The sequence below is a fragment of the Pinus tabuliformis genome, chromosome 3_1 (assembly GCF_031772625.1).
Source record: "Pinus tabuliformis cultivar Carrire ecotype Pingquan chromosome 3_1, CPIR1, whole genome shotgun sequence".
Taxonomy (NCBI): Eukaryota; Viridiplantae; Streptophyta; class Pinopsida; order Pinales; family Pinaceae; genus Pinus; species Pinus tabuliformis.
The window spans coordinates 479,301,734-479,445,912 of record NC_142301.1 but is presented as its reverse complement, the minus strand read 5'-3'; the positions used below and the strand labels follow the sequence as shown (position 1 = coordinate 479,445,912).

At 37.2% G+C, this 144,179-nt stretch overlaps 2 protein-coding genes and 1 non-coding gene across 3 annotated transcripts; 2 read left to right on the top strand and 1 right to left on the bottom strand.

The window, feature by feature from the left end:
- Positions 1-10,839: 10,839 nt before the first annotated feature.
- LOC149187871 (germin-like protein subfamily 2 member 1) lies at positions 10,840-47,482 on the bottom strand. The gene is made up of 4 exons (XM_089409805.1): positions 47,416-47,482; positions 46,983-47,081; positions 46,574-46,825; positions 10,840-10,952 (listed from the first exon to the last, which is right to left on the bottom strand). The coding sequence occupies exons 1-4, from the start codon at positions 47,480-47,482 to the stop codon at positions 10,840-10,842; spliced, it is 531 nt and encodes a 176-aa protein (XP_089265931.1).
- Positions 47,483-76,113: 28,631 nt separating this feature from the next.
- LOC149187869 (F-box/kelch-repeat protein At2g44130-like) lies at positions 76,114-140,073 on the top strand. The gene is made up of 3 exons (XM_089409804.1): positions 76,114-76,279; positions 76,370-76,455; positions 139,276-140,073. Exons 1-3 carry the CDS (start codon positions 76,114-76,116, stop codon positions 140,071-140,073), a joined length of 1,050 nt encoding a protein of 349 aa, XP_089265930.1.
- On the top strand, positions 137,044-137,146 carry LOC149187870 (U6 spliceosomal RNA). Its single transcript, XR_016256661.1, has one exon. It is a non-coding gene; the product is annotated as a U6 spliceosomal RNA (small nuclear RNA).
- Positions 140,074-144,179: the final 4,106 nt, after the last annotated feature.

Here is a 144,179-nt window from a genome sequence, read left to right as displayed (position 1 = left end):
ACAAGCAAAGGAATGGCTTCTTCATCTATGGTTCTAATCTGCAATGAACCACTATCATCGCATCTCTCGACAACATAAGGTCCAAGCCATCTTGTCCTTAACTTTCCCTTGAAGTCCTTATACCTAGAACCATGTAACAATGTCCAATTGCCTTCCTGAAATTGCTTCTCCTTGATATTTCATCATGCCACACCTTCCTCTGAAGTTGAAATAGCTTTTTATGTAGGAGAGCTTGGATTCTGAATTCATCCAAACCATTCAATTGGAACAATCTCTCTTTATGTTCACTGCTGAGATCCAAATCTAGTTTGGCTACCATCCGTAATGTGTTATATTCAAATTCAATGGACAACAAGGCCTTTTTCCCATAGACTAGCTCGTAGGGTGTGAATCCAATGGTAGTCTTCCATGTGTTATTATAGGCCCAGGTGGCCTCAACTAGCCTTTCTACCCAATCCTTCCTGTTGCTGCTCACCACCTTGGTTAAGATGCCCTCCAGTGCTCTGTTGGTCACTGCCACTTGCCCATTAGCTTGTGGATGATAGGGAGTGGAGGTCCTATGCTTTATCGTGTGATGGATGAGCTAGTCTTCGATCATGTTGGAGGTAAACTAGCTACCTTGATCTGTGACCATCTCTCTAAGGTACCCAAATTTCTAGAATACATTCTCCCTTAGGAACTCAACCTCCTTCTTTTCTGTTGCTACCTTAATTGCCTTGGTTTCAACCCACTTAGTAAAATAATCTATGCATATAGTAATGCATTGTTTTTGCTTCGAAGCACGGTCAATAGGCCCAATGAAGTCGATGCCCCACTTGTAAAATGGTTCGAAAGTAACTTGAGGCTGAAGAGGAATTTCATCTCTTGGAGTAGGCATTCCCATCCTTTGGCACCGATCACACTGACTAGTGTATTTTTTCACATCCCGATGAAGAGTGGGCCAATAATAGCCTGTTTGTAACACTTTGAATGCCGTCCTCTTTGCTGCAAAGTGACCTCCACAAGGCCCATCATGACAGGAAAGAAGGGTGTCAAAGAATTCCTCTTCCCTGACACACCTTCTATAGATTTGATCTAGGACAAGTTTGAAAATCTTGCACCCAATTCAAGCGAATGGGGTGCCTTTCCTGACTATCTTGCTCTTTTATTTTGAGGACAAGTTTAGTGGAAACTTTGTTGATACCAAATAGTTTGCTATATCAACAAACCATGGAGAGAGAACTGAAATAGAAAATAAGTGCTCATCTAGTAACTGGTCATCCACTATTCCTTCTTCACATGTAGGAAAATTTACCCTAGATAAAAAGTCTGCAACAACCTTTTCCTTACCAAGCTTATCAACAATGGTTAGATCAATCTACTATAATAAAAGTAACCATATTATAATTCGAGCATTCACATATGGTTTGTTCATTAAATCGTTGGTTGCAGCATGGTCAGTATGCACAAATGTTTGAAAGCATGTAATGTAAGGCCTGAATTTGTTTAATGAATGTACAACAGCCAGGAGTTCCTTTTTGGTCACTATATAATTTAGTTCAGCCTTTGATAAGTTCTTACTCATAAAAGATATAGCATAAGGTATTTTCTCATCTATTTGACCTAGGGATGCTCCTATGTCTTTGTGTGAGGCATCAACATGAATATGAAAGCGGAGGGTCCAGTTTGGGCCTCAAAGAATTGGTACAGTGGTTAACTTATCGTTTATAATTTCTAAGGCCTCTTGACAGCTTTTTGACCATATAAACTCAGAATATTTGGCCAAAAAACCAAATAAAGGAGAGACCAACTTGTTGAAGTCCTTTATGAACCTTCAGTAGTATCTAGCTAAACCTAGGAAACTTTTGACATCTCTTTGATTTTGAGGAAGTGGGACCCTTTGGATGATGGTTGTTTTGTTTGGGTACACCTGCAGTCCTTGCTGGGATATTGAATGACCTAGCAAGGTCCCCACAATCATTAATAATTCACATTTTTCAAGACTTAGAGACAGGTTCATTTCAATGCACTTGTGTAGTACTTTACCTAGGTTAGACAGGGCTTCTTGAGAATAATAGCCATAAGGTGAAAAATCATCCATATAAATCTCCATCGCATCATGGACTAATTAGGCGAAAATACTCAAGACAGTTCTCTCGAAAGTGGTAGGAGCATTGCATAGGCCAAAAGGAAGGACCCTATAGGAACAAGTACCCCAAGGACAGGTGAATGTGGTCTTATCCTAGTCTTTTGGGAAGATCTAGATTTGGTTGTACCCACTGAATCCATCCAGGAAAGAGAAAAACCTTTTTCCTGCTAGGCCATCTAGGACTTGGTCAATGAAGGGTACAGGAAAATGATCCTTCTTTGTGTCTTTGATCAACTCCCTATAATTGACACAAATCCTCCACTTACCGTTTTTCTTGGGAGCTAACACTAGAAGAGAGACCCACTCACTATCAGAGATAGGGTAAATGAATCCCGCATGTAGTAGTTTTTTTAGTTCTTCTTTGACTATATATTTAAGAGCTGGATTCGTCCTTCTTTGGGGTTGTTGGACTAGCTCGCAACCTTCTTTGATGTATATGTGGTGAGTACACACTAAGCGGTGAACTCCCTTCATTTCCTTGTAACTCTAGGTGAAGGCTTCTAGAGTTTCCTTTAACATGTTGCATAGCTTCTCCTCTTTGAGTGGAGAATGAAATGGATTTATTTTTCAAGTTCTCTCTGGGCCAAAATCTCTAGTTTTGATGTGGAGTGAGTTGGAATCGGCCAAGCATAAGTCAATTGGATGATTATTTTGGGTTTTCTTCATTGCTCCTTCTAAAGTTTATGAACGGGAGTTGGATTTTGGAGCAGGTGTTCAATCAAGTCATCCTCATCTTGTTGTCCTCCTCCCATGCTTTCTTCCAAAGAATAAAGTTGAGCAGAATAAACTTCATCTTCTTCTTCCTCTTCCAACCATAAAGGTATATCGTGCTCTAGAGAAGGATGAGCAGGAGGGTGATGGGCCTCTAAATTATACATAAATTAAGGCCCATGCCTCTAAATTAAACAATAACTTAAGACCTATGACCATCCTTTGGCACATTAAACCTCTCTTTTTGCGTTAGATAATTTATTTTTAACTTTAATATATTCATTAGGAAGGTTTATGAATAATTGAATATTTGTGCCTAATATTATTTATTTTGTGGAATATTATGAGAATATTGGGCAGACTACGAAGAGTTGGAGGAGGAGATCATTTAGAGACTTGTTCTCTACTACTGGAGGATCAATAATAAATAATAAGTCAACAAGATATTATGGAATTATGGCAGAAATTGTTGAACTCCAATGATTGAGAAAATCTATGAATGTGTTCCACTAATCAAGGGAGACGATCCACCAATCAAGGGGACTAGATCCAATAATCAAGGGATTTTGGTGGGGAAAGCTTCCCCCATTCATGGGGAATGATTACTAATCATTTCGTACAAGTACCAAGTCGAATTTTCCTCTAGGAGTTTTTTTTCTTTATTAGTGTTATGATGTAGAGAGCTTGTATTTTTGGCAACTCCATTGTATTTTCTTACAAGGATGTAATTCCATTGATGAAAATAATGAAGATTGATGTCATGTTGAGCCTATAAATCTTGTTCTCCTCCATAGGTATTTGATTTTCCATGGGCTTGACTATCCCAGGAGCCTCAGTGCCCTTTTGCATCATTTTCTTTCCTTCTTTTCATCACGTATTCACATGCATCTCTAGTTTTCATTTCTTTCTATTTCTACATTTAGTATTAATGATTTCTTGTTGTAAGATTGATTTAAATCGTGGATGTAAGTTATTTTGTAGGATCACAAGTGCTATTTCATCCTTGGAAAATCTTTGTAAATTCATAATAATCATTTAGTTGCTTGGATTAGTCTTCTTATTCCCAAATCTAGATTGGTGGATCTCTCAAATTTATCTTTTCTTTAATTATAGTAATAACTATATCACTGTATTATTTTTATACTAAGGGATGAGTGTTAGTATAGATGTGTATAAGATCTTGAGAATGGGGACTTAATGGTTGAGAGATAAAAATAGAGATTGAGTTGTCAATGCAGTAGGATAGGATTTGATTCATAAAAGAGGAAAGAATGTAATGATAGAGGAAAGAATGTAATGACAAAGGGATTAGATGATCGAGAATAGAGTAAGTAAGTGAGAAGTATGATAGAGATAGGGTTTGAGATTGAAACAGAGGTTAGAAAAACTCTTGTAATTGAGCCGAGAGGGCCAAGACTCAGTAATTTCCATTTTGTTGAATAATTGGTTGAAGTGTGGTAAGGACGCATTGTTATGGTGCAGAAATTCATTTGTATCTATGTATCAACGTTCTAGACCTTAATCGGGTATTTTTCTCTGTTTATGTATTTTATTGGTAAAATCAAAGTCGATTAGTGTTAAGAGTTAACACTGAGATTAAGCGCTAAACCCTTGGTTAAACATCTTTCTTTAAGTTCTACATTGACCACGTGGGCAGTTTTCCAAAGATTGAAAGTGGTATCTCGCACGCCCTAAAGGTGGGAAGCGGTATTCCTAAATTTCACGCGATTTCCCTTAGTGGGTGACATGTAGCATGATAAAACAACTTTTCTCACATGATTTCGGAGTATTAACTGTCGTGCTAGTTGGAGTGCGATATGGTGCAATATTTGTTGGATCATGTAGGATTGATCGATGGTGAAGATCGACCATGCTAGTTGGCAAGCAGGTTACGCGATAGTCGTTGGATTAGACGGGTCAAATATGATGGTAATCGCATCGGAAGATGCATGTGATTTAATCTAGATTTTGGACACGATATTTTATGTATTGTGATTTCATTTGGTTGAATTTTGGATCGATCATAGCCATTCATTATGAAGGGACGAGATATGATGGTGATCGTGTCAGAAGATGCATGTGATTTAGCCTAAATTTCGGACGTGATAAGGTTATGAATTGGGGTCTTAATTTTTTTTCTTCTATGGAAAAATTGAAGGTTTTCCATATGTTGGGAGTGGATGACACGATATCCATTGGATATGGAGAAGTGATGTCAATGACGCGGATTGAAGTGCTTGATAAAAGGAGAAGTCAAGAAGGGACTGAGAGTGATTGGTCATGGGCACCCACATGACTGAAATGAAGGGACAAGGGAGAGCCGGGAAAACGAGCTGCATGAACATGCACAAAGCCAACCTCAAGTCACAAGTTAGCATTTTTTATATGTGCTTGTTCGCCCAGGCCCGCCCTCGCCTCACCCACCCAAACGATTTTACATGGACGCCCTTTCCCGACCCGCCCAAACGAGTTGACACGGACGCCCTCAAACGACCCGCCTAAACAAGTTTACATGGGTGCCCAAGGTAAGCGGGATCCTCAGAGTGAAAATCCACATACAAAATCTGTTTGTGCATAGTTGATTGGTTACAAAGTTAACCCGTAGTTGAATTATAGACTACCACATCATCTTTGTTAGGACAAAAAGACTAAAGAAAAACAAATTTAGTTTATTCATTTACATGCACAGTCGTAGAAGGCTTGATGGTTTGAATCTGCATGCTTAGGATAGTAGGATTACATACATGTTAACTTAACATTCTTTTGAAGCAAATCCTCTTAAGAGTTAGTTAGAAAATGGTGTGTTTTAACATTTGATTTCATTCTCTTTCCTTGTACTTTCATTCTTACAATAGGTTAAGGTTCCATTTCAAGCATTTCATTTTATACAATTAGCTTAGGATTTGACTTCATTACATGCACTCCATTACATCATGACAACAAAGGAAGTGTTAGAGTCAGTCTAGTTATCCCTCCGTTAGAGATCAAAGCTCTTTTGCATTTCATGATTACGTGTCCCATCAATTTTGATCAGTTGCATTTTGTTAGGCATGCCATAACTCTGATGGAGCGGTTTGTGTCATTCATTCCCCTCGTGCTTGGGACTGTTGGTTCAAGCCTGTTTATTAAAATAAGTCTTCAAAGGTCATTTACCATCATGTTTTAAATTTTGAGGTCTTAGGTCTAGGGTTGAGTCAATTTTGTCTTGAAAAGTCTTAGAAGACCAGCAAGCCAGAGGGATGTCTTTGATAGATCATCACTTCAATAATCTTCATCATTGTACAGCTGAATTAGGACTTCTCTTCAAAACTCCGTTTTGAAGATAAGTCCCCATCTCATTTTTGTAAAAATTGTCAAAAATTTCAGTTCTTCAATCGTTCAAGTGCAACATTGGTCTCCTTTGCCAGAGCATATCAGAGCTATCCCTGCAAAACATTATCAGTGAAAATCATTATTTCAACCAATTTTAAAGGGGAAACCAAAAAGGTCAAAGCCTATTAATTTTCAAAAAGTGTCAACAACCAAACATAAGAAAATGGGTTTTGGGTTAAGAAAAAATCAACAAGGAATCCACATGAAGATATTTCTCCTCATTTGCAACCCATTCCACATTCCAAGAGCAAAGAGTATTCTTTTAAGGCGATTTTGTGAGTTTGTGGGCAAATCAGGCTATTTCTAGGGCGCGCTATGCATCAGGTTGGGTGCGCTACGCACCAGTGGCGCGCTACGCATCAGGCCACAATTTTCATTGCAATTTTACATGGGTGAGGCGTGTCAAGAGCACACGGCACGTTGGGTGAGGCGCGCTACGCGTTGGAGTTTATGCCCAGAACTTTGCCTGAAACACACTCAATCACCTCTTTTCATGCATCAAATCATAGGTAGGCTTTTATCCACGGCTCGTTCTTGGTTTTGAAAGATTTATGTAAAGAAATTATGCTATATTAGCCATGAAAAACGAAGTGTATAAACCCTCATTTTCCATTAGTTTGCTGTGAGGATTAAAATGCCAAGATTATTGTAGGGTTTTCAAACATAAATGTTGCCAAGGTTTTCCCATTTCTTGTGTTTCCCACCCCCTATATTCACCAATATTTTCCCCAATAATTCCTCATAAAACCCTATATTATTCTCCCTCCAATCCTAACCCCTCCCTTCTACTACAAACATATTTTTCCTACCCTACCTCATCCTAAACCCTAAAACTTAAAGATTTTCATGTCCCTTCCCTTCCCTAAATTCCTTGTTTTATTTCCATTATCCCCATTTCCCTAATGTTTCCTCTTTCCTAACAGTTCCCTTGTATATTTGTGTCCCCTTGGTCACAACATTTTGAGAAAAAGAAAAAGCCTACAGTCAATTTTGCACACAGTTGTATATCAGCATATATATATTTGAGCCACCTTGTTTTTAAATAATATGTCAGAGACCGAGTCAACTTATAAGCAGGATTATGATAGTTATTCTACACGAGAGGTAAGTGTTCCAAGGAGGTATCACAAAGGTGGCAAAGGTGGCCGGCATGTCAGAGAGGAGCCTACTTCTTTGGCTCAATTGCAAGCTTGTCCACTTGCAATGGACTGTTTTCGGTATCCATCATGTTTTGAATACTGTGAGCGGATCTCACAAATCTAGCATCATCGGGAACTAGTCCATTTGTTTGTTCTACATTTGCAGGATTTTCATGTAAACCTTGCCGGAGTGAATTTCACCTTGTCACCCGAGATTATTACTCAGGCCACTGGGATACCGAATGTAGGGGAGGAATGGAGTAAATGCCAGCAGTTAGACAGATTCCACTATGAGCCATATATTAAGCCCGGATGTGTAAGACACTTGACTGCAGTTTTTCCTTTCAGATTCCTAATGGATGAGTATGCACCATTAATGAAACTTATCATTTGATATTTCAGTTGTGAGGGCAGATTCTCACGTCTCTATGCGTACCATGTTCGTTTGTTGATGCATTTTACTAGGGTAAGTATGACGAACATTCCATTTTTTATGTGTTGCAACATAGATAGGATGGTGCCTTTAGTACAAAGGAAGAGCCCAACACATCAGCATAAGAGAATCTATCATTACTCATTGATCAAAATTGTAGTGATGCATCAGTTGGCACAACAGGGAATTACTTGGGAAGATTTCATTTCCCGTGATTACTTTGCACCATTACAACCACCTCCTGAGATAGTTCATGATGAGGGAGGACCTTCACACCAGCTAGACATTCCCGAGACTGAGCATATAAGTGCTCCTCCATATGTGACATATCAGCGAGGTCACAGGATATTATTTGCATCTACACGACGAGTACTATCTCCACCCGTGGTGGAAGGGGTCTCGTTGACTTCATCGGCAAAGCAATTGTTATCTCCACCTCGTGCGGAAGGGGCCTCGCTTTCGACAGCAGCACCGCAGGTATAGGATAAGGGCAAGAAGCCCAAGCATGAGGAGGGACCTTCTGGTGAGCCATCTGGGTTTGTTACTATTCATGATGAGACAGCTTCATAATCAGAGAAGACCTAATATATGAGATATCTGGAGCAGCGAAATAAACAGCTTGAGGGCCAACATAGGATCATAGAGCTACAGAACATCTGTGAGAATCGCCAAGCTACCCAACATAGGCAAATTGAGTTCACCTCTCTAGAGCAACAGGTAAATGAGGATCGAGAGGCTAATCTCGAGAGGGTCAACACCTACTTGGAGGAACGGCTGAAAAGGGCCGATAGAGATCTTGCATTATTGAAACACATGGTTATGCATTACAAGGTCCGGAACCTGGTTTGCAAGGCGCGAATTAGGAGTCTTAAGGAAAAATTGAGGAAAATGGTCAAGAAGCAAAAACAGCAAAAGGAGATTGATCGTCTTCGGATTTTGGCTGAAGCCTCTTAGATTGAGCATAGTACTTGATTGGGGACCCCCAGCCCAAATTTCAACAAGTTTGGGGAAAATTTTGTCAATTTTGAAATTTTTGTGTAAAAACAGGTTTTTGGGCTCAACGCGTAGCGCGCCGGGCGCTACCCTTAAAATTGGGAGGTCCAAATCATGAAAGGTTTGCATTTTTGGATTTTTCATGATGATATACACCAGCTTAGCCACTGCCAAGGCATTTCATCAAGGTTTGGGTCCCCAAAAGGTCAAGAAACATGCAAAAAATGACCTCACTGCCCCTTTTTGGACACACAGGTAGCAGCCTTGGGAAAATGCACTTTTGGAGGAGCAAATTGACATCAAATTGGAAAATTCCACTTGGGCTGGAAGGTAGAGATTCGAGGATTTCCAACAAGATAACCTGACCTCAATTTGGATGCCGGGAAGTGCCCCAAAGGCAGGTGGAAAGGCGCGCTACGTGTAGGGATCAAGCGCACTACGCATCAGGATTTTTGTACAGTTTTCACCTTCCAACTCAGGAATTCGGCCAGTTTTGACCTGTTTTGACTTGTGATGGGATTTTTTCACCCTCCATGATGTAATTAATGGAACTTTATGTTGAATTGACACTTATTTACCTATTCTAGATTATTCATTCATAAAATAGCAAAAATTTAATGAATGAATTGGTTTCCTAGCTTATAGAGGAAAGTTGTTTTGACTACCTAGATTGTAGTGCTTTGTTTAGAATTGGTTGAAACAACTCCTAGGATTATGAGCTCGATGCCTAGAGGCAAGGGAATGTGTTAGCTTGCCTATATTATGTATTTTCTTAGTCATTTTCAGGGTTGGACTCTTGGGAATAACTGGATGCACTATTGTACATATTTTCTCTGCAATTTTGGCAAAGGATAGACCAGGGTTTTACAGCACTATTTGGGATTCATGTGGCCTTATGTGTTGATGCTGTGTTTCTCTCAGTACTTGTAAGTTGTGTATGTGTACCACGTTCCTTATTTAATCTTCTGCAATTAAATAAATGAAGTGTTAAGGTAGAATCCATAAATTTGCTATGCTCTGCCTTTAAGTTTGTTTAATTTTCCATGTTTTCTTGATTTTAAGGAGAATCCTTGAGACTACCTTACTCTCCTTAGCTCCTCACCTGTCAGGACTATTCATTCACTCACTTTAAAGGCATCAAAACAATCGCCTATCTTGCCCCAAGTAGACCTCTGCAAAAGCTATGCCTCATCCGCGCACCCAAAATTGGCTTTCCCTTGAATTCAACAAAATTTCAAAAAATAAATTCCATAATCCTTGTACTTCATACCTAGCCTAAAATTAGTCATCAATTCAGTCATCTCGAGCCGCTTTGATTACCTTTTGCCAATATTGACTGGAGAGAGCCCTCTCCTGTCCTCGTAGGGCTAGCTACGAGGCTGAGCTTGGTTTGATGTTGCCTCAAGTTTTGCCTTCCTCAGCCCGAGGCAAATTCGAACGCTAACATAGTGGCGACCATACTGGGGAACAAATTTGTTATTCTTTGCTGGTTGATGTGTTTATTTCATAAGTCTTAGATGGAGTCTGAAGATATGCCAGGTAGCCTTCGAAAGGCTTTTGCTATTCATAAGCGAAAGCAGATAAACGATGCTTCAGTCAATCTTCGGTGAGCTTGTGAATGTAGCACTTCATTTGCAATTCACCCCAGTATACTTATTTGTTCTATACCTTGGATGATTGAGTCTAGCAAATTTATAGGCTGAGATTTATTGTGTCCCGTTGATTGTTCCGAACAATTCCACACTGGCTTCTAGAAGATACACGAGATTAAATCCTGATCCAGATCCACCTCCTATTTACGAAAATCCAAACTTGATTCGAAAAATCCTTCGTCAAGAAAGCTCGGAGACTCCCTTGGTTAAGTCTCATTCATGTCCTACAATTTTTGAGTATCTTGAAGAACTTGACTTTGACGAGAAATTTGAATTGTCGCTGTTTAAAATTCTATTTGAAAGTGCACTTGATTCTCTTGTTCCAAATCTTGACTTTGCTGCAGCTCTTAAAGTGGAAAAACATAATAAATTAATTGAAAATTTTATCTTGAGGTACGTTCAGAGTGACATTCAGGCTGCAAATGTTTCTGATTTCTTAGAAGCTGCATCTACGAATATTGGATCTGCTGTCACGGCTTCCGCTTCGCAAAATCCCACCGAACCGCCTTTCATTCCAACCATTCCTGTGCAAGCTATAATTACTTATTCATAATCTGCAACTAATTCCCCTCCTTCATCCCACATCACTTCTCCTCGCATAAACCACCTCATACTCCTCATACTTCAGTTACATCTACTCCACCAACTACTCCCAGACCAAATACGCCTAGAGCAATGGCTGCTCGGTTTGCTCCTCTCGCTCTTCCTCAAGATTTGCATGATATGCCGGCGTATTATCAGAGTAAGATTCCTTTATTTGATGGCACTCCTCAAAGTGTGTCCACTTAGCAGCACATAGAAAAAATGGCTAATTTTTGTGATTTATATGAGATTGATGAAGAGGATGTAACTATGCGGTTGTTTGTGAAAACATTCGGAGGAGATGTAAGAAAATGGTTCAGAGGCTTGGGAGCCAGAAGTATACCTACGTTGGCTGAACTTCAGAGAGAGTTTCTAGATCGTTGGGAACTCAGAAAGGATCCACTTCAAATCAATGCCGAGTACAATAATATCAAATGCAATCATGGTGAGTCTGTCCAAGACTACATTGTCAGGTTCAATACAGTTTATAATGTTATTCCGGATGATTTAAGACCATATAGAAAATCAACTCTTCTCAAATTCCCGGATGGTTTTGATCTGGAGATGGCTTATTCATTATGGGATAGAGATCCGCCTACTTTAGAAGATATGCAAAAGATTGTTGTTAATGTTGAGGCAAATCTGAATGACAAGAGAGCATGGTTGAAGGCAGAGAAAAGAGTGACTATAAAGGAAGAATCTACATCAGAACCGCCTTGGCTCCATGAGATGGAAATTTTTTTCAAAAGAATCAACCTTGACAAATCAGAACCGCAGATTCGTAATCCAAATTATCGTGGCCAGCAACAACCTCAGTTCAGAATTGAGCAGCGTGAACCAAGAGTACAAGAGCCGGCAGCCCAACAATCGATCAAGGCTCCTCTTTTGCAAAAGTTTGTGAGTCAAGATTCAGATGAATATGCTGATGTAGTAGGGGACCAAAATCACTTCTTTACTCCTAATGATTTGCCCATTTACATCACTGAAGAAGAATAATATGGAGAAAGTTCAGGCGCCCAGCAAGATGAAGATTTTATCTTAGCTAATGATGCAGATTTAGATGATTACCAAAGAGGATATTTGAATGCCTTGTCCACTCAACAGAAGCAGTATTCATTGAGAAACTGAGATGTGCCTATCAATCCGATTCAGAAAAGAAAAGAAGCTACAACACCAAAGGCGGATTCACCAATACCATAGAAGAAAGGAAAGGAGACAATTGATCCCACAACTAGCAAGATATCAGCAGCAGAAAAGACAAATCAGACAAGTATAATTAAAGATAGGAGAGAAGTTTCGGTCAAAGAAGTCGACAAAGTTTCAACATTTAGTTTGGAAAATGAAATTTCCAAACTAAATATATCTATTCCTTTGACTGAAATCATGAAAAAAGCAGCTACCGAGGTCAAGTCTCTAAAATTATGAATTTTGATCCCATGTTTGACACGGTGAACATTGAAGATGATCAGCCAGAATTGATATTTGGGCCAGCATTGGATGGTGAGTCCCCTGATAGTGATGTTCCTCCCTTTTATATCAGTTTGAGATTGCATGAATATGTTTTGCACAATGCTATGTTCGATTCGGGTGCTTCGCACAATTTGATGCCAAAGTCGATCATGGAAAAGCTGGGGTTAGACATCACAAGGAAATATCATGATTTGTCTTCATTTGATTCCAGCTGTGTAAGATGTATCGGGCTCATCAAAGATTTGGTTGTTAGCTTAGACCAAATCCCAGTGAAGAATGTCTTGATGGATGTGGCTGTGGCAGACATTCCTCCACGTTTTGGTATGCTACTTTCAAGATCTTGGGGGGCTAAGTTGAAGGGTACTCTACAGTTATACTTTTCTTATGCTACAATTCCAGTCTTCGGTCAAATGAGAAAGCTATATCGAGAGCAAAAGATGAAATACATGATAACCAGCAAAGAGAAGCCAATCAATCATCCTGTAAATTATGTACATACAAATTTGGAGTCATTTTTTTTATTTGCTAATAATTTTAATGATCTAGATAGTCAGTTAGTTCAGGTAGAAGATATACCAGAGATCACTAAAAATTTCAGAGAAGTTCTGCAAAAGGAAAGAGGAGAAAAGCAAGCTACTATGGAGCAATCAGCTGAGGATAAGGGGCAGCAAACAGAAAAAACAGAGCTAACACAATTTCAACACTTGGAAGAAGATGAATATGGTCTTTGGACCATGGATTCTGATGGCGCAGTAGGTAGTGATGGTGCTGGTATTGGTGTGTGGATTCGAAGTCCCTTTTCCGCTCAAGACAAAGTTCCAAGCAAGGTGAGAGTGTGTTATTATAAAATAGCATTTGATTGTTCAAACAATGAGGTGGAATATGAGGCTCTCATTGCTGAGCTTAAGATTCTTAGAAAGCTGAAAGCGAAGAAGATTGCAGTCTATGGTGATTCCCAGTTGGTGATAAAGCAAGTTAAGGGTGAGTTTCAGGCCAAGCATCCTCATATGAGGGCATATTGAAATGCAGTCTTAGATATTTTGAAGTTATTTTCTGATCATACCTTGACATGTGTGCCTCGCATACAAAATGGTGTTGCTGATGGACTTGCTAAGGCAACAAGCAATTTTAAAATTCCGATGAATTCTAGCAACAAGTTTGAGATTCATGTGAAACATCGTACAACCATTCCAAACAATCAGCGATGTTGGCAAGTCTTTCAAGATGATGAAGAGATCAATCAGTTTCTACAAAATAAGGGTAAGTTCAAAGATACCTCAATAGATACTGAAAATGATGATGGTAGTGATAATATACAAGTAAATCAAATGGACGTGCTGCAACTTAAAGACAACATTATTCCTAAGGGATTGATTCCTTTAGAGGAGCTGTTTGACCAAGATGATGTGGCCCGCAAACCGACATTAAGACCGACTGAAAAAGGTGTTGAGGAGGTAAACATTGGGACAGCTGAGAATCCCAAGATGGTAAAGCTATCAAAGTCATTGTCACCAAAGGTAAAGGAAGAGTATATCAGATTGTTGTCCTCATTTTCTAATGTTTTTGCATGGGATTACTCAGATCTGAAAACATATGACACTAATATCATTCAGCATACTATCCCTATAAAGCCAAATCAGAAGCCTTTTCATCAAAAGTTGAGGAGAATCAATCCGAAGCTGCTGCCATCAATTGAAAAAGAGGTAAACAAATTGTATAAGTCAGGAATCATTGTGCCTATCCGATTTTCAGATTGGATATCAAACTTGGTACCCATAAGGAAGAAAACAGGTGAGATCCGTTTATGTATTGACTTCAGAAATTTGAATAAGGTGTCCTTAAAAGATAATTATCCGCTGCCCAAAATGGACCATATATTGCAGTGAGTAGTTGGAGAATCAAGGATGTCACTACTCGATGGCTATTCACGATACAATCAGATTTTAGTACATGAAGATGACCATGAAAAGACAACATTCACCACTCCATGGGGAACGTTTCATTATGCAAAGATGTCGTTTGGTTTGAAAAATGCAGGTGCCACTTTTCAGCGTGCTATGGACATGGCTTTCACCAATGAGAAAGATGTATTTTTAGTTGTTTATCTTGATGACTTAACCGTGTTTTCAAATTCTGATGAGGAACATTTGTATCATTTGAAAATTGTTTTCCAAAAGTGTAGAAAATATGGCATTTCGCTGAATCCGAAAAAGAGTCTTTTCGCCATGGATGAGGGCAAACTTCTTGGCCATATCATATCTAAAGATGGCATCCGTATTGACCCTGCACGTGTTGGAGCCATTAAGCAAATTGAACAGCCCCGGAACAAGAAAGAAATATAGTCCTTCAATTGTAAACTGAATTTTCTGCGTCGCTTCATTCCAAATCTAGCAGAGCATCTTAGAGAAATCACGAGAATGTTGAAAAAGGGTAGTCAAGTAAAGTGGACCGAAGAGGCGGTAAAATCATTTAATTTAGTGAAGTTAGCTCTTTCTTCAGCTCCTATTTTGATCAGTCCAGATTACACTCAAGATTTTATTTTGTTCTCATTTGCTTCTGAGCACACTTTGGCAGATGTATTAATGCAGAAGAGGGAGGGAGTTGAAAAGCCCATTTCTTTTTTCAGTCGGATTATAAGAGATGGAGTAGTAAAATATAACATAATTGAGAAGCAAGCTCTTGCACTTGTAAAGGCCTTGAAAGACTTCCGTGTGTATATATTGCATTCACATATTCTAGCTTATGTTCCTAATGCAGCAGTTAAAGATATTTTAGTACAGGCAGATCCAGAAGGAAGAAGGGGTAAGTGGATTGCTGTGTTATTACAGTATGATGTGGAGATTAAACCAACTCAACTGATCAAAGGTCAAGGACTCGCCAAGTTAATGGTTGAAACAAATTTGCAAGTTCTAGACATAAATTTGATTGCTATTATGTCTGATGAAGATGAGGAGAATTCATCCGTTCAGGTATCTGAAATGTTTCTTTCTTCCCCTTTGTATGCTGACATTTTATATGTACTGCAGCATTTGTCTTCACCTCCTGAAATGCCTAGAAATAAAAGTAGAACACTGAAATTGAAAGCTGCAAAATTCTGCATACTAAATTCTGCATTGTATTGGAAAGATCCTGGTGTAATGTTATTGAATTGTTTGGTAGAGGAAGCAGCCAAAAGAGTTGTGAAAGAATTTCATAGAGGTGACTGTGGAGGCCATCTGTTTTAGAAAACCACAGCGAACAAGATTCTAAGGGTAGGTTATTATTGGCCTTCATTATTTTCATATGTATATAAGGTTGTTAAGAATTGTCATGAATGCCAAATTTTCGAAGGGAAGCAAAAACGACAACCATTGCCTCTCAAACCAATTGAGGTCAACGCACCATTTCACCAATGGGGCTTGTATTTCATCGGGGAAATTTATCTGGCATCATCAGGATAACATCGATGGATATTGACAGCCACAGACTACTTTACAAAATGGATTGAAGTAATTCCTACTCGACAAGCCACGGATGCGGCAATTATCTCTTTTCTTGAAACCAATATTTTGTCACGTTTTGGATGCCCAAGTAAGTTAATCACAGATAATGCAGAAGCATTTAAGTCAAAAAGGATGGTTGAGTTTTGTTATAAGTACAATATCAGCTTGGGGCATTCAACGCATACCATCGTCAAGGAAATGGATTGGCGGAGTCATCCAATAAGTCTTTGGTAAATATCATTAAAAAATTGTTGGAAATCAGTAAAAAGGGCTGGCACAAGAAGTTGATAAATGCACTATGGGCTGATAGGGTGACTCAGAAAAAGTCTATTGGCATGTCTCCTTTCGAGTTGGTGTACGGAACAGACACGGTTTTTCCAACTTCACTTGCTGTCCCGGTAGTCAAATTGCTTCAAGAAGCGGGTAGTGAGGAAGATCCTATGCAGAGAAGGATTAATCAAATGATTCATTTACAGCAGACATGAGAGGAGGTATTTCAAAACACTTTCAAGTTGCAGGAGCGCATCAAAAATATTTACGACAGGAAGGAAAAGGCGGACACATTTCAGCTAGATGAGGTAGTTTTGAGATTGGATGCTAGACATGAAGACAAAGGAAAGCATGGCAAATTTGAAAATTTATGGAAGGGTCCTTATAATATTGCAGCATATCGTGGTCAGAACGCTTTTCTTCTCAAAGAAATGAATGGAGATGAATGTCCTGGAGGACCGATTAATGGTCGGATGTTAAAGAGATACTACTTCGAAGTATTTTCTGCTCATTTCATCATCATTGTACATATCATTTTACTTTTTTTCTATTGCACATGTAACACTAACTTATCATCTTCAGTCTGGGGCCCAAGGCGAAGGCTATAATTCTGAAAATGAAGGTTAGTTAGTCTAAGTTTGTCAAGTCAGTTTTAAAAATCTTTTAGTTTTGAGTTTAGTTCGGTCAAAGCAGTTTTTGGTTTTTTCAGTCAAACTCTCAAGATTTTGTGTCAGAATAATGACTCCATCGCCCAATGGATGAAGGCACTATCTAGCTCTTACAGAGATCTGCGGTTCTTGGCATCTCCAAGGAGCTACCATCCCCATTGGAGCCAATTTTAGAGTCGGTCTAGTTATCCCTCCGTCAGAGGTCAAAGCTCTTTTTCATTTCATGATTAGGTGTCCCATCAGTTTTGATCAATTGCAATTCGTTAGGCATGCCATAACTCTGATGGAGCGGTTTGTTTCATTCATTCCCCTCATGCTTGGCACTGCTGGTTCAAGCATGTTTATTAAAATAAGTCTTCAAAGGTCATTTACCATCATGTTTTAAATTTTGAGGTCTTAGGTCTAGGGTTGAGTCAATTTTGTCTTGAAAAGTCTTAGAAGACCAGCAAGCCAGAGGGATGTCTTTGATAGATCATCACTTCAATAATTTTCATCATTGTACAGTTGAATTAGGACTTCTCTTCAAAACTTTGTCTTGAAGATAAGTCGCCATCTCATTTTTGTAAAAATTGTCAAAATTTTCAGTTCTTCAATCGTTCAAGTGCAGCCTTGGTCTCCTTTGCCAAAGCATATCAGAGCTATCCCTGCAAAAAATTATCAATGAAAATCATTATTTCAACCAATTTTAAAGGGGAAACCAAAAAGGTCAAAGCCTATTAATTTTCAAAAAGTGTCAACAACCAAACATAAGAAAATGGGTTTTGGGTTAAGAAAAAATCAACAAGGAGTCCATATGAAGATATTTCTCCTCATTTGCAACCCATTCCACATTCCAAGAGCAAAGAGTATTCTTCTAAGGCGATTTTGTGAGTTTGTGGGCAAATCGGGCCGTTTCCAGGGCGCGCTATGCATCAGGTTGGGCGTGCTATGCACCAATGGCGTGCTACGCATCAGGCCACAATTTTCAGTGAAATTTTACACGGGTGAGGCGCACTACGCGTTGGAGTTTATGACTAGAACTTTGCCTGAAACGCGCTCAAACACCTCTTCTCATGCATCAAATCACAGGTAGGCTTTTATCCACGGCTAGTTCTTAGTTTTGAAAGATTTATGTAAAGATGTTATGCTATATTCGCCATGAAAAACCAAGTGTATAAACCCTCATTTTCCATTAGTTTGCTGTGAGGATTCAAATGCCAAGATTGCTGTAGGGTTTTCAAACATAAATGTTGCCAAGGTTTTCCCATTTCTTGTGTTTCCCACCCCCTATATTCACCAATATTTTCCCCAATAATTCCTCATAAAACCCTATATTATTCTCCCTCCAATCCTAACCCCTCCCTTCTACTACAAACATATTTTTCCTACCCTACCTCATCCTAAACCCTAAAACTTAAAGATTTTCATGTCCCTTCCCTTCCCTAAATTCCTTGTTTTATTTCCATTGTCCCCATTTCCCTAATGTTTCCCCTTTCCTAACAGTTCCCTTGTATATTTGTGTCCCCTTGGTCACAGCATTTTGAGAAAAAGAAAAAGCCTACAGTTAATTTTGCACACAGTTGTATATCAACATATATATATTCGAGCCACCTTGTTTTCAAAGAACATGTCAGAGACCGAGTCATCTTATGAGCAGGATTATGATAGTCATTCTACACCAGAGGTAAGTGTGCCAAGGTGGTATCACAAAGGTGGCAAAGGTGGTCGGCATGTCAGGGAGGAGCCTACTTCTTTGGCTCAATTGCAAGCTTGTCCACTTGCAATGTCCTGTTTTCGATATCAATCATGTTTTGAATACTGTGAGCGGATCTCACAAATCCAACATCATCGGGAACTAGTCTGTTTATTTGTTCTACATTTGCAGGATGGTCATGTAAACCTTGCCGGAGTGAATTTCACCTTGTCACCCGAGATTATTGCTCAGGCCACTAGGATACCAAATGTAGGGGAGGAATGGAGTAAACGCGAGCAGTTAGAAAGATTCCACTATGAGCCATATATTAAGCCCGGATGTGTAAGACACTTGACTGCAGTTTTTCCTTTCAGATTCCTAAGGGATGAGTATGCACCATTGATGAAACTTATCATTCGATATTTCAGTTGCGAGGGCAGATTCTCACGTCTCTATGCGTACCATGTTTGTTTGTTGATGCATTTTACCAGGGTACATATGATGAAAATTCCATTTTTTATGTGTTGCAACATAGAGAGGATGGTGCCTTTAGTACAAAGGAAGAACCCAGCACATCAGCATAAGAGCATCTATCATTATGCATTGACCAAATTGTAGTGATGCATCAGTTGGCCCAGCAGGGCATTACTTGGGAAGATTTCATTTCCCATGATTACTTTGCACCATTACAACCACCTCCTGAGATAGTTCATGATGAGGAAGGACCTCCACACCAGCCAGACATTCCCGAGACTGAGCATATAAGTGCTCCTCCATATGTGACATATCAGCGAGGTCACAGGACATTATTTGCATCTACAGGACGAGTACTATCTCCATCCGAGGTGGAAGGGGTCTCATTGACTTCATCCGCACAGCGAGTGTTATCTCCACCTTGTGTGCAAGGGGCCTTGCTTTCGACAGCAGCACCGCAGGTACAGGATGAGAGCAAGAAGCCCAAGCATGAGGAGGGACCTTCTAATGAGCCATCTGGGTTTGTTACTATTCATGATGAGATAGCTTCAAAATCAGAGAAGACCCAATATATCAGGTATCTGGAGTAGTGAAATAAATAGCTTGAGGACTAGCATAGGATCATAGAGCTACAGAACATCCGTGAGAATCGCCAAGCTGCCCAACATAGGAAAATTGAGTTCACCTATCTAGAGCAACAAGTAAATGAGGATTGAGAGGCTAATCTCGAGAGGGTCAACATCTACTTGGAGGAATGGCTAAAAAGGGCCGATAGAGATCATGCATTATTGAAACACATGGTTATGCATTACAAGGTCCCGAACCTGGTTTGCAAGGTGCGAATTAGGAGTCTTAAGGCAAAATTGAGGAAAATGGTCAAGAAGCAAAAACGGCAAAAGGAGCTTGATCATCTTCAGATTTTGGCCGAAGCCTCTTTGATTGAGCATAGTACTTGATTGGGACCCCCAGCCCAAATTTCAACAAGTTTGGGGAAAATTTTGTCAATTTTGAAATTTTTGTGTAAAAACAGGTTGTTGGGCTCAACGCGTAGCGTGCCGCGCGCTACCCTTAAAATTGGGAGGTCCAAATCATGAAAGGTTTGCATTTTTGGATTCGTCATGATGAAATACACCTGCTTAGCCATTGCCAAGGCATTTCATCAAGGTTTGGGTCCCCAAAAGGTCAAAAAACATTCAAAAAATGACCTCACTGCCCCTTTTTGGACACACAGGTAGCAGCCTTGGGAGAATGCACTTTTGGAGGAGAAAATGGACATAAAATTGGAAAATTCTACTTGGGTTGGAAAGTAGACATCCAGGGCTTTCCAACAAGCCAACCTGAGCTCAATTTGGATGTCGGGAAGTGCCCCAAATGCAGGTGGAAAGGCGCGCTATGCATAGGGCTCAGGCGCGCTACGCATCAGGATTTTTGTACAGTTTTCACCTTCCAGCTCAGGAATTCGGCCAGTTTTGACTAGTTTTGACTTGTGATGGGATTGTTTCACCCTCCATGATGTAATTAATGGAATTTTATGTTTACTTGACACTTATTTACCTATTCTAGATGATTCATTCATAAAATAGAAAAAATTTAATGAATGAATTGGTTTCCTAGCTTACAGAGGCAAGTTGTTTTGACTGCCTAGATTGTAGTGCTTTGTTTAGAATTGGTTGAAACAACTCCTAGGATGATCAGCTCGACCCCTAGAGGTAAGGGAATGTGTTATCTTGCCTATATTATGTATTTTCTTAGTCGTTTTCAGGGTTGTACTCTTGGGAATAGCTGGATACACTATTGTACATTTTTTCTCTGCAATTTTGGCAAAGGATAGACCAGGGTTTTGCAACACTATTTGGGATTCATGTGGCCTTATGTGTTGATGCTATGTTTCTCTCAACACTTTTAAGTTGTGTATGTTTACCACTATCCTTATTTAATCTTCTGCAATTAAACAAATGAAGTGTTAAGGTAGAATCCATAAATTTGCTATGCTTTGCCTTTAAGTTTGTTTTATTTTCCATGTTTTCTTCAGTTTAAGGAGAATCCTTGAGACTGCCTTGCTCTCCTTAGCTCCTCACCTGTCACGACTATTCATTCACTCACTTTAAAGGCATCAAAAGAATAGCCTATCTTGCCCCAAGTAGACCTCTACAAAAGTTGTGCCTCATCCCCGCACCCAAAATTTCCTTTCCCTTGAATTCAACAAAATTTCAAAAAATAAATTCCATAATCCTTGTAATTCATACCTAGCCTAAAATTAGTCATCAATTCAGTCATATCGAGCCTCTTTTATTACCTTTTTCTAAGATTGACCGGAGAGAGCCCTCTCCTGTCCTCGTAGGGCTAGCTACGAGGCTGAGCTTGGTTTGATGTTGCCTCGAGTTTTGCCTTCCTCAGCCTGAGGCAAATTTGAACGCTAACAGGAAGGACACATTATATGCTGCACATATTGTTGATACCTCTTAAGTTTGTACGAACGCCGGGTTGATAATTAAAGTCGGTAACCTTGGGAGTTGCAGCATTCTTGTCGCAATACCGAGGATCATCACGTTTTGTCACTGTTGCCAAGGAGGTGTCAAATTATGCATTTTTTTCTTCCCTAGTTGATTCATTTCTTTTTAATTTTTGCAAAAAAAAAAAATTAGGCATATTTAATTTCAAAAGTAGAAAATTGCATTGCGTTATAGTTTTCGTTCAATCATAAAAACAAAAACAAAATTTCTCCAACACCAACCCACCCCCCCATTTGATCACATGGTGCAGTAAGAGCTATATCACCATTCACTTTTGCAGGTAGAAGAAGAAGATGTTGAAGAATGTAGAAGAAATTGATGGCGATGATGACAATGAGGAAGATCCCATCAAATTTCCCATTCTAGATATTGATGGTAGTGTGAACATGAAGAACATCCCTCCATATTTTCTTCCAAACTTTCATGATCTAAGGTAAGAGGATCCAGAGACCTTTCTCTTTGAATTTGAGATTGTTTGTAGATCTTATGGTAACTTATTAAAAAGTCAAAATTTGAGATTGTTTCCAGCAACTTTGAAGGATAGAGCTCTTAAATGGTTCATGAGTTTAGGGACTAATTCAATAAGTGAATGGACTGGTATGCAAAATATATTTCTAGAAAAATATAAAGATCATGATATTAAAGAATAAATATTTAGAATGAATCAAAGAGAAGATGAGAGTCTAGAGGATCTAACAGAAAGGTTCATGTATCATGTTAAGAGGGGAAGACTACATCATTTAGGATCGGACACACTAAAAACCCTCTTACTTGTAATAATTAGGGATGAGTGGATTCATATCCTTAATCTCAAGAATAGAGGCGATGTATACCAATTATCATTTGAGGAAATTTGTGAAACATGCAAACACATATCAAGAGGAAAACCAAGGGTAGGTAAGTCAGCATCAAGATCGGTAAGTCACGATAAACTTGGAAGTTTTCTTGATGATTTTAAAATAGAAATTCTTAGCTATTTAACAAAACAACAAGAAATGTTAAGAATGAAAGATGATGGAAAATAAAATGTTGATATTTGTGTTGCAGAATCACAGGATGTTAAACATTGTCCATCATTACCAAGGTTGAAGAAAGTTCACCAAGAAGACAATGGAGCAAGTCAATTGCCAATGCATCAATGTTGTGTAGCTCCAAGAGAAACATGGCAACCTATTCATCCTGATATGATGTAAGAGCCTAATTCATAATTTAAAGGTTATTCATATCCACCTCAAAGTAATTGGAACACACCCTTTCCTTGGCAACATTGGACATCTCAATCCTAAAACCAATCTTGGCAACAAGGTTGGCAAGCAACTTATAGAAGCCCTCCACAATATCCTCAATAATTTCCTCAATATCCTCCATACCCAACTCCATGTTATCCCTATTATTCACCTCCACCACAACCAGAACCCCATCCAAATCCATCTCAAATATCCACTTCGACTCAACTACCTATACCGCCATTTTCAAACCCACACATTGAAGTATCTCAACCCACTTACAATGCTAAGGTACAACACTTCCAAACATCTCCTCTTAAGCTCAATGGTATTCACCATTTCTCAGAAAGAGTATTGCAAAAAAGAGACTCTCTTGATATCATTGAAGGACTACATCCAGAAGAAGAATATTCAAAAGAGAATACCAAAGAATCATGAGTTGCACTTGGTGAAGAGAAGACATCAAAATCAGAGATTGAGAAAGCTCCCTCATGGTTACCATCAAATCATCCATGTATTCAAGAGAACAATCCACAAAAAGAGGAATATTTCAAGTTCATGGTAGAAGAAGACATGAAGAATGATTCAATTCAGCAAGTGGACTAGGGGCATCACAACTATATTGAAATATGGTTCCAGACAGTCATTAAAGTGCAACATCACTCTCTTCCTCAAATATGCTTGATCCTTCCAAATTCAAATCATTTAGCCTCTGAAATTTAGGTACATGTCAAAGCATACATTTCAATCCTCCACATCATTGTTTCTGTCATCTTGATGTGCACATGGCTCCATTGGAAGTAACTTGAAAGTGATTTTGTTTTTCAAGTAGGATAGGGTAGAAGGAAAAAAATAATAAAACAAAAAAAGGAAATAAAAAAAAATCTAAGGTGAAAACCTCCTTAGAGGCACCTTAGATTCACTCATTGATTGAAATCTTCCATGAGGCATTAATAGGTTGAAAAAAAGAAAAAAGAGAAAAAAGAAGATCCTAGGTGAAAACCTCCTTTGAGGTGCCTAGGCAGACCTACTAGTTGGAAACATCATTGAGGCGGAAAGTAGGCATAGAAGAAAAAAAAGAAATAAAATAAAATAAATCCTTGCTCCATGCATCTCTTTTATAAATGCATGTACTCTCCAACATCTGCAAGCAACAAGAAAAAGTTCATCAAGCCTAGTCAAAAGAAGTCAAATTTTGACTTTCTCTTCCTTTGCTCAAATGCTCCAACAAGGCCAAGGCCATGCCAATCCATCACCCTCATATATTTTCGCCATCCACCCATCATTCTCAAGCTTCTACCATTCATTTTTTTTGTTGTCCAAAAAAAAACTACAGGATGCTCTGTTTTCTTACAGGATGCAAAAATACATAGAGCAGAAATTTGTTTTTTCCATAACTTGAAAACCATGCATCCATTTGCCAAGTTGTTTAAGGGGGAGATGCATATTGATGATGGCAACATGCTCAAGAAGTTTCAATAAATTCCAGTGCACGGTTTACATGAAATTGGCCTCCACCACCTTCAGAAATTTTTGCATTTTCTCAATATTCGTGCATCCATTGACCAAAACGTTTCTATGGGGAAGTGAATAATGATGATGGAAACATTCTCAAAAAGTTTTAGCTCAATCCAGTCTACCATTTGGGAGATATGGACAAAAATTAATTGTTCTATAAACCTACAGAATACATAACAACACCTACAAGATTGGCAGTGAGCAGTTTTAAAGCAGAGATAGAGGTCAAAGAAGCTCCTCCAGAGCTTAGAAGCAGCATCACGATCATCAACATCACCATCCAATACCTACACATCAACATCAACTCATTAGCAGGATGCATGTCTCTCCAAAAACCATCAGGTAGGTATAGTTATGAAATATTCTTGACCTCCTCTCTTGAGCATATTATAGTTAGAAATTTGTTGTCAGTGCATGAAAGATTAGGTTCTATAAGCTAAGGATGGGTCAGCAATCTCAGCCGCCTTCAACTATTTGATTGTAGCTCACTTCTTCACTCATGAAATACTATAAATTCAAATTATGAAGGGTGATGATTTCCACGAATGAGGATAACAGTTAAAGAAGAAATTTGTACAAAGGCCAAGTCACCACAGCACTCTAAGCCCTCCATCCACTTCATAGTCACTATCTATTCATCATTTTCCCATCCCATTTCATTCCTGAAAAGAAAAAACAAATAGTGCACCCTCTCCATTTTCACAAACCTGCACTACTCCCTTTGATCCCTAGTATCATCATCCAATCCCTCTTCATCATTTCTCATCACTCCCATACAGTTAGAAGACTTTGAAGGAAGAAGGAATGACTACTACAGGTAGGCAGAATGCTGCTACAAGAAGGAAGAAATGAAAAATTCTACTAAAACCCAAAATGGCAGTGCCTAAGAGAGACCTAATCAAAACAGAGAACTCCAAGACCATTAGGAAATCATCTAGGCTACAAGGGAGAAGAAGAAGGAAACAAAAAGAAATAAGGCATTCACCATCAAAGTAGAACTCGAACTGCAGTGATGAAAATAGGTGTTTCGAGAAGTCTCCAATCTCTTTCTAGCTTTTGTCCAGGACCTAAAAATGGGAGAAATGCATGGGAGTCAAGTTGAGGGCCTGCCCTAACGTCAGTATATCATTTATGCTCAAAACTGGTTTCCTGTAGTTTTAACAGGGTTTCCTATAGTTTTGACAGGAATTCCTGTAGGATGTCTTAGTACTCATCTAAATGTGTTTCGAAGGTGTTAGAGGTGTTGAAATGGCGGAACAAGGTAGCAGAGGGTTGGTAAGGGTGTGGAAGACCTTACCAAATTGAAAAATATTCAAGAACCAATCTTGAATAAGGGGAAGAAGGTAAGCTAATTGTCTCAAGAAACAATGATTTTTCCTTGCAAAAATATGTTTTTGGGCTTGTCCTTGTAGAACTTGCAGCCAATATTCTTAATGCACAAGAGAGAGGCAACTAGGGCCATGGATGAGGCACAATGAGGACACTAAGTTTCTGACAGGATGAGCAACACTGTTAGCAGGGGGATATGATGGGCCTCTAAATTAGACATAAATTAAGGCCCATGCCTCTAAATTAAGCAATAACGTAAGGCCTATGACCATCCTTCAACACATTAAACCTCTCTTTTTGCATTAGATAATTTATTTTTAACTTTAATATATTCATTAGGAAGGTTTATGAATAATTGAATATTTGTGCCTAATATTATTTATTTTTGTGGAATATTATGAGAATATTGGGGAGATTATGAAGATTTGGAGGCGGAGATAATTTATGGACTTGTTCTCTACTACTGGAGGATCAATAATAAATAATAAGTCAATAAGATATTATGGAATTATGGCACAAAGTGTTGAACTCCAATGATTGATAAAATCTAGGAATGTGTTCCACTAATCAAGGGCGCAAATCCACCAATCAAGGGGACTAGATCCACTATCAAGGGATTTTGGTGGGGAAAGCTTCCTCTATTCATGGGGAATGACTCCTAATCATTTTTCATAAGTACCAAGTCAAATTTACCTCTAGGATTTTTTTTCATTTATTAGTGTTATGATGTAGAGAGCTTGTATTTTTTGCAACTCCATGGTATTTTTTTGCAGGGATGTAATTCCATTGATGAAAATAATTAAGATTAATGTCATGTTCAACCTCTAAATCTTGTTCTCCTCCATAGGTCTTTGAGTTTCCTTGGGCTTTTCCATCCTATGAGCCTCAATGCCCTTTTGTATCATTTTCTTTCCTTCCTTTCATCACGTATTCACATGCATCTCTAGTTTTTATTTCTTTCTAATTTTGCATTTAGTATTAATGATTTCTTGTTGTAAGATTGATTTAAATGGTGGATGTAAGTTCTTTTATAGGATCACAAGCATTATTTCATCCTTGGAAAAGCTTTGCAAGTTCATAATAATCATTAAGTTGCTTGGATTAGTCTTCTTATTCCCAAATCTAGATTGGTGGATCTCTCGAATTTATCTTTTCTTTAATTAGAGTAATAATTAGATTATTATATAATTTTTAGACTAAGGGATGAGTGTTATTATAGATGTGTATCATAGCTTGAGAATAGGGGTTTAATGGTTGAGTAATAAAAATAGAGATTGAGTTGTCAATGCAATAGGATAGGATTTGATTCATAAAAGAGGAAAGAATGTAATGACAAAGAGATTAGATGATCGAGAATAGAGTAAGTAAGAGAGAGGTGTAATAGAGGTAGCGTTCGACATTGAAACAGAGGTCAGAAAAACTATTGTAATCGAGGCGAGAGGGCCAAGACTCTATAATTTCCTTTTTGCTGAAAAATTGATTGAAGTTTGGTAAGGACACATTGTTCTGGTGTAGAAATTAATTTCTATTTGTGTATCGTCATTCTGGACCCTAATCGAGTATTTTTTTCTATTTGTGTTTTTTATTGGTAAAATCACAGTCAATTAGCGTTAAGAGTTAACACTAAGATTAAGTGCTGAAAAATTAGTTAAATGCATTTCTTTAAGTTTTGTATTGAGCATGTGGGCAGTTTTGAAAAGATTTTAAGTGGCATCTCGTGCTCCTTAAAGATGGGAAGTGGTATTCCTAAATTTCACGTGATTACCCTTAGAGGGCGACATGCAGCACGAGAAGAAAATTTTCTCACTTTCTTAGAGTATGAACCATCGTGCTAGTTGGAGCATGATATGGCGTGATAGCCATTGGATCATGCGAGATTGACCAAAAGTGGAGATCGACCATGATAGTTCGAGAGCGAGTTATGCGATAGCCATTGGATTAGATAGGTCAGATCTGATGGTAATCACATCAAAAGATGCATGTGATTTAATCCAGATTTAGGATGTGATATTTTATGGATTGTGATTTAATCCAGTTGAATTCTGGATCGATCACAACCATTCATTACGAAGGTAAGAGATCAGACGGTGATCGTGTTGAAAGATGCATGTGATTTAACCTAAATTTCAAACACGATAAGGTTATGAACTAGGGTTTTAGTTCTTTTTGGTTCTATGGAAAAATTGAAGGTTTTCCATATGTCAGGAGTGGACAACGCGATATCTATTGGATTTGGAGAAGTGGGATCAATGGGTGGATTGAAGTTCTTGATAAAAGGAGAAGTCAATGAGGGATCGATAGTGATTGGTCAGATAAGTGGGACCCTCAGGGTGAAAATCCACGTATAGAATATGTTTGTGTGCAACCGATTGGTTACAAAGTTAACTCGTAATCGAATTACAGACTACGACCACATTTTCGTCAAGAGAAAATGACTAAAAGAAAAAAAAATATTTTATTCATTTACATGAACAAATGTAGAAGGTTTGATGGTTTGAATTTGCATGCTTAGGACAATAGGATTGCATACATGTTAACTTAGCATTCTTTTGAAGAAAAGCCTCTTAGGAGTTAGTTAGAAAATGGTGTCTTTTAGCATTTGATTTCATTCTCTTTCCTTGTACTTTATTTCTTACAATGGGTTAAGGTTCCATTTCGAGAATTTCATTTTATACAATTAGCTTAGGATTTGACTTCAATACATGCACTCTGTCACATCATGACAGAAAAGGAAGGACACATTGTATGTTGCACATATAGTGTTAATACCTCTTAAGTTTGTATGAACCCTGGGTTGATAATTGAAGTCGGTAGCCTTGGGAGTTGTAGCATTCTTATTACAATACCGAGGCTCATCAGAGGGTATAGGACTAACTTCTTGTACATATGCCCATTCTTGATGGTCATATTCCTAGCTTTGCAACTAATGTAAGCATTGGCATTGGCCAACCATGGCCTCCCAAGGATGGGAGGATAATAGGTAAGCTTAGCCTTAGGCTGGAGAACTAGGAAATTTTTAGGGTACTACTAGGCGTTAATGGAGACCATCACATCCTCCACAATTCTGTTAGGGGTTACTGTGGAATGATATGCAAGTTGCAAAACTATTGTGGTCTTCCTCAATGAACCTTGGAGGTTGAGCTTGAGCATGGTGTTGTTGGTCATCACATTAATGACAACCCCAAGATCGATCAGAGGGACAATGGTGCCATTGATGTGCACATCTACTACAGGGCTTCCAAGATCCAAATATTTTAGACATATTACCTATGCCAGCATTAAGTCAGACAACTACCCAATGACATTAATGGTAGGGGCATCCATTTTTCACCTCCCTGGATGCTTGAAGAACTTCTCCTTAATCAACCTATTGTAAATGGGAACATCTTTTATTACCTGGAAAATGGGGATATTTACACATAGATTTTTCAATTCTCCCATAAGTTCAGTCTCTTCTGGGGTAGGCTAGAGTGATTGGGATAATCTCTCAGGAAAGGGTGGATTTATTTTAAGGTTTTTCACCTCTCTTTCTTCGTCAACCTCCCTAGGTGGTGGGGGAGGTTGGTTATGTAGGAGAACTCTTCTTGATCTCAGGTTAATCTCCTGGATTTCCACAACATAAGCAGGATATGATGTCTCTCCACTTTATACTTGTTGAGCCTTCCTATTGTTCGGGTTTAGATTTGATTGGGCAAGCATCAAGGGTTACTACGGTGAAGTAGAGTGTAGGAGTTGTGGTTAGGAATGTGGTGGAGGCAATAAAGCTGGAGCATTATTGTATTGGGGCCTCCAACCATGGACTGGTGTATTCCACTGAGGTTTTGGTGGAGCATAAGGTTTAAATGATTGGCTGGCCACTGGGAATGATATTGAGATGAATAGGACCAAGGAGGGGGTGTAAACTAGGAAGGATGAGAACGGGGTCCCCAAAAAGTTATAGTTGTGGTTTGGTTGGGGTTGTAACATGCATGGGATGATGCTTGCATGCCCTGCTGGTATGGTTAGGGCCCAAGAGGTCTCCGTTGGTTAATGTAGCGAAGCTACTCAATTACCCCTTCAGCTCCTTGATATACAACTTTGAGTCCAGGTAAAGATGGGCACATGTTTTTGGAGTGGTTTTCCTAATAGACCGAGAAAATTTCAATAGAGTTCAACGTACATTCATTCCTGGGATGCCTCATTGTGCATATAAGATAGAAGATAGCCAAGGCTCTCTATGCTTCCTCCTACTTCATTTTAATGTTCATGGTATCCAGTTGCAAGGCAACGATTTGCAACATCTCACTTTTGAAATACTACAACATGTTTCCAATTTCACCCTTGATGGATGAGTTGGAAGATGATGTACTCGCGATAAGTTGACTACCCCTACCCTTTTTCTTGGCTACCCTGGAATTGTTTCTGAAGTCAGTCTTGATTTCCTCATAGGATAATTGGTAGATATCTCCTCCTACTAAGAAATCTAAGGTATCCATAAGATCTTCTCTTACTCCCCTAAGTAGGACCAACTTTAGTGACTTGGGGTCAAGTGTGCGCCTGGCCCTTTTGTAGCTGAGCTGGAATCTTTCCTTGTAGTCTTGTAAGGATTCATCTTGACCTATGGTCATCCTGAAAATTTCTTCTTTAGTATCCTTTGATGGACAGTAGTCCTGATATTTGTTGTTAAAGGTCGGTTGCATCTGAGCCTAAGTTGTGATGCTATCTCTAGGTAAACCTATGAACCAGTGCAATGTTGCATCCTTGAGGGTAGATGGAAAATAGTTTTAACTTTTTTCTCATCATCTATATAACCATAGGTTTGGTGTATAACAACAAACTCAAACAGGAAAGTGTCGGGGTCCTTTGTGGTCAGGCCATGGAAATGAGGTAGGGAAAAGGGGCTTATTTTTTTCATCTTAGTGTCCCCATTGGTTTCCCTGATGGGGAAGGCACCCTCAACTCTCTCTATACCCCCTGTCATTTTGGTTTTCAACCATTGCCTTAGTAGGAATGGGTTCCTCTTCTTCTTCTTCCCGTGTAGGCTCTTCAAAATTGTCAGGTTGTTCACCTAAGGGTTCCTCCAGTTGATAGCCACCAAAGAAGAAAGAAGGTTGGCTATTCGATGCAGTGGGGATATTTGGCAAAACATTTCCTAAGTTGTCCCTATTCCTACGAGGCATGAAAGGGAATATTTTTGGGTTGGTTTTGCATTATTTTTAAAACTTTGAAAGTACTTATAGGATTGAAACTACTGATCGAATGAAAATTACTAACAGAATGAAAAATATACTTGATGAATTGAAATCCTACTTGCAAAATGGAAAGGAAATCATATAATGAAAATTGAAAGAAATGAAACAATTAGATTACTTTTGTAGAAATAAACTAATGGCATAATATTGAAGACAAGGAATAGAAGAAAATAAAGCATTAATCAAATTCTCCTCCCCAACAATGGTGCCAACAAGTGATGAGTGCTAGTATTGCAACAAGGATGCTACAACTCCTAGGCTACCAACTTTACTTATCAACCCAGGGTCCGTACAAACTTGACAGTGTTGTATGCACAAGTAAAAGTGATGGTTCTTCCTGTTGTCACTGTTCAATTAGCGAGAGACCACTGGGGTTCCAAGACAAACTTCTATAGAGTCAGAAGAAGCTTGATTCTTTGATGGAAGAAGGGGAAATCTACTCTAAGAGAGTTACTCTACTGTAGTAATGGAAAAGTCCAACATGTAATGCTAAACCACACAATACCCTAGTTAACCATTTAAGAAGCTATGCTAAGCAGAATTGCTAAATCAACAATAAAAAAATGCTACTATCTAAGTTTCATAAGTAAAAATCATAAGACCATACTAATGTGCAAGCAAAGAAACTAAACTAAATTTGTTTTCATTTTTTTGGTTTCTCAGGAGAAATCAAGTATGCAAACTAATTGTTCTATGGATGTGACAAGTGGATGGAAGGTGTTTGAGGATAGATAGAAGGTTTATGGAGTGGTTGGATGGTGTGAAGGGGTACTAAGAGGATTTTTCTGACTTTTGATAGGTTTCCCATTAATTCAGCCTCAAAACAAGCCATTTCAGGAAAACCTACAGGACGTACTAGAAAACTACAGGATGATCATATAGGAATTATAGGAAACCTACAGGATACATTTGAGATCTAATTTTGAGGTGTGGAAGGTGTTGGTAATCTTAGGAAAGGTGTGTGATGGGTGGAATGGAGTGTTAGAAGATCTAGGACCACTCAAGAGTTAATATCCAAGATAAGAGATGACTAGATTCGCTCAATGTGTTTAGGAAAACATCATGAAAAATGATGAAAAACTAGCGAGGGTGATGTTGAAATAAGAGATGGATAAGGTAGATGAAGTAGAAGGTGGCTGCTAGTTATGAAATCCTGGTATCCTCCTGAGGTACCCGCTCTGCATAAAACATGTGTGTCTTCCAAAAAGAACTATGCAACAGGACACATTTTTCATAAACTAGAAAAGCATGAATCCACCACCTATATTATGCATGAAGAAATTTGTTGAAGGGAATGAAAGCATGAGTGATATCTTATTGTAGAAATGGAGATGGAAAAGGATGAGAATGAAATCTTCCTTGCAGCCTTAACCAATTATTGAATTAAAGACAACAAACTCCAAAGCTCATAAAAGAACTAGAAATATATGTTTTGGGGCTGCTGAAGGGTCCCTTCCTCAAGTCGTGGTCCCAAAGGGGGTAAGTGAGGCCGAGAAACCTATTGACAACCTTGTGGTGATCCTTTTTCTCCTTACTAACCTGCTAATTGAAAGAAGGCACAAATGGAAGCAAACTATCACAAAACCAATGTGATCTACACTACTTGTAATGGAAATGCATTTACTAATAAAACTAACAACTAAGCTATGAATCTACACTAAGCATACATGTACAATAAAGAGGAGCCTTAGTTGCTAGGGTTGGGTGCAAACCCAAGAGCTTCAGCCCTCTGATTTAATTCAGTGCTAGCTCAAAATAAAACTCATTATTGTTACCAAAACAACAACTTACATCAAAACTTTGTCACAAGTCTTGCATCTTGAAAAATAGAGTAGAGTTTTACAATAAAAAATATGAATCTTACTAAGGTCCTAGGCCTCTCTACTTATACATCTTAAGTCTCAAATGACTTCCTTAAAATTCGGGAGGCTCATCTCCCAAGCTCGAGATAAACTGGCACTTTGTATTTCACTTGCTCGGTTGCCTTCTACTCCTCATGATTTGGCTATTTTCACTTCAAGCTGATGGAGGAATATTCAAAATGGAAGGGTAGTAAATGACAAGGATTTACATCTTATAATCCCTCTCCCTTGTCCCATTCTAGTTTTTACATTGGTATTTGCAAAAATTCCTTTCTTTTCTCCTTTAATCATGCATTAAATGCACATTAGACCAAAAAGCAAATTATCCAACTCTAACTCATCTCATAAACAAAATATAATCAAAAGTATGCAATAAGTTATGAGAATAGTTGGTTTGACTAATCTAGGAGATGAGCTAAGGACCATATAATTACCTAATGATGAGGCTCATCACCAGGATAACCTGTCGAAGCTACAAGAAAAGAAAAATAGCATGAAGTCAAAGAACGACATATGAAAGAGGTGTGAGTTCCATAAGAGCCACACTCACAAAACAAGAGAGTGTCAGGGCAAGCAATCGTTGGTGGCCTAGTTGAAGGCTTTAGAATTAGATGCATGTTTCGACACTAAGTTAGAACCAAACAAGATGAATGACAAAGGGAATCTTATTATTGATGTTGAGCCCAATGCCACTGTTGCCACCACCAAGATCCAAAATAATGAGCCCGAAGATCCAGAGGAGGGGGAGCATCTCTTCCACTTATAGATGTGGGTAAAGGGTTCACAACTACAATTCATTGTCAATATTGGGATCCAAAAGAACCTCATTTCACTAGAGGTCAGGAAATGGTTTGGCCTACCAACTACACCACACCCACAACCATACAAAATCAGGTGGCTTCGCCAAGGATGAGATCTCTGAGTTAGCCAACATTGTCACCTTCCCTACAACATCAATCCCTTCATAGATGAGGTATTGTGTGATTTTTATCCTCTTGATGTTTTTAATATATTATTTGGACAACCATACTTGTGGAAGCGACATGTTGTATATGAGTCTAGAAATCGCTTTGTTATTATTTCTTTGGGTAATACGTTATATAGGATATTGGAGGTATCCCACCTACTGCCACCTCTTTGATCTCTGTTAAGAAATTTAGTAAGATAATCTCCCATACTACGAGATTTATTTTCTTTCTGGTTCCCTCACAAGGAGAATGGTTCCTCCATGCAGCAGAATCAGGTGGATATGGTCATGGTAGAATACAGGGACATCTTCTCCTCGCCCATAGGGGTATTGTTGTAATATCAGCTCAAGCATTCGTTCGATCTAAATCCTGAAGCACCTCTACCCAACAGGTCAATATATCACTGCTCGAGTATGAAAAATCCCAAGTGTAAGAAATGACATGATCAACATCGGGGACCACACTAGTTTTCAAGTGGTAGAGAAGGTTTGGTTGCATTTACAGAAAGAACACCTTACCGAAGCCTAGCAGAATCTCAAACCACTCTGATATGGTCATTACACCATTACCAAGGTTGTGGGAGATAATTCTTTTGAGTTCAGCATTTCCCCATTGCTTGGCCTGCACCCAACGTTCAATGTGGACCACCTTCGGTCATACTTCCCACCATTACTAGACACATCAAACATTGTAGAACAACTGAGACCAACAGAGTTAGATAAAGATTGCATGGAATAGGCCAAAACTTATCAGATTATAGACTCACAGGTCAAGAACACTCACCAGCAAAAGATCATACTATATTCAATTCTCAAAGGTGGTCTACTCCTACACCAATGTAAGTGGCTCACCAGGGACCAGGTTCAACAGAAGTTTCCTCATCTTATGGAGGCACTCAACACACTAGGGACCATTGCTTCGTAATGGGGGAGGAATGATCCAGATGGATATTGGTGGCCACCCTCCTATTCCACTTGGACTCCCACTACTATCTCTTTTAGATTTTTATTTTCATTAATTGTAGTAGAATTTATTATTGTTGGAAGATTTTCTGGACCTAAACTTCTGGAGCCATTTTGAGGCCCTAAACGACATATTTTTCAAAAAACAGAATGAGTCAAAAGCTTTATTTCTTAGATGGATATTTCTAACAAGGTATTGTGTGCATAAAATGAAGATCGTATGCCAAAGTTACAACCTAGGGAAGTTGATATACCAATTTACCCAAACGAGAGCCATAGTTTGGCACTTCATCTCCTAGGGTTAGGTTTTTGGATGTTTAGGGTTTTCCATTGCTTCTCAATAATAAATAGGCATCCGAGCCTCATTGTAACATAGTTCAAAGGCATGTAGCTGATGGCCTCAAATTAGACATAAATTAAAGCCCATCTGACCGTCCTTTAGCACATTAAACCTCTCTTTTCGCATTAGATAATTCATTTTTAACTTTAATATGGTTGTTAGGAAGGTTTATGGATAATAACATATTTGTGCCTAATATTATTTATTTTGTAGAATATTGTGAGAATATTGGGCAGATTATGAAGATATATGGGAGGAAATAATTTAGGGTCTTTCTCCCTACTACAAGAGGATCAATATTAAATAATAAATCAAGAAGGTATTATGAAATTATTCCACATATTATGGAGATCCAATGATTGAGAAAATATAGGAATGTGTTCCTTGTCACTTAATACAAATTTCTAGTATTGGGAACTAGATCCATTTTGGTGGGGAAAGCTTCCTCCTTTCATGGGGAATTCTTCCTAATCATTTTTTATAAGTACCAAGTTGAATTTACCTCTAGGGGTGGATTTTTTCTTAGTCTTCTTGTGGAGAGAACTCTTATCTTTGGAGCTCCACTTTCATTTCTTGCATGGATGTAATTGTTTTGATGGAAACAATGAAGATTAGTGTCATGTTAAAATTATAAATCTTGGTCTCCTCCATAGGACTCTCAGTTTCCTTGGGCTTGGTCATCCTAGGAGCCTCAGAGCCATTATTTATCATTTTCTTTTCTTCTTTTCACTTCTTATTCACATGCATCTCTTGTTCTTCTCCTTTTTCTATTTTTAAATTTAGTATTCATGATTTTTTGTGGTAGGATTGGATTAAATGTTTGAATTAAGCTATTTTTCAGGATCAAAAGCATCATTTTATCATTGAAACAAATTTGGAAAGTCATAACAATGATTGAGGTAGTTGGATTAGTTTTCTTATTTGCAATCTATATTTTTGGAAGTCCGTTGTCGCAAATAACAACAAATTTCTATTATTTTTTAGAAAATTCCAACGAGCTTCAATCGAGTTGATTCCATTTGAATTAGTTTACAAAAAAAATCTGTTTAATAACAAAATTTACCCCATTATAATTTCACTTGATTAGGTTAAGAATTTGATAGAATTACTAGCCCACTAGTTCTCGAATTTATAGATTTTAGACTAGTAATTTTCTGTTATTTTTTAGCATGGGTTAACAAAGGTATTTTTGAGTGATTCCACTTGGAATGGAGACATAATACATCCTAGTCAATAAAAAAATTGTCTTATCCAATTTAGATTTTATTTTCTTACTCATTAGATGAATTGTAACTTCCTGTAGTAAATCTATAACATCCCATAGTTTCCTATCGTACTCTTCTAACGTGTATATACTTTCCAAGATTTTCTCAAAAGATTAGTTTTGGTTTCTTAGGGTTGAGGAAGAATAAACACAAATTAGGACATTCCTTTTCACAATGTAGATGAGGCCTATTTATTTGAATTCATGCTCTTAGGATTTCAATTACAATTTGTTTTTCTTACCTAGGATTAATTTATTTTTCATTTTGAGCATTTCCATTTCTGCAATTATTTTAGGATATGATTTTATTACATTCATTACATTACATCATGATGGTGAAGGAAGGATAGATTGTATTCTGGAAATATAGTGTCGATAACTCTTAAGTTTGTATGAACCCCAGGTTGATAATTAAAGTTAGTAGCCTTGGTAGTTGTAGTGTTCTTGATGCAATACGAAGGTTCATCACTTTTGGCACCATTGCTAGGGAGGTGTCAAAGTATGCATTGTTTCTTCCCTAGTTGATTCATTTCTTTTACTTTTTGCATAAACAAAATATGTGCATTAGGAATATTTCATTTCAAAAATAGGAAATTTCACTGCATTAGAATTCTTAATTTAAAAAAAAAATAAAAAAAAATACTTCTCCAATGCTAACCCACCCCGATTTCAACACGTGGTGTAGTAAGAGCCACATCACCATTCATTTTTTCAGGTAGAAGAAGAAGAGGTGGCAAAGAAGGAAGAAGAAATGGATGGAGATGATTACAATGAAGAATATTCTCTTGGATTTCCCATTCAAGATACTGGTGTTTGTATTTGTCTCAAGACACAAAAAATTTATGGTAATAACAAATTGTGCTTCAATGCAGTCTTGAAGTTGATCTTAACTAACTATTCAGAGGATGCTTTCAAGATTAGGTGGTAGGAGGCTTCAAATAATTTGAATGGATGATGAAATTATTTTTCATACGAGTAATAATTTTTATTAGAAATAATATTATAAGGAAAATATGTTTTTTGATTGAATGTATTTTTCTTTTTCTTTTTCAAAACCCATTTTTTAAAATATGATATTCATTCAAAGATAAACACATTTCTTGATATTAATAAAAGAAAACATAATAAGAAGTTTGGATAAAATATTGACAAAATTTTCTAAAAGAGAACATTTTCAGAAAGTATCATTGCATAGGTTACAAACTATGTCACTTGACCAAATTTTGTCTGAATGATTAGGTATAAAACAAAGAATAAGGATAACACAATAAAGTAGGAGAATTTGATGGAAAACATTGAAATATTAACCAATAATGAAATGATGACAATAATTTAAACAACATTTATTTTTATGGTAACCTAACCTTGTATACATTGGAATCCAATTGTCATTGGAGGATGAAAGATACCCAATTAATATAACTTAATGTTCCTATTTGGTTTTTGTCACTATCAATTCGCTAAAATGTATCAATGTTTCTTAAAACTTCAATAAAATATACAAGATTTGTTGTCATAGCTCCATAATTGTGATCCATGGTATGCCTCAAGTGGTTTAAAAGAGGATGTGTTATTTTCACCATATTTGTGTGGGATTCAAGATGAAAATTGTGGGAGATTATCATGTACATCGTGGAATATATATTTCTATTATTGCAAGAACATGAGGATAAAGCTGCAGTTTATTTTAATGGAATTTGAAATGTATATTTGAATAATTCTATGTTTTTGATGAAGTGAAATTTGTGTTTGAAATGTTATTGTGAAGTCAAGTAAAATGATTCATTGAAATAATTGAAATAACATGATACATAATGTAGTTAATGTAAAAATAATTGAGTTAAAATGTTGTGATAAAAATGATCTTGAGGTGTTATTAACTATTTATTTCATGGTTTTATTTCTCATATTATCTTTTCTAATATCTAGTATCATGATTGATGTGTAGCTTCACAAAATTCCAATAACTGTAAGGCCATTTTGGTGGCATGCTTTTTTAATGATTTAATTTTGCCCACTTATGATTGTCATCCACGACTACTTTATCAACTAGACTAGATCCATCTTAACTCTTGATGTGTCAAGCACAAAGAGGGATCAAATATATCAACGTGTAAAACTCTTTTTTGAGTGCAAAACCTAAGGAAATGTTTGCACCTCTAGAGATTTGATCCATATCAACCTTTGATAGACTCAAAGTTAAGAGGATCTATCCTGTTTATCTGTGCGTGTGTGTGTGCGCGCATGCATGCACATGCATGTGTACACATGTGTTTCAAATGAAATTGAATTTATATTTTAAAATTTCATAACAATGCATCTTATTTTAATCGTTATTCATAAATTCAAGATATTAAATTTAAGTTGAGAGGGTATTTGAAAAAATATATAACTCAAGAATTTAAAACATTAAATCAAAACCTAGTTATCTCTCATTCATACTGACATCATTCATATCCAATTTCTAAATTAAAAAAAAAAAAAACAAAAACAAAAAAAAAACTTTCAAAATTAAAATTCCTTTAATTCTTGATATAAAATATGATATGGAAAAGGTATTCAATTAATATTTTAGAAATGCATCTAGGTAGGTTATGCTAGCTATGTGAATTCCTAAATTTAAAACATTAATCTATATATATATATATATATATATATATATATATATATATATATATATATATATATATATATATATATATATATATATATATATATATATAGATAGATAGATAGATAGATAGATATATGGACGCACACATACTAAATAATTTAGGAAGTATTTTGTTTTAAAATGAATTTTAAAAATTTCATCTAATTCTCAATATGAAAACAATTGGGAATAACTATCCAATTGATATGTTTAAGTTACACAAATTTCATATAATATTTTATAGTGAAAAAAATCAGCTGATATCTTAAAGATATATAGGGAGATTTAGGTTGATTATGTTCGGATATTATATCTGTTAGTTTCAGTCTTTATAGCCTTCCACGAGTGATAAAATATTCTCTTATAAAGTGGTCTTGGGGTTTCAAAGTAAAATTTTTGTCATTTTAGTGAGTCTTCAAGAAAATGTTGGTCATTAGGTATTAGGTCTAGGATTGTTTTCACTCCTTCCAAAGTTTTCCAAGTACTGGTCCATGTCACCATTTCGTTGAGTGTACCATCATTCAAAGAGGTGTCATCATTATTTCAAGTTCCAATGGGTCATTTTACATCTTTTTTGTGCTTCATTTGTGCTTAGGAAAGGCTCATTTCCCTCTCCTTTGGTTTGAAGGTAATTTTCCTTAGATGGTCAAATCATCAACAAAACTTGTATGTTGATGCTCATACACCTTCCCCTCCCTTTAAAATACCTTCTTAAACACTTTCCATCATTGATGTCCCTTAAATTCATCATTTCCCCATAAACCTTAGCCTATTGCTACAATTTGACACTTTTCTAGGTTAGGCCTGTGTTTTTCCCTTTTGGCCCCCTTCCCCTCACTCAATATTTGAAATTCTACTTTCCCCTACTTCCTAACATCCCTCGCTACTTCCAAAATTTTTCTCAAGAAATTAGAAGCCCCTCATCCCCTTCATTTCCCTTCATTTCTACAAATCCCCAGTCCCACACATCGGGATAGGTTTTATTCAAATGATATTTCTACTCATGATAAGATGCATTTGAAAAAAGTGAGAGTTCGTTTTTTCCATAATAGACCCAGGAAGAAAAGCCTCCTTTAGGTTTTGTACAGCTCTCATGGTGTGGGAGAAATGTCCAAAACATCATTTGCCCCAAGAGAGTTGATGCACTTATGGAGTGACCTTGGTAAAATCACAATGTCTCCTAGCTAGGTTGACAAAATGACTTTCTTGATTTGTAAAATGATAACTCGACACAAAAACCTTTCCAATGAGCTATCATGACCTCAATTTGGAGTTGAGGAAGACCTCCAAAGGTTGTCTTGAAAGTGGTGGTGCAGACTCCTTTCAGCCGCTGCGCATTTGACAAGTCTTGGGAGATTGTGATTTTGACATGGCAAATTAGCTCTAAATGGAGAAATTCATGTTCTGGAAACTAGGCTCAACAGTATTTCCAAAAAACTATCCCGTGGTCAATTTGGACATAGGGAAGGCAGTTAAATGTTTTCTAGAAATGTTAGAATTTTCTGTCATTTTCAGGCAATTTTTCTATCAGTCTACTAGCCAGATGCGTAGCGCCCACTTTTTTGGGGCACTTTTTGGAGAAATCGCCACCACCGTTAGATTTAAAAGGCAATGTAAATGTAGGAAAACCATGTTTCCAAGTGTGGGAATCAGATTTTCTAGGTGAAAAGGCCGTAAAACCACTAAAATTTCATGTTTCTTCCTGTTTTTGGAGCCTGAGGCTGCACATTTGAGAAGTCTTGGGACATTGCAATTTTGGAGGGTAAAATCAAGGTCAAATCGGAAACCAAGGGGAGATTTGGAAAGTAAATAGGATAAAATTTCCAATGAGCTATCATGAGCCATATTTGGAGGTCAGGAAGACACTTAAGATTCGGTTGGAAGTTGGCGACGTGCACTCCCTTCAAGCACTGTGCACTTGACGCTGGCGCTGCGCACTTGCCAGATTGCTGAATTTTTCACTTTTTCTTCTAGAATTTGCTTTTCACATAGGGATTTTGATATTTTTACTGATGTAATTTGAAATCATGATGTAATTAATGCATATTTTGGTTACCTAGGTTAGTTACATTAGGTAAATTGTCTAGGTAGCAAGTAATGAATCGGTTTCCTTAACCTTAGGGATGAGTCAGTTTGACCTCTCTAGTCATTTGCTTTCAGTTCAGTTTGTTTTGTAACTGCTTCTCCTCTCATGGATTCGACCCATGAGGCTAGGATGAATTGTTTTTATGCCTATATTATGTATTTTCTTAGACATTTGTTGAGATTGGACTCAGCTGGATGCTCAGCGCTTGATTGTATTTCTCTTGTAAGCAGTTTTGGCAGGCCACTAATAAGAATTGCAGTTATTTTTACGGTATCCCTATGGTATGGAGTTCTAGCATAGTTTTTCCTTATGTGATAATTTGTTTACTTGTTTTATGTATGCTCTCAATAATTTGAATGCTTCTAGTTGAATGTTTTCAAGTAAGATAGGTAGAATCCATTGTATTTAATGCTTTGCCTTAGGAGAACACTCAATATTTCACGTTTTTTCTATTGTTTAAGAAGGATCAATGATATCCACATGCCCTCCTTAGCTTCTCACCAGTAAAACACTTCATTTCATCAAGCTTAAGAATTTTATAACCTATACCTACCTTACCCCATAGAACACACTACAATTCTGACCTAATTCCCTAGACCTAAATTTTCCAGCTCCTTCTGATCTAGGAAAACATCAACAAAACCCAATCGAAACTCCCATGCTACTATACCTAGCCTAAAATCCTTACCTGATCCAGTCATCTTGACTAAGATTCTAAAGGAGAGAGCCATCTCCCGGCCTTGTAGGGCTAGCTACAAGGCTAAGCTTGGTTTGTGGTTACCATGGAAGTTGCCTCCCTTAAACCTGAGGTAAATGTAGGTGATAATGTAGTGGTGACCATACTAGGGAAGAGTGACAGATATTCACTAGGAAAGATCGTCAAAATTCAGATCTGATTGCTGATGGTGAACAACGGTCAGATGCATGCGAAGGCTGAAATCATTCACATGGCGACTCCAATGTCGAAAAATCGCAAGGTTCATAATTTTTGTGGCAACTCCACTCTTCACGAACCAATAGCTTGAAGAATTTCTTGGTGAATTCATTGCTATTAAAATGGATTTTCTTGCTCAAAGGTATGCTCCCATGAGCCGAGATCACATTCCATGTTTCCCAATAAAATTCCTAAGGTAGATTGGCAAAGGAGTTTGCTTATGTTTAAAGATGATGATATGAATGATGTTTCTTTACATATGGTTAGATTTCACATGCATATTCACAAGTTGAATTTTGATTTTCCTGAAGAATGCTTGATGAAGGTATTCATGGCCACTGTTAAAGGTGAAGCCCAATCTTGGTATTAAAGTTTGCCACCTGATTGTATTTACTATTTAAGAGATTTTTATACCATGTCCTTTGAAAGGTATAGATAATCTTATCCATCCTTAATATTAGTTCGGAACTGTTGCAAACATGTTTATAGGTTTATTGAAAATCATGAGAAAGTTTATGAAGATGATGACTTCATGGACGATGAGATCATGGAAGCCCCGTATGAAAATCCATTTCAGCAGCATAAGGAGAGCTTAGAGGATACTTGTCAAGATGCTCAAGAAAATTTACAGCAGGTTGAAGATCTTAGTACAATGGAAAATGGTGGAAGACAATGTCTTATTTCAAATATGCTCATAGCAGAAGTCAGTACACAGGAAAATCAAATTCCAATTTCAGATTGTGATCAGGTCAAGCTGGCTATTCCAAATCTAGATTTAGATTATAATGATGATGAGTACGTTGTTTCAGATCCCATCAAGGAGAGCTCTATTGTTGAGATCACCTTGAATGAAGACAAAAAAGTTATCAACACAAGTGTTCTCTTGCTCTTAGATAAAGGTCTTCAGAAGCAGGAACTCCAATCCCTTTATGAAAAACAAGATGACATCTTTGTTCAAGTAAGTGAAAAATCTTCTTTGGATGACTCTGTAGTAAAAGTTATAAATTTCAGTTTTGAATTTCAAGAACAACTTGAATAAGCTAATGACTTTGATACACAGACCATATTCAGCAACCTTGTGAATCTTTAGGAGGGAAAGAAGACAATTATTGTTTTAGCAAAAGAAAACAAAAAGTACTTTCTCCTCTATCTAAAGATGAGATAGATCAATTCCTGAAAGGTCATGTTACAGCCCAAGCTAATGCAGGTTTGTAGTGGTCACATCATCAAGAAGGTGTTAGTGAAGCTTATTCAACTTTTGAAAATGAGGACATTCTTGAAATTAGATTTATAGATCAACAAATAGATATTGTTTTCTTTCATAAAGATGATAGGGTTGTCATGTTTGATAATCTTGAGGAATGTTTTCTGTTTAAGAATGACTTAGACTATGAAATTAAGGAATATGAGGCTAAGAGAGACAGTATTCCAGAAATCGAGTCAGAATTTCTCATGCTCGAGGAGTTTGTAGCTAACACTCAGATAGCAAAAGCTTATACCACTTTATTCCTTCCTATCAATCAGCAACCAACTGTTCTTTCATATCAAAATGAAGGAAGTACTTGTATTTTTGCTACTAGATCTCAAGACAAGCTAGTGCTTCAGGATTTTCAAGATCCATTCACCATTCTTTTGCAAGCATTATAGAAGATGAATGTTGTCTGGTTTATTAGCATAAGCCTTGGTTTCAGTTTTTATTGTGATTTGCCTACATGTACATTGTTCTGCCTTCTCGGGGGAAGTGAAAGCAGAATTTCAGTGAGTAGCCATCTGCTAGATTGGTTATATTAGAAGGTTCACTCACATGAATGTACCTATTTCTTTAGTAGGCAGGTGGTTGTCATAAGTATTTGAAGCCCTCAAATCTCGATGGTATGCTGCCATTAAAAAGATTTGTAAGTACTTGTTTTAGTTAAAACAATGTAAACTTTGAAACGGGAACTATAAACTCAAAACGGGAACTCTGGCCCAAAAACCCCAAAAAAACCACAAAAACAGTGCTCAAAACGAAAAGTGTGTATACTGGAACGATGCTTTTTTTTTTAGGTGTCAATTTTGCGGTTGTTTTAAAAATGGCAGTGACTACGAAATTTTCTACGAAATTTTCCTGCAAAATATAGCTTCAGAACGAAAGTGTTGATACTGGAATAATGATTTTTTTTTTAGGTGTCAATTTTGCGGCTGTTTTAAAAATGGCAGTGACTACGAAATTTTCTATGAAATTTTCCTGCAAAATATAGCTTCAGAACGAAAGTGTTGATACTGGAATAATGATTTTTTTTTTAGGGTCAATTTTCATACTTTTTAAAAAATGCTAATAAAACCAATTTTTTATGTCTCAAACAAAGTTAAATTTTAAGGAAAAAACACATTAATGTTTCTGGTAGAATATCATTTTGGGCCGCCCCCTCCCCCCGTGGCCCCCCGCCCGGGCCTCCCCACCCCCCTCCCTCCCCCTCCCCCTCCCGGCCCACCCTGCCCTCCCTCGCCACCCCCGGGCCGCCCCGCCCGCCCCGACCCGGCGGTGGGTCGATTCCCGGAATCAAGATGCAAGTTTGTGTATCATGCAAGATGCAAGAGACATGCCCAAAGTATTTATCATATAACATGAACCAACGTCAAAACAATGGGTAGAGGAATAGGTCATTTGATAGAGAAATCTAGGTTTATAGGGATAGGTCATATGATAGAGAAGCCTATCATAGGGATAGGGATGTGTCCCACTACTAAAGAGTGTATTTAGCTTCCATGCCTTCTTCATATTACTCTCAACTTCTCTCTATATGTTGGGATAAAATGAAAGGTTAGATGTGTTCCACTACTAAAGAGTGTATTTAGCTTCCATGCCTTCTTCACATTAATCTCAATTTCTCTGTATCTCAACTTCTCTCTATAAATTGGGGCATGTGACTTTGGAGAAAGTAACTATTAATTTTGAAGAAGAAAACAAATAAAATACAATCTTTATTACAATTTTTATTATTATTTAAATAAATTCTATTAATTCGGTACTATAGTCATTCTCCATTATTAGAAATTATTTTTTCATTAATATTCATATAACTTTCTAAAATATATCTCTAAAACTATAATGGTGATCTAGTAAATTTAAAAAAAAATACCTTCATTTAAAGCATATGTATGTATGATTATTTTCAATTAAACTGCACATCACTAAACCATCCTAAACTTCACATTTATTAAATACCCACATTAATTAAATCAACTAAAATAAAAACATTTCCTTAAATATTATATTTCGTAAATGTTTATGTATCTCAGAAACATAATAAATCCCTCAACAATTAATAAATAATAATGAATACAAATGAATTTCAATAAATAATAAGAAATCTACGGAGTACTTTATTACCTTTCTTCCACTCAGAAATAGATTTTCATGCCATGAAGTTTTCAGTATGACAACTCATCTCAATCTAACATAGAGATTGACGCTACATGAAATTTGCTGTATGGTCATTGAGAAATGTTTATATATCTGAAAACATAATAAAGCCCTCAGCAATTTAATAAATTATGAACTCAAATGAATTTCAATAAATAATAAGAAATGTACGGAGTACTTTACTACCTTTCTTCCAATGAGAAGTAGGTGTTCGGGCCGTGAAGTTTGCTATATGACAGTTCATTTCAATATTACAGAGAGATTGACACAACATGAAGTTTGTTGTATGGTCGTTGAGAAATGTTTATATATCTGAAAAACATAATAAAGCCCTCAGCAATTAATAACTTATGAACTCAGATGAATTTCAATAAATAATAAGAAATCTACGGAGTGCTTTATTATCTTTCTTCCGATGAGAAGTAGGTGTTCGCGCCATGAAGTTTTCTGTATGACAGTTCATTTCAATCTTACAGAGCGATTGACACAACATGAAGTTTGTTGTATGGTCGTTGAGTTTTACTGGTTGCTTGGTGTGTGTTCAATATTTGGTTCAAGGCTGTGACGGTACGTTGATTGTTTGTCAGTTGTTACATGAACTGAAAAATGTCGATAACAATCAATTTGTAAACCATTAAAAGGTGTCGTAACACAATAAATAAGAATGTGGAAGTAATGAAAATAGAATCCCTGCAAGGTCAAAAGCAAGGAACACAAATTGGACTTGAAGAAAATGAAACCAAAGAAGGAGCAACCAGAGAAACTCAAACGCTTCATGAGGTGAACTCATTTGAGCTGCGCAGCGCCACCCCCGGGCCGCCCCGCCCCGCCTGACCTGGCGGCAGGTCGATTCCCGGAATCGACCCGCCGCCGGGTCGGGCGGGGCGGGGTGGCCCGGGGTGGCGCTGCGCAGCGGCGCCGCTGGGTCGGGCGGGGCGGGGCGGCCCGGGGGTGGCACTGCGCAGCGGCGGCTCCGCGCAGCGCCACCGCCGGGCCGCCCCGCCCCGCCCGACCAGCGGCGGGTCGATTCCCGGAATCGACCCGCCGCCGGTCGGGCGGGGCGGGGCGGCCCAGGGGTGCCGCTGCGGGTGCAATGCAGTCGGCTGAGAAAGGTATAGATTGGTTGTGTACAATGAAATGCAGAAGACCTCGCGGGAACACAAACACGTCTCCCTTCTTCAGTGTTGTGGAGAACAAAGTGTTGTTAGTGGTGACAAACCCAACTAAGAGAATACCGTCGATCACCACCAAGATTTCGGTAGCCCGCGGATGTGTGTGAGGAGGGTTAAGGCCGAGAGGAGCAGCGTAATCGAGCCGAACCATGGAGATCCCCAAGGTGTTGAGGCCTAGTAGCTGCATTACAAAAGCTGGCGTTACGGCAAATCCCAACTGGTTACTCGTATCTCCTGGTTTATCTAGGCCCGTCAAACGGAAGTCATTTGCTGTGACCATCATCGCATTCTTACATGGGAACCGGTTCACAATAACTGCACAATTCAAATCAAATAATATATATTATATTATACAGACACACATTCCCAAACGCACCAGACATACATATAATATATTACATGTAATTACATTTCATAATGTGTTCAAACATAACGCGTATGGACATCAACAAGATAGCATTAGTTATATTACCTTTGTTTTTCAAATCGACAACGCAAATGTCTTGTAAAGGATTTGGATCACTTGCGCGCACAATAACAAAACTATTCGAACATGTTAATATCACCAGTACTGCAAGTGCCAACACCGGAAAGGATTCCATAGCTGTAGCTCACTATTTTTCTTTCGAAAAATGAATAGAGATGCACTGAATTTGATGAAGAATGGAGAACGTTGCTCCTTTTATAACAATGGTAAATGATGGTATTCATTTTTGAAAGTGTAGGAACGATAAAGATACCGACCTAGGAACCCTACAGATAGTGACCCAGTGTTGCAGGTGGACCAACCGAACCCTCTCTGCTACATATTACTGTGTCGGTGTTCTGGTTGGTGAGAAGATAAAAAAGTTAAGTAATGTATAACCACCGAGGAGAAAATTTCATTTTACACAACCAATCTATACCTTTCTCAGCCGGCTGCATTGCCAGAATATCGACCTCGAGCTCGTGTCCCACAATCATTCTCGACATCATAGACAACCAGCCTAATCCAGGATTACAGATGCAGCCAAATTATTAATTATATATGAATCTCAAATCGTACAGATATAAATTATTATTTAGAGAGTGTATCATGTTTAAAATGATGTTCATTATCCACTCTATCACAGAATTTCTGCTCAAAACTGTGTGTACGTGTGGCTGAAACCTGTTTGGGAAAAAATTGTGGCATGCGTATAACTTTTGATATCTAAAACAAAACATGCCATAACTTTTACATAAGCTACAAACACATAACAAAACAATTCATCACTTTTACACATGGAATACTTTTGCTATTTCGTGATGATGAAAGTCAGATATGTGTGGTGAAATTCATCGAACATGTTTCTTGATATGTTTTTAAGAAGTTTGGTGGGTAATTAATATGCATTTAGCAGTAATGCATTAAATGTTATATAAGATCGAATATATATTGTTCTTGTATATTTTTTTTCTTTAACACATTGTAATTTTTTATTAATTGATGTTCACGTAGACAAAGGACAATCTCCTTAATGCATTTCCACCATGCACCAATATGGATTGTTATTAAAGCTTTTGTATTAATATGTCATTAATTTTATGACTTTTGTCTTCAGAAGTATTAAATAGTTAACATTTACATGTATTTTCTTAATTTTATATTTTTTTGTTTTTTTCAATTTTACATTTTTTTCATATAAGTTGGTGCTTCTTGTAAGGTTTATTTTTATATATCTTTTTAATATTCTTGTAAATTTTATTTTTATATATATTTTTAATATTTTTCAATTTGAAAGTGCCACATTTTTTTTAAGGCATCAATAGTCATTTTAGTGTTCATAAAACATCATAATAGCATCATTATGTTTTGTCGCACCTATTATTGTTACATAGTTGCACATTATTTTTAAGTAACTTATTATAATCAATCTTGTCATTTTATCATCCTTGTTTCTAATAAATATATCATTTTGTATTTAAGTAATATAATTTAGCATTAGATTTTATACTATGTTAATATTATGAATCATGATTTAGAGGTATTGAAATTATAGTTAGGTTATGAAAACTTTCGAGCATGGAACCTCAAATCTATTACAACATTATTTAAGAGGAAATCATATCAATAGGCATACTTATGAAAGAGAGATAAAAGGTAAACATATGAACACGAGAGAAATGGGTTCTATAAGTTAAAAAGTTTATCACAATATCAAAATATGATGTTACGAATGATGTATGAATTGTTTATTTATACACAGATTATGACATGGGGTAGCATCTTCCTGCATGGAGTATGGGCCCACTTAAATTCTTCTGTGAACCTTACAAACCCCAGACAAATGTGATGACAAATGTGATGACCGAAATGAAATTATTTCTTATATGAATTATTTTCAAAGGAATCAATGGCACATTTAGGACATTTTGATTCATCTTCAAAGGAGAGAGCACAACTGTGATTTTTGCATTGATTTTTAAGTTAATTATTATTTTTTGAAAAAAAAAGTTGTTATTATTATTTTTTTGACATGAAATTCATAAAAAAAACTATTATTTGACCATTTTTAGTTAATATTTTTGTATAAAAATTGTGATTTTGACATGTTAATTCTAGCAAAAAATTATCAAAATGTTTAGTTTTTTTGTTATATTTATGTTAAAAATGGTTACTTTTATGTCCATTGTTAAAAAATGTTGTTTTTTAGAAACAATTATTTCATGTGGATTGAAAAATTAATTAAGGATGTCTAAATATGTAGATTATCTAAAATTCAAACTATCAACTTTCTAATTTAAAAACGCAAAACAATAAAAAGGCCACTAAAAAAAAAAAAAAAATTAAGATAGAGAACAAGAAAATATGAATACAATGACGACTTCAAAAGCTATCAAATTTAGAAAATAATTTTTTACATTTCACACACTAGAAAATTTAAAGTCAAAAAATAGGTCTTTTAAAAAAAGGGTGTGATGCAGAATACTCACTTTTTAAAATCAGGATGAAAATCACTACCATTCACTACCATTCTAAAACTTAATGCACATGAAAAAAATTAAAGTTCCAAAAACCATGTTCTAAAAAAAACATGTGTATTCTGCATCACCACTTTTGAAAATCGGGTCATTTTTTTGCCACCTCTACAAAACGGGTAACAGTATCAGTTCCCGTTTCAAAGTTTACATTGTTTTAAGTCTTGAGTCAATTTTTTAGTCAATTTCCAGTCATTTTTTGGTCAGTTTGTGCCTTTGAGTCATCAGTATTTAGTCATGTATTTCAGTTTGAGTTTTTGACCGTATTGGCCCACATATGTAGGCACTTGGTCTACGATGTTCTTGACACCTCCAAGGAGATTCTATCCCCAATAAGGCCAATGTTAGTGTCATTCATTGCATCCTTCCACCAATGATCAAATATGCTCTTATAAAGTGATATTGGGGTGTCCAAGTCAATTTTTTGTCATTTCGGTGAGTCTTCAAGAAAAACTTGGTCATTAGGTATTAGGTCTAGGATTGTTTTCACACCTTCCAAAGTTTTCCAAGTACTGGTCCATGTCACCATTTGGCTATGTGTACCATCATTCAAACATTTCTCATCATTACTTCAAGTTCTAATGGGTCATTTTACACCTTGTTTGTGCTTCAGTTGTGCTTAGGTAAGGCTCATTTCCCTCTCCTAGGGTTTTGAAGATAATTTTCCTTGGATGGTCAGATCATCAACAAAACTTGTATCCTGATGCTCATATACCTTCCCCTACCCTTAGAATACCTTCTTAAACACTTACCATCACTTGTATCCCTTAAATTCATCATTTTCCCATAAACCCTAGCCTATTGCTACAATTTGATAGTTTTCTAGGTTAGGCCTATGTTTTTCCCTTTTGGCCCCCGTCCCCTCACTCAATATTTGAAATTCCACTTGCCCCTGCTTCCTAACATCCCTCCCTACTTCCAAAAATTTTATCAAGAAATTAGAAGCCAATCATCCCCTTCATTTCCCTTCATTTCTACAAATCCCATGTCCCACACATCGGGATAGGTTTTATTAAAATGATGTTTCTGAACAAGATAAGATGCATTTTAAAAAATTGAGAGAGGTTTTTGTCCATCATAGACCTAGGAAAAAATTCTCCTTCATTTTTTACACAGGTCTCATGGTTTGGTAGAAATTTCCAAAATATCATTTGCCTGAGGAGAGTTGATGCACTTCTAGAGTGAGCTTAGGAAAATCTGTATTTTGCCTAGCTATGGTGACCAAATGACTTGTCTTATGAGTAAAATAATAACAAGGCACAGATATCTTTACAACTAGCTATCATGAGCTCAATTTGGAGTTGAGGAAGACCTCCAAAAGTTGTATTGAAAGTGGCATTGCGCACTCCCTTTAGGCGTCGTGCATTTGACCAGTCTTGGGAGATTGGGATTTTGACAGGGAAAATGAACTCCAAATTGAAATATTCAAGATGTTATAGAAAATATACTCAAAAATATTTCCAATGAGATATGTGTTTGGTCAATTCAGCGATGTCTAAATTGCAACATTTAAATGTCAACCCGGGGCTCGTAAGCTGATGAAGTGAGGTGTACTATATGTACTTAGATAACCTTTTCTTAATCTTTTGTCGTTTTTATCTTTTTAGTTTGTTTTTGATTGTATCTTTCCTATTGTGATGTGATGGAGATGTAATAAAGCGAGTGAATGTGGGTGATTGTGATGATTTCTAAGTGATTTCTTAAAACTTAAAGAGTATTCTAAAAGAAAGCTTGAACAACAATTGCAATAAAATCAAAGCTTAAAAGCAAATAAAGGACTAATGGCAACGGCCCAGTATCTTTGTTGCTAATGAAAATGAAAATGAAATCTATATTAACTCAATTAAAGGAAAGAACAACTACTTTACACTATTTTAACTCTTCATTTAAATCTAGACAATGTGAAATCTAAGTGAGACAAATCACACTATTTTAACCTTTTCTTAATCATGTGAGAACAATTACGAACAGGTCAGTAATGTGAGTCTTAAAGAAAAATAAACCAAGCTACACTAAGTGATATTTTGGCTCCAATAAAGTTAGTTGATTATAGAAAAAGAACCATCAATAAATGAACAACTTGATAACTACTGAGCAGAAAGTAAAGTGCAAGTTAAAAGAAATGATACTAATGAAAATCAAACTGTAGAAAAGTAAACGTCAGCAGCCTAGACAAGATGATCACACATGCCACTAGTTGTAAAAAGAAAAGAAAGAAAATTGTCCCGGGCTTGCCTAAGAAACCTGCATAACACACTGATCAGTCATGAACAAAAGTGCAGAAATGTAAATCAACAAAATTCAAAGTTTATGTACACTAATATACATGTTGAAAAAATAAAATGTAGCAATTCATAAAGGTAACTGTACATTAATATACATGAAATTAGAAAAATAAATGCAAGAAATTAAAAGTAAAGATATTGTACAGTGGCTGCAGCAAACAGGGGCCCTCTGCCTACTTCAGCCAATCCAAAGAGCAGTTACACGCTTAGAAACAGAACAGTCTTCTCATAGATTAATCAGCAAATGTAAAATAAAGTGGGGACCTTATAAAACGTTTACAAAAGAGGTTTCAACAAAGTTTACAAAATGGATTAACGACTAACTATCCAGCGTTCAAAGACTTTATTTATAGCAGAGGAAAGCAAACTAACTTAATGAAAACTAAGCTATTCAAGCAGCTGTGTAAAAACACGTAATCTTGTTGCGTCCTCGGATTTAGGCAACGGTCGTTGTGGGCATTCAATTTTCTGTTGGATTCATGTTTCCCACTATCTTCGTGGCTGAGGGAGATGCCACCTGTTATTCACGTGCTCCAAAATAGAACACGCAGAGTCGTGCCACCGCCAATGACCTCTGTTTGACCGTATTTGCTTCCTCGTTGACCATGGGTTTTTATGACCAGTTTGGGTGAGCTGGAAGGACACACACCATGTCCTTGGTTCCACGAACTTGCCCATGTGGCTATTCTTCCCGGAGGACACCTGGAACATGTCATTTAATAAAACAGCTGCGGAATCCGAGGTTGGCTGCGGAAACCGGGATCAGCTGCGGAAACCCTGTGTGAGCTGCGGAAACGCAACACTTTGAACCAAAATCCTAAACCAACAAAAGTCATTAGCATAATTAGCAAACCATGTAAAAAGTCCTAAAATACAATGATTTGAGCAATTTGATGGAGGGAATGAGTGGCAAAAGAAGGAAATGAATAGGAAAAGGAGGCTGAGAGAATGTGTAAAGAAATGAAGGTTTGAGGCTCAACATACCCCCACTGTGAAGGTGTTGCATGTCCTCATGCAACCAAAACTTTTTCATTGTTTTTCAATCCATGTGCTCAGATGCTTCTGCCAAAACATCTAGCCTTCTTCTCTTTCTCCTTACTGCCAAAATTGTCCTTGGTTTTCTGACTAAAAACGTGAATTTCAAATTGATCAATGCCCTGCTCAGCTTCTTACATTTTCTCTTCAATTTTCTGTTCTTCTTATGCCAGAGTCCTAAGTGAAGCATGGTGTTGTCATGGACAATTTTGTCCACCTTGATTTGTTCTTTCAATGCTTTGTTTTCTTGTTTAATATTTCGGTTCAGGACTTCTAGCTCAAACACCTCCTGTTTTAAAGATTTGACCTGTTCATCAAGGGGCAATATAGTGCTTGGACCTGCAACTGATTGCTCCAAGGTCTCTAAGTAGTTATAGGCTTCTTGCTGGGTGGAATCAACCTCAGGTGTTTTTCTTGGCCTGAACTCAAATTCTGATAAGGGAGGACTGTTTTCTCTTTCCTATTGAAAAGGACTTTCCTCACGTGGAGGACTTGTCTCTATATCTTGCTAAGCTGGACCTTTTTCAGGTGTTCCTAAGTCAATGAAATGTGATTTTTTAGTCACACTCATTTTTCCTTTAAGTCTACTGCTTCTTCTCACTTGTGCACTAGTGCTCTTTTGCTGGGCACTTTGTTTTTCTTTTTGTTTCTTCTTTGAGAGGGCAGCAGCTTGAATTTGTGCTAGTCTATCAGCCAAGGTTTGAGAGTCTTCTTCTACTGAAGGTTCAGGTGATGGAGGTGATTCTTGAACAATTGTTTTCCCTTTATCCTTTTTCTGCTTCTTAGTTCGGGCTCCCTCCTCTCCTTCTAGAGCAATTTCTTGAGTTTCTACTATAGGAGGATCTTGGGCTGCAACATCTCTTTCTCTTCTCCTACTTCTTTTTGGGATTCTAGGGGAACTGTTAGAGGCTTCAGTCACCTCTTGGAAATGGTTTCTGATTAGAAACTTTTCCCATGTATCCTTTTTATTCTTCAATTGCTCTTCTATGAGAATTCTAATGAACCCGTGATGATACAAGTGGGATTCAATATGGCCTACATGCTTTTGGACAGTGGAACTCATTTTCTTTAGGCTTGCTAACAGAAAGTAGGGTAAATTGAGGGCATGGCCTTCCATGAAATTCATCATAATCCTTGCATGGTACATATACATAGTGCCAAACCTACCCTCACATGTAATAAACTTCTGAACAACTAATAACAGCGCAAACCATTCTTCTTTAATTAGGTTCACAAGAATTCCTTTGGTAAATACGGAAGTATCCATACCTGGGTTCTTAAGCATGTCTTTCCATCCCTGATCATCCAGCCCTCTGTTCTTAAACCATCTGTCTCCCTGCTGTGGTAAACTTGTTACTGCTGCTATTATGGCCTCTGTTATTGTGAATTTCAGGTCCCTTACTTCCACGATGTGTCCATTGAAGGATCGAGCAAATGCTTTCGTTACCTCGTTATCATATCCTCTGAATTTTTGAATTAAATTCAACCACTTCGCTTTCTTTAATGCTTCCTTCATCTGTGGGTACCCTTCTAAATACTTTGGACCCTCAGGTTCAGCTCTAAGCAGCTACCCCATCTTCGGATCTTAACTTCGGCTAAAGCTTTGACTGTGTGTGGATGCTCAAGGAGGATGCTCACAGGAAAAAACACAGGTGGATTACGGCTGTAAGTGGAGTAGCCGTAACGAAATGCAAGGCTTATTGCAAAACTGTAATCGGGGTTTGAAAGAGAGTTGTGGAGTTTGTAGCGGAAATGAAAGTGGAAATGGTGTGAGTACGAGGGAGTAGAAGACAACACGAGAAATGAGTTCGATGCATGCGGAAATAGAGTGATAAGTGGACGGAATAACGGCCGAATCCTTTAGAGTCAGGTGGCTTACGCACACGTCTCAGCGTTGGCTGCGGAAATGACGGTAAGGAGAGCCGTGGTACATTGGGTTACGTCACAGAGGTATGGCCAGTAATGGAGGAGCAGCCCCGTTTCAAGTTTTGAATTAATGATGATTAGGGGACCGTTAAAAAGGTATGAGGTGGATGAAGCATTATCGTGGAGGAGGAGTGGGATGATCTTTCCTAATCATTGCATTTAGTGGCTCTTTCCACGATTTAATAATTATGCATAAAATGACATTAAATTGTTGTTTGGAAAAGATTTTGATCATACCTTCATGAGTTTTCCATGTGTTGATTAAGGTTGCTGACCCATTATTGCTTTCTGATCTTGCAGATGCCTCATATCCTTGGTGCCCTTGGTGATGATGATACCTCTGACTGTGATTTTTGAAAACAGAGTAATCCTAGTTGTAGAGACAGAGTGTGCTGGCTGCGGAAATCGTTTCGAGCTGCGGAAACTGGTGTTAGCTACGGAAATGGTTCCCAGCTGCGGAAACTGAGACAACACTCCTTTCACTTCACAAAATAGTTAGAAAAAGAACTAACTGAATGAAATAGTCCTGAGAGGGACTTTTATTGATGGAATGAAATGAGATGAATGAAATGGAATGAAAATGAAGTGGAATGGAGATGGAGATGGAAGTGAGGTGGATGAACTGAAATGGCGAATGAGATGGAAAGGGAAAGAGATTTTTTTTTTTTTTGGAAAATATAAAGTGTCAGGTGCCCTTGATTTTCACCGTATATTTTCTGTATAAGACTGCCAATTCAAGATTTGTTTTCAGGCTTATACAATATATATATATATATATATATATATATATATATATATATATATATATATATATATAGATATATATATATATATATATATATATATATATATATATATATAGATATAACTGAAAGAAACAAAGACTACGCTGATGGAGGAGAAGAATTCTTCTCCACCAGCCTCATTGCAGAATTTTCTTGGAATACTTTGACAAAGTCCTCTTTTGAGAGTGGCTTATGATAAATTTTCAATCGGTGGCCATTCACAATGAGAGGAGTTTGAAACTCATAAATAGTCTTGACTCGAACTGCTCCATTGCTAAAGACTTCATCAATCTCATATGGTCCAAGCCAATGAGTTTGAAATTTTCCTTTGAAGTCTTTAAACTTGGAATCAAACAGTAACACCCAATCTCCTTTTTGAAACTTTCTCTCCTTGATATATTTGTCATGCCACTTAGTTCTTTGGTGCTAAACTAGATCAGTCCTTAAAATTGCATCTTGTCTTATTTCATCTAGCTCATTCAGCTGCTCCATTCTGTGCTTTTGGGCTTCTGATAGATTCATCCCCAACTGAATTGCCATCTTGAAGGTCTTGATTTGAAACTCAATGGGGAGCAAGACTTCTTTCCCATAAACAATTTCATAGGGAGAATGTCCTGTTGTGTTCCTCCATGTAGTTCTATAGGCCCATAAGGCTTCAGGAAGCCTTTCTGCCCAATCTTTGCTATGAAGATGAACAGTTTGGGTGATGATGCTATCAAGAACTTTATTTGTGGATTCCACTTGACCATTTGCTTGTGGATGTTATGGAGTAGATTTTCTATGCTTAATTTTGTATTCTTCCATCTGCTTCTCCATCAAGTTAGATGTAAATTGGCTTCCCTGATCTATCACAATTTCTCTTGGGACACCAAAACGAGTAAAAATATCCTCAAAAAGAAATTGAACAACTAAATTTTCAGTGGCAGAAGGCAATGCCTTGGCTTCTACCCATTTAGTAACATAATCAGTGCAAACCAATATATACTTCTTTTGTTTAGATGGTGGATTGATAGGTCCAATGAAATCTAAAGCCCATTTTTCAAAGGGTTCGATGAGTACCTGTTGTTTTAATGGCATTTCATTTGAAAGAGTTGGTCTCCCACCTCTTTGGCAGCTGTCACACCTTCTAACATATTTTTTGCATCTTTGAAGAGAGAAGGCCAATAATATCCCAAAGAAAGGATTTTATAGGCAGTCCTCTTGTCAGCAAAGTGTCCACCGGACGGTTCATCATGACATGCCTTAAGGATGTTAGGCATTTCATCTTCCCGAACACATCTTCTGATCACACAATCTAGCCCTGTTTTGAACAATTCATTAGAAATCCATGTATACTTTGAACTTTCCTGAATGATTTTCCTTTTCTCATTAGGAAATAAGTGTGGAGGTAGCTTCCCTGTAACCAAATAGTTAGCAATGTCTGCATACCAAGGGGTTTTAGTAGTTACTGCAAACAAATATTCATCTGGAAACTTATCCTCTACAGGAGAATCTTCATTAGTATTTTGGATTCTAGACAAGAAATCAGCTACTTTATTTTGTTTCCCTGGTCTATCTAACACAGTAATATTGAATTCTTGTAAAAGTAAAAGCCATCTTGTAACTCTGCCATTAGTAACAGGTTTATTCATGAGATATCTAATTGCAGAATGATCAGTATGGACAAAAGTTTCATAACCGGTTATATAATGTCTAAACTTATTGATTGCATGAACAACGGCTAAGAACTCTTTTTCAGTCACAGTATAATTTAACTCAGTGGGAGTCAAATTTTTACTGGTGTAGTAAATGGCATAAGGAATTAAATCCTTTTGACCCAACACAGCTCCTAGAGCTGTATCTGAAGCATCTGTAGAAATATGGAAAGGAAGTTTCCAATTTGGTCCTCTCAAAAAGGGTGCTTCAGATATTCTTGTTTTTAAAGTTTCAAATGCAGATTGACAGTCAGGATCCCAATTGAATTCATAGTCTTTTGTAAGCAATTTGAAAAGCGGAGATGCTATCTTAGTGAAGTTTTCAATAAATCTTCTATAATATCCAGTAAATCCAAGAAAAATTCTAACATCTTTCTGACAATTTGGAATAGGTAACTTGGATATGACTTCAACTTTTGATCTATCAACTTTAATTCCATCTCCTGAAATATGATGTCCTAAAACAATCCCTTCAGTAAACATCATGAAGCATTTTTCATGACTTAATGAAAGATTTGTTTCTTTACATCTTATAAGGATTTTTTCCAAATTTTCTAATGCTTCTTCAAATGAGTTACCATAAACTGTAAAATCATCCATATAGACCTCTACACAATCATGAATTAGATCAGAAAAGATTCCTGATACTGCCCTTTGAAATGTTGCGGGTGCATTACATAATCCAAAAGGAAGTACTCGATAAGAAAAAGTACCCCATGGACAGGTAAATGTGGTTTTGTCCTGATCTTCAGGTGCTACCTGCATCTGATTGTAACCACTAAAACCATCCAGAAATGAGAAATACTTTTTACCTGCTAAAGTATCTAATACTTGATCAATAAAGGGTAAAGGAAAGTGATCCTTCAAAGTTTCTTTGTTCAATTCCCTATAATCAATGCAAAACCTCCATTTACCATTCTTTTTAGGTACTATAACCAAAGGAGAAAACCACCGGCTATCTGAAATGGGGTAAATGAAGTTTACATTAAGTAACTTTTGGAGCTCTTCTTTCACTATTTCCCTAAGGTTTGGATTCATCCTTCTTTGAGGTTTTCTGATTGGTCTACTATTTTCCTCAATATAGATGTGATGAATGCAAGTCTTCAGGTCAATACCTTTCATATCTGTATATTCCCATGCAAATGCAGTAGAATTCTTTTGCAAGACTTTGGTTAGCTCTTCCTGTTGTGATTTTTCCAAGTTTTCGTTGATATTCAGTGTTTTTCCTGGAAAAATCTCAATGGCAGAACTACCAAACTCTTCCATAGAGAAAAGAGACATATGTCTAGATGATAGACACTCAATGTCAGAATCCAACTGAAATTGTGTGTGGTCATATTCTGAAGATGGTTCAAAATTTTCTTATGTGTTCAGAATTTGACTATCTTCACTAATCTCAGAAATGGTAAAGACAGGTTGTATAGTATCTTCATCACCAACCCACTCATTATCCCCTATTTCTGTAATTGCTTTTGCTGGAGGATATAGATTGAACTTCTTTGTCGAATTACCATAAGAAATATACATATCCCCAGACCTACAACTTATGAAAGCATTAGTTGTGGCTAGCCAAGGTCTTCCTAAAATAAGAGGATGTCCTCCTAGATTACTCTTGGGAGTTAAAATCATGAAATCCACTAGATATTCCCAAGAGTCTAGGGAGACTGGAATGTCTTCTAATACACCATCTGGTTTAATAATTGATCGATCTGCAAGTTGAAATAAAGTAGGTGTAAAAAGAAGATTAGGAAGTTTTAGCTGATCCATAGTCTGTCTACTCATGATGTTGATAGCATCCCCTAAATCAATCAAAGTATTTGGTATTTCTACCCCATTGATATGTGTTTTGACAATTGGACTACCGGGATCTACATATTTCTGCATAGTAATTTTTCCCATCATGATATCTGCAATTTTTCCTGCCAGGTGGATCCTTCTGGTATCTCTTGGTTTCCTTCCTGGTCTTTTAAGACTCAACTCCTTTATTGTTTTTGCTAGAATAGGAATCTCCTTAATGGCTTGTAACAAGGGAATCTTGATACAGACATTCTTCAATTCATCTAGAAAATTATAGTCAGGCAACCAAATTTGTTTTTCCACTCCTTTATCAATTTCTAATGTTTTAGGGAAAGGAGGTGTGGATAAGGATGCAGGTTGCTCAACTATGGGAGTTGTGGGGGTTAATTCTTTTTCTTTTTCTTTTTCTTTTTGAGTGTTTGGGTTTTGAAGAGATGCTTCAGAACCCTTATTGGCTTCAAGAGACTCTTCCTCAAAAATGCTTTGCTTTTGATCATTTATAGAAGGTTTATCTAAGACTCTACCTGATCTGAGTTGTACTTCATTGAGAGGAACAATCATATAGGTAGGAAATTGCTGACCTTCCATCATGTAGGAATTATGAGGGTTTTTATTATTGGGGTTTGGCAATGGCTGAGAAGGAAGTTGATTTGACTTCTGTTGGAATGTAAGCAAGAGTTGAGAATTAGGATTTTGTTGAGAAGGTTGTTGTTGTGGAAATGGAAATGATAGTTGTGGATTTTGATTTGGAAGTTGTGGAGCTTGTTAGTTTTGAAAAGATGGAGGATATTGGTAAAATTGAGCAAATCTCCCATAAGGATTTTGCATACCTTGTACCCATGATTGAAAAGAATTTTGAGGTTGGGACCAAGGTTTTCGCCAAGGATTCCAATTTGGTTGGGGTTGAAAATTCATAGAGTTGTTAAACCCTTGATTTTGTTGCCCCTGCCAAGGTCTCCTTGCAACAAAACAGAGAGATTCGATTGTATTTGGATCTTCTTGAAAGACAGCTTTGAGCCCAGGAATTGAAGGACAATCCTTGGTCTCATGGTTCTCTGAACAAATTACACATGTTTCTACAACTTTTGCATCCAAGGGACATTCCCTTAGAGCATGTTTCTTCCTACACTTTGGGCAAAAGATGGCCAAAGCCTCAACTTCTGCTTTCTGCTTATTGTGAATCTTAAGGGTGTCTAGTTGCTCACTAAGACTCCCTAAGATGTCAGTTTTGAATTCGTCAAGCATGTTGCCAATCTCAGCCCTACTTATCGATCCAGTTGCAGATTTATTTGCTCTGATGAGAGAAGGATCTCTAGGCCCTTTCTGAGTTTTTGATTCCCCCCTTGAGAGATGGACACATAATTCTCCTATATCAGAAAGTGGAAGTTGAGATACATCCCCTTTTCCCATCATATTCAAAAGATCTATCCATTCATCTCTAATGGCTTTTAGTAAAAGGGCTTTCAAGGTGTCCTCATCCAAGTTACTCATTTTTGCTCTTTTCATATTGTATTGAAATCTTTCAAGTAATTCCTCCAAGTTTTCATCTTCTTTTTGCATTATTTTGAATACCTCATCCTTGTGACTGGTGGGCATACAATAGTCCAGGTACCTATCCAAAAATGCTTGTTTCATATCATTCCAAGACCTAATGGATTGAGTGAGTAATCCCATGAAACATTTCAAGGCTTCTCCTTTCAATGTTGAAGGAAACAGATTGAGTTTTTGAGAGTCATCCAGATAATCATAAGTTCGACACACTACCTCAAACTCAAATAGAAATGTTTCAGGGTCCTCATTCCTAAACCCATGGAAGTTTGGGAGGACAGATGGTGAGATGTTTTTCATTGTGGCTCGGGAGTCCTCATCAACTATAGGAAACCCGAATGAGTTATCCCCATCCCTATTTCCTCCAATGTTACCTCTACCTCCTCCATTGTTTCCTCCTCCTCCTCTACCTCTACCTCTACCAAATCCAGTTGCTCCTTCCTCTGTCATGGTAGTTTCCCTGGAGACTTCAGAGTCTTCTGGTTCTTCTACTAAGGGTGTATGAGAGGGAATTTCTCCCTCTTCTTCAGGTGATTCTACTTCTTCAATTACAATTTGTCTCTCTGGAGAAAGAAGGAAAGGATCTCTCTCTAATTCAGATTCGATGGAAGGTATGGGAGAGTCGACTCCTGCGTCTTGAATTCCAGGAAATCTAGGGCTAGGAGTGTAAGTTGTAGATGATGGAGGTGTCTCTTGTCTATTCCTTGAAGTAGATGGAGTTGTAAAAATCGAACTTTTGGCTCTAGCTAAAAACCTTCCCCTAGAATCTCTTGCCCTATGCATGTCATTTTTTATTTTTCTTCAAGTCGGGCTAATAATTCTCTTTCTGATCTTCTAGGTCACTCTAGGTGCAAGAAGAGAGCATACTAAAGAAACTATTAAACCAATAACTCTCTCTTTTATGATCCTCCAGATCACATTAAGTGCAAGAGGAGAGCATACTTTGAGATGTTATCAATTTCCTTCCTTGAAATTTTCTTGTTGTTTTTTCTTAAGAATCTAGCTACCTAATTTCACTTCCCCGGCAACGGCGCCAAAATGTTTGGTCAATTTAGTGATGTCTAAATTGTAACTTTTAAATGTCAACCCGGGGCTCGTAAGCTGATGAAGTGAGGTGTACTATATGTACTTAGATAACCTTTTCTTAATCTTTTGTCTTTTTTATCTTTTTAGTTTGTTTTTTATTGTATCTTTCCTAATGTGATGTGACAGAGATGTAATAAAGCGAGTGAATGTGGGTGATTGTGATGATTTCTAAGTGATTTCTTGAAACTTAAAGAGTATTCTAAAAGAAAGCTTGAACAACAATTGCAATAAAATCAAAGCTTAAAATCAAATAAAGGACTAATGGCATCGGCCCAGTATCTCTGTTTCTGATGAAAATGAAAATGAAATCTATATTAACTCAATTAAAAGCAAGAACAACTACTTTACACTATTCTAACTCTTCATTTAAATCTAGTCAATGTGAAATCTAAGTGAGACAAATCACACTATTTTAACCTTTTCTTAATCATGTGAGAACAATTACGAACAGGTCAGTAATGTGAGTCTTAAAGCAAAATAAACCAAGCTGCACTAAGTGATATTTTGGCTCCAATAAAGTTAGTTGATTATAGAAAGGGAACCATCAATAAATGAACAACTTGATAACTACTGAGCAGAAACTAAAGTGCAAGTTAAAAGAAATGATACTAATGAAAATCAAACTGCAGAAAAGTAAAGGTCAGCAGCATAGACAAGATGATCACACATGCCACTAGTTGTAGAAAGAAAAGAAAGAAAACTGTCCCGGGCTCGCCTAAGAAACCTGTATAACACACTGATCAGTCATGAACAAAAGTGCAAAAATGTAAATTAGCAGAATTCAAAGTTTATGTACACTAATATACATGTTGAAAAATTAAAATGTAGCAATTCATAAAGGTAACTGTACATTAATATACATGAAATCAGAAAAATAAATGCAAGAAATTAAAAGTAAAGCTATTGTACAGTGGCTGCAGCAAACAGGGGCCCTCTTCCTACTTCAGCCAATCCAAAGAGCAGTTACACGCTTAGAAACAGAACAGTCTTCTCATAGATTAATCAGCAAATGTAAAATACATTGGGGAGCTTATAAAACGTTTACAAAAGAGGTTTCAACAGATTTTACAAAATGGATTAACGACTAACTATCGAGCATTCAAAGACGCTTTATTTATAGCAGAGGAAAGCAAACTAACTTAACGAAAACTAAGCTATTCAAGCAGCTGTGTAAAAACACGTAATCTTGTTGCGTCCTCGGATTTAGGCAACGGTCATTGTGGGCATTCAATCTGCTATTGGATTCATGTTTCCCACTGTCTTCGTGGCTGAGGGAGATGCCACCTGTTCTTCACGTGCTCCAAAATAGAACACGCGGAGCTGTGCCACCGCCAATGACCTCTGTTTGACCGTATTTGCTTCCTCGTTGACCACGGGTTTTTATGACCGGTTTGGGTGAGCTGGAAGGACACACACCATGTCCTTGGTTCCACGAACTTGCCCATGTGGCTCTTCTTCCTGGAGGACACCTGGAACATGTCATTTAATAAAACGGCTGCGGAATCCGGGGTTGGCTGCGGAAACCAGGATCAGCTGCGAAAACCCTGTGTGAGCTGCAGAAACGCAGCACTTTGAACCAAAATTATAAACCAACAACAGTCATTAGCATAATTAGCAAACCATGTAAAAAGTCCTAAAATACAATGATTTGAGCAATTTGATGGAGGGAATGAGTGGCAAAAGAAGGAAATGAATAGGAAAAGGAGGCTGAGAGGATGTGTAAAGAAATGCAGGTTTGAGGCTCAACAATATGCCACTCAATTTGGACACTGGGAAGGAAGTCAAAGTTTGCTTGAAGTGTTAGCATTTTCTGTCATTTTCAGGCAATTTTTCTATCAGCCTACTAGCCAAATGCGCAGCACCTAGGGCACTGCACACTTTTTTGGGGCACTCTTTGGAGAAATGGCCACCCCCATTAGATTTAGAAGGCCATGTACATGTAGGAAAACCATGTCTCCAGGCGTGGAAGTCATATTTGCTATGTGAAATGGCCAAAAAATGACAAAAATTTCATGTTTCTTCCTGTTTTTGGAGCTTGGCACTGCACGCTTGAGAATTCTTCGGAGATTTCATGTTTGGAGGGGTAAATCAAGGTAAAATTGAAAACCAAGGGCAGATCTGGAAAGTACATGGGATAAGCTTTCCAATGAGCTATCATGAGCTAGATTTGGAGGTTAGGAAGGCACACAAAATGTAGGTGGAAGTTGGCACTGCGCACTCCCTTCAGGCACTGCACGCTTGACACTAGCACTGCACACTTGCCAGATTGCCCAATTTTTCACTGTTTCTTCTAGAATTTTCTTTTCACCTAGGGATTTTGATATTTTTACTAATGGAATGTGAAATCATGATGTAATTAATGCATATTTTGGTTACCTAGGGTAGATATATCAGGTAAATGGCCCAGGTGGCATGTAATGAATCAATTTCCTTCACCTTAGGGATGAGTCAGTTTGACCTCCCTAGTCTTTTTCTTTCAGTTCAGTTTTTTTTGTAATTTCTCCTCCTCTCATGGACTTGACCCCTGAGGCTAGGATGAGTTTGTTTGATGCCTATATTATGTGTTTTCTTAGACATTTTTTGAGGCCAGACTCATCTGGATTCTAAGCACTTGATATTATTTCCCTTTTAAGCAGTTTTGGAAGGCCATTAATAAGAATTGCAACTATTTTTATGGGATCCATGTGGTATGGATTTCTAGCATAGTTTTTCCTTATGTGATCATTTGTTTACTTGTTTTATGTATTCTCTTAATAATCTAAATTCTTCTAGTTGAATGTTTTCAAGTAAGATAGGTAGCATCCATTGTATTTAATGCTCTGCCTTGGGAAAACACTCAATATTTCATGTTTTTTCTATTGTTTAAGAAGTATACATGATCTCCACATGCCCTCCTTAGCTTCTCACCAGTCAAACAGTTCATTTCATCAAGATTAAGAATGTTATAACCTATACCTACCTTTCCCCATAGAACACACTGCAATTCTAACCTAATTCCCTAGACATAAACTTCCCAGCTCCTTATGATCCAGCAAAACATCAACAAAACCCAATCAAAGCTCTCATGCTACTATACCTAGCCTAAAATCCTTACTTGATCCGGTCATCTCAACTGAGATTGTAAAGGAGAGAGCCCTCTCCCGGCTTGTAGGGCTAGCTACAAGGCTAAGCTTGGTTTGTGGTTACCCTGGATGTTGCCTCCCTTCAACATGAGGTAAATCTAGGTGATAATAATATCATGCTCATAATTCTTAATACTATGAAGGAGTTTTGCAGTAATATGAAGTGGACCAGAAGCATGACTATGGTTGCATTCTATTCAATAAGAACTCTAAGGAGGACTAGAATTTAGTTTACAAAGTAAAAGAAGCTAACAAAATTGGCGTTGAAGGCAGGAGGAACTTTGAAGTTAATTGGAGATTAAAGTTTTGGTGATAAAAAACACAAATTTGGGGAAGAAAGGAGATGATGCAAAATTACAGAGAAGAGGGAATTGCAACAAGAGGTCTTAGAATCATGTGAGACTCCTTACAAATAATCATAGGTGGAGGCCTCACTCTCTGAAGCTTACTCATGATGATGATATTCAGAATTAGTTAAGAAAGAGTGAATATATGAAACTATTTCGACCTAATCATGATTATGCTTTAACAAACACAAAAAAAATAGTCTAGTCAACTCGAGGTTGTAGTGCTAGATTCACCTTCCAAATGAAAACCATAAACTTGTTCTTATTGAAAGATTTTGAGGAAAAAGGAACTAGTTATTTCGGTATAAAATGCCATACAAAAAATGAACAGACTTCACAGAAAGCACAAAATAATTATTTTTCTTAATAACATTTTAATATAACCCTAAAATTGTAATTTTATTCAAACTTTAATTTGGAATATAAAACTATTCAAAAAATGCTAAAACTAAAGAAAACACTGACAATTTTAAATGTTTATATTTATAGGAAAATGCATGTTGATATATAATGAATGCATTCTCTTAGACAGTTCCCCTCTTTAATTAAGCTATATTCCATAAGAATACCACGGGTCAATAACATGAGTTCTCATAATCATAGAGCTAAAAAAATACAGATTAAAAAAATAAAACGAATATTAAACTCAAAAAATACATAAAGCTATTAAAATTGTTGGGATATCAAGGAAACATTTCCTTAGACTTTTCCCCTTTTAAAAAAGTTTTATTCCACATGAATAACATGGGTTGTCATAAACCTAGAGCTCAAAAAAAGTTCGTAACTTTACCAAGTCAAGTTTACCCGAACTATCCAATGACAAATAATATAAATTTTGATAAATTCAAAATTGAATTAATATAAATTCATATAAATTCACGAGTGATATAAAACGAAAAATAAGAAAATGGGGATAATATAGACTTCAAAAAAATGAAGCTAGTTATTAGTTTTTAGTTTTAATTTTATTATAAATAATTTGGGTGAGTTAGCATAACATTTGTTACATTACATAACTCGTTAAATTACATAATGTGTTACAAAAATGTTGACATACGTAAATTAGACCTACACATCTCCTCTACATTGGGTTGTAGATTGTATCTCAGTGCAAAGAAAAGGATGCACATATAGCAACATATGGGACACGATTAGTGTCCTTATATTGATACATTTTAATGTCATCTCAATACCATAAGATTCATAAAATGTGTAAATCTAGCCCAAGAATTGCTACACCCTATGTCAAGAATCATACAAGAAGGTTCATATGTATAAGAATCATATAAGAAGAGTTGGTTATGAGAATGTGGTCTCTAAGTCTTCCATATGGCTACATGATGCTGAAAAGAAGAAACTTGACATTCTTAGGAATGGATAAAGACCAAGACTCTCTCACAAGATTGCATGGCATAAATGAAACAATATTGATCAACATCAAGTATAGTATCTGGAAGAAAGAAAGGGAGTTAATAATGAGAAATCAAAGAAAGATATATTAGCTTGGTAATCAAGTTCGATCCATGGGCATGATGATTGAAAGTGGATGCATGGAGAACTATTCTTGGATCATGCAAAAGGATGTCAATATCAAAAGACTCGAGTAAGTAGTCACTTTGATGAAAGGGTCATCATGATAAGTTAAGTATAATTTCAATATTTTAATTTTTGTTTTATGGTTAACATATTATTTTTCTACTTGGAAGGATGTTGCATAAATACATAATGAGAGTTGAGAAAAGTTCAAATGTTGATATTAAGACTTGATTCAAATAAAATATGGATTGAGTGATTTTTTTTGATAATCCTTAAAGGATTGTGAAATAGATATGTCTATATCATCATCTTGGAATTGACAGATGGAAATGTAAGAAGATAACCTGATGTGCATGCTCCTACATCAAGAAAGATCACTTTCATTTTTAAGAGGGAGATATGAGAAGCTTGAAGTTTGAAAAGGATCAATATAGTGCCTTCATTGATGATGACTAGAGGAAAGTGATATACATGATTAATGGCTTTAATCATGTCACAAGAATGAAGGGAAAAATGGGTTCTACAACATCCAGGTAGAAAGAGAGCTCAATATGATGAGATAAAAAGGAATGAAGGAGCTATGAAGCTATCACCATGAAGAATTGGTAGTTGATACACTTATGGAAACAAGATAGAGAGATTGTGGTTATGACTTCCCAATTGAAAGGAAGTGAAAGAATATCATTTATTATTTAGAGGGAGTATAAAGTCTCCTTAATATTTGTGAAGGGGAAAGGATATATTCCATAAAATAGGTGAGAATATGGATCTCCTCTTTGGTTGAGAGGGAGTGGTAATAACATAACATTTGTATTCTCTTCTTGGTGTGTCATGCACTAGGACAAGAAAAAAAATCATACTTCTAAGTGAAGGCCATGGAGAGAGAAGGTTGAATGGAGGATTGGATAAGAAAATTTGATTTCCTTGAGGATAGAAAATCCAAGATAGGAAGTGGAGGCACACTCTTTGAGGATTGGACAGGTATCCATGACAAGAGTGGTTGAAGAGGACCGTTATTCTTTAAGGATTGGGAATCCAAGATAATTATAGTTCTAAAAGTACATACCTAGTGAAAATATGGATGGGGTATGTACCTTGGGGAGGTAGAGTTGTATCTCACGTAAAGCGTCCCAACATTATGCTCTTGTATAAGATAGAGATTATCAATTTAAGTCCTTACTATGTTGACAATGCTACTCATTAAGTTGATGCCTAAATATAGCTTACTAATTTGATTCTTCTTTTGAGAACTCTTAAGTTTGAGAATAAGCTTCTACCAGGTGTATAATTATGAATACCTCCCTAGTTAAGAGGGAGTGTTAGAAAATGTAACTAGGTTCGGTCTTCAAAATTTTCAATGTACTCAAGTCATTATGAATATGTTATGTTACAAGAAACAAAATAAAAAGCAAATATTTTAAGCATTGTGTTATAGGCCATTTTTTTACATCTGATAACTAATCCTCCTAATGGGATCATCAAACATCCTATTCCCCCTTGTCACCATATTGCATAAATCTCTAAGCATGTACCTTTCATTTCCTAGAGTTTCATCCCTAAATTGCTTCATCTGAGCAATTTTTAGGACCAGTGACCCATGTAAGGCTACTAGGGTGGGTTCACTAGTAGGTTTCTCCACTATGGCCTATGTTGGTCACCAATAGGTTGGTCCCCTTTACACCTGCGTTGGTTCTATAAATCTGAGAGGATGATTGAGATCTAGAATCTTCCTGTTCTAGGAGTTTCTAGGATTTGTTTCAAATACTTACCTTGGATAAAACATTTGGATCATGCCTTCCCTATTTTGGAGTTTTCACCACTTATAATTTGAACCTATCCCTCCATAAAAGGTTTATACTTACCCTAGATTGGTAATTGGATAGGAACTACCAACTTACCATACTTCTCTATATATTCCCAACGTTCTATGTGGTTGGGGCTTGGCTTTTGGAGAGTGATTCTGCCCTTAAGTTGTTGTCGTGAGAGGTCATCATCTCATGCATTTAGGTTGGTTAGAGGTGCATAGTGTGACAAGGAAACGACAAGTCAACAACTTGGAGGAGCTCTTCTCCAAGATCAACTGCTAATTATGGTTTTAATCGCCTTCCATTTATATTAATGCAAATATTTCATTGTTTTCCTATAGGTGATGTTTTTATTTCACTTATTTCAATACCATGTTCATATATTCAATGAAGTTCTTACATGATACTACATAGATCCCATAGTTTCCTAGCTTGTGTTATCTAACTATGCATGTTCTAATTTTCGTGTTCAGAGCTAGAATTGGAGCTTCCAACATAAAGAAGGAGAAAAGTGTGCAACAGATTCTAAGTAGGCCTTACTCTATCATCTATCTACTTTAAGGAAAATAATTATGTTCATTATATCTCTGTTGTTATAGGTTAGCCACCGAACTAGGGGGGATACTTTTGTCCTCAATCGTAAATATCGCATAAAAAATTGGTGAACATACTTGGGAATAGAGCATTCCTTTTTTGGTAACCTTATCCATTATGTTTTATTACCTCCTTTACATATTTTTGTTGTATCATACAATGAAGAATAAACATAGGAAGTGATTTCATTGAGCCTCTTTTACATTTTTTTTGTTGGAATCCTCTTTCCCAAGCCCAACGCACCCCTTGTGCCTTTGAAAGAACATTGCACCTCACCCTGCTACTTTGTACAACTATTGCAATGCATTGGTGCCTCTTCTACACTAGCATTGGGCCTTGTTTTCCCATAAATTTTTCCTTGGTTCTTGAGCCATACCTGGTTAGCCTACTTCCAACTGAACTTCCCTAAGTCTTCAGTGCCTTTTGGTCTCTCTAAAGTGTCCATTTGTTTCTCATTTTTTTTTTTTTTTCCTTTGGTAAGAATTGGTTTTTATTTTTATTTGCCCTTATCACTTGATCTCTTAAACACTATTTTCTTTTGGTTGTTGGTCGCTTGGATGAGTTTTTATTATAGTCCTCATTCTGAAAAGTGTAATTGAATTAGTAATTAAACATGTGCATCTTTGTTTTCTTCGTCATGAAAATTAAGTGTGGTGAAAAGAAAAAAAATTCATTGACATTTAGCGTTTGCATTTGCATTAACATAATAACAATTGCATCAAAAATAAAATTGCCTCTTGCATCTTGTTCGCTACATATTGTGTGTTCTATATTGATTGCTTCTTCCCCTCCATAGCTAGATTTTCATGAAAGAGAAATGATTTCTATTTTCTCGTAGACTTTCATTTTAGGGTATTTAGGTAACATTTGTGGTGATCCATAAAAATGAAACATAACCAAAGATAAACAGTAAAATTTATTGAATCAACATAAGGAGCATTTGTAACATCATCAGAAACCTTTAGGGGTATAGGGCAGAGATGTGATTCGACATCATTAAATGTAGGTGTTGTTATTGTTTGCCATCTTTACATCGTGGGGGTGAAATATTGTTCCACGTATGTGAGTTATAGGATCTTACCCCACGTAGCTTCAAGTATATTGGTGGTGCTCCACGCACGTAAAGTATATGGGAATGCTCCCATTAACTGGTTACATATTAGACATCACTACTATGTACTTCACTCCCATGTACTGTTACGTTTATTTTGGGAGTCCCCTATAGGTTGCTATCCATCCATAGATAACCAAGTTTGTCACCTTTCATATAGCGATACACAAAACACACTGTTCGGGGAGATTGGTTGTCGTACCTTAATTCCTTGGTTTGGTAAGGTGTATATTGTAGTTCTCAGTTGCTTGGTAATCCTTAATGCCTAAATTACCCTCTTTTTGAGTTATTTCTTTTTGTGTCAATAAAATCTATTTTCCAAAGTGGAGGAACAAAATCCCCCTCCCCATCATTCACATAGAATGAGAAATATTCCTCCATGTCGGCTTAGAGGTTACTCCTAATCGTTGTCCTAGACATAGGGAAATGAAAACTAGTGAATCGAGAACATCGGGAACTACTTTTCAACCTCCACCCAATATTAATCATCCAGAATCATCTGAACCCTTGAGTTCTGAACCCAAGATTACATATTTTCTTGTTGGTGACACTAACACGATTGAAACAGGAGTCCCTGAACTCTGTTACGTAAGGTCCTTGAATCTGATCTCCCTGAGTCCAAAACTATGTTTCCTGAGGTTATTGAACCTGAGGAGGCTCAACCATCTTTACTTGAGTCTTTGGGGCCTTCCTACTCTCTTCCTTTGTGTTAGACAAAACCAATATATCTTGGACTTGATGGTGAGTCTCTTCCTTACATACTTATAGGCATTAAAGAGATCCCTCAAGAAGAGCCTCATAGTTCTACTCTCGTTCATTAGGAAGGACTTAGTTTTTATTGAATGAACCCTATTCCATGTCCTCAACCTCAAACAAAATCTCATTTACCTAATTATTTTGGCTTACATGCATATTTGATGTTGAAATCCTCATTGGGATTGTTAACTACAACTCGAAATGATTCAAATTTCTTAGCCGATGTCCACCACTATGGTTGAGACATCAAGCATTGCATCCTCATCTATGTTTGTAACATCACCAAAATGTCATTTATGTGGTGCCTCGTCCATCCTGCTTGCCTATGACTCGTTAGGTAGTACCTTTTCTGGTGTGGCTTCTAGTCCTTGGACCTCTCCCATGACATCTGATTCAGGAATAATGTATGATACTTCTCTTATGAATGCCACATAATCATCTCCTCTTCCTCCATCTACACCTACAATAGAGAAGCAAGCTGGCCCTTACATTAGTGGGAAAATCTACCCTTAACAACCAAACCCTCCTTACGTTGGGTACCCTCCATGTGGATCTCAGTTTCCTCCATCATCCCCTCCTCCCATGGTAGGGGGGAACCTGTTGTTGGTGTACCTCAATATGGTAATCCCCCCTAGTTATAGTCATCCTCATCCTAGAATGGCTTCCAATGTTTGGAGACCCACTTTACCCATACAATCTAGTTCATATTAGGATCAATTGTTGAATCCTCAAACTGTATCATCTTCATTGCAAATTCCTACCGATCCCTCAGAACCTCAGATCAAATACATGTGAGCCAACCTTTACATCTCATTCCAACAGTGTCTGGTTCCCCCCAAATATCAATTCGACAACCTATACAAGGTTCCTCACCTTCTCAATCTCTTGCACAAGGTACTCATGTTTTGGTAGGTCAAATTCTTCAAAAATTGACACAGTCTCAATCAAACTTGTACTAGGGGGAAAGAAAAATTGGATCGAGCAACAATATGGATCACATCAAGTGCCTTTTCAAGGCCAAAAAATCAAAATCGAACCATTCCAGCAACTTTATTGCCATCCTGGGGCTGGGAAACAAACCCAATTGTACACTAGTTATAAGAGCCCTCCATATTCTTGTAACTAGGTTCCTTATTATCAAAACCCTCCTTATCTAGGAATGCAAGTGCATGTTGCCCAGGCTATCCCTTCATATCTAGGTCACCCACCTCAAAACTTTAATCGACAGTTGTCTCTTGTGGCTACTCTTTAATTTTCATATTTAACTCGGCTTACTAATGATCCCATCTATTACAACAAACAATCCATCTTGCAGACAAGACCGATCTCCTTAGATCCTAAATGGAAGCTAGAAACAATCGTGACAAATGAACTGACTCTTTCCCTAAGTCGATCTTGTTCGAATTATAAGCAGTCTAGCTAATGGATAGACATCTTACCGGTTTCATGAAATGTCGGATGAAGATCCCTGGTTGTGACTTGATGCAGCTCTTTAATGCTTGATAGGACCACAAACATAAACCATAAAAGAATAAAAAACACATGTGATATAAAAATTCAAACAAATTAGCCTAATGATCAAGGAAATTAGGGATTGAACTTGCATTAATGAACATAATAAACATTTGAAACTATTCACCATTCACAAAAGACAAAATCAATGGGAGAAAATGCTCATTGTATTAATCATAAGATAAGAGGAGCCTTACAACCTTCGTCTTGATGCCATGAGGTCCCTCCCAAATTCCTTCAATCTCCTCCTCAGATACCAAGCTCTCCAATCTCAAACTAACAACATAAGTATGTATTCTCTGAATTCTAACCTCCTTCATCCCTCAACCCTCTAGTCCTTTTATAGATCAAAGAGGGGGAAGTTTCAAATCCCTAAGAAGAGGATGAACTCTGTTTAATGAATGATTAGGTTACCATGGGAAAAGGGGTGGAGAGGCATCTTATGAGCATTCTAGTTTGAATAATCATCACCTGGAAGATTTTACCTGGGAAATATTCGACCAACTATGTTTCTAGAATGTACTTTTTATTTTTACTTTCTAGAACTCACTTGTGCAGATTTATAGTTAAAAACAGAGAGAAACTCTGCGTTGTTCTCGTAGTCAATTTCAGAGCATGTGCGAGAAACGTTAGGGAAATCAGCACAGGTGAAATTTAACAAGGTGTGAGAGCTATTTGACCCAAATTTTTCATATGCTTCAGCATATATTTAGTTGTTTGAGTTCTAGGGGAGATGGTTTCAACATGTTCACAGATGGTAAAAATATCCATAAATTGATCAAGTGTCATGGCGACAAATTGACATTTAACAGATTCCCCCCTAAAGTGCAAAGCCAAAAATAAGTTTAAAGATTGAAGCACTTTATCATTCCAAGGATTAGATCATAGGAAATGGTCAGAACTTGCAAGGGACATTCAAGGGAACATAAAGCAAAATATATATCAAAAATCATCTTTGAGATAGGCATTCCCATACTCAAAGTAAAGCAAACTCAGTGAATAAGCATGGAGAAACTAAGATCATATAGATGGTAGTCACAACATGGAGACAACCATATATCTACATAATCATGAATATAAAATCTTCTCGCAACCTAGAATGATGAAACTAGGTCCAAGGTCTTGATTTCCATCTCTTCATCCATAGTACAATTCTAACCATGCGAGTGAATATCTAGAAGTTGAACATGGCAGAAACCACTTGATTACTGTTCAATGATGTGAACCATTAACAGGCATGAGAGAAACCACCAATAATGACAATAGTTCTCAAGGTACTCCTAGTAAAATCTATGGAGTGTGAATATGTGATATAAAGTGGAACACTAATAGAATCATTCGACCAAAGGCTAATGATGAGAATCTGTCATCGAAATTGAAAAACCTGCCATTAAGGCATGCACGCTTCAAGGTATTGAAGGTTTCAAAATCAACTTCCTAGATAATGGGGTAAAGTTGATAGGAATTGATTCGTCGTAGGAAATCCTACGACCCGAAACATGATATGAAGGTTTAAAAATAATTGCAAGGACTGATTCAGGGATGGATGACGGGAATGAAGGTAAAAATTTTGCAAAATAATTTAAACCAAGGTTGAACTTCTCTTGAACACATAATGACACTATAATGATTTGGCAGCACTTGACTTAACGATAATGCCCAAAACCATGAGGAATTTCATTGAGTTTTGATTAACTGTAAGGAAAATTGATTTCCCAACCCCAACATGAATGTGACGAAGCCTCGTGTTCAAGAGTGACATGATACCTTTTAACTGGTGATGTAGAATGGAAACTATCCCCAATTTCCCCCCACTATTACTAGCAAGTACCTCTTTGTTTCTTACTAGCTTGAAGAGGATAACGTATTCTTGGATAGTAAGCTCATCCTTTGGATGAGACCATCAAAGTATTTCTAGTGAACACTAAGAAGGAATGGTTGGGTCTCATCATGCTTAACGAGTCCTATACTGTTTAATTTTTACGAGTCCAGTAAAGGGGTAACTCGATGTCATTTTAATTTAAGAGTTTGAAAAATACATAAGATAGTAAGAAGAAAGACATAAGTAGATTCCATCTAGCTCTTTTCCATCAGTTTAGTCTCTCAAGTCTAAAAAAGGATAAAATAATGCAAGAGATAAATCTATTGAAAATGTTTGATCAACGTATACCTTTTTTGTAAACATTCATGGCTCAGTCCAGAAAAGGGGTAAACTTATACTGAGTGGATGGTTGTTCATTTACTTCTACGAGTTTGAACAAGTAAGTACTCGACAATATCTTTGTTTTGAAAAATTCTGAAAAGGGCTTAAACAAGACTCCATATAAAAGTCTGCTAAAATGTCAAAAATGATTTATCTTGAATCCATAGATAATACTACATATTTAAACTCAATAACCCATCATAACTGCTCCAAAAGGTGTTTTCCTCTCAAAAAGATTTAAAAAAAAATAAAAAAAATAAAAAAATTAAAGATAAGCTAAAAAACTTATAAAAGTGGGAAAAATTAATTTATTTTTACCATTTGCATTTTCACCAGTTCAGAGTAGAGACAGGGTCTTTTACCATGAAACTTCCAAGATCGATTCCAAGCTAGCCGACGGACAAAATCGCGCACTGATTCCTCAAGGCAGAAGATCTCTCCATAACTTGGCTTTCCATCCATTTATGTTTTCATTTTAAGCTTTCATTTGGTTCTTTGGTAAAATATTTGTCCAAAAATGCATCATCAACCTTGCGCGGGTTTTGCTCAATCAGACCAACTCAGGCCGATAAAATTCTACAAACGGAAATTGTTAGCCTGCATGGAATTATGCTCGAAATTTCTGCATAGTTGCGCCCTGTCCATAAAAGAGTGGCCACACAAGCACCATGGCCTATTTTTAAAACAAATTTTGAAGCCCAAAAAACATTAAATGAGTTTTAGAAAACCTTCTAACTGCTATAAATTGGTCATTTCAGGTAATTGTTTTTCTCAAAAATGGAATGGAGGGAAAGAGAGCAGAAAGCTAATGATGTGGCTACTTTGGTAGATCCAACCACTTTGCAAGCTCTCAGGACTTGTGGCCTCCTAAAACACTGGCTAATCCCTGGGATGAAAGCCCAGATAGATCGGATGACATGGTATGTGAGGACCTAGAATTTCCAAGAACAATGTTTTCTGATTGTTGATCTTGGCCTCACCATTAATGATGATGAAATCTATTTCTTGAATGGGTTGTCTCATCGAGGATCTGATCTTTCACTATTTGGATCGAGATCAGGGGGAGATACTACTGATGGATACTTAGGGCGTTGTTGTAGGGGTGCATCGCCCAAAGATGGATGGATTGACATTCAGTACATTGAACATTTACCCTTGAGGACCATTACTTTTAATGTCTACAAATTGTGTGGTAATTCTTCCCTTCATCTAGCCACACGGGAACAAATGCATAGAGTCGTGGAACACTGGGAGTCCACAGTATAGAGCTAGTGCGAGGAAGTAGTGGTATATATGAAGGACCAACTCACTAGGTGGAAGAATGGTAAACAGAAGAATTTCGGTTATGGTGCCATTCTAATTGATTTTTCCCTAGAGAGGGTTCTTATTCTTCTGCCACAACAAATTTTGCTAGACGAGGGGGGTTCAAGGGATCCACTGTTGATGAAGTGGGTTGCACTGATGGCATGCCATGGTGATGACAATCATGTAGTGAGGTATATGGTAGAGTTTTTCGACTGGCTGAGCCAACAGATTATTCTGATCGAGGACTTTCTGTATGTTGATATAAATTACAGAGGTGATCCTGATATCCCACTTCTAGTCAGAGCTCACTGGGGTGATCTAGGTAAGAATTTCTCATTTTAACATATTTTCAAAATTTTCAATTTTAAGTGTTTTTGTCTTCAAAAGCTAATTATCCAAAATTAGTGTGCAGATGTGGGTCCAATTCGACTAGTCGAGATGAGACGGTACAATGGACAAGGCGAGCAACCTATAGTAGTTGTGGCAATGAACCCAGAGGTAAATGACATCTTAACAGAGTTGGAGCACAACCTTCAGAGGTTGAATGCCAACATCCCAAAGACTCGAGTTTATTACATTCCACATGCATATCAAATGCATGTAGTTGGGGTTCCAGGGCCTCTCATACATTTGTTGCATCGATTTGCTCATGCTATCATGTGTCATCATGAGCATCACCATGCCTATATGTTCTAGATTCTATGACCATTTTTTACTTTTTGGTGTGAGCATATTTGGAAAATAAAAGCTCACGAGGCCTTATGTCCTTGGATGACATATTTTGTAGACACATCCAGACTCTATTAATGAAAAATATGTTATTTTTATCTATGTTTATCTCGATCAATGTATGAATAAATATTGTTTTTAATTTAGAAATGTTGGAAATGTCTATTTAAGATGTGATTTGCCAATGCATCTATCAATGTGTTTAAATATCTCGAAATGTGTTCATATTCTATATAATCAAATTTCCTTTCCAAGAGACGAACTCATAAAAACATCGTTAACATGGTTAAAGTCCTTATTGAATAGATTCATTTAAATGTAATAATGTGAGCTATGAATCAAACACAACGATTAAACATTGGGTACCAAATGTAATGACATCAGATAATAGCTCAATTACTGCGCTATATTATGCTATACTGTTTGTTGTTTGACCGGGACCTCGTCACTTGGAGAATAGATAACCTAGGCTATTGAAGATAAATTTTGAGTACTACGACTATCGCCAACAACAAAGCCAATGTAAGCCAGAGAAAATTTTGACATCTGTAAATTAAGTGTACAAAAAAGATAATCAAGAGAAGTAGTAAAAAATCACTACTTTATCACACATACCTAAAAATGGTAAATAATATACAAATCTTCACCAAAATTTTATGCAAAATATTTCTTTAGGTGAAGACCATATTTGAGCTTTCCCAAAATAACATCATCATAATCAACCAGCTCATATGCACCTTTAGCTAATACGTGTTTTATGATATAAGGGCCATGCCATATGGGATTGAATTTCCATGCACCTAGCCTGTCATGACCTTGATCATATCCTAAGACTAGGTCACCTTTTGAATATGTACAAGGATTAGCGTTTTGATTATACTTGGTTTTGACATGTTTCTAATGAGCTTCGCTAGAAAATACAAAATTACAAAGATTTTCATCTAAATGGACTAAATGTACAAAGCGTTCTTTGTCTCAAAAGGTAGAAGGTAATAATTCGATAACTAATTTAAGAGATGTAATTTCACATTCAATAGGTAATATGACTTCCAAACCATAAACCATTTGAAAAGGGGTAAAACCGGTCGATGTTTTTACAGTAGTATGGTAATCCCACAGTGCTGAAAAGAGCATAGAGTGTGAGGTTCCTTTATGCGTACAAATTATCTGTTTAATCATATTGGTTAAAACTTTATTGACAACTTTGTCCTAACCATTACCTTGTGGATAATACAGATTAGGGCTATCATGGCAGAGTTCAAGTTGCATGGATAGTTAGACCATTATAAAATTATGAAAATGACTATTGTGGTCTATAACAATAGCTTGTGGAATGCGGAACTGAGCAATCACATGATTGAAACTGAAAACAGATACAATTTCATTGTTGTCTCAATATGTAGGCATCACCTTGGCCCATTTTGTAAAGTAATCAATTGTAAGCATGATATATCCATGCCCCCCGGCTGAGTGAGGACTACCAGTGATGAATTCGATGTCCCATTTGGTAAAAGGACTGACATTTATGATTGAGTGAAGAGGAGTAGGAGGTGCTCCCATTTTTCGATCATAAATTTGGTAATTATGGCATTTTAGGATTGTAGTGATGCAGTCTTTAAACATTAACAGCCAAAAACATCTAGCACGTAATATCCTTTTAGTAGTAGCATACCCAGACATGTGATCCACACATGCTCCAGAGTGGCAGACATTAAAATCTTTTTCGGCTTCTTGAAAAGTTAAACAATGTGAGAATACCAAGTCGACACCATGATTGTAACGAGTGTCGCCAACAATATTGTATTGTTGGCATTGGTATCATATTCAATGATGATCAGTTTTGAATAACTCAGGCCTAAAAGTTTCTGGTTGGAGATATATAATGATGTCTCCATACCACAGATCTAATATACCAATAAGAAAAAGAGATTTTCCAGCAAAATAATCTCTTGCTATAGTTTTTATATCAGTATGGGGGAAGTCACACAATATTTTGGCGAAAACAAAGGATTTCTTTGATTTATATTTTTCAAATTGTAGATCAAAGTCTTGTAGAATGACTATCCACTTCGAGTATTTTCCCCCTAGCAGTTGTTTCATGAGAATGTACATCATAGTGTTGCAATTTGAAATGACAGTCATTTTTCGGAGAAGTATATAGTGACAAAATCATTGAATAGCTTATGCAGCTACCAAGGCTAGCTTCTCCACATGTGTGTATTTAATCTCAGTTTTAGTGAGACCTCTACTCAAATAGTAAATCACATGTTCACTACAAGAATCATCCTCTTCAACTAACACCATGTCATTGGTGGCATCATATGCAGCTAAGTACAGAAAGTAGTCTCGATGATAATCAAGTGGATGCAGTAAACATACATTAGTCAGTGCATGCTTTAATGCATCAAAAGCTTTATTAGCAATCTCATCCCAAAAAAATGGAAACACTTTTTCAACAGTCGAGTAAAACCCTTTGTTAGTTTAGCATAATTTTGGATGAATCTACACAAAAGGTTTGCCTTTTCTTGCAAACTTTCGAGTTGATTAAGGCTAGAAGGAGCAGGAAAATTAAAAATTACCTCTACCTTGAGGGGATCAACAAATTCCTTCCCTTGAAACAATGAAAGTAAGAATCCAGCCAGATTGCACACAAAAAACACACTTGTGTGGGTTCAAGCGAATATTGTAATGCCTACACATAATGAAAATTTCTTTTAAGTGCGATGGGTGATCTTGTTGTTTCATGGAATGAGCCGGTAGGTCATATAAATAAGGTTGAACAATATGCTTGATATCATGCAATGCATAAGACATTACCCATTGAAAAGTCACGCCGGAATTTTTTTAGGCCAAATGGGAGTTTACGATAAGAAAAAGTTCCCCATGGATGTATAAATGTGGTTTTTTATTGATTGGAAAGGAGTATGTTTATCTGATTGTAGCCAAAGAATCCATCCATAAAGGAAAAAAATTCATTTCTGCCACAGTCATCGACAAATTGGTCGATATATGGAGTTGGATAATTATCCTTGGGACAAGATTTATTGATATCTCGGTAATCAACAAAAACTTGAATAGTTCCTTTATTTTTATTTACGGGCGCAATATTAGATACCAAATCAATTAAAGGAATAGGGTAAATGAATCCTTCTTTCAACAATTTCTCGACCTCAGTTTTGATAGCAGCGGCTTTACGTGGATGTATTGGACGTAATTTTTTTCTAATTGTCGTAGAAGTTAGATAAGTTTTTATTTCATGTACAACAATGCTAGGGTTGATTCTTGGCATCTTTTCATAGGACCAGGCAAAAATGTCACAGAATTCCTGAAATAGGGCTTTGTATGTCGAAATTTATTCTAATGAACAAGAGGCTCCTATATGAATATTTTCAATTACTCTTGGTTTCAATGAGATATTGATAGGTATCGTTGCCGATGTGTTCCCTAAATTCTATTCAGAAAGCGCCTTGATCCTCTCCCTGGCCCGATCCTCCTAGGCAACTTCGATCTCGATTTCCATTCATGCTTCTCCTCTCCCCCGCACCTTATGGATGGATGTCGCTTGCTGCCGGCTTTCCCCCCTTACCTTACTTGTCAGTCAATTTGTGGAGGCTAGCAATTTTGGTGTGTAGGCCGATCGAAACCCTGCCTATAAGGAAAGGGAGAACCTAAACTTGCTATGCTCAAGGGTGAGCCTGTCGAAATCTCGACTAAAAGGCCGCCATCGGCTCGCCCCCCTCTCAAATAAGTAGCTAAGGCCCGAAATCGTCATTCAATCTATCAGGAATGACGTATATGAGAAAGCGTCATTCAATATCTCACATCGAATCTGGTATGACACATATCGATGCATTCATTCGTTATATACGTAATTACGTCATTATGTAAGAAAGGGTAGATATTGGATTTTGAGGATCGCTAAGGGTATCATATGAAAATAGTGATGAGAAATTATTCTTGATTTTATCAAAGGATGGAAATAAATTTGAATGATGATGAGTATCATTCCATGACATTTCATCTAAGGTCTTAACTTCCATAATCCCTTCATAAGTTAAAAAATATTTGTTAAAAGGATCAGGCAAAGAGATTGGTTCCAAGTGTGATAAATGAGAATATTCATCAATGATCATATTCATTTTATCATCATCAGATTTTGATGGGTTGGAAAAACACTGAATGGCATCATAGGCTAACTCAAAAAGACTACGAGGCATTTCATCACCATATAAGATCATTTCTGATTCTGACTATACTTTCCATGGATCTATCATTTCAAAAGTACTTGATGTAAAGTTGATATGTGCTTCATTATGAATAAGAATGGTTGGAGGGAACATGAAATTTTCCATCAAAGATGAGGCTTTGAGACATGAAATTTCCCAACTTCTTCATATGGAGTGGTGGATTTTCCAACAAATGGGATACTGCTGGTAGAATTAGGGTTAGAGATATGATAAGACAATTGATCTACTTTCACAATTCTTCCATTTTGAAGAAACATAATCATCCTAAAATATGATGGGACCACTAGTGCCATGGCATGCTCAGACCAAGGAAAAGGTTATAGTCAAGTTGAGCATCAACAACCTCAACATCTATTGCATCTACTTTGCCCTCTATTTCTATTGGAAAATCATTCAAAATTCCATATGGATGAAAACCTCTTCCATCAAAGGCTTTCAAGGTCATGGAAGATTGATTGATTGTTGGAGAACCCAAGGCTTTCCAACAGGCAATGGAAATAATACATGTTTATCCTACCTCGTGAACCATTGTTCGAAAAACTCGTCGAGTTCTGACATGAACTACTATCTGAAAATCTAGTTGGTGTGGGAAACATGGGACATGATTTTTGAGATCAAAAATAATCAAATGGGAGTCTTGAGGATATACAACTCATATGGATGATAATAATAATTTACTTTGTGCTGGAAGAGTTTGTAGCACTTTAAGGGAAGACATAACCAGATCTTCGACGATGCTATAATTTTGGCCAGCTCTTGAATGAGGATTAAAGGCTGACTTATGAAGAATACCCTTAGGAGGTGGGCAAATTATCATATCAAGATTTGGTTTTTCAATATGTAATGGTTCAAAAGAAGGAGGAGCAGACGCGGAATTTTGGCCAGATGAGTTGGAGTCATCTCCATTTTCAACAGGACTTTTTAACGCATAATCTTAGGATATCATTGCTACCATAACTCTAGAAGACATCATCATGATTCCTGCCAATGGGTATGTGGAGGATTGGTTGTGAGAGACCATTTTACTATCTTGAGGAGGAAAAGGATCCTTCAAAACAATGGGCGTGGGCGCACTTTTGACGAATTTGGAAAATTTGGCCCGATGAGGGCACTCCTTAGTGTAATGACCTTTCTCACAAATCAAGCAAGGATATCAAGGTTTCCCCCTTTCGTTACATGGTTTTTTCTTCGCTAATTTATCCTTCGAGTGCTTGTCTTGTTTAGTTTTAGCTTTTCCCATTTTCTTATTTCTAGATGACTTACCCTTGCCAGTATATGAATCTACAACGTTGATTCCAGAATTAATTCTGGGAGAAGGATCTTCATTAGGTGAATCGGATAGAGCTGAAACTTGAAAATTATTAGAATTTTTTTTTTGATCTTAGATTTCTACCTCATAGAACCAATCATGCCATCGCTGACATGTGATCCTAGAAGAGGTGGATTACTTAGAGTCGATCAAGGTAAATCTGGGATCCTTTCATACAAAGTACCAGAATGAGTATAAACAAGATCGATATATTGAGCACGGGAAATTACCCACTATTCAGTTACAACACCCCCTTTGGCCACATCTTTAGTTATTACTGTTAGAAGTAACTTCATGAACCACTCAGTCAAAATCTGGTCTGGAATGTAAACTTTAACTAGGCAACGTCTTCATCTTCATTTGTGAATGTGATCTGACATATGGGTTGACGTTGACTTTTTTAAAGAAGTCAAAAGTTCAATTCCATTATCATATAGAACAAGTGACTGAAAATGGGTCAAAAGTATTGTAGCAAGGGAGTTGAGCATGATGAAGGAAGTTCATGGAAATTCTACATACCGTTTTGTTGCGAAACCGATTAAGGTTCGTTGAAAAAGTAGTAATCTAATAGAATCATCATTTAATGAGTTGAGAATGAACCAAATATGGTAGGTCATGACATGGTTGGATGGATATTCACCCAGCTTACCTTCGAACTTAGGAATATCACTAGGAAACTTACTAGGAATAGTCATTCAATAGGGTAAATAAAGAAATGGATCATTAGTTAACCAAGAGAGGTTGGGAAAATCCAAAGTTGCAATGAAGGGAAACCAATGATTAGGGTCCTTCGATGGATATTGATAACCCAAAGGAGCGAGTCCCATGGTGGGAGGAGGATATCAAGGATATTCTAGGATAGCCTAAGCAGTTGGAATCTGCATACCTCGTGGGTATCTAGGATGAGCCATACCATATTGAAGTTGAATAGGTTACTAAAATGTATGACCTGGGTATGGTTGATTCTATAAAGGGAGATTCTTACCCATCTGACCTTGAACAAACTGTCCCTGAAAGGGTTGACTTTTCAAGGGTTGACCTTGGAGAAATTGAGTTTGAAAAGGTGTACCTTGTATAAACTGACTCTGGGGTAAACATTGGAAAGGTAGGCGTTGAAGTGGTACTTGCATATATGTAATTCTAGGTTGAACAACAAGTATTTGAGGTGCTGAAGGAATCATAGGAATGGATTGAACACTAGATGTCTGAGGTAAAGAATGAACAAGTGGTTGCATTGTAAGTGAGATATTTATTTGTGATATTCCTAGAATGGGAGTTTTAAAAGAACTTGAACCTGGGTTCTGAATAGTCATGGACATGGCAGACTTCCCTATAGTTTAATGAGTACTTGGGGCAGACTACTGAAGTGATTGTTGGACAAGTGTTGATGGGTTAACCTGGATGGTTGGTTGGACTTGAGAAGGCATACCATGAAAAGGAAATTGATTCATTTGTTGTCCAAGAGGTTGGTCGGGTTCATACAAAGGCACCCGAGAAGCAACGGGAATTGACTGTTGAGAAGGGTTCCATATTGTATTTAATCTAAGGTAAGACATTGCAATGGCAGGTTGAGGCATAACAGGCTGACCAAAATGGGTTTAAGGCATTTGAACATAATTAAAGTAGTTTCCCCCTAGATGTAAGGTAACGTACACCAAAAGGTTGTCCTCCAGGTGGAGGTTATGATCGTTTCCTCCAAGGTGAATAATAACCACCTGTTGAGTTAGCTTGTGGATTTCAAACATTTTTTTTTGTAAGCTTGGTAGGCCTCTCTAATTTTCATGTCCATTACACACCCCACTATGGGGGAAGGGTAGCCCAAGATTTGAACCCAAGACTTCCGGTTCGCTGAGATTTCATTTGCATGGCCACTACCACTTGAGCTACCCCATGCGGACTTGTGGATTTCGAACATTACCAAAAATAATATTAATGACTTGTTCATATGTTAAACCATCATTGGTAAAGTTAATTATACGATTTTACATGTTTGAATATGAGTTCGAGGAGAATCTCCTGAATAAGCTCCAATGAGAGAGTGATATCCAGCTGGTAAAAAACCACCATACAATATGGACTCTAGAGAAGTGGAATAAATGGATGTATTTGATATATTAATTCTAGGAATCATTATGAACCAGTCAAAACTGGGAACGGTAGAATAAGGAGTTGTGTAATGCAGAATCCCTTGCCCTAAAGAGTTCAAGGGTGTAAAATACCAAGGATCAGGGTGAAGAGATCGAAACAAAATTTCTAAGATATATGCAAGTTCACTGGTAGAAACTATAGGTTCTTCTTTTTCGTCGGAAAAAAGTTCTTCAACGGTAATGAGACAAGGAGGGAGACTATTATTAATGATAAGTTTCAAAAACAGTGAAAGTTGAGGATCCAGATTATGTGTTGTAGTAGGTGTATGAATTTTAGGCTTAGAAATATTTGACTCAAATTCATTAATATCTGCATCAAAAACAAGGTTTCTATCTGAAGATTCCCTAGTATCTAATTTAGTTTGAATGAGTTCAGTAATTTGTAAATCATTTGCTTCTGAGTGTGATGTTAATTTCTGAGTTTGATCAAATTCGTTTTATGTTACTTCAAGGCCTAAAATAATAGATGTTATAGGTTGATTAACTTCAATTCCTCTTACATCAGAATCTATAATAGTAGAAGTTCTAGTTTCTGTTGCAATTCCAGTTTTAGATGATTTAGATTTTTCTGATTTAATATTTTCTAACTGACTTGGTGTATACTCTAAGGGATCCCTAATTATCCTATGTGATTGTCTTGGTAGTTCTGCCACAATGAGAAAATTTCAATTTATTAATCACACAATATCTAAATCACACCTAAAGTCTCTGAAAAGTTAAAAAAAACACAAAAAGTAACACACGCTAAAAAATATAGGAGTTCAAACCATACAAAATTACTCTTCAGAGAGATCAATATTTATTAGTTGGTAATGAAATTCAACATCAAAGAGATCAAGGTGAAAATGTTTATAGAAAATGAGTGTTTGGAACTAGTTGCCATGACAACCTTCTTAATGAAACTATCTTGTGCAAGTAACTCATCTATAAACCATCTCAAGCAAAAATTACCCTCCAGAGAGTCCAAGTGAGTCTAGCCAACGTCTGTTCCAGGTACCACAGGACCTTCCCTCTTGCGTCACCTTAGGTAGCGCCCTAGGATTATAGTTACTACATTGACAAAATACAACAATTTTACCTGGGGATAGTTGTAGATTGGACGTACACGCAAGGGATGAGTAAAAAGCTCAAACCCCTTGAAGGCTCCTCCACATGATCAATTGGAATTTTACTTTTAAGCAACCCCAAGTACCTTTCAGTACCATTGTAATACGGGTAAATCACATTATCTAGGACAATGAAGTGGGTCGAATCACTTCACCAGATTTGACATGACCGTGTGCTTAACTCATGTTTAATAAGAGATTCCCAGAGTAAAATCAAGATTCTATTGTTCGTTTGTAGCTTTGTAAAGTTTACTTCCTTCCCTATTCCAAAGACCTACACTTAAGTTTTTGTAGGTGAAAAGTGTTGGGTATACGACCAAAGTCCCACATTGACTAGAAGTGGGGAGGATCATGGGTATATAAGGATGGACAAATATCTCCATTGGTATGAGGCCTTTTGGGGGTAAGTCCAAAAGCAAATCCATGAGGGCTTAGGCCCAAAGTGGACAATATCATACCATTGTGGAGATATGTGGTGTCCAGAGTCCTTACAAAAGGAGCCCTAAAAAATACAAAATTCTAGGTGAATTTTCATTAATATTGTATTATTAAGTTGTTATTTTACTCAATGGGTGATGAAGGTGAAACTTATGATGTTGTGACATGACTCGAAATGCACTCTAAAACTCAAAAGAAACTTTAAATTTTGATGAATTTATATTTAGAGAAAAGAAAGAGTTTTCTTTGATTTTTGAGAAATAAAATGCAACAAATCACAACTTTTCCAATTTTATCAAAACAACCAATTTCACTATTTTATAATGAAAAATGCAGTCAACAAACTAATTTCCCTAATTATCAAAAAAACTAAAAAACTCTTTTTTTCAAATCACTCAAAACTTTCAAGCATACAGGAATCAATCAACAAGATTGGAGAAAAGACATATTCTCCCATGAATGCTTTGATTCAATGACAATAATAGTGCACTCACAAAAATTTTCCCAATATGAAAGAAATAACTCCATTTATCAAGAAAAAATAACCATGATTCTTTCACAAAATTACAAGGTCTTCAAAAACCCTAATTTGCAATTCAAAGTGATTTTGACTACAAATAAGAAATATTTAAGGCTTAACCAGTGTATTTGATAGAACAAAATAAGAATATCACTCACAAAAAGGCATCCAAACTTGTTTTGATCAATCATCAAATCGAAGAGTCAAAACCCTAAGGTATTCTTTCAAGAAGACCTAATCTTCAAGAAATCATCAAAAAAGAAATCAAATGAGTTTAGAAAAGACAACACACAGTCCAAACAAATAGAATGACACTTTCAAAAACAAAAATATGGTTGTGGGTTGAAGCTAGCATGGAATTTTCAGAAAATTTAAAGGACTACAGAGGTTTCCAATAGAAAATAGAGCGCATGCACTTAGTTGCTACGAAAAAAGGGTGCAGAGCTACACTCTGTGTACAAACATGAATAGCAAAGGGAGGAAAACCTAAAGAATAAATAAAAAAATCAAGAATCAACCACTCAGATCTAAAAGGAAATCAATTTATGAAGACTCATGTCTCGATAAATCAGAAAAATCAGAAAACAACGCTAAGGAAACAAAGGAGAATAGAGGTGTTCTGCAGTATGGTCGCCGGTTTGTTACACCAAAAAATCCATCTCACGGACAAGAGTGATCTCCCTAGATCCTAAATGGAAACTATAAATAATCATAACAAATTAACTTTCTCTTTCCCTAATTCGAACTTGTTCGAATTATAAGCAGTCTAGATAATGGATAGACCTCTTACTGGTTTCATGAAATGCCTCATGAAGATCCCTCATTGTTACTTGATCTAGCTCTTGAATTCTTGATAGGACCTGCAAACATAAACCATAACAGAATAAAAATCACATGTGATATAGTAACTCAAAAAACTTAGCCTAATGATCAAGGAAATGAGGGATTGAACTTGCCTTAATGATCATAATAAACAATTGCAAACTATTCATCATTCACAAAAGACAAAAACAATGGGAGAAAGTGCACATTTGTATTAATCAGAAGATAAGAGGAGCCTTACATCCTTCACCTTGATGCCATGAGGTCCCTCCCAAATGCCTTTAGTCTCCTCCTCAGATAACAAGCTCTCCAATCTCAAACTAACAACATAAGTTTGTATTCTCTGAATTCGGACCTCCTTCATCCCTCAACCCTCTAGTCCTTTTATATATCAAAGAGGGGGAAGTTTCAGATCCCTAAGAAGAGGATGAACCTTCTTTAATGAAAGATTAGGTTACCATGAGAAACGGGATGGAGATGCATCTTAGGAGGGTTATAGCTTGAATAGTCATCACATGGAAGCTTTTAGTTGGGAAATATTCGACCAACTATGTCTGTAGAATATACTTTTTATTTTTACTTTCTAGAATTCACATGTGCGGGTTTATAGTTACAGATAGAATGTAATTTTATTTTTACTTTTTAGAATTCACTTGTGCAGGTTTATATTTACATACAGAGAGTAGCTTTGTGCTATTCCTAGAGTCAATTTTAGCGCATGTGTCGGAAAAAATAGAGAAATTGGCACATGTGTAACTTAACAAGGTGTGAGAGATATTTGACCCACATTTCTCATGTAGTTCAACATATGAGTTGTTTGACTTATAAGGGAGTTGGCTTCAACATGTTAATGGATGGTAAAGCTATCCATAAATTGATCAAGTGTCATGGTGAAAAATTGAAATGTAACAGGATCGCTCATTCGCCATGGTGGCCGATTATTCCCACCGAGTTTCCTTCTGATATCCCAAAGTTCAATGGGAATCTAGCAGAAGACCCAACGACACATGTTATGAGGTATCATCTATCGTCTTCATCCAATTCACTTAATGATGATTCCATTTGACTTCGTATTTTCTAACAAACCCTTATGGGTGCCGCAACTAAATGGTATGCTGAATTACTTAGAGCATCATTTCATGACTTCAACACTTTAGCAACTACCTTCCTCCCACATTTCCAATTAGACATGAGATACGAAACAAGAAAGGAACTATTGACTAACTGCTAATAATCAAACTCTACTAACGTTTCAAATCACACTCATGAGCGGAGATGCCATCGACAGTTGGTCAAGGCTTATGTTCACATTCAGTTGCTATTACAATGGTTTTTCAAGTCTCTCTTAGCTCCCATAACATAATATGTGGCCAAAGGTGGAGTCGTGATCGAAGAGAAAGTTATTTCTCATGCTCAGTATTTAGATCTGGTTTATACCTAATCAGACACACTCTATGATAAGATACCAAATGCTCTGAGACCTTTGAATACTATTCCTCCTCCACCTAGTAAATAATATCATGATGTCGATGACATTATAGGTTCTGCTAATTCGCCGTCTGTGAGTAAACCATATGGTATGGATATTATCTCTCTTGCAGAAAACCCTCCATCTCGTCCTCATATGGGTTTTTCTTCTAAGGTAAATTTCATCTCACATGATAAAGGCAAGCCTCATGAGAAACATGGAAGAAAAAATAAATATAAATGTAATAAAAATAAATATTCCTCACCATAGGATGCATAAAAAAATTTGTCTTCCAATGAGAAATGAAAGCCTCCATAGCCATGTTTGATTTGTAATGAGGATCACTTTACATGTGATTGTCCACACCACATTGAAGTGAATCAGTTCCTCAAATCATCCACTTCTCCTATGTTGGGTTGTGTTATATTCTTTTTGGGCCCTACGTTAGGTTGGGCAGACCTACCTATGGTTTTGTGCATGGTTTTTCGCACATGGTTTTGGACGCGATTGTTTTCGGTCCATGGTATTGGATGCTTCGGCATGTATAAATATGTATTGTAGAATTGAAAGGAACATAATGAAAAACCAATCTTGTGGTCTTGGTTTTGGGATCCAGGGGAAAATATCTGTGTATATGTGTTTTATGTGTTATGTTCTCACATTGTTTATTTTCTATGTTTTAGAATTCGTATGCAGGTAATTTCTATATGGGGTTAAAACCTACATCCCACTATGTTGACCGACATGTTTCCCAATCAAGAGACCCATATGGTTTCCTAGGATGATTCTTCCTTTAACATAGTTTTGATGTTTTCCTCCTCAAAGCTGAAATATGATGTGTTGGTGGCCACTCGGAATAAGGTTTATGGTAATGAAAATCCACTGAATGGTCAGGCTACTTATTAGACTACCGACACTAGCTTCATCTGATCCTGTTGCACCTCTAGTTCCTATGAAATTGACTCTGAAGCCTCCAAAGGGTGTCATTCATGAGTCTACCTTCCACCCTAGTTCAAGAGCCACTAAAAATTACAATGTAGTTGAAGACTTGGCTCAGTCCCCTTTGGTTATGTCAACTCTTGAGGTGTTGCAAAATTTCCCCACCCAAAATAAGGCCTTATGGTCAACTATCAGATGTGTGGATACATCAGATTTAAACCTAGTGGTTTTATCTCATGAAAACTATACCCCTTGACTTCCATCTCATTTTTCTTTTATGATCCAGGTCATTGTCCATGGTAACAAAATTCATCGTTCTATTGTGGAGAAGGGACTATAAACCTACATCATGTTGTTTTCTTGATGGAAGGTGATTGGATCACCTCAAATGAGTCAATTGACCACCACATTAAAATCCTTTGATGGAAGCACATACAAATGTTGAGGGATTCTCAATTCCATCCAATTGGAATTAGGGGTAAAAGTTGTCTCCATTGAAGTAGAAGTTATTGACAGGCCTTTGGATTATAATCTTCTACTCAGACATACATCGGTTTATGTTATGGCTTTTGTCTTGACTTACTTCTTAATGATCACCTTTCATCATAAAGGTGGGATATTGGCCATATATCAAGTCAGCTTTTTTTCCTCTGATTCCAATGTTACTAAAAGTTTCCATCTTGTAGGGGAAGCCTTACATACCTATCAACATGTTGGAGTTGGATTAGTTAAGGATTCATCGCTCATGGGAAATTTTTCACTCCCTCCCCCTACCCTTCCTAGCTTCTGCAGCCCATAATTTTTCTTCAATTAATTGGGTAGATCAATCACTAGATTATGGCACACCCTCTAATCCTTTCTTGCATACATTCTCTACCAAGGAAAAAATCATGGAGATCATGATGTCAGACTACACATCATGGCATGAACATCATCATTATTCCTCCTACGTAGATCCCATAGCATATAATCTCAGTGGTGTATACCTACCTAATTTGATCAAACCCCTTATCGATTATGTTTCCATTCATTAGACCAACTCTAAAAAAAACCTTTCAAATATCGAAGAAACCATTCCTCTTGATATTTCGATTAAACTAGGAATAGTCGAAAATTTACACATCGAAGCATCTTGTACTTCATTTGAAATAGAGATTTACCAAGGCCTTTTTCATGAGTTCTAATATGTATTTTCCTTTACATATGAGGAAATTCCATATATCGAGCCAAACATCATACTGCACGAAATCAAGACATGTCTTGATGCAAAACCCTTCTACCATCACCTCTATCTGGTCCATCCCAAGAAGGTTGTTGCAATAAAAGATCAAATCAAAAAGCTTCTACGATCTACTTTTATATACCTTGTTCCTTTAACAGATTATGTATCGAATGTTGTCCTTTTCATGAATAAATAGGGCATGATAGGAGTATATGTTGATTATCAGGATGTAAATCGAGCTTGTCCAAAGGACAACTACCCAAACCCATTTATTGACCAAATTGTTGATTCCTACGCTAAGTGCGAGATTTATTCATTTATGGATGGATTCTCATGCTATAATCAAATAAACATTCTCCCGGTCGACCAACCTAAAGCCGCATTTATTTTTCCTTGGGGTATTTTACTTCTATTTTCATCATGCAACCCTATTTGGATGATCTCTTTTCTCACTCCAATCTTTGAGATGATCACCCCATGCATTTACCAACCATTTTCCTCTATTGTAGACATCATAACATTCATCTCAACCCGCACAAATGTGTGTTCTATGTTGGCTTTGGTCGGCTCATTGGTTTCACAATTACGAAACAAGGAATTCATATTGATCTTTTAAAAGTCTAGGAAATCATTAATTTTCCTGCACCTTCAACTCTTGTTTAGTTACAGGTACTCCATGAGAAAGCCAACTTCTTGAAAAGGTTCATCCCTAACTATGTTGAACTGACCAAATGATTTACTCTCTTACTGAGAAAAGGGATTCATTTCCATTGGGATGATGCTGCACAAAAAGAGTTTGATGCCTTGAAAGATGTACTAGTTCGGGCATATTTTTTATATCCTCCCAAATATTATAGTGATTAGTTCTTGTACCTTGTTTTTGCCATATCTACTATAACTATAGTGTTGGTCCAAGAAAATGATACGGAGATTGGATATCCCATTTGTTATTTGAATCCTAACCTCAATGATACTAATATCTGGTATAGTCATGTGGCAAAGTTAGCTTTGACAACCATTCAAACTGTCTAGATATTTATCCATTACATCTTGCTTCACAAAACTATGGTCATTTTAGATTGCAATCATATGACATACATATTGTCATGTCAATTTCTAGGAGGAAAATACTCTAAGTGGATCATTATTCTCCAAGAGCTTGACCTAGAATTCATCAAATCCAAGTCGAAGAAATCCTTAGTTTTTGTTGAGCTAATGTGAAATCTCCCTTTTCTTGATGTTTAATCTACATGTTGGCTTGTTAGGGCCTGACCTAGGTTCAGAGTTAATTAACCAAACAAATCCCTGTACTACTGGCCCTTTTGGCAACATCCCGCAGAGCGTAGACTGAGGTCTCACCCGAAGTTGTATGGGGGATATTGGAACTGTGAATACTTTGGTCTGAGGGGTTGATTTAGTCCAACTGTGAATACTTTCGTGTAGGTTACTTCGTGCCCTTACCTGGCCTGTGACGCCTTCGCGACCTAGTTATATTCACCTTCACACAACCATAACCAGGGGTTGTGGGGCTTTTGCACTACTAGGGCAGCGATTTGCACTATTTCCCCAAGTCACATCATGGATCTTTCCTATATTCTTATAAAAATTAGTTATCTTCTCATAAACAGATACCTTCTATTAGATTTACTTATTCAACACATTCATATAAGTCTGCGCAGTAAATAAAAATTCAACTCACAATTCATACCAAACATATTTCAATGCATAAAATAGGAAAATATATGCAAAATTATGGTAAAACTTCTCTTTATTGATGCTTCTAATGGTTACAGACTCGACCTACCCTACGCACTTAGTTGTAGGGATTCATACACTCAGTTGCGGACTACTAGGTCTTTGCACACTCAGCTGCAGAACCTTCTCCTACTCTCCAACCCAAAGACACAACTCTACACTTTGACTCGATGGATATTCCTTAGATGTCCCTTATGCACTTAGAGCCTCACTCTATTTATACAATACCATGGTCTGTGGACCATGGGTAGATCTATAAAACTGAAATTAGATTACAAAAATGAGGGTTGACAACCCTCTTACTCATTTACCATCTTCACACTTCAGGGCCACAAATCCCCGAGTCTTTACATTAGACTTAGTCAAAACTTGGGCTTTAAGCCCCAAAACTTCCCTTGGGGGGATTCCATGCCCAAAAAGCCCCCAACTGATCCAGGTGGATATTGGTGGCCACCCGCTAAGTCCACTTGGACCCCCACAATTTTTTCTTTTAGCTTTTCAACATCCTTAATTGTAGCACAATTTACTATTTTTAGCAGTTTTCAGGTCCTAAACTTTCGGAGCCATTTTGAGGCCATAAATGACATTTTTTTTGGGAAAAATTGGAGCAACATGGATCGATGGACCGATGTTTCTCTTTGCAAATTTGTATTTCTTGAATAGATCTTTCTAATGAGATATTGTGCGCATCAAACGAAGATCTTATGCCAAAGTTACGACCCCGGGAAGTTGATGTACCAATTTAACCAAACGAGGCCAACAATTTGGTGTTTCATCTTCTAGGGTTATATTTTTGGATGTTTAGGCTTTTCCATTGTTTCTCAATAATGAATAGGCCTTCGAGCCTCATTGTAACACATTTCAGAGGCATGTAGCCACCACATTTATTCTCATAGAGAAGCTGCCATCGGCAGGTAGCTGGTTTATTTCCATTTCTAGTTATGAGCATATTTCAGTATTTTACACTAATGAAATGAATTAATATTTCCACTACATATCTGTGTTTATGGTTATCTCTATAATTTTTTGTGTTCTTGTTTAAATCTGGATCAGTGGTATCATAACATTCTGCTTTTTCTCTATTTTTCTTTTCATGTCCCCAATGAGGTCGGGATATAATGAGTTAGGGCTTGAACTCGTCGAACCGTTGCAAAACTAACCTCACAAATCCTGAGGGCCTTCCATGGCGGATGACAAGAAATACGAGGGGGCAAGAGATCCTATCAAAATCTTTCTTGAATAAGCCCTCGAGCCACAGAGGAACACGATGATGGACAAATTTTCCTAGATCCTTCACCAACTACCCAGGAGCAACGCATCGGCTTCCAACAACTACTATGGAAATGCCACACCGTTTAAAGTACAACTTAATTTTGAAATCCCCATATTTGAGGGCTAGATAGATGTAGATGTTGTTGATAAATGGTTAAGTCTACTAGAGGGTTATTTTTCTCTTCATGACTTTTCTAGTCGGGAAAGCTTTATTTTCGCTCTTCTCAAAGCAACCCCCATCTCAAGGACTGGTGGGAAACCTACTGTGAGCAGAAGGATGAAAGTAAAAGCTCACTATTTTTAGCCACACCCACTTGGGATTCATTCTAGGATGCCATCAAGAAGTAGTACTACCATGTCGGAAGCTATGAGATCAATACATAAAGTGCACCAAACTGCGGCAGGGAAGGGACCAAGACATGTCAGAGTTTACCAATATTTTCCATACCCTTCGCACAAAGTTGGGTATCAAGGATTAAGAGTAGTATTTGGTAGTCAAATACCATATCTACATGAAAAATTACATGCTGGAAGAAATATAATTCTTGAACATCTCCTCGCTCAGCACAACATACCAATATGTCATCAAGGTCGAGCAAAAGTTTAAATAGAGGAAGCGAGACTTTGGATCTATGAATATGAAGCAAGGGAAAGGTGCCCCCAAGTTGACGAACAAAGGACAAATCCAAGATGTTGCAGCCCAAGACAACCCACAAAAGTTGTAAGTAAAGAATAGCGCCGCGAAGCTGATAAAGGACACAGGAAAGTGGTGTGAGTTCCATAAGAGCTCCACTCATAACACAAACGAGTGTTGGGCCAAGCAATCACGGGTGGCTAAGCTAAAGGTTTCAAAATTAGATGCATGTTCTGACTCTGGGCCAAAAACCAACAAGGGGAATTACAAAGGGAAGCAGATTATCGATGTGGAGCCCAACGCCTCCTTTGCCACCACGAAGACCTAGAAGGAGGACCTTGAAGATCCAGAGTAGGAGGAGCATCTCTTCCACTCCCACATGCCGGTAAAGGGCTCCCTGCTACAGTTCATTGTCAATAGTGGGAGCCAAAAGAACCTCATTTTAGCAGAGGTCATGAAGCTGCTAGGCTTACCAGCCACAACACATCCACAACTGTACACCATCGAGTGGCTTCAACAAGGATGGGATCTTCGCGTGAGCCAGCAGTTTCGCCTTCCATACAGTATCAATCCGTATTGTGTGGCATTGCTCCCCTTGATGTTTGTGATGTATTATTAGGAAAACCATACTTGTGGAAGCAACATGCTATGTATGAATCAAGGCCCCGTGTTGTTATTGTGACTTTCGGAAATAAGTTGCATAGGATACCAGAAGTCTCACTGCCTACCACCATCTCATTGGTTATTGAAAAATAGTGCAGTAAGCTCCTTTCCCAAACCAGGAAATTTGTTTTCCTGATGATACGTCTTCAAGGAGAGAAGAAGACAGTGTCCATGAACTTTAAACAAGGCCCCTCTACATGACAACTATAAATGGACAAGGTCGTGGAGGAGTACGAGGACATCTTCACTTCCCCCACAGGGGTTCCTCTACACTATCAGGTCAAGCACTCCATCAATCTTACCGCATGTGCATTGTTGTCTAATGGAGCAATCTATTGATGCTCCATTATGGAGAATGATGAAATCAAGAGGAAGATTCAGGAGATTTTGTAGAAAGGTCACATATGTTTGAGTTGATCACCCTATGGGAGGATGATCGTGTCAGTACAAAATAAGGATGGGACTTGGAGACTCTATACTGACTATCTAGTGCTGAACAAGATCATTGTGCATAATAGGTGCATGATCCGACAGATTGATGACCTCCTAGGCCAACTAAAGTGGGGGGAATATTTCAGCAAGATCGATTTGAACTCAGGATATCACTAGGTAAAAATTGAACTCTCTGATGTGTGGAATACTGCCTTCAAAACCAAGGAGGGCCTTTTGAAATGGTTGGTTATGCCTTTCAGATTGATGAATTCTCCTATAACCTTCATGAGGCTAATGGATGACATCTTGAGGCCATTCACCAACTCATTTGTAGTGGTATACTTAGATGACATCCTGGTCTTTAGCCAGAGTTGGGAAGAGAACCTCCACCACATCCAACAAGTTCTCAAAACACTGTGGAAACACAAGTTATGTGCCAATTTGGAAAAATTCGCTTTTGGCATGACCTAGGATCAGTATCTGGGATAGATTATTGATGAATAGGGGGTGCATGTGGATATAGCCAAGATCCAAGTCATTTGGGATTGGCCATCTCCAACCACTCTGACAAAACTCCATAGCTTTCTATGTCTGGCCAACTCCTACCGCAGGTTCATGTTGGTATTTTCTCATATCACTTGGCCCTTGAGTCAAATCACCAAGGGCATACCAAAAGCATAATTCTTTTGGTTTGAATCTCAATAGAATGCATTCACAGAGTTGAACTATTGCCTCTACTCAGCACCAGTGCTCAAATTACCTGACTTGCAACAACCATTTGAGGTTGAGATAGATGCCTCTAATTATGCTATTGTAAAAGTCCTTACTCAACACAGGCATCTAGTGGCATATCACAGTGAGACACTCTTAGACATAGTCTGGAAGTATCCCACTTATGACAAAGAGATGTATTCCATTGTGCAGGCCTACCGACAATGCAAGCATTACATTTTGTGGAAGGAAACGGTCATCCACACAGACCACGACCCCTGTAGTCCATACAAACCCAAGCGAATTTATAGAATGATCATCATAAGAAGTGCTCCACATACCTGTAATAGTTCCATTTGATTATCAAGTATAAGAAGGTCAGCACCAATAGTGTTGCAGATTGCCTCAGTCGACATCCGATCATGGTGTTAATCACTGTGCTCAACTCTTGTCAGCACTAGACTTCTGATTGGACATTTCTCTACAAAATTGACGGAAAATTCGGTCACACATACCAAACACTCTTGGAGGGTCAGCATGTTCTAGATTTTCACCTCTAGGATGCCCTGTCATGCCACCTAGGTCACCCTTTTGTTCATTCAATCAAGCATGCCAAGATGATTTGGGAAGCACACTACAATCAGTTTCTTGGGCATTTCAGGGTCAAGAAAATGGTGGTAGTACTGTAAAAGTATTTCTATTGGCCAAATCTTTGATAGTATGTAAGGAAGTACATCAGATCATGCACTCCTTGTGCCATTACCAAACCAACCATCAAGAATCAAGTCCTTTATACACTGTTGTCTACCCCTAGTTGACCTTGGGAAACCATATCCATGGATTACATGTCAGGCCTTGCTTCCACTAAGCATGGAAATGACTGTGTTTTTGTGGTTGTCAACAGGTTCTTGAAGATGGCCATTATGGCAGCCTGCAAGAAGAATATAATAGCAAAATCCACTGCTAAACTCTTCATTGAATGAGTGTGGGTACACGTTGGGATCCCACAGTATATCATCTTAGATCAGGACAGTAGGTTCCTTGGTACATTTTGGTCCATTCTCTGGTCGATGCTGGACACCAAACTCACTAAGTCCACATCCTTCCATCCTCAAACTAATGGCCAAATAGAGGTTCTCAATAAGATGATCGTACACATTTTGCACATTTACAACTCAAAGCATCCATGCACATGGGATGAGAGCAGGGAAAATTTTAAGAACCCCCCCAAATTTATATGTATAATAATGGGTGAATCTCCATGGTATATAGGAAAAATGGAAGGCGATTTTATCAATAATACGATATGTATATATAATTTTTTGGCGAATCTCTCACCACGCATGGCAAATATTTTTCTCAATTATAAAATCTTGTGTTTATTGAATACACAAATGAAATCATTTCATTTCTTTAAAATATCTTTTGAAATCAAAATTACTGAAATTACATATTGATAACCTAGTGGGTGTAGGATAAAATTCACCTGTGCCATTCACAGAAAGCATGAGAAAAAACCTAATACTATATATAAAACCAAGAAAAATTCAAATCCATCACTTTTAGGGACCTCGTAACCACCTTGCCAATACACAAGTATGTTCCTGTTTGCAATTAGAAAAATTATCCAAATTACAATCTGTTTACTCCAACATATGTTGGAAAGTTATATAAGGATGACTAGTGCAATCAATCCATTCCTTTTAGCCCTGGATTTGTTTCAATTTAAAACAGAAGTATACAAATATACTTGTCCAATGTCTATGCTTTAACCATTCACTTTAAGATGTTTTTACAATATAATTTCCTAAGTCTATTTAATATCTTCATTATCATAAAAACCAACCTATATCCATCTTAACTCCACCTCTACCACTCTTAGGGGGATGAAATCTATTTATCCCTCTAGGCACTTGGTAGACCCAGAATTAAGATGGATCTAAGATGATAGAATTTCCCCTTTAAATATTCTATGCTCACATGAATACCATGGTATTACCATGCGTCAATACCATGGGTTATCATAAACCTGGAGCTTAAAAATTACTATTAGTAATTTATAAAAATTAATAAAATTAATAGTTGATTTTATTTTATTTTTTATTTTATGGGTTATCATAAACCTGGAGCTTAAAAATTACTATTAGTAATTTATAAAAATTAATAAAATTAATAGTTGATTTTTATTTTATTTTTTATTTTAACCAAGCTAAAATGTTTAACATACATTAAATTACAACATCCATTTTTACTCTTGATCGGATCAAATATTTTTCACTCTATTCTACTTTACATATCACGATATTTGATACCTCTCAGGGGTTAGTAGATCCAGAGTAAAGATGGATCTATGATGGTTTAATTCCCCCATTTAAATAGGCTACATTCTAGGTGAATACCATGGGTCAATACCATGTGCCATTTTGGTGAATACCATGGGTCAATACCATGTGCAATTTTGGTGAATACCATGGGTCAATACCATGTGCCATTTTTATTTTTATTAATATTAGGGTTAATAATGTTTTTTTGCATGGTATTAATAACAATCTAGTCCATGGTATTTGTCCCATAGTATTTTTCCCATAGGTTTCACCTAAATATAACGCATTTTTTGAGTGTTCGTAAATATAAGGTGACTTATGGAGTAAATATAAAAAAATGTTTAATGTGTTTACCATACCTCTCGTTTATCTATATTTTTATTAATTTACCATACCTCTTTTACAAATATGGTATTTGGCCCATAGGATTCACTAAAATAGAACCTCTTTTTTGAGCCTTCATAAATAGAATGAGGGTTGTGGACTAAATATAAAAGGAGGTTTTATTTAGTTACCATGCAGCTAGTTTATTTATATTTTTATTTATTTACCATACCTTTTGAGTAAGTATAAAGAGATGTTTTATTTATTTACCATACCTCCACTTATAATTTTATTTTTTGACACCCTTGCATGTATATAAGGTGACTTATGGAGTAAATATAAAAGATGATTTATTTATTTACCATACCTCTCATTTACTTATATTGTTATTAATTTACCATACTTCCTTTATAAATATGGTATTTGGGCCTTTGGCCCATAGGATTCACTTAAATAAAGCCTATTCTTGAAAATGGGCGAATGGATTCACTTAAATAAAACCTATTCTTGAAAATGGGCGAATGGAAGGTTGTAACTCCTAATTTCAACGGCTAAATTTACCTTTTTTATCCTCTCCCTTTAAATAAGGTGGGCTTTTTGAGGTGATTTGTAAAAATGTACTATGATACAAAATATTCGCCCACTAAAAATTTAAAACCCCTTAATTTTCTATGGATGAGAGCCGCCCCTATGTTCAACACAGCTACAACTGGGCTCTCCACAGCTCGACTGGCCACATCCCTTTTCAGGTCGGCTTAAGATTCTAGCCACTATGTCCCATTGATGTGGCCATACCATTTGCAACTATTCACACAGATTTGGCTCATGTCTAGTTCGAAACAGATAAGGAAAACAAATTCATTGAGCACATCCGACATATTCACTAGTAGGGCCATGACATTCTGGAGAAATCAAATTCCAAGTACAAGCAGCGACATGATCAAAATCAAGTTCCACATAAGTTTTAGGTGGGTGACAAAGTCTGGTTGCATTTGAAAAAGGATCGCTTTTCTTGAGCCTATCGGGAACTTAGACCACTATGATATAGCCCTTACACCATTACCAAGGTTGTGGGAGACAATGCATTTGAGCTCAGCATTCCCCCATTCCTTGTCCTGAACCTAGTGTTCAATGTGCACCGCCTTCGACCATACTTTCCACCATTATTAGACACAACCGATATTGCAGAACAACTCACACACACAGAGTTAAATCTAGATTGCATGGAACAAGCTAGAATTCATCGTATCATGGACACACATATGAAGCACATTTTCTAGCATAATTTTCAACTATATCGTGTTGTCAAAGCAGGCCAACTCCTTCACTAGGGCAAGTGGCTCAGCAGAAGTTTCCTCATCTCGTGGAGAAACTCAACGCAACGGGAACCATTGCTTCCTAAGGGGGCAGGAATGATCCAAGTGGATATTGGTGGGCACACGCCAAGTCCACTTCGACCCCCACCATTATTTCTTTCAGCTTTTTAGTTTCCTTAATTGTAGCACAATTTACTATTTTTAGCATTTTTTTGGACCCTGAACTTCGAAAGCCATTTTGAGGCCCTAAACGATGTTTTCTTGGAAAACCTAGGAGCAACATGGGTCCATGGACTGATGTTGCCCTTCCCAAAGTTGTAGTTCTTGGATAGATATTTCTAATGAGATATTGTGTGTGTCAAATGAAGATCCTATGCCAAAGTGATGACCCGGGGAAGTTGATGTACCAATTTACCCAAACGGGGCCCACAATTTAGTGTTTCATCTTCTAGGGTTGGGTTTTTGGATATTTAGGGTTTTCCATTGTTTCTCAACAATAAAGAGGCCTTTGAGTCTCATTGTAACACAGTTCAAAGGCATGTATCCGCCACATCTCTTCTCAAAGATAAGCTACCATCACCCTAGCTGGTTTATTTCCATTTCTATGTATAAGCATATTTCAGTATTTTACGTTAATGAAATGAAGTATTATTTCCATTCCATCTCTATGTTTATGGTTATCTCTATAATTTTTTGTGTTCCTGTTTAAATCTGGATCACTAACACAAACAGTGTGACTCACCCTCGAGTCACTCTATTGGTGTGGAGATCTTCACGCGAAGACCTCCCAACTCCGCTCAGAAAACTCCATGGTAGGCAGAGCACTGAAAGGCTACCTGCTGAATCTCCTGTACTCATTGTTTCGAGACCACGATGTTGAAACTGCTTCCCTAGATCTTTTCCTGCATCCCCTATCTACTTATAGTCTGACACCTTATTTCAGCTATTGGGAGCGTGAATAATGTGCTTCTATCAATTAGTGAGATAGTCGGGCCACCCGTGTATGGCTTCAATCGACTTCCGTTCAACTTTCCCAGGAAAGGTTCTCCATTTAGATTTACCATCTACACTACGCCTCTTTCTGTGACATCCATAACAACATATGGTCCTAGCCAATGCATTATTTACTTTCTCGAGATTTTATCAAACTTACTGTCATACAGTAACACCAGATCATTTACCTTGAAGGTGCACAACTTAATATGTCGACCGTGCCAGGCATTTTCGCACTACTTTTGTACCTGCTAATGAAATCTAGCCAAAAATCGTTCCTCTTCGAGTTCCTGATCTTCTGAGGGTCAACTATTATTCCCTCAGCTAAAATGACATTTCCGAAGTACTGAATCTGATTTTTATAAAAAATGAATTTACTAAATTTTTCATGAAACTGATGGTATTACAATATCTGTGGCATTGCACGTAAGTGCTCTTTATTCTCCTCTAAATTTTTAGAATAAATCGATATATCATCTATAAAGATTAGAACAAATTTGTCCAAGAAAGGATGAAACATTCGATGCATCAAACACATAAATGGCATTGGGGAATTATTCAACCCAAAAGTTAAGAGTATGAACTCATAATGTCCATATCTAGTTCTAAAATTCATCTTACAAATGTCTTCATCTTTTACCTGAATTTGGTGATACCCCAAAGGTAAGTCAATTTTAGGGAAATATGTTGCACACTTCACTTGATCAAAAAGATCATAAATTTGAGTTTCCTATAGTAAATACACAATCACAACGTGTCATCTTTCTTTCTTATGAATAACATTGGATATCCCCAAGGTTATATACTAGGACAAATATATTCCTTATCAACCAATTCCTATAGTCTCATTTTAAGCTCGGTTAACTCAGGTTCACTCATGAGATAGGGGGCTTTGTATAATGATGCTGCTCCATGAATCAATTCAATGGTGAAATCAATACCTCTCTTTGGAGGAAGTCTAGGTATATTTTCAGGAAACAAATGAGAAAACTTCTAGATTATTGGTATGTCTCCCAAGTTGGCGGTCTTATCTTTAGAATTAGAACACCCAACCTGAACATCATAAATCGCACAAAATTTTCTAATGTATTTACTCAATTGGGAGGAAGTAATGGGGCATAACCTCATGGGTTTTCAAAATCCTTGGATCTCCTTCTGAGAACCGTCCTCAACGAGATAGCTAATGGTCTTTTCTTTACAATTTCCTAAAAACCAATGTCCTTCCAACTAGTCCATCCCAATCAGAAATCCATATGATCCTAAGGGTAAAACATTCAAGTCTACCATCATGTGTTGAACCCCTATCTCAATGGAACAATTTGGTAATTTTTCATTTACCTTTCTCTTAGCCCACGTAACTAGCTACACCAACAAGGGGTGTTTGAATTTAGAAGTTTGAAAACATCATATTTCTAATACTTTGGAGTGGACATAACTTAAACTTGCACTGATATCTACTAAAATATAGACAGATTGATTAATTAGCTTACACTCTGATCCAGGAGGATCCATCGATTCAATTACACAGGTGTTCAAGTGTCATCATCAGTGTTCAGTGTCATCATCAACATTTAGTTCATGGGTGTCATTCAGTTTCAACAGTGTTGGTTATGATTATGTCGTTCAGATAATAGGTTTTCATGGCATTCAGTGGAGATGGTTTAGCACCTGATTTTTTACTTGTGTTCATCGACAGTTCTGCCAGGATTAGTCGACGACATGTGTTTTCTTGTTCGTCTTTGCAAGATTGGTGCCAACATGGTTGTGTCGTCCATCACAGAGGTTTGATATGTCATTAGGGTTATCATTATGGCAAAGGATCAATATCATCATTTGTCAACGATAAGCATTTTGTTTTATGTCACGTTGTGACAAAATATTGTAAAAGGTTTTTTTTTTTAAGTTCTAGACATAAACCCTAAATCCTACATCTAAGTCCTAAATACATAAAACCTATGTATAAAACCTATGCTACCCTAAACCTAAGTTCCAAAACCATACTCCAAAGCCATGTATTAAAAAAGGCACATAAAACCTATGTGTATTACCCCTCAGACTAATGTAATACAAAAAATAACATTGGAAAATTCATAAAACAACACTTAACTGCTGTCTTAATTGCGTGGGAACCACGAGGAGTAACTAGGATCATGTGAGCTGTGTTCATAACTGCCACAGGGTTAGAGGTTATGTTACCATCAGGAGTAACCGCTAGGTTGCATTCACATGTGAGAAGTCTGGTGTAACCGCAGTAGCCTAACTGCGTGAGGAACAGAATTGTTGGGCTTGGAAACCATGCAGATTTATCATATGCGATAGGTCTCCGCCAACTGTCATAGAAAATGGATAGCAGAACCGTCGAAGCCCTAACCATAGGGTCAATCCCCTCCGCACATGCACTGTCAGCACCTCTGCCCGGTTACCTAACTGATAACGGTTTTGGGCTATAATATAATTTATTTTGGGTTATTATTGTTCAATTTGGTTTCAACTAATTCGACGACCATGACCTAATGATCCAAGGTGTCAAACAATGATAAGTTTGAGGCATTTGTAACCCAAACTTCAGTACATTCATGCCTATTTGAGCTTGAGGAGGTTTTTGTGAATCCAAACACCTATAAAAGGCAATTTTTCTCATTGAGGAGGACATTGGTGATTTTGGGTTTTCGTATGCAGATTCTAGAGGTTAGAGGTTGTTTTGTTTTTAGTGTTTCAGGAGCATCAAGAGTCAGAATTGGAAACCATACGCAGCACTGGAAAGATGGTTCACAGGGATATCTAATGACATGATTAGAAGTGCATGTGTTCACATTCAGTCTGGTCTTTTCTCAGTGTAATCAAGACCTTCTTCTCATTCCTAATAAAATCGTCACCCATCTTGAAAGCGGACTTGGAGACGTATTCCATCACAGAGGAACTTCATAGTAAATCTTGTTGTCTGGTATCGCTGTGCTTTTGTTGTTTATACTTCTCTTATGCATCGATTTTATGTTTAATCGAGTATTGTAAATTGTTTCTTCTCAAGCACTTTGTCATTGTTTTGTGTACTTCAGCTAACATTCAAATCTTTCATGGTTAATAAATTCTACATTAGTTTTTATTTTATGATCATTTCAGACCATATAATTTTGTATTAGAGTAGGTTCCCTTTGTAGAATTTTCCATTGAATGTTAACCATGTCTAAGTCGCAACGAGAAGAAGGAATCCTTGAGTAGATCGATCCAGAGGTTGAAAAGCGACGAGTCATTCAAAAATTGACCATGTTGGGACCTAATGCAGGTGAAAAAATTCAAACTAAGATGAGTGAAGAATATTTTCAGTAGGCATACTTGCAGAGGTTGGGAGAATTGTACAAAGACAAGAAGGAGAGAGATGCATCTTCTTAAAGGCCATTGAAGAAGGACAAAGGTAAAGGAATGGTTGATAAACCACCTTCACCTCCATCATCTCCATCATCATCTTCTTCTTCTTCTTCTTCCAGTGCAGAATCTGAAATGGAAAAAAAGCTAAGAAAATGTCTCTTTTGAAACTTGATGTGAAAGTTGAGTTACCTATTTATGATGGCGAAATGAATCTTGAAAAGCTAGGTAATTTTATTAAGCGGTTAGAAGTGTATTATCACATTTAGAACATTTCTAGCGATAAAACTAAAATTCAGTTAGCTACACTTAGAATGTTGGAACAACTTTAATCTGGTGGGAAAGAAAAACTCAAATAGATGTAAATCATAAAGGAAAAGTCATCTCTCCATGTTCTAAGTTCTTAAAAGCTCTTAGGAAACAGATATATCCTTTAGGATACAAGGAGCAAGCTATTATTGATTGGCAGCATCTAAGGCAAGGTGAAGGGGAGAGTGTTTAAGAGTTTACTTAGGAGTTCTATTGGCATTATGATATATATTTGGCACTATGACATAGGTGTTGTCCTTAATGAAAACTCACACAGATCACAGATCACAGTTCAGGATCATAAAATGAAGAAAGAGAGATATACGTAGGTACCCTTTGCCCAAATCACGTGTACACGTAGGTTCACAGAAAAAAAGGCACGTACAGTGTACACACACACTTCCATGCAAGGAAAGGCACGTACATGTTGGAAATATTAGTTTTGGTCCACGGTATTTGGTCCACGGTATTTTGGTCCATGGTACTAGTCCAAGGTATCTCGTCCGAAGTGTTGATCCGAGGTATTTGGTCCAAGGTATTGATTCTAAGTAGTTTTGTACCATGGTATTGAGTAAGGCCTAAGACTATAAAAGGAGGAGAATATCATTAGGCAAAGGCACTCATGAATTGAATATCCAATGTAGAGGAAGATCTAGAGTACAGGGGATTGGGTTATGGTGCACAGCTGGATGTGAATCAAGGATGAACTTGAGCGCTTGATGTAGGATAAGTTCTATTGATGGGTCAAGATCTTAAGGCTTGAAGAGAAGTATCTTTGTGTGGTTTTGATTTTTATCTGAATAACTGGCACATGTTGTAATCTGTAAATATGATGATTTGGGTATAACTGATGTCTGAAATTTTTATAAAGTTTAAATCATCATTTACAGATCTCTATGCAGGTTCACTTTAGCAAGGGTCTATATACAAGCTGGTTCTACATATCAAAACAACGTATATGTAGGTCCACCTTGAGAAAATACTGCATGTATGTAGGTTTGACAAATTGAAGTAGTGTATACCTAATAAAATATGCTTTAGCTAAAACTATTTGTTGTTGCAGTGGTCTAGGTTCTGGCTTGGGTTCTGGTTATTGTTATTGTTTTCTAGTTACAACATTCTGAGAAGTGTTTGATTGATTTAGTTTTGGTTAGTGCAAAGGAAATTGGTTGATGCAGATATATCTGATGGTTGATTAGTGTTATTGATGAATCTCATCTGAAAATTAATGAAACGTGGTCCTTGGAAGAATACAGAAGGTTGTATCCTTCTGTAGGTTAGCACCTATGTACTAGTAAACACATCAGCTAGTACAAGAGATAGGGGGTAGTAGCTCCCTTCCAAGAGAAGCTGGAAAACGAGATAAGGTTGTAGCCTTCTGCAAGTAGAAGCCTGCATATTGGTATAAGACTGCACTAGTACAGAAAATTGTAAAAAGAAGTTTCTTATTAAAAGAAGATAGAGACAATTGCAAGGTTTTCACCCACCTTGGGTTTCCACCTTATATCTTGTGTTCATGTGTGTGATTGTCTGCTCTGTTTTTACTACACCTGGTTACTGTTTTGATGCACAAATTAATGATCAACATATGAAGAATTAACTAAATAATAAGTTTCTAGGGTATACACTGTTTTCCTTAACTACACTTGTGTATACATGCAAGTTTCATTAACTGAACTAGCATATATGAATCTGGTTATGGAAATGAAATTTTATTGACTTGATAATAATGATTCACCCCCATCCCATCTTAGTATTATTTCCAACAATTGGTATCAGAGTAGATTCTTCAGAAGAAGCTTGATCGCTTGAAGGAATATCTATCATCATGAGTCACTACAAAAGAGAGGGATCCATTAGACCACCAATCTTTGATGGGAGAAACTTCATTTATTAGAAGGTAAGAACCACTGCCTATCTTCAATCTCTTGGAACATATACCTGGGAAATCATGGAAGGAGGATATACATTTCCATTAGGAATTCCTACATATGCGACAAGTGAAAAGGAATATGAAACCAATGCTAACGTTGTCAATACATTATTGGGGAGTCTATCACAATCAAAATTTGTCAAACTTATGTAGCTCAAGACTGCCAAAGAAATATGGGACAAGATCGTTCTAAGCTATGAAGGATACAATTAGGTAAAACGTGCAAAACTATAATCTCTCAGAATCAATATGAAACTCTCAAAATGTACAATGATGAAAGTATAGCTAATTACTTCTTATGTATAGATGAGATTGTTAATTGCAAATTACTTCTTATGTATAGGTGAGATTGTTAATTGCACGAAGAACTTGGGTGAAGAGATAAATGAGGTTACTTTAGTTTAAAGGGTTTTAAGGTCCTTGTCTTCTAAGTTTGAATCAAAATTTTCTGCCATAGAAGAAAAGCAGGATCTTCATAGTAGCATTATGACACATCTACATGGAATCTTAATTACTTTCGAAATGAGAAAAGGAGGTCCATCAGACATAAGAGAAGCCACATTCAAATCTTTAGGAAGAGAAGAACTCAATGAATCACGACATATTTTAGAAGAAGAGGAAGAGGCAAGCTTTGTCAAAAACCTTCAATGGGGTTCTGGAAGATTTAGAGGTAAACTACCTTTCAAATGTTTTGCTTGTGGAAGAGTCAGCCACTATGATACCAAATGTCATCATAAAGACAAGCTTGATAAAGGTCAGGAATTAGAAAAATGGAATAGGAAACAAAGTGTATGTAAGAAGAGCTACTATACGCATGAAGATAGTGATGGTTTATCAAATAGTGATGAAGATAATAGTGACTATAGACTTCTGATGGCTTTTGAAGATGATAATTTCTTGGATGCTTTAGATGAAGATGATATTTATGAAGAAATTTCTAAACTCAAAATTTGTTTAGAATAAAATAATATGATTATAGATACTCTAACATTTCAACTTGCTGAAAGAGAAAAACACAATGAAAAACTAGAATGTGAAATTGTGGGTCTAAGGAAAGATATTGAGAAAAGAAAATATCTCAATCTCAGAATTGCTAAAGGACCAGAAACATTAGATGAAATCATCAAAGTGCAACGTTCTCCCTTTATAAAGAGAAGTCTTGGATATACTAAAGGACAGAAGCCATCAGCATCCACCAAAAGCTATCTTGATGCATCAAAGAGCAGTGAATAGTTTGGCAATCATCAGCAAAGGCATAAAGTAGATCACCAAGAAAATCAGGTTCAATCTACCTCAAGGATGAACAGAAGCTTCAACCAACCTTAGGTAAATCATACTCAATCTACTTCAGACATGAATGTCAATGCAAACTACAATCACGAGGCTAGTAGATTCGATAATCGCAGGAATTTCTTTTATGGCAAATGTTTCTCATGTCATAACTTTGGACATAAAGCTGCTCAATGTGTTGCCTAAAAAAATATCATCACTAGAGAAGCGCGAAATCAAAGGAATGTGATAGGGATCATGAAAAGGACCTACAATAACTTTTCGCTTCTTGAGAATGAAATAGAATGCTCTATTTGTAACATCTTCGATCATGAAGATTCTAATTGTAGGAGTAAATTTTGGGAAACATCTGAGAAATAGAAAACTTCATTGAATCCCAAAATATGGAGAAATAAAGAACCACAAACATAAAGATGTGGTATAACCTTGTATGCAGAAGGACAAGAAAATCAGTGGTACATCGACAATGGATGATCGAAACACATGACAGGTGATAAAGATAAACTGTAGTCATAGAATGCCTTAGAAATGGAAAACAAGGTCTCGTTTTGAAATGACGCAATTCCTACAGTCATAAAAGGTGAAGGTTATGTTCTCTTAAAAGAAAAGGTTAAAGTTGGGTATGTTATGTATGTTGATGGTCTAAAGCATAACCTATTACGTGTCAGTCAAATGTGTGATCAAGGAAATGAAGTAGTATTTAGATCAAATGGATGTGTTGTTCGTGAGCTTGATACAAGAGAAACCGTTATCAAAGGTATAATAACTCCAAACAACTTATACATACTCAAGGGAGGACAAAAACATTGCTATCTAAGCAAAAATGATAAACATTAGCTATGGCACAGAAGATTGGGGCATTTAAGCTTCCCTCAAATAAGGAAAGCATGCAAATACCAAGTTGTTCGTGATCTTCCTAATATCAGCATTCCATAAAATACAATATGAAAATAATGTTAATTTGGTAAGAAAACCAGAGCACATTTTCCTGAAAAGGAAGGATCAGCTAGGAAGGCTCTTGAACTTGTTCATACTGATTTATGTGGTCCATCAAGGAAAAATTCACCTCGTGGAGAAGAATATTTTATATTATTCATTTACAATTTTTCCAGAATGTGTTGGATAGGACTTCTAAAGCATAAAGATGAAGAATTTGAAAAGTTCAAAGCCTTCAAAGCTTTGGTTGAAAATGAATCAGATCACAAAATCAAATGCCTCAGATTTGATCGAGGAGGGGAATTTACCTCAGATGAATTATTTGATTTTTGTGAAGAACATGGAATAAAAAGAGAATTCTCAACCACAAGGACTCCTCAGCAAAATGGAGTGGTAGAAAGTATGAACATAACTATCCAAAAAATGGCTCATGCGATGCTAGATGAGTCTAGAACACCTGCAACCTTTTGGGGTGAAGTTGCATTTGTTGTTGTCACTATTCTCAACATAGAAAATGTTTGGGTAAACAGCACTCAAACTCCACATGAACTTTGGTATGGTAAGACTCCTACTGTAAAATACTTCAAAGTTTTTGGAAGCAAATGTTACAACAAAAGGACTGATGAAAAGCTTGGCAAGTTTCAACCTAGAGCAAATGAAGGAATTCTACTTGGTTACTCCTCCAAAAGTAAAGGATAAAAGTGTTATAATAAAAGACTTGGGAAACTTAATGAAAGTATTGATGTTGTGGTTGATTAAGAACGCAAAAATCCAAAGCAAGTAAAAACTGATGAGTGGGAAGAAGATGACGGTTATCCTTCCACATCAAATCAGACTAATTTTGAAGAAGAAGAAACCAATGAAGCACAAGAAGAACAAATAATGGCAGAAGAAAAGGCTCCATCCAGGTATGTTTAGAAAAATCCTCTAGAGACTCAAATTTTGGGACAAAAGGAGGCATGTGTGCAAACAAGAAGAATTATTGCAGAAGCTTCAAGCTATCTACCATTGCTTTACTCCATTGAACCTAAAAACGTAAATGAAGCATGCAAAGATGAATGTTGGGTCAAGGCCATGAATGAAGAACTTGAGCAAATTGAATAGAATAATACTTGGGAATTAGTTCCTAGACCTCATGATAATAATATCATAGGAACCAATGGATATTCAAAAACAAGCTGAATGAAAATGGTGAAGTTATCAGAAACAAGGCCAAACTTGTTTGTAAAGGATATGCTCAACAAGAAGGTATAGATTTTGATTAAACAATTGCACCTTTTGCTAAACTTGAAGCCATAAGAATGTTCTTTGCTCTTTCTAGCTTTCAGAAATTCTAAGTATACCAAATGGATGTAAAATCTGCCTTTCTTAATGGAGACTTAGAAGAAGAAGTATATATTGAGCAACCAGATGGATTCACCCTTGGAAATGATCCAAAACTTGTGTGGTGACTCAAAAGGGTTCTCTATGGTCTAAAACAAGCTCCAAGGGCTTGGTATTACCATCTTGACAAATACCTCCATCAACAAGAATTTTCAAAAGGATTCGCTGATAGCAATCTATATACAAATATGGATAATGATAAACTGCTAATACTTTTAGTATATGTTGATGATATCATTTTTGGTAGAAATGAAGAAGTCGTGAGTCAAAATTTTGCTTTGGTAATGTAGCAAGAATTTGAAATTTCCCAGCTAGGTGTGCTCACATATTTTCTCGGCCTACAAGTTCAAAAAAATAAAGATGGCATTTTTCTATCACAAACCAAGTATCTCAAGTAGATCTTGAAAAAATATGGCATGGAAGATTCTAAACCAGTATGTACCCCCATGGTAACATGATGCAGTATCAGCTCAAATGATGAATCAACAGTTGTACATCAACCAACCTACAGATCCATGATTGGTAGTTTTCTTTATCTAACAGGTAGTTGACCAGACATCATTCATGCAGTGGGAATATTTGGAAGATTCCAAGCAAATCCAAAGAAATCACACCTTCAGGCAGTCAAAAGGATCTTCAAATATCTTCAAGGAACACAGAATTTTGGTTTATGGTATCCTAGGGATATAGATCTTACACTTCATGCAGATATAGATGTAGATTGGACAGGAAGCATGGATGACAAAAAAACATTAGTGGTGGTGCATTCTATATGGGTTCCAGGTTAGTGTCTTGATTCAAAAAGAAAAAACGTTCAATTGCATTATCTACAATTGAATCAGAATATGTGGTTGTTGCATCTTACTGCACACGACTCCTTAGGATGATGCAAACATTGCAAGACATTCAGATCACATGTACCGCACCCATATCCATTCTATGTGATAATACAAGTGAAATCAGCATTTCAAATAATCCAGTCATGCATTTCAAGACCAAGCACATCCCCATCAAATATCATTTTTTACATGAACAAGTGCTTGAACAAAAGGTCAAATTGGTGTATCTTCCTTCCAAAGAACAGGTTGTTGATATATTCACCAAACCACTACCCAGAGAGACATTTGAATATCTTTGACAGAAGTTGGGAGTCATTAATGCATCATCATTATGTTGAAGCTTGTCTATTTCAAAGAAAAGTGGTTGTACACAAGTTTCATATAGCATATCCACGTACATACGCCAATTGTTGTGGATAAAGGGACGCATATGATGGGTTGAAGAAAAGTTGTGGATGAAAGGAGTCTGATATGGTCTAACAATGATCATCTGGCACAGGTTCAGGGGGAGTATATACTTATAGTAATACATTGTTGGCATTATCTTAGAAGATTTTGGTACAAATTCTTAGTTGCTTTTGATTTAGGTGGAACAGGTTCAGGGGGAGATCGTATTTCAGATATTTGGTCTCTATGTCATGTATATTTTTTTAATGTCAAGGTCATGAAATGACCTATTTAGTTTCCCCACTGTGCATGGGATGGATGATGTAATTTTCTTGTTTTGACATGTATAAACATTTGGCATGAACCCACTTGGTTAGGTGGATGAGTCAAAATTGGTATATCCCCACTTGGTTAGGAGATGAATGTATGTATGAGTCATTGGTGATAGGAAAGGTCATTTATGATGTATGTATAAAGTCATTTTTTTGCAGACCTTGCTTATATTTAGGGGGAGCATGGACAACACACTTCATCATATCAGGCTATTCAGCATGTACTCAGGGGGAGCATAACCCTTTGCCCTTGATGACAAAGGAGAAAGTGACTTAGGGTTGCCATCAAGTCCAAAGGGTAAGATTGTTGGCATTATGATAAATATTTGGCACTATGACAAAGGTGTTGTCCTTGATGGCAACTCACACAGATGATAGATCACAGTTTAGGATCATAGAATGAAGAAAGAGATATATACACAAGTACCCTTTGCCCAAATCACGTGTACATGTAGGTTCGTAAAACAAAAGGTGCGTATAGTGTACACACACACTTTCATGCAAGGAAAGGTGCATACATGTTGGAAATCTTAGTTTTGGTTCATGGTATTTGGTCCATGGTATTTTGATCCATGGTATTGGTCCAAGGTATCTCATCCGTAGTGTTGATCCCAGGTATTTGGTCCAAGGTATTGATTCTAAGTAGTTTTGGACCATGGTATTGAGTGAGGCCTGAGACTATAAAAGGAGGAGAAGATCATTAGGCAAAGGCACTCATGAATGGAATATCTAATGTAGAGCAAGATCTAGAATATAGGTGATTGGGTTATGGTGCATAGCTAGATCTAAATCAAGGATGAACCTGAGCGCTTGATGCAAGATAAGTTCTATTGATGGGTCAAGATCTCAAGGCTTGAAGTGAAGTATATTTGTGTGGTTTTGATCTTTTATCTAAATAACTGGTGCATGTTGTAATATGTAAATATGATGATCTGGGTATAATTGATGTATTAAATTGTTATAAAGTTTAAATCATCATTTACAGATCTCTACGCAGGTTCACTTTACCAAAGGTGCATATACACGCTGGTTCTGCATATCAAAACAGTGTATACATAGGTTTGCCTTGAGAAAAGAGCGTATGTACGCAGGTTGGACAAATTGAAGTAGTGTATACCTAATAAAATATGCTTTAGCTACATCTGTTTGTTGTTGCAGTGTTTTGGGTTCTGGTTTGGGTTCTAGTTAATGTTATTGTTTTCTAGTTACAGCATTCTAAGAAGTGTTTGCTTGATTCAGTTTTGGTTAGTGCAAAGGAGATTGTTTAATGCAAATTTATTTGATGGTTTATTGATGTTATTGATGGATCCAGTCTGAAAATTAACGAAATGTGGTCCCAAAGAAAAGAGAAGGTTGTAGCCTTCTGTAGGTTAGCACCTACATACTAGTAAACACATCAGCTAGTAAAAGATCTAGGGGGTAGTAGCTCCCTTCAAGGAGAATTTGGAGAATGAGAGAAGGTTGTAGCCTTCTACAGGTAGAAGCCTACGCACTGGTATAAGAGTGCACCAATACAGAAAATTGGAAAAAGAAATTTCTTATTAAAAGAGGATAAAGACGATTGAAACAAGTGGTTTTCACCCACATTGGGTTTCCACCATATATCTTTTGTTCATTTGTGTGATTTTTTGCTATGTTTTTACTGCACCTGGTTACTTTTTTGATGCACAGATTAATGATAAACATATGAAAAATTAACTAAATAATAATTTTGTAGGGAATACGTTGGTTGCCTTAACTACAGTTGTGTATACATGCAAGTTTCATTAACTGAAGTAGCGTATATGAATCTGATTATGGAAATGAAATTTTATTGACTTGATAATACTAATTCACCCCCCCCCCCCCACCCTCTTAGTGTTATTTCCAACAAGTTGAGAAAGAAAGAATTGGCTCTTGGTATTTCATTGGATACGTGTGAAACTTTGTTAAAATACATCGATAGTTTACATTCATATTTGCAGCATACTTTATTGATGTTTAATCCTGATGATTTTGATGAGGTGTGTGTTCAGGCCAAACGTATTGAATCAAGTGGCAGACCATTCAAGTTTTCATCTCAGTCATCAAAAGAGATGGAAACCAACGATTCCAGTGACGGTAAGGGGAAGAACATTTCGAAGAGAAAGAAATCAACGATCGTTCAAAAGGAAATACCTACATGTTCTAATTGCCAAAGAATCAATCATGATGAATTGAAGTGATGGAAACTTCATCTAGAACTTAAGCCCAAAAAGTTCCTTAAGGCGAAGGATGAAAAGAAGGCCATTGCAACAGTCTAGGAGGATCTAGGTTCAGATTCAGGTGATGAAAGGAGGATAACCGCCATAGTTACAACAAGTAAAACTTCTGACACTGGTTCAAGTTAAAAAATTAATGTATCTTCTTCAAACATAAATCCTTCACATGAGGATAAAAGAGTTGAACTCTTCCACATAAGGATAACTTCTAAGCATACAAGTATTGACACAATGTTTGATAGTGGATTGCAATAAAATTTAATATCTAAACATAAAGTTTATTTTTTGGAATTGGAGACACAGAATCATCCAAAACCATACCCATTAGGTTGGATTAATAAATCAACTCACATACATGTCACAACGCAGTGTCAGTCAAAATTTGCAATTACATCTAAGTACATTGATGAAGTGGAGTTAGATGTCGTCCCAGTAGACATATGTGGAGTTGTCTTAGGAAGTCCTTATCTTTATGATCGAGATGTAGTGTTTTACATAAGAGAACATAAATATCACCCGAAGAAAGAAGGGGTTGAATTTATTGTTAGGGCACATAAAGTCAGATCAAACTTGGATTTAATTGCTATAAATCAAGTTAAGAAATTAATAAGTTCAAGTAAATATGTACTCATTTTTATTAAGGAACAACATAAGGATGATTGTTCGGAATGTGAGATTCAGTTTATAGATCAACTGGTCAAGGTGGTTAATTCTTTCCTAAGAAATCTTATTGATAAACAGGAGAAGCAACATGAGATACATTTAATTTCCTATGACATCTTCTTAAAGAGAGAACGACTCTCAACTCATTCATTCAACTGAATTCTAGAAATTATCATCATCGGTAGTGTATTGCAAGGAATGGTACATGTGAGTCTAATCAAAGACTTGTCTCACATGGTACATGTTTATTTTTAGATTCAGGGGTGCAAGTCAGTATTGGGGAAATACAATGTTACATTTCTTTGGTATTGCATCATCATCTCATGCTTTAAAAATTAATGAAGCCTCTTTTCAAGTGGAGAGGAAGTTTATACTTTTTCATGACAAAGAATTTTCGAAAGTAGATCTAAAGTTTCCTTATCATGATTTAAAAAATAATGTATTAATTGAAAGTGTTAGTCAATGGAGATATTAGTTAATAGACGAAGAAATAGTGATTCAAGTAAATCAACTATTACTTAGATACTTTCAAAGTCAAACTAAGTTGCAACAGTCTTTACATCACAGTTGGATGAGTTCTGTGCAACAAGTTCACTTAGTAATGAGTCAACATGAAAGTAAATCAAGTCAAGTAATTGATATGAAGTCAAAATCAAAGGAGTCTTTAAATATTTTAGTTATTCCGGAAAGTAGACTGTTAATACTCATCAGATGTATTGAACAAAGCTCTACAAATATTGTTTTCAAAGCTTTTTTTGAATCACTAACTCATGATTCTTCGTGGAAAGAATTAAATTGGCATGTTTATAATAGGCTTTTTGCCCATCATCTCAATTTGTTCATACTCTGGATGGAAGAAACAGGTAACCAAATCGAAAAGTGCCATGGTCAGCATCATCCGGGTCATCACTTGAAAGTGATTGATCAAATGTATTGGTACATCGTAGGGTCAAGGTGGAAAGGGAGGGAGTTCTACCCTCATCGACTATTTGTTTAGTCAAATTTTTGTGGTCCAAAAGCTTTAAAGTGGAGAGGAATGATCCAGGAGGATCCTTTGATTCAATTGCACATGTGCTCAAGTGTTGTCATCAATGCTCAGTGTCGTCATTAGCATGCAATTCATGGGTGTCGTTCAGTTTCGACAGTGTTGGTTATGATCAGGTGGTTCAGGTAATAGGTTTTCATGGCGTTTAGTGGAGATGGTTTAGCACCTCATTGTCGACTTGTGTTCATCGACAGTTCTACCGGGATTGGTCGATGACATGTGTTTTGTCATTTTTCCTTGCAGGATTGGTGCCGACATGGTTGCGTTGTCCATCGCAGAGGTTTGGTATGTTGTCAGGGTTGTTGTCATGGCAAAGATCAATATCATCATTTTTCAAGGATAGGCATGTGGTTTTATGTCACATTGTGATAGAATATTGTAAAAGGGTTTTTTTTTTAAGTTCTAGAACTAAACCCTAAATCCTACATATAAGTCCTAAATACATAAAACCTATGTATAAAACCTATGCTACCCTAAACCTAAGCTCTAAACCATACTCCAAATCCATGTATTAAAAAAGACACATAAAACCTATGTGTATTACCCCTCAAACTAATGTAATACAAAAAATAGACATTGCAAAATACATAAAACAGTGCCTAACCATTGTCTTGACCGCGCGAGAACCGCGTGGAGTAACCATGATCATGTGAGTGGTGTTCATAACTGCCACGGGTTCATAGGTTATGTTACTGCTAGGAGTAACCACCAGGTTGCAGTTGACATTTGAGCACGTTGGTGTAACCGCAGTAGCCTAACCGCACGAGGAATCGAACCGTTGTGCTTGGAAACCATGCGGAGCTATCGCATGTGACACGTCTCCACCAATTGTCATAGAAAACGGTTAGCAGAACCATCAAAGCCCTAACCGCGGGTCAATCGCCTATGCACATGCGCTGTTAGTGCCTCCGCCCAGTTAGATAACTGCTAACGGTTTCGGTCTATAATAAGGATTATTTTAGGTTATTATTATTCAGTTTGGTTTCAACTAATTCGAAGACCATGGCCTAATGAACCAAGGTGCCAAAAAATGACAAGATCGAGGCATTTGTAACCAAAACTTCAACACATTCATGCTTATTTGAGCCTGAGGAGGTTTTTGTGAATCCACAGGCCTATAAAAGGCAATTTTTCTCATTGAGGAGGACATGGGTGGTTTTGGGTTTTTGTATGTAGATTCTGGAGGTTAGAGGTTGTTTTGTTTTCAATGTTTTAGGAGCATCAGGAGTCGGAATTGGAAACCGTAAGTGGTGTTGGAAAGCCAGTTCATAGGGATATTTGATGACAATGATCAGAAGTGCATGCGTTCAAATTCAGTCTCATATTTTCTCTATGTAATCAACATCTTCTTCTCATTCCTAATAGAATGGTCGCCCATCTTGAAAGCGGACCCAAAGACGTAGTCCATCAGGGATGAACTCCATAATCAATCTTTCTATCTCGTATCACTATGATTTTGTGGTTTATACTTCTGTTATACATCAATTTTATGTTTAATCCATTGTCGTAAAGTGTTTTTTCTCAAGCAGTTTGTCTTCATTTTGCATACTTCAACTAGCATTCAAATCTTTCATAGTTAATAAATTCTACATTATTGTTTAGTTTCTGAACATTTCAGATCATTTTCTAGTTCTATCATCATAGGCTAATAACCTTCCTAACAGTCTTCCAATCCAACATTGATCATGGTCATACTCCTTGCCACCTCCACAACTGTGGACACTTCTTGCATGTTAGTAACCTATTTGAGTCTAGTACAATGTGGGAAATCCTTATAATAATGGGGTTGCCGAAAACCCCAATATTGTAAAGGGGCTTATGCACTTGGTTAGCCTCTGCTTTGTTAGATGCTTCTGTAATCTTATTTTCTACTTGCCATTTACCTTTTTGATTATTTCTTCTAGGTCATTTACCTCACTGAATTTTATGTTTAAAATTTGCAGACTAAGTGCCCCTGACATTATTATAATTCTTCTTCCCTTTCTTTCCTAGGGCTAGCCTTTGCCAGTGTCCCCTTTCTGCTTCATCTATTGAAAGCAAATTTGAGATTTTTGAACTGCTTCATCCATGCTCATGGGGTTATCAAATTATATTTTTTCCTTCATGAATGTAGTTAAACTGCTCATAAAGAATTTCACTTTATCTTTTTCCTCTCGAACATACCAAACATACTTCAACAAAGACGTAAATTTGGTTACATTCTTGTCCATAGTTAATTGCCCCAATTTTAAATCGTGAAATTCTTTAGCTTTTTCATCATAAATTTGTTATGTCAAATATTTGTTTTTGAAATGTTTTTGAAATTAATTCCAAGTTACCTCTCATTCTTTTATCCCTTGCACTACATTTACCTCCTCCCACCACAGGGTGGGTTTTTGTTGGAGCTGATAGATAACCAACTTGGCCTGTAAGTTGTTCTCATATTCATAAAATTGAAAATATTTGTTCATATTGATGATCTAGGCTTACGTAGTTTCTTCAACTTCACCGTTGAATGTTGGGGGTTTGATTTTTCTAAATTACCCATGCAGTTCCAACTTTTGTTTCTTCATTTTCCTTTGGTCAGAGACATTACTCGATTCCTCATCATGCTTAATTTTTCTACCATCAATATCCTGAGTATGAATTCCTTTTGGAGTGTTTTCTTCTCAGTGTTGATGTTCCTCGTCATCTCTGATTATGTTCTCAAGACTAGGTTGAGAAGTTCGATGATTCTGTCTCTCTGAGAGACTTTTTAAAATTATCTCATGTTCACGCATTATTCTTTCATTTTCTATTCTTAATCGAGCCATTTCAACTTGCAATTTTTGGATAGCTCCGAGCAACATATTGGTTTGACTCCATTGTTCTGCTGCAAACTACACCCACATTTATGGGATTGTGGTAGAAATTGGTATAGAACCCGATTCTATTGTTGGCCTTGGTGGAATTAGGCATTTTGTCATACAAAGTTTCTAGGCACCGTGACAACGCTGAGAGTAAGGGTTGTCACTCTAATCCTTACTCACTCTATTTAGAATCTCTCCTAGAGAAGTCAAGGGGGTAGTACCTAAGGTGAATGAATGAGAATAACCTATGAAAGAATGGCTCTAGGAGACCTAATGATGGAAAACTTGATGAATTTAGAACAAATCTTGGTCAACTAAGATTGAAAGATAAAATAATTAATGCAAATAAGACACAATCACAAGAAAGAAATGATTTTAGACCATTTCCTTTGCATTCAATTAAACATAGACCAAACATAAGCAAGTTATCTCGAGCAAATTATAAATGTGGAAAAGCGATGTTCATGAACAATTAAATGTCAATGCCCAAAACATTGTCATGCAAGATTTTCTAGCAATTAAATCTTAGATCATAGAAGAATTTATCTTTCTCCTATAGTCAATATGATTTTTAAAACATTAATCGCACTTGAAAATAGATAAATCACTATCATTAAAATTTCACACTTAACACCAAAGACACCAACATACTTTAAATTTGAATTTAATTATCCCTTAGGTAATGTTAAGATTATGAAGCAAGTTTAATGTGGAAAATGAATTTTTAATGTGACTGAAAAAATCAAATAAAAATACTTTAATCATATTTAATTTTTTTATGGGAAGTAGGCCACAAAACAAATAAAAAAATTTAAAATACGAAAGCTTAAGTTCTTCTTTTGATTTATTTCATCAGCATTCAAAGTCACCAAATTTTAAGATTTTTAAAGTTTTTAATGTTTTTAAATTTTTTTAGATTTGTAATTAAAAAAAAAAGAACAAAAAAACAGAAAAATCAAAGTCACAAAAAAAATTAAAACAAAAATGAAAAGGAAAAGGAGAAACCAAAAACAAAAACAAAAAATCGAATTTAAAATAAAAAAGTGAATCTAGAAGTTGACCAAAGTTAAAAAATAAATTAAAAAAAAATAAAAACTAAAAGAAACTAATCAATATATCTAACTAAACTAACCTAATATAAAAAAATATAACAGAACCCTAAACCTAACGCATAATACAAATGAAAAAAAAAATCGAATTTGCTTGGTTTGTCTGCAATTTTAGGCCGATGACATAGAGAGAAGCACGAGGGATGAAAAGGTGACGGAAATGGATGATGTTGTAGGATGGAGAGGATGAAGATTTCGAGGGAAGGGTAAGGCAACCTGATGAAGAGCTGTGAGGGATGTGCAAAGCGGAGCAGGGATGAAGAAAGTTGTGGGTCAAGAGGGAGTAGTAGAAGTCGAGGGTAAGGATTGCCTTTCATATTTGGAGGGGATAGGTCTAACAACGAGGGTTTGTGATAAAGACTGTAGGTGGAGTTTGATGGATACACGCAGGAAGAAAGCGAAGAATGATGGCAAGTTTCGATGGTAGCAAAGGGGCGATGAGAAATTGTACGTAATGGAAACTATGGATAGCGAACAGAGCGGATGACGGTTTAAGAAATAAAATAAAATAAAATTTAACATAGAGATATATTAAGGTCGATGGCATTGGATTTCGAATGCTATTTTGGAGGTTGAATGAAAGGAGGGAGTCGGCCAGGGTTTCTGGTTTGCAGGTAGGAATAGGTGATGTTTTTGCAAGCAAAAAACAAATTAAAAATTTTCTGCTAGGAAACCCCACGCATTAGAGAAATGGTAGCCAGAAAACCCTTTAACACATTTTTAGCAATTCTGATTAAAATGTTGAATCATCTTGCTTCAGATTTATCTTAGAAACCCTTATGAAAATTTCTAGATCCAAGAATTTTTAAACCCTTGGATTGCAAAAAGTTTGAATAATATCATTGGAAAATTATTTTTGTAAACCCCAAAGATCTAGATCTCTCCTTCGAGGGCCTAGATCTAGACTCCACACAAAATTCTTCCTCAGATTTGTAGTTGCATGACAACAAGAAAACACCAAAACGATATATACAATGATAAAAACTAAAATTTAGCAAAGCTCGCGTTAGAAAAATAATTACAAAATTTACAAACTGCACGCTCTAATAAGCTAAATCTATTAGTATGCCTCACAAGAAAAGGAAATAATTTTTTAAAATTTTAAGGAATATGCTAACTTGAAATCCTTCGTGTATCACCAATAAAATATTATGATAAGCCTGAAGCTAATTTAGCTGGGATTTTCAGAAAACATGGATTGGACGTTGGTTGATCCAACTAAAAACTTTCCCTAATTCTCGGGGATCTAAAAATCAAGAATTCTTTGCAAAACTCAACCAATCATCAAAATAGAGTTAGAAAATAATAATAAGATTTAGACGAATAGAGATACTCGCTATTACATTAAAAAATTAGATTATTTTTCAAACCTCTTCTGAAGCATACATGTACTCAAATCACTCTTCAAAAGCTATCATCAATGGCTTTAGAAAAAAATATGCATGAAATAACACATCTTACAGTATCTCGTGAAGAGTAACACTAGCAGAATTTAACCCTAAAGTCTTTCTTTATTATCGAGAAAAACAATTACACTAGAGATTTTTGCTAAGCACACGACTCAAAGGTAAGATCCATCAACTAACAAATGACTTCCTATTTAAAGATAAATCCTCCAACGTCTAGTTCCAGTGATCTTTGTGAAAGAAATCTCGACCGTTGATGAAGATTAAAATTTCTTTTAATCTCATCCATCGAAATATTCAATGCTTGAGAAAATTCGAATTTTTCAATTAAATGCATTTTAATTAACTCAAAAATTAACCTTTTGGGTTTATTTCCCCAAAAATTTGATTTTAACTTAACCCCTGGGGATGAAAGGTTTAAAATTTATCAAAATAATTAATTTCCCTTAGTCCCGAGACCTTTAAAATTTAATTTTTAAGGACCGACGAATTTTTCTTTTGGAGAATTTAAATTCCCCTAAAACCTATAATTAATTAAATTTTTGGCTTAGAATTTAAATTAATTTTTTTCTAGAAAAATTAACTAATTAACCTATGAGGGGATAAATTACTTTTCCAACCCTCAAGACACTTTACATCATTATTTTCATGTTTTTTACATCATAACAGGGAAAACCCATTTGTAATAGACCCTCACAGACTACCCATTTTTGTGACACAAATATAATCCAGCAGACCACGCAATTTGTAATAAAATAACCTAACCAAATAGTTAGGATTATTTTGAAATCACTTTACATAGACTCAATCTAGAACACTAGGCCTCGCCTAATAAACTAGAAACAATATCCATTCCATCTTTGGGCTAACATTGGAGGGAAAAACGCTTCCAATTATTTGAAAATGAATCGGTGAGATGAAAAACCTCCTAGAATGGAGATCATCACTAGAAGGGTAGGTTTACCCAAGTCGTTACATACATGACATGGGTATGCTGATATTATTTACATTATAAACATGCAGAATGGGTTTACATAACATATTGGAATTCATGTTGATGATGATATTTGTATTACACGAACGCATTGATTAGGCACTATCCCTTTTGCAAAAAAGGGGGATGTACTGTTATAGGTCCTTGACATGTAATGGTCAACAAGACCTTCAGCTCCTCTACTAATGATCTGGATTTAAACAAGAACACAAAAGCTTACAAATATAACCATAAATACAAAAATGAAGTAGAAATAATACTTCATTTCATTAATATCAGATATTGAAATATGCTTACAAACATAATGGAAATAAGACTAGCTCAAGCAATGGTAGCTTATCTCTGAGAAGAGATGTGGTAGTTACATGCCTTTGAATTGTGTTACAATGAGGACTAAAGGCCTATTTATTGTTGGAAACAATGGAAAACCCTAAACATTCAAAAACATAACCCGAGGAGATGAAGTGCCAAACTATGGGCCTCGTTTGGGTAAATTTCTACATCAACTTCCCACGGTCGTAATTTCAATGTACAATCTTCGTTTGATGCGCACAATACATTGTTAGAAATATCTATCTGAGGAATAGAAATTTTGAATGAGAACATTGATTTATGACCCACGATACTCCCATCTTTCCCTAAAAATGTCATTTAGGGCCTCAAAATGTCTCTAGAAGTCGAGGACCAAAAAAACTGCCAAAAATAGCAAATTGTGCTACAAATAAGGAAACAGAAAAACTGAAAGAAACAATGGTGGGGGTCCAAATGGAATAAGAGGGTGGCCACCAATATCCACCTGAATCATTCCTCCCCACTTAGGAAGAAATGGTCCCCGTTGCGTTGAGTTCCTCCATGAGATGAGGAAACTTCTGCAAAACTTAGTCCCTGGTGAGCCACTTGCCTTGGTGAAGGAGTTGGCCTGCTTTGACAACTTGATATAGTTAGATCCTTTATTTTTCGGTGTTCTTGATCTACTTGTCCATTATCTGATTATTTGTGGCTTGCTCCATTCAATTTGGATTTAACTTTGTAGGGGCGAGTTGTTCTGCAATGTTTGATGTGTCCAACAATGCTAGGAAGTATGGTCGAAGTCAGTCCACATTGAACACTGGGTGCAGGTCCAGGAATGGGGGAATGCTTAGCTCAAATGCATTGTCACCCACAGCCTTGGTAATGGTGTAAGAACCATATTGGAGTTTTCTACGTTTCCCATAAGCTCTGGTAAGGTGTTCCTTCTACAAATGCAACTAGACTTTTCCACTGGGTGTAGGCCAAGGAATGGGGGAATGTTAAGCTCAAATGAATTATTGCCCACAACTTTGGTAATGGTTTAAGGTCCATATTGAAGTGGTATGAGTTTCTGATAGGCTTTAGTAAGGTGTCCCTTCTCCAAATGCAACCAGAATTTGCCACCCACCTGAGACTTGTGTGGCACCCAATGTTGATCATGTTGCTTCTTGTACTTGGAATTTGATTTCTCCAGAATGTCATGGACCTACTAGAAGATATGTTGGATGTTCTCAATGAATGTTTCCTTATCAACTTCTGACTCATCATGATCTGAATCTTCTTGATTAGCTGCAAATGGTATGGCCACATCAATGGGGCATAGTGGCTGGAATCGGAAGCCACTTGAAACGGGTTGTGGCCAGTCAAGTTGTGGAGAGTCCGGTTATAGTTGTGATGGACATATGGAAGGCTCTCATCCCGTGTGCGTGGATGCTTTGAGTTGTACATGTTCATAATGTGTATGATCATATTGTTGATGACCTCTGTCTCGGCATCAATTTGGGGATGGAAAGCTATGGACTTAGTGATCTTGGTGTCCATCATTGACCAGAGACTGGACCAAAATGTATTGAGGAACATCCTCTCTCAATCTGAGACCATAGACTCTAATCATAAAGTTTACCCACACTCATTCAAAGAAGGGTTTAGCAGTGGCTTTTGTTGTGATATTCTTCTTGCATGTTTCCATAATCACCATCTTTGAGAATATGGTGCTGACCACAAAAACATAGTCGTTTCCATGCTTGGTAGAAGGAAGGCCCAACATGTAATCCATGGAGATGGACTCCCAAGGTCAACTAGGGACAGGCAACGGAGTATAGAGGTATTTCTTCTTGATGGTCGATTTGGAAATGGCACAGGCAGAGAAGGATCTGATCTACTTCCCGACATCCTGTCGAATATTCGGCCAATAGAAATACTTTTGGAGTATTGTCACTGTTTTCTCGACCCCGAAATGCCTAGTGGCCTGACTGTAATGCACTTCCCAAATTATCTTGGCTCGCTTGCTTGAAGGAACACAAAGGTTTCTAAGGTGGAATAACAAGGCATCGTCGAGGTGAAAATATGGAACTTGCTCCAAGAGCATCTGGAATGTGTGGCCGAATTTTGGGTCATGTTTGCAGAGAAGTGGCTAATCAGAAGTTTCATGCTCACAAGAGTTGAGCACGGTGATTAACTCCATTATCGGTGGTCGACTGAGGTATTCTGCAACATTATTGGTGCTACCCTTCTTATACTTGATATTCAAATGGAAATACTGCAAGTATGTGGACCACTTTTGATGGCAATCATTCTGCAGCTTCCCTTGCATCTGTATGAAATGCAATCGTCGGTGGTCTATGCCTATGACCATTTCCTTCCCCAAAATGTAATTCTTCCATTGTCAGCAGGCCTACACAATGGAATACATCTATTTTTCATAAGTGGGATACTTCCATACTATGTATGAAACTGTCTCACTGCGATATGCCACTGGATGCCCCTGTTGCGTAAGGACTGCCCCAATAGCATAGTGAGAGGCATCTGTCTCGATCTCAAATGGTTGTTGCAAGTATGGTAAAGTGAGCACTAGTGCAGAGCAGAGGTGATGTTTCAACTCTGCGAATTCCTTCTGTTGAGATTCATACCAAAACAATTTATCTCTCACTACTCCCTTACTGAATTGACTCAAGGGCCAAGTGATATGAGAGAATCCCAACACAAACTTGTGGTAGAAATTGGCAAGACCCAGAAATCTACGGAGCTCTGTCATAGTGATTGGGGCTGGCCAATCCCAAATAAATTGGATCTTGGTTGGATCCACATGCACCCCTTGTTCATCAATAATGTATCCCGGATACTGAACCTGGGTCATGCCCAAAATGAATTTCTCCAAATTGGCACATAGCTTATTTTGCCATAGTGTTTGGAGAACCCATCAGATGTGGTGGAGGTGCTCTTCCCAACTCTGGATCATCAAGTTCTTGATTCTCGATCTTCGTGGTGGAAATGGTGGCATTGGGCTCCGCATTGATAATATTCTTCCTTTTATCATTCCCCTTATTGGGTTCTGACTCAGGGTTATAACATGCATCTGATTTCGAAGCCTTTAGCTCGGCCACTAATGACTGCTTGGCATGACACTCACTTGTGTTGTGAGTGGAGTTCTTATGGAACTCACATCACTGTCTAGTGTCCTTCTTTGACTTAATGAAATTTTTCTTTACTTATGGCTTTAGTGGGTTGTCGTGGGCCACCCCACCTTGGCTTTGTCCTTTATTCTATGGTTTGGAGGCACCTTTCCCTTGCTTCAGATTCACGGATCCAAAGTCTTGCTTCTTTTGTTTAAACTTTTTCTCGATCTTGATGGCATATCTATATGCCATGCCGACCAAGGAGATGTCTAGGTGATCCAGGTGGATATTGGAGGCCACTTGACAAGTCCACTTTGACCCCTATCATTTTTTCTTTTAGCTTTTCAGTTTCCTTAATTATATCACAGTTTACTATTTTTAGCAATTTGTCAGGTCCTAAACTTCCAGAGTTGTTTTGAGGCCCTAGACAATGTGTTTTTGGGAAAACTAGGAGCAACATGGGTCCATGGACCAATGTTTCTCTTTCTAAACTTCTAGTTCTCAGATATATCTTTCTATTGAGATATCATGAGCGTCAAATAGAGATTGTATGCCAAACTTACGACCCCGGGAAGTTGATGTACCAATTTACCCAAACGGGGCCCACAGTTTGGTGTTTCATCTTCCAGGGTTAGGTTTTTGGATGTTTAGGATTTTCCATTGATTCTTAACAATAAATAGGCCTTCAAGCCTCATTGTAACACAGTTCAAAGGCATGTAGCCACCACATCTCTTCTCGGAGATAAGCTACCATTGCCCTAACTGGTTTATTTCCATTTCTGTTTGTAAGCATATTTCAGTATTTTACATTAATGAAATGAAGTACTATTTCTGCTGCATATTTGTGTATATGGTTATCTCTATATTTTATTGCATTCTTGTTTAAATCTAGATCAGCGGTATCAGAGCAGTTTGCTTTTTCTCTATTTTTCTTTGCATGTCCCTAACAATGTCAGGATATAAGGAGTTAGGGCTTGAACTAGTCTAACCTTTGCAAGACCAGCCTCGCAAATCCTAATGGCCTCCCATGGTAGATGAAAATAAATATAGAGGAGTAGGAGATCCTATCAAAATATTGCTTGAAGAAGCCCTCTAGTGACAAAGTAATGTGATCATGGATAGCTTTGCCTAGATCCTTTAGCAGCTACCCAGGGGCAATGCATCGACTTCCAGTAGCTACTCTGGAAATGCTACACTGTTTAAGGTACAAGTTAATTTTGAAATTTCCATATTCGAGGTTCAAATAGATGCAGATGTCATCGATAAATGGTTAAATCTACTCGAGGGTTATTTTTCTGTTCATGATTTTTCCAGTCGGGAAAATATTATTTTCACTCTTCCCAAAGCAACACCCCATGTCAAGGATTGGTGGGAAACCTACTGTGAGCAGAAGGATGAAATTATAGGCTCACTATTTTCGGTTGCACCCACTTGGAATTTATTCCGGGATGCCATCAAGTAGAAATACTATCCTATCGGAAGCTATGAGGATCAATACATAAATTTGACCACAATGCGGCAGGGAAGGAACCAAGACGTGCCGAAGTTTACATGTTTTTTCCATACCCTTCACACAAAGTTGGGTATCAAGGATTCAGAGAAGCATTTGGTACTCAAATACCATGGCTGCCTGCACAAGTACATCCACGAAGAAATATAATTCCTAAACATCTCCCCGCTCAACACTGCATACCGATATGCCATCAAGGTTGAGCAAAAGTTTAAACAAAAGAAGAGAAACTTTGGATCTGCGAATCCAAAGCAAGGGAAAGGTGCCCCAAAACTACAGAACAAAGGACAAAGCCAAGGTGGGGCAGCCAAAGACAACCTACCAAAGCTACTAGGAAAGAATGGTGCCTCAAAGCCGAAAAAGGACATGGGAAAGTGGTCTGAGTTCCATAAGAGCTCCACTCACAACACAAGTGAGTGTCGGGCCAAGTTGTCACTAGTGGCTAAGCTAAAGGTTTTAGATTCAGATGCAGGTTCTAACTCTGAGTCAACACTTGATAAGGGGAATGACAAAGGGAAGAAAATTATAGATTTGGAGCCCAACGCCACCATTGCCACCATGAAGATCCAAAAGGAGGAATCTGAAGATCCAGAGGAGGAGGAATGTCTCTTCCATTTCCAGATGTGGGTAAAGGGATCCCCACTATAGTTCATTATTGACAGCAGGATCCAGAAGAACCTCATTTCGGTAGAGGTCGTGAAACGGCTGGGCTTATCGACCACAACACATCCACAACCGTACACCAGCGGGTGGCTTCACAAGGACAGGATCTTCGCATGAGCCAGAAATGTTTCCTTCCATACAACATCAAGCCCTTCATGGATGAGGTATTGTGTGACATTGCTCCCCTTGAAGTTTGTGTTGTATTACTAAGACAACTATACCTGTGGAAGCGACATGCTGTGTATGAATCACGACCCCATGTTGTTATTGTTACTTTGGGAAATAAGTTGTACATGATACCAAAGGTAGCATTGACTACTGCCATCTCTTTGGTTACTAAAAAACAATGCAATAAGCTCATTTCCAAAAGTGGGATTTTTTTTCCTTATGATATGCCCTCAAGGAAAGAATAAGATGGTGGCCACGACCTTTAGACAAGGCCCCTCCACACGACAACTACAGATGGACAAGGTTGTGAAGGAGTACGAGGACATCTTCACCTCCCCTGCAGGGGTTCCTCTGTACTGTCAAGTCAAGCACTCCATCGATCCGACCTCAGGTGCGCTGCTGCCCAACAAGCCAATCTATCGATGCTCTGTGTTGGAGAATGATGAAATCAAGAGGCAGATTCAGGAGCTGCTACAGAAAGGTCACATCTGTCCTAGTTCATCGCCCTGTGGGAGCCCGATCGTGTTGGTACATAAGAAGGATTGGACTTGGAGACACTATATTGACTATCGGGCACTGAACAAGATCACTGTCCATAATAGGTAACTAATCCCATAGATTGATGACCTCCTAGACCAACTGAAGGGCTTAAAATATTAAGCAAGATCAATTTGAAGTCAGGATATCATCAGTTACCAATCGAACACTCCGATGTGTGGAAGACTACCTTCAAAGCCAAGTAGGGCATTTTCGAATTGTTGGTTATGCCTTTGAGATTGACGAATGCTCCTGCAACGTTCATGAGGCTAATGGATGACATCTTGTGGCCATTCACCAACTCATTTGTAGTGGTATACTTGGATGACATCCTGATCTTCAGCCAGAGTTGGGAAGAGCACTTCCACCACATCCGACAAGTTCTCCAAACACTGCGGAAACGCAATTTATGTGCTAATTTGGAGAAATGCACTTTTGGCATGACCCAGGTTCAGTATCTAGGATACACTATTGATGAAGAGGGGGCACATGTGGATCTAGCCAAGATCCAAGTCATTCAGGATTGCCCATCTCCAACGACTCTGACAGAGCTCTGCATCTTTCTAGGTCTTGCCAACTTCTACTGCAGGTTCGTGTTGGGATTTTCTCATATCACTTGGCCCTTGAGTCAAGTCACCAAGGGAGGAGCGAAATAAAAATTATTTTGGTCTGAATCTTAACAAAAGGCATTCACAGAGATGAAAGATCGCCTTTGCTCAGCACCAGTTCTTGCATTGTCATACTTTCAACAACCATTTGAGGTCGAGACAGATGCCTCTGACTATGCTATTGGGGCAGTCCTTACTCTACGCGGCCATCCAGTGGCATATCATAGTGATACACTTCCAGACACAGCCCAGAATTATCCCGCTTATGATAAAGAAATGTATTCCATTGTGTAGGCCTACCAGCAAAGGAAGCATTACATTTTGGGGAAGGAAATGGTCATTGACATAGACCACTAACCCCTGAAATTAATACAAACCCAAGGGAAATTTCCGAATGATCGCCATCAGAAGTGGTCCACATACTTGCAACAGTTCCATTTGAATATGAATTATAAGAAGGGCAACACCAATAATGTTGCAGATTTCCTCAGTCGACCATCGATCATGGAATTAACCACCATTCTCAACTCTTGTGGGCACGAGACTTCTTGTTGGCCACTTCTCTACAAAACTGACCTAGAATTCGGCCACACATACTAGACACTCTTAGAGGGTTAGCATGTTCCATATTTTCACCTCCAAGATGCCCTGTTATGCCACCTAGATCACCTTTGTTTTCCCTCAAGCGAGCTTGCCAAGATGATTTGGGAAGCACACTATAGTTGAGCTGTTGGGTATTTCAAGGTCAAGAAAATGGTGGCAATACTGCAAAAGTATTTCTGTTGGCCGAATCTTTGACAGGATGTCAGGAGGTACATCAAATCATGCATTACATGTGTAATTGCAAAAATTACTATTAAGAAGCAAGGCCTCTATACCCTGCTGCCTACCCCGAGTCAACCTTGGGAATCCATCTCCATGTATTACATGTCAGGTCTTCCTTCCAATAAGCATGGAAATGACTTTGTTTTTGTGGTCGTCGATAGGTTCTCAAAGATGACCATTATGGCGGCCTGCAAGAAGAATATCACAACAGAAGCCACTGCTAAACTCTTATTTGAATGAGTGTGGGTACATTTTGGGATACCACAGTCTATCATCTTAGATTGAGACAATAGATTCCTCAGTACATTTTGGTCCAGTCTCTAGTCGATGCTGGACACCAAACTCACTAAATCTACACCGTCCCATCCTCAAACTCATGGCCAGATAGAGTTAGTCAACAGGATGATCATACACATTCTACGCATGTACAACCAAAACATCCACGTACATGGGATGAGAGCCTCCCCTATGTTCAACATAGCTACAACCAGTCTCTCCACAGCTCGACTGGCCACAACCCTTTTTAGGTGGGTTTGGGATTCTAGCCACTATGTCCCATTGATGTGGCCATGCCATTTGCAACTACTCACGCAGATTCAACTCATGTCCAGTCCGAAGCATATAAGGCAAAGAAATTCATTGAGCACATCCAACAAATTCACTAGCGGGTTCATGATATTCTGGAGAAATCAAATTCCAAGTACAAGCAGCGACATGATCAACATCAGGTGCCACACAAGTTTTAGGTGGGCAACAAATTCTGGTTGCATTTGCAAAAGGAACGCCTTATAAGAGCCTATCAGAAACTCAAACCACTCTGATATGGTCCTTACACCATTACCATGGCTATGGGAGACAATGCAATTGAGCTCAGCATTCCCCCATCCCTTGGCCTGCACCTACTGTTCAATGTGGACCACCTTCGGCCATACTTTCCACCATTACTAGACACATCCGACATTGCAGAACAGCTCACACCCATAGAGTTAAATCTATATTGCATGGAACAAGATGCAACTTATTAGATCATGAACACACAGATCAAGCACACTCGCTAGCAGAGTATCCAACTATATTGAGTTGTCAAAGTAGGCCAACTCCTTCCCCAGGGAAAGTGGCTCACTAGGGACCAAGTTCAATAGAAGTTTCCTCATCTCATGGAGGAACTCAACGCAATGGGTATCATTGATTCCTAAGGGGGGAGGAATGATCTATGTGGATATTGGTGGCCACCCACCAAGTCCAGTTGGACACCCACCATTGTTTCTTTCAGCTTTTCAATTTCCTTAATTATATCGCAATTTACTATTTTTAGCAGTTTTTCGTGACCTAAACTTCTGGAGCTGGTTTTAGGCCCTAATGATGTTTTTTGGGAAAACTGAGAGCAATTTCTCTTCCCAAAGTTGTAGTTCTCTAATAGATCTTTCTAACGATATATTTTGCGAGTCAAACAAAGATCATATGCCAAAGTTATGACCCTGGGAAGTTGATGTACCAATTTACCCAAACGGGGCCCGCAGTTTGGCGTTTGATCTTCTAGGGTTAGGTTTTTTGATGTTTAGGGTTTTCCATTGCTTCTCAAAAATAAATAGGCCTTCGAGCCTCATTGTAACATAGTTCAGAGACATGCATCTGCCACATCTCTTCTCAGAGATAGGCTACCATCACCCTAGATGGTTTATTTCCATTTCTGTTTGTAAGCATATTTCAGTATGTTACATTAATGAAATGAAGTATTATTTCCACTATATCTTTGTGTATATGGTTATCTCTGTATTTTTTTGCATTCCTATTTAAATCTATATCACTAGGAATTCCATATCGCCTTAGATGTACTTGTGGAGATATTCGTAGTACTTGAGAACCAAATGCTTCTCAGAATCCTTTATACCCAACTTCCTGCGAAGGGTATGAAAAACATTTGCAAATCCGGCACATCTTGGTCCCTTCCATGTCATAGTGTTGTCTACTTTATGTATTTATCCTCATAGCTCTCGGCATGGTAGTACTACTCCTTGATGGCACCCTGGAATGAGTTCCAAGTGGGTGTCGCAGAAAAAAATGAGTTCATACTCTCATCCTTCTACTCACAATAAGTTTCCCACCAGTCCTTGACATGGGGGGCTGCCTTAAGAAGTGATAAAGTGATCTTTTCCCGGCTGGAAAAATCATGAATGTAAAAATATCCCTTCAGGAGATTTAACGATTTATTTACAATGTCTGCATCTATCTAACTCTCAAATATTGAGATTTCAAAGTTAACTTGTACTTTAAAGGGTGTGGTGCTTCGAGAGTAGTTGTCAGAAGTAGATGCGTCACCCTTGGGTAGCTACTGAAGGATCTAGACAAAGTTGTCCATCATCGCATTTCTTTTGTCGCTTGACGGCTTCTTCGAACAAGATTTTGATAGAAGCTCCTACCCCCTCATATTCCTTTTCATCTGCCATGGGAGGTCGTCGAAATTTGCAAGGCTGGCCTTGCAAATGTTCAATTACTTCAAGCCTTAACTCATTATATCCTGACCTCGTTGGGGACATGCAAAGAAAAAAAAAGAAAGCGCAGATTGCTCTGATACCAATGATCTGGATTTAAACATGAATGCAAAAAATTACATATATAACTATAAATACAAAGATGCAGTAGAAATAACACTTCATTTTATTAATATCAAATACTGAAATATGCTTACAAATAAAATGGAAATAAGACTAGCTCAGGCGATAGTAGCTTATCTCTGAGAAGAGATGTGGCGGCTACATGCCTCTAAGTTGTGTTAAAATGATACTCGAAGGCCTATTTATTGTTTAAAAACAATGGAAAATCCTGAACATCCAAAAAATTAACCCTAGGAGATGAAGCACCAAACTAAGGGCCCTGTTTGGGTAAATTGGTACATCAACTTTGCGGGGTCATAACTTTGCCATACGATCTCCATTTGACGTGCACAATACCTCGCTAGAAATATCTATCCGAGGGCTAAAAATTTTGAGTAAGCAACATTGATATGACCCATGGTGCTCCTACTTTTCCCAGAAAATGTTTTTTAGGACCTCAAAATGGGTCTAGAAGTTCAGGACCCGAAAAAATGCCAAAAATAGTAAATTGTGCTACAAATAAGGAAACTGAAAAAATAAAAGAAACAATGGTGGGGTCCAACTAGAATAGGTAGAGGGCCACCAATATCTGCCTCGATCAACTAAAAATGATCTATTGGTAAGCATGCCCTCATACCACTTGTCAGAGGCGTCAACTTAAATCACATCACCATAGTAATATTTTTTTTATACCAAGTGAGTAAAAATGTAAATACAAAAGCAATATTGAAGAAATTTGCATAAGTACTAGATACATTCATGTATTCATAACACTATGCCATAACATGGCACCCTTATATGTGGAAATAAGAAGTTATAATTTCAAAGCTAATATATAGATGTTTATTTGGGTATCTAGAAATCCACGACGTAACCAACCTCCCAACCTTGAGAACGGCAATTATGTCCTCCCCAAAGACTTAATACTAGACAATTTAAATCGGCGACCCAACAAGGTAATTTTTCAAGAAACAGGCTTCCTTCGTTCAGGCTGAACAAAATGCAGTGAACTCAGGCTTCCACTGGTTGTCTATCCAACTTAAGAATTTCCTCATGCAATGTCATGCCTACCCTCATCGACCTCCATAAGGGTTTCTACTTGCTATCTTCTTCTCAATGCCTCCAATCTCTGTTTGGCTAATCGTTTCAGATTTACTTTTATCTCCATGTAAAGAACAATAACTGAATTGTAAGGTAAACGATCTATCTTTGTTTTCATAAGTGAGTTCCAAGATACCCGTCTATAAAATAAACTTATAGTTAATTTCATTAATCAAAATTCTTCTCATTGTTTATTCCACAAAGTCTATATAATTTTTCACAAAGTCAGTGTAACTAACGGTTTCACAAAGTAAATGTAAATAACCAGACAAATAATACTTTACCGATGGTGTTACAGTGTTCCATCTTTCTTTATGTAAGTAACACGTTCATGATTTGGGCTCACTATAATAACATTGTATTAGTATTTCCAAGTTTCTAAATCAATATTTTTTCAAAATTATTTTGTTTCCAAATTATTTTTCAATATTTTTTCAAAATTATCTTGTTTCCCAATTATTTTTACTATTAGTATAATGAAATTTATTTAAAATATTAAAACTTTAAAATTAAATTAAATTAAAAAATATATTAAATTTGATTGTTTTTTTTTTAAATTGGATAATGGATAGAAACAAAATAAATTAAATAAAAATTATAAAAAAACCAAAGTCTTAAAGTTAATATTTTTATAATAATTTATATTCTCTCTTTTAATTATTAATATATCATAGCTATTATTTTCATTATTTCATTTGTTATTACATTAAAATTCATCTCCAAAATAATTTGTGGCGAACTCAAAACCTTAGTCATCCAATATCGCCTTTTATAAGGTTCATATGTTATTAAAAATAATTTAATTATATAGATAATTATTAAATAAATTAAGGTCTATATTCTCACAGGTTCAAAAGTTGATATTCTCACCATTTTTTTTTTTAATTATTGATATCCCATAATTCTTATTATTATTATTATTATTAATTTATGATAATGTGATTAACTATTTCAATATTCTCATTTGTTAATACATTCAAATTATTTTCCAAAGAAATTTTGGGTCAATTCAAAACCTTACCATCTAATAGGACTTTGTTTGGGCTAATTCAAAACCTTATCGTCTAATATGTCCTTGTTATAGGGTTTAAATTTTATTAAAAATATCTTTATTATATTGATAAGTATATTTATTTTAGAATAGGTCTTCACAAATTTTAATTTAATTATTAGTAGATATGAACGAGATGGTGAAGATTTATCCTCTTTCAAATATGCTAGGATATATATAGTAGTATACATAGATCAAGTGTTTAGATTTATCTTCAATTAGTTATGCTCTTTTAATTAATTTATCTCAAATTAATTAATTAATTAAAGAAAATGTCATATCAACAAGTGCAAGATTATGTATGTGTTATTAATAAGTCATAATATTGGCCCATGGTATTGCAATAAAAGCTATTTACAAATTAAAAACTGTCATTATAAAGTAGGTGAAACTCCATTATTAAGTATATCATTTAATTCATATACTAATTATTTTTATAATTAATAATAATAATAATAATAATAATTTAACTAATTTTTATGGTGTGAGATGCATTTTAATACTTATGATGGATTGATGCATATTGACATAATAATAATAAAATTGTAATTTAATTAATTTTTATAACTGTGATATGTGTTTTGATGTTCTCACATATCTATCCATTATGCATGTAAAAATAAAAAAATTGACATATTACCACTGTAACTTGTTAAGTTAATTGCGCTTATTGTAATCTATGCATATATAAACAATGACAATGTGATACAAAATAGAACTATATTAGCTTTTACCTTCTACAGTGGAGCATATTAGCGTATATAAGTTACAATATATTTTCATGTCTATAGTTCAACATGGATACACAAGATTGTATTAATTTAAGTTCGGCCAATTGATTTATCTGACCATTCATATCCCAAGACCTGAGTCATTTACCTCCACGAGTGACTCAACAACGACATTTATCGCTCCCGTAGTCCTGGTCATCCGTGGTATTAATGATGTAGCTGTTGCACCTGGCCAAGGTATGGTGTATTTACTCAAGATGCGGGTTGGCCTGTGGTACTGTCTTGTTGTCAGCGTTGAAGGGAGCTCCACATCAATGATGCCTGGTCTTCGAGATGATCGAACGACGGGGAAGAGTTTTGAATATCTATGCCTCGGACACTAGATGTCACTCCTCCATTTCTATCTTTCCGGCGAGGTTTATTAACTATTTCGAAGAGGTTTTTGCTTCGAGCTATGGTAGGTTTACAGTCCTGAAACTTTGGACAAATAGTTTGTCGATGTGCAAAAAAATCTATACAAGGCTTTATTCGGCTCTGGTTCATTCTCCTAGGCAGGTGAAAAATGTTCCTCCATTTCTGAGTAAGGATAATTAAAAAAAAGAGAAGCCTTTGTTTTTCTTCTTTTGAATGTAACATGGTTAAAGAACTCAACTCAACGGATTCGGGTCAAAGACATTTACAATGCAATGATTGATGGTCCCACTGCTGGCTCTGTTCCATTGTTTCCTCTATCACTATGGAAAGTGACATGCCCACTCAAAATGATTCTATTTTGCTCCCTGGCCTTCTCCAACAGAAATCTCTCTTGGGAGGTTCTTCAAAAGAGGGGCTGGAATGGTCCGGGCCGCTGTTCCATGTGCCATTCAGATCACAAGACAAATGCTCACATGTTCTTTCAATGCGCCAACTCTCTACAAATCTGGTATGAATTGTCTTTATCTTTTTGTTTCTCTTACCGAGTTTTTGCTTCTGTACAGGAGGGCTACAGGTGGTGGAGTGAGCAAAGTATTCCTTTGCGCTCCTTGTTTGTAACGGTTGTCTGGCTACTATGGAAATGGAGGAATGATTGTATTTTTGAAGATCACAGAGCCCCTCTTGCATCCATACTGATGTGAATTACTGAATGTTCAATCACTCCTGTCTCGTAGGGATTTTTTCCTACAGGTTTTGATGATGACATTTTTTATTTCATTCTCTTTCTACAGTCATGGCTTTCGCTGGGCTGTTTTGCATATGAACATTTTGTTGTTCCTACCTCCTTCATAAGGATTATATGTCATATTATCTGTTTCAGCCGGTTTGGGATGCATCATCCATTATCTGCATTTCTCTCTTTCTTATTTCTTTTCAGGAACGCTGAGGTTCATCCAGGCATGAATATCTGACTATGTATATGTGTTTCATTATATTCTCTTAATATAATCTATCTGGTTTTTTCTCTCTGAAAAAAAATGGTTTCGTGCATTGTCTCTTCCGAGACATCCGATAAAATTGGAACGATACAGAGAAAATTAGCATGGCCCCTGCCCATGGATGACATGCACAAATCGAGAAATGGTCCAAATTTTTTCTTCCTGAAAATGGTTTCGTGCACAAATTTTGTAACTTCTATTAATTTTCGTTTCAGGTGGAAAGGCGGCGTGAATGGAGCCCAGGGTTTGGGGAAAACACTGAGTTCAGTTGCTCATATTGGGCACGAAATAGTCATATGGACAAATCCACCGGGTATTTATGTTTTTCTTAGCTTAAGCTCGAAAGGCTGGGATAGCCATGAGTTTTAGATTCTAGAAGGATTTCTCTGCTACATACCTTGACTATCTCTGGTAATTTGTTTTTAAAATTATCATCGGGTTTTTCTAAGGCGAAGTTTGTATATTATTTTAAGGGTATGGGGTTATCTCTGTGACCGATATCTGAACTGATTATACTCTACATTCTAAGCTATGAGGCAAAGAGAATCTATGGTTTTGCAATCGCGTGATTTTCATTGTTCATCTTTAGTTTCCTCTCTATCTTTCAAATGGTTTATATATATAATGAGGGACCATGTTTTATTGAGATAGAATGGTACTTCCCGTACTTTGTTCTTTCATTCAGGTGAAAAAGAAAAATAAAAATAAAAAAATTTCCAACATCCACAAAATGTTTCCCTTTGGGGCAAGGCTCCATAATCAGCTACCATGTTTTATCGAGAATGTTACTCCAATTTTCCCGTACGTTGTTCTTTTATTCCAAATTAAACGTAAAAAAAGAAAAAAAGGTAAAATAATTTTCAACATCCACAAAATGTTTCCCTTTGGAGCAAGGCTCCATAATTAGCGGCCATGTTTTATGGAGATTGGTATTTTCCCGTACTTTGTTTTTTTGGTTCCAATTTAAACGTAAAAAAGAGAAAAAAGGTTAAAATAATTTCCAACATTAGGGACCATGTTTTATCGAGATGGAATGGTACTAGGATTTTCCTGTACTTTGTTCTTTCATCCCAAGTTAAATGTAAAAAAAATTGAAATAATTTCCAACATCTACCAAATGTAACGTAAAAAAAAATTGAAATAATTTCCAACATCTACCAAATGTTTCCCTTTGGGACAAGGCTCCGTAAATTAGTGATCATTTTTTAAATGAAAAGAAAAAAAAAGAATAAAAAATTAAAGCCATTTTCAACATCCACCGAATGTTTCCCTCTGGAACAAGACTTCATAATTACGGCCAACTACCCAATATAATTAAATGAAAAAAAAAACCATTTCCAACCTCAACCAATTGTTTTCCTTTGGAACAAATCTTTCCCTTTGGAGCAAGACTCCATATTTATGGCCGATGTTTTACCAATATAATTAAATGAAAAAAAACGCCATTTCTCACCTCAACGAATTGTTTAGCCTTGGAACAACTCTCCATAATTAAAGTCAATGTATTACCATTGACTAAACTTAGAAAATTACTTTTATTCTAAATAAACCAATAAAAAAATAATACAAAGTTAAAACCATTTCCAATATTTATATTTTTTAACATGGTTAAATTAAATAAAGACCAGATCCATCAAGATAGTGAGTTCAAATTTTGTATAAAAGCGATTAATAGGCCAGGTCAAGACCAAGTGACACCCCATCGTATTTTATTAAAAATAAAATAATAAGAAAGTTAAGTAGTTCAAAGCCACTTATTCAAATTTCCATATATTGACTGTCATCGAAAGTAAAAGTGAAGTCTTCAAAACCTCTTTATCAAGTTTCCCTATAAATATAAGCTCATTCTTTTACGAGAGATAACCCTTGTTATTTTACGAGTGATTCACGATTTCTAGTTGAAAGCTATTGATCAGCGTTCCGATTGATTTTATCGATCAGTGTTCCGATTGATCTCACTAGCTTTCTGTAAGTAACGAGTTCATGATTTGGGCAGTCTTTTAGTATTTACAAGTTTTCATATCAGTATTTTGTCAGATTCATATCTAACTATTTGTACAATGAATTTAAGTTTTTACTCCACGTTAACAATAGGATGACTTTATGTTTTTACTCAACATTTTAACACCTAAAAGTAACAAGTTGTGATTCAGAACAGATGGATTGATAATAAGTGACTTTTTTAAATGAAGTATTAATTCGATTATCTAACTAAGATGTTAATATCACATTTTTGTTGGAGACGATTTTTAGTTTTGAGCTTTCGTTTAATTTCTTTTATTTCAGGTCAAAGTGAACAACATGCTGGGTAGATCAAAGAGTCTAGCACTGCGACTCCGACAAAAGGAGGAGATCATTCCTAATCTTCCAGATGATGTAGCTCGTACCTGTCTGCTTAGAGTGCCGTACAAATGGCACTCTCAGCTAAAACTTGTCTGCAGAAAATGGAGAGACATAGTGAGCGAGGCCAAGTTCTACGAGGACCGAATGACCACTGGAAAAGGGGAGCAGTTTATATGTATGATTATGCTTTTTAGAAATTCAGATCCGCTTAGCAGCGGAATAGTAGTGTTCGACCCTGTCACGCGCAGCTGGGAAATGCTACGCCAGAATCCCGATTTCCCTAGGGGAATTATTCCATTGTCCTGTGCCTGCGTTTGCGTTAATGGGAAACTAGTTGTCATCGGTGGATATCATCCAGATATATCGAAAAGCATGACGACGGTTTATATTTTTGACTTAGCGTCTGCCAAATGGCACAAAGGAACCGACATGCCCACCAAAAGTTACGCCTTCGCCTGCTCCGTATCTTCCACTGCCGGGGTTATCTACGTTGCCGGAGGGATGTATGGCGAGACTATGTTATTCGCAGCAGAGGCTTACAATGTGGAAGAAGACAGATCGCAAATTCTTCCTCCAATGACCCAACAAGGAGGCGTGTGTCATGGAGTTTTTTTAGCAGATAAATTCTTTGTATGCCGGGATCGTGAAATCAATGCAGAAATTTTTTATACAAAGACGGGCCTCTGGAGAGGGGTGATTATATGTGGAGTTTCCAGCGATCCGACAAGTTGCCGTGCATAGTTGCTTCTGGGCACTTGTATGCGTCCACTGAAACAGAGTTGATGAAATACAATCCTGAGGAAAACGATTCGGTTGTTCAAAGTGTTCTTCCCACACAATTTCGTGGTATTGAGTGTACTGCAGAGTGGCGCGGCTATACTTTTGTGTGTAAGCACTCTATCCGTTATCGTCGTGAGGTTTGTTATCCGCTGAACCGGTCGACTAACGGGCTGATCAGCGTACCCGAAAGCTTTCCCAGGGTAACTATGTTTGCTGCAACCGTGAATGTAAGGTTCTCGAGTTCTACCCGAGCGCGGGCGCGGTTGGGCGCGATGAACGACAGGTGTAGGGGCGGTCTACGGGCACTCGGGCGCACGGCCGGGCGCAGGCGCACGAGGTGTGCGCGGGCTGCACGACGGGCGGGCGAGGGCTGCACGACGGGCAGGCAAGGCGACACGGGAATGCAACAAAGGTGTGACGATAAAGTGCGATGGGTAAAATAAACTAAGGCAATGTGCGATAGAAGACATATACCCCCGTGGGCGTGGAGAGACATAAGCGCAAGCCGACATAGCTATGGGTTGGCCGACTTACATCTGGGCGTAGTGAAGGGGTGTATTGACACTATTTGGGGGTCGTTTGGAGTGCCACCACCCACACAGAAGAACACATATATATTCATGCGTTGATACCTCATTTGGAACAAGCAAGTGGCGCAGAAATAGTACGCACTAGCTCAAGGGGGAAAGTAGTGGGCAGTGTTGAGAGAGGTGTGCATAGCTCATGCGCACAATTCAAAGGCGCAGTTTTATTGTTACTTGGAGTGGGTTAAGGGTTGGGCAAGGTGTGCTCAAGGTTGTTTTCTACAAAGATTTGTGTTGGACTTGACAAAGATGTTTTGGTGACCCGGGTGGGCACTCATCCTTTGTGTAAGGTATGCACATGTAATTGTAAAACATTGATTTTTCCTATATTGTAAAATATTCTAAGTATTGACTTGGAGCTTGCCAAGCATTACTTGTATGATTGTATTATGAAGAAAGATTGCTTATAATATATATTGTCGGACAAACTTGTTCAGGTGTTGCCCCTCCCCTTTATACTGTGCAATTGTTATTGTCTTTTATAATTGCTATGGATAATGAATGAGTATGGGCTTCATTGGTATAAAGGTTAAATGAAAGTTTACTTGGTTGCGAAACACAAACTAAGTAAGGACAAGCGAATTAGGCGTAGTTCATGAATGTTAGTATTGGTGAAAAGAAAGTGTTCGGTGGTGCCGCACCTCGCTATAAGTAGTTGGAAAACTATCGCAGGTGTAGGGGCGTGACATGTGGTATCAGAGCTTGGTTTGAGCTGGTGTTGGAGCAAGGTTTGCTCGTGAAAGGTTTGAAGCTTGTGAACAGGTTCAGGTGCTGAAACATTGAAGCTGGTACACACTTGACAGGTGAGAACAAGACTTTGGTTTGAAGCCGTTGAGCAGGGTTGCTCGTAACAGTGGAAAGGGTGCTTGCAGGTGAAGGAAACCGTTTCACACAAGTGGAACAAGGGTTGGTTCTAGTTGCAGGTGACTTGGTAAAGCTGTTGGATGGTCGAAACTAGATTGCAAAGGAGAAAGAAGTTGTTAGAGATGGCAGTTGAATCTCAGGCTCGGTCTAGTCATGTTGTGAAGAATATTACTATTGGGTTCATTGAAAAGGTGTTGGAAAAGATGGAGGATATGGAGACTTCTTGGGATAAGAAGATGGACTTGTTCGCTAAAGAACAAGAGGCCAATTCGAAGATGAAGGAAGAGATCGATGAACTCCGAACACAACACGATGAACTCCGGACACAATATGAGTACACTGATCTTATGTGTACACAACTTGAAGTATGGGTCAAGGAGGTTGAAGAAGCAAGGGATCAGGGTCTTGCAGAGATCGTGAACTTGAAGAAAACTCTTGACAAAGCCAAGGATGAGATCGCGGTGTTGAAGAATGCCGTCAGGGATAACTCAGGTGGAGGAGTGCCTCATGTGAAGGTCGAAGAACCGGAATCTTATGATGGCACAAGGAATGCAAAGACTCTTGGCAACTTTCTATGGGACATGGAGAAATACTTGGAACGGTTGGATCTATCTGATGATGAGACAAAGGTCAAGGTAGCTGCTCAGTTCTTAACAAAGGATGCTAAGATGTGGTGGCGAAGGAGGTTGGATTAGATTGCCAATGGTAGGTATGATAACATTACTTCATGGGATGACATGAAGAAGGCTTTGCAGACCCATTTCAGTCCTCAGGATGAAACATGGGAAGCAAGGATGAAGATTAAGTACATAAAGCAGACTGAGAGCCTACAAGCATATCAGCGGGAGTTTACAAGTGCAGCTCTGGAACTTCCTGACATGGCGGAGAGGGACAAGGTGTTCAACTTCATTATTGGTTTGAAGCCTTGGGCATGCAATGAAGTGAAGAGGCAGAAGATTAGGACACTTGAAGAATCTTTTGTTGTTGTTGACAGGTTGGTGGAGCATTATGATGAGACTTCTGATGATAGGAAGAAGAAGTTCGATAAACTAAAAGATAAGAAGAAGGATGATGCTTCGAAATCAGATGATAGTTTGAAGACGAAGAAAGCCTTGAAGTGTTGGATATGTGCTGGACCACACACGGTGAAGAATTGTCCTTCTAAACCAAAGGTGGCTGCTATTGCACAATCTGATGTGAAGAATGAAAATGCTTCTGTGGGGATGATGCAGATACTTGGTGCTTTTGCTACTACGGAGGTGGTCTCTAGGAGAGATCCTGAGAGGAACAGATTGGAGTATGCTCGAATGAAGGTTGGAGGTGCTGATGTACTCACTTGGTGGATAGTGGGGCTTCTCGCAACTTCATGGGTGAAGATACTGCGAGACGAATTGGGCTAAAATTTGTACCGGCAAAGGCACAAATGAAGACAGTGAATTCTCCTCCTATTGAGATTCTTGGTATAGCTAAGAGGGTGGACACTACACTTGGTGAATGGACACGGAAGGTGGACTTCACTATAGTGCGGATTGATGACTATGAGGTTGTATTGGGGATGGAATTCATGAAACAATTTGATGCTATGATTGTTCCACATTTGAAGAAGCTCTACATTTATGATGGAAGGGAAGATGTACCCTTTGGTGTGCCAACCATTGGTGTGATAAGGCCTGATTGTAAGTTAGCGTTGGCATTATGAGACAAGTGTTGTCCTTGATGGCAAATCACACAGATTGCAAATTATAATGCAGCAGGTCAGTAGCAAATAATTAATGATCAGACTACAAAGAATGAAGAAAGAAGAGTATATATGCAGGATCACTATATACCAAGTAGGGTATACACGCAAGCTCACCATATACCAAGTCGCGCATACGTAGGTTCACTATATACCAAGTGGGGTATATACGCAAGTTCACTATATACCAAGTCGCGTATACGTAGGCTCGCTATATACCAAGTAGGGTATACATGCAGTTTCATGCACGGAAAAGTGTGTACATGTCGGAAAGCTTATTTTTGTTTCCATGGTATTTAGATCTATGGTTTTCGTCCGTGGTATTGCACCCATAAGTTTTGATCCCAGGTATTGGGTCGATGGTTTTTTTAATTATGGTTTTGGTCCATGGTATTAAGCAAGGCTTAAGACTATAAAAGGATAGGAAGATCATTAAGCAAATGCATTGAAAAAGTCTTGAATATCTGGAGAAGTATGACATCCAGTATGTAGGTTATGGGTTGATGATGCATTGCTTGATCTAAGCTAAGGAGGGATCTCACCAGTTGATGGAGAACAAGAACTAAGGAGAGATCAGGATCAAATGGTTTGAAATGAACTATCCGTATATGGTTGATTATGCTTATTCTAGATCTGCATACTGACGCATGTGATATTCTATAAATTTTATGAGTATGAGTATGTCTGGTACAGCTGCAAAGTTATAAGAAAATATTTTTAGATCTGTACGCGGGTTGGCCTTGGAAAAAGCGCGTATGTGTGTGGGTTTGATTCATCGTAGTAGCATATACATTTCGAAGTTTGATGTTTGAAGTTGTAGTTGGGCCTAATTGATTTTGCAGAGTTCTGTGTCTGCTCTGCGTTCTGGTGACTGTTGTTGA

What these genes read in the sequence shown, in the direction of transcription:
- LOC149187869 (XM_089409804.1), top strand. Translation starts at nt 76,114, where the DNA reads ATGGCATGCCATGGTGATGACAATCATGTAGTGAGGTATATGGTAGAG. An exon ending in AGCTCACTGGGGTGATCTAG is followed by an intron (nt 76,280 to 76,369) that starts GTAAGAATTTCT and finishes ATTAGTGTGCAG; the next exon opens with ATGTGGGTCCAATTCGACTA. An exon ending in TTGTGGCAATGAACCCAGAG is followed by an intron (nt 76,456 to 139,275) that starts GTAAATGACATC and finishes CTTTTATTTCAG; the next exon opens with GTCAAAGTGAACAACATGCT.
- LOC149187871 (XM_089409805.1), bottom strand. Translation starts at nt 47,482, where the DNA reads ATGTCGAGAATGATTGTGGGACACGAGCTCGAGGTCGATATTCTGGCA. An exon ending in TGTCGATTTGAAAAACAAAG is followed by an intron (nt 46,826 to 46,982) that starts GTAATATAACTA and finishes TGAATTGTGCAG; the next exon opens with TTATTGTGAACCGGTTCCCA. An exon ending in AATCTTGGTGGTGATCGACG is followed by an intron (nt 10,953 to 46,573) that starts GTATTCTCTTAG and finishes TAGCTTGCACAG; the next exon opens with GAATGGTTGGAATGAAAGGC.